Source organism: Camellia sinensis, chromosome 6 (assembly GCF_055761805.1).
Source record: "Camellia sinensis isolate YWXY chromosome 6, ASM5576180v1, whole genome shotgun sequence".
In the NCBI taxonomy this organism is placed as follows: Eukaryota; Viridiplantae; Streptophyta; class Magnoliopsida; order Ericales; family Theaceae; genus Camellia; species Camellia sinensis.
This window is the reverse complement of record NC_138966.1, coordinates 192,672,999-192,817,177: the sequence shown is the minus strand read 5'-3', so window position 1 is coordinate 192,817,177 and position 144,179 is coordinate 192,672,999. Positions and strand designations below refer to the sequence as shown.

The following is a 144,179-nucleotide window of genomic DNA, read 5'->3' as shown; positions in this document are numbered from 1 at the left end:
TGAATGGGTATAATCTCCGCTCGAGCGCCAAAACCCCCGCTCGAGCGTACAGGCCAAAACCTGGGCAACTAGTTTTGGTTTCTAAACTCAACCAACCTGTAACAAACCTGCCCAACACATCCTATAACTCAATTACGAAGTAAAAAGGATGTAAACAAAATAATAAACAACTACCAACATCCACGGACACATGTCCGGATCACTGTACAACAAGGGTAAACCCGGGATCGCTATAGCGGGAATCAAATTTTGTGCTTTTTTTTTTTTTTCACCACATCAAGCATAATTGGCTCAAATGAAAATTTAAGGTAGGTTCGACAACATTTATGTTTTTAATTTATGTTTACAAAAATTTTATAAATTAATTTTTGTTCATTTTTAGAAAAATATAAATTACAAATGCGTTTGAACAAAATATTTTTAAAAAATTAAAAACATATACTAAAAAACATGTTTATCCAGGCCTAAAATATTTATATTTATTTTTTATTATTTATGATAATGAGATCATACACATTTTAATTGAAAAAAAAAAAACTTATTGAAAAAATTTTATTTGAAAAAAAATATTTAAAAAAATAATTAAAAAATTAATTAAAAAAAATATTTGAAAAAATAATTAATTAAAAAAATATTGTTAGTCAAATTTTTAGATTTCTGTTTAAAAACTAACGTAAACTCATTTTTTGAGAGAGATGAGTGAAAGAGAGAGAGAGAGAGAGAGAGAGAGAGAGAGAGAGAAATAAAAATAAAAAGAGAAACAAGATGAGTGAGAGAGAGAGAGAGAGAAAGAAAGACAGCACAAAGAGATGAACAAGAGATATAGAGAGAGAATGAGAGAGAAGAAAGATGAGCAAGAGAGATAAGAGAGCCAGAGAGAATAGTGATGAGTGAGAGAGAGAAAGAGACACACACACACAGAGAAAAAAAGAGAGAAAAACAAGATGAGCGAGAGATAGACAAAGAGAGAGAGGGAGAGAGAAAGAGAGAGAGAGAGAAACAGCAAAGAGAGATGAACAAGAGATATAGAGAAAGACATAGAAAGAGAGAGAGAGAGAGAGAGAAATATAATCATTACTTTTCAAAACTCATAACCAAACACATAATTCAAAACTCTTTTCAAAATTTAATTCAAATCAATTTTTTAAATATTTTAAATATTTAAATATTTTAAAAATATTTTAATTTTGTGAGAGACAGATAAAGAAGAGAGATAGAGAGAGAGAGAGAGAGAGAGAGACAAAGTGGTTTTTAAAAGTATATTTTCTTATAGTGGATCGATAAATCGAGAAGGAGCTTGATAAATAGAGAAGATAGGAGTGAGAGAGTGAGCAAGGCGAACATAATGAGGGAGAAATAGATAAGTAGACAGAGAGAGAGAATAGTAATGAGTGAGAGAAAGACAGGGAGAGAGAGAAATAGACAGAAAAAGAGATAGAGAGAGAAAGAGAGAGAAATAAGAGATGAGCGAGAGATAGACAAAAAGAGCGAGACATAGAACGAAAAGAGATGAGCGAGAGAGAGAGACACAGAAAAATGGAGACAGAAAGAGAAGAGAGATAGGCGAGAGAGATAAAAAGATAAGAGAGAGAGAGAGAGAGAGAGAAAAGAAATGAGAGAGATAGAGAGAAGAGAGATGAGCGAGAGAGAAAGAGAGAGAAAACAGATGAGAGAGATAGAGAGAAGAGAGATAGGCAAGAGACACAGAGAGAAAATGAGAGAGAGAAACAGACAGACAGAGAAACAAGAGTGATAAGTGAAAGAGATAAAGAGAAGAGAGAGTGATAGAGACAGAGAGACAGAAAGATGAAAAAATGAATGAAAAGAGAAATGTTATATCAAAAGAGTAAGACGACATTGTTTTTTTTTAATTTTTTTTACGACAGAAAAATACCGTTGAATTTATTCAAACCCTTTTGTGACTGTATATATATGAAGTTGTCTCAAAACCACAATCACTATACTAGGTTAGAGTTTTCCAAAAACTCTTTTGAGAAAATTATACTTTCTTGTTCTCCGTGTTATATTGTTTTTACTGAATTTTTTTAATATTTTAAGTATTTTTTAAATTTTTAGATACACCTAACATAAATACACCTAAAAATTGTAAAAAAAATCTTTTAAAAATTCACTAAATACCAAAAATACAATAATTCAATACATTTTTTTATATTTTTATGTATTTATTAATTTTTAAAAATATTTTTTCATAAATTTTTTATTTTTTAGATACATCTAAGTAAAGTGCATCTAAAAAAATATTTAAAATTTTAAAACTATCCACTAAAAATAAAAATAAAAAAACGAAAGTCACTTTTTGCGACGGCACCATTTACCGTCTCAAAAAAGCAGAGTATTTGCGACGGCACCATTTGCCGTCTCAAAAAGCAGAACATTTGCGACGGCACTATTTGCCGTCTCAAAAAATGAGAGTATTTGCGGCAGCAGAAAAACGTCGCAAATACTCTCATTTTTTGAGACGCAAATACTCTGCTTTTTTGAGACGGCAAATGGTGCTGTCGCAAAAAGTGACTTTCTGAGACGGCAAGTGTGCCGTCGCAAATAGTTCCGTCTTTTAAGCCCACTTTTCTTGTAGTAGATGAAATGATGAATAATTAAATATACATATTCCCTCTCGTTATACGACAATGACATTTACATACAAATAAAAAAAATGGACTGAGACTTACAATAAAAGAGAGGACACTACTCTTTATAAAAAAATTGCACTTAGCCGAACAACAAATGAAGTAGTACAATCTATCACTACATTACACTTATGAAATAGTAAAAACCATTGTTTGATCTTCAAATCCGAAAAGCATTCCTTGTACACACGTACAGGCAGGGGGTAAGCAACCACTAGCTCACCAAGCAATCTCATATTAAAACATTAGAAGATATGAGGATGCTAAAATACTCGTACATATACATGAAATCATATCATGTCAAAACCATATGATTTTATTACATAATCTCTTAAATTCAATTTATTTAATTAACCATAACAAATAAACTTAAATAAATAAACATGTTTCAATAGTAACAAAACATCATTTTCAATTTATTCAATTATCTCACTATCAATTGAGTTAAATAATTAAACAATTCATCAAATTCATTTTATACAGTCTTATGAGATGAATGCATATGCCATGTTATGCCCAAAATATTTTTCTCATCTTTTGAAAATCTTACGCACAATGCCATTTTGAAAACATATTAATCCAACAATTTCAATAAAATTCCAAGATGGTAAATACAACTCAGGTAATCCCTAGGCTGGTGTTTACAAGTAGACTATACGAGTACTACCAATTTGTCATTTTTACCAGTATTAACTGGAAGGCTCGACACCTATCATCTACACCACCTTTCAATCTCTAGGCTGGTGTCTGCAAGTAGACTATACAAGTACTACCAATTTGTCATTTTTACCAGTATTAACTGGAAGGCTCAACACCTATCATCTACACCACCTTTCAAGACTTACCACCGTATTTATCCCAAAATCATTTCATAAAAACTTGTTTCCCAACATTACTTTCTCAATGCAAAGTTTTTCCAATTCAATTTCAAAACTCATCATTATTAAATGAATTGATATGCTAATGCAATGATTAATAATACAATGCAATATTTCTTCCACTTTTAATACTTCCACACAATATTCACATTGTGATCAAAATTCTCATTTCTCATTTCAATATAATTTCTCAAGATGAATAAAAATACTTTTACTCCAATTCATCCATAGGACAACAAAATTTTCACACTTAGCGTAATCTCAACCATTTAGTCACTTCAAGACTATATCAACATTTTAAACAACAATTTTCAAAACTTCAACAATTCTCATATTCCATGAAAACCATCATTTATATGTAAACAAATAAACAATTTTTCAAACATCATTTATTTTGGCATACAAAGTAAATATAACAACATCTTCAAAGATTGTCAACATATTTCTTAAAAATTCTCAATTTTTAGATTTTTTTCACCAAAACCACTCATCTTCATTTATTGAAAGAAAGTCACCAAAAACATCTCTCTTCAATTCTCATAGTTCAAAACCCTCAATTTCTATTTTAAAGGGAACAAGAAAGTAAATCCACTTTAAAAAAAACAAAAAAAAAACTCTCATCTTCTTGAATCAACAATCAATTTTCAAAACAAATCAAAGGATGATTTCGAAAATCATCTAGATCTTACAAAAACATATATATAACTATACTTCAACATAACCATTTTTCATGCCAAGCTATTTAAAGAGGTAATATTTTTACTAAATTCTCTACCAATAACAATTTCACAACTTTTTCTAAAATTATTTAACCAACATGATATTTACATAAAAAATTATGAAATATGCCCAATAGTAACATTTTCAAGATTATGAGTTCGAAAGTCCACATTTCACATTTTTATTTTCATAAAAATGAACATAACTTAATCATCAACATATTATCTTTTATAAAATATCATGAATACAACATTTTTAGAGTTTTTAATCCCAAAATAACTCTATAATTCCTACTTAAGCATTTACTCCATATTCTTCAACATTAATTTATTTTTCTCAAAAATCAATTCCAAATCAAAGATAAAAAAAAAATCAACTTTATATTTTTCAAAATAAATCATCTAATCATAATATGATGTAAATACAATCATACAACTATTAAATTTTATTTTCGGATTTCTTCGCAAAATTATCAACACAAAATGATTTTTCCAAATCAATCTCAAAATGTCAACATTCTTAACATTTCAACATAATTTTTCTTCCAAAAATTACCAAACAAAAATCTGAATATATATATATATATATATATACATGCAATACCACTTATGATGATATATTTTCTCAAAATAACCCTAACATGGCTTTAATGTAAAAATATGAAGAAAGTCCCTACGTCAAATATAAAGAAAGGAAAATCTGAAAATGCAAAATCACCATTGCGAAGATCACGACGAGCTCTCCAACTTTCATAAATCTCACTCTAAAGACTTCCACTCTAAGCTTAAAGCTTGAATAACAATGGAGAACAAAGAAGAGAGAGAGAGAACCAGTGTATATATGTGCTTTTATGCCCAGCTCAAAGGAAGCTCTCCTCCCCTCCACCCACCAGAGAGAGAGAGTGAGATATCTTTTTTTTTTTTAGCCCCTGTGTCCATCCTATCAAAACAATAATAAAAATAAAATCCCTTGTGCCACCGTCCCCTTATCATTGTGAAGAGAGAGAGAGAGAGATAGAGAGAGAGAGAGAGAGAGAGGGGGCCATCCCATGTGTGTGTGTTTTTGTGTTTTTTTTATTTATTATTTTCTATTTATAAAATATATAAATTTATTACCATATGGTACACACCATAAAATCAACTATTAAATATTTATTATAACCCCTATATAATAAATAATAAAAATAATGTGGTTACTACCAATCACATATTTAAAAAGGACCAAACAGTTGAACATGAGTCATTAAACAAACTCAAATTAAATTAAATTTAAGTCATGGGTTCCACCCATAAGCCAAACATGGTCCAATTATATACCAAAATAGACCCAACTAATTTATCCAAATCATGATCCAGAGTAATTGTGAAACAGAGGCTAATTGGAGCATCTCAGTGGATTTCCGCGCAAGGCAGCCCAGACATGCATCATCCATCATCTGAAGAAGAGTCAAGGCAGTCCCTGGCTTGCATGCCAGTTTATCAGTTTTCTTAGTTAATTTGTAAATTAATTAGGAATTTGTTTATATTTGGACTATATTATTTGGACTGTATTATTTATTCGGACCCTCTGCGCGAGGGCGTAATTGTAATAAGTGTGCGTGTGTGTGATGTATGTCTTCCAACCCCACGTCTTTCTCCCTTTTATTTACCTGCTTATGATGGTTAGATTAGGGCATGTTTCGATTAGCATACAGTATGATAGCATGTTTGCATTCATTCATCTGTATTGCATGCACCGGGCTCGGCGCACCATACTAACTGCATTGTATTTTCAATTCCAAATTGAATACATGTTAGCTGTACCATTTCATATGCCATGTTTAGAATAGCCGAGCCTGCTATAGTTGCATTTTTGCATGTGTTGCATTAGGCATTTCTGTATAGTTAGGATCATACATGGATTTCTAACATTTTCTGTTTTGGCTTGGAGTACTCGGTGAGTTTTATGCTTTAGCATCCTTGCATGTGTGTGAGTGCTGCCATGAATAGCATGCTTACCATGAGGCTATTTGCTTATGTGATATAACTGCCTGAATGCCTGTGGGTGAAGGTTAGGTTATTTGGATTGGAACAAATCATTGACTGTGAGTTTTAAGCCCACTAGATAGTGGCAAAACCATTTTTTCTAAGCCCACCCGAGGGTGGCAAATCCACGTCTTAGCCTACTTGCGAGTAGCACCATCAAACCATTTTCAAACAAACAAACATGAAATGTTTTGTTCCAATTCAGGCGACCCAGTCTATACTTGTATGCTGTGCACATCACATAGTAAATCTAGGCTAATAACCGGAATAAGAACACACAATGTTTTCAAAACTTGATATCATGGTTAGTAGAGGCCGATCTTTGATCGGGCAAGCGGGGGTGCTCACGAAGTGACCTTCCCCAATCGTACCCAAGTTCCCGAGCCGAAGGAACTTTGGTGATGACGGACACGTGGCCTTAGGCAAACGAGTCAGAGTTTCCTAAATTTTCCAAAATAAAATATTTAGGTGGCGACTCTGTATCTGGCAAAGCAGTCCATGTTTGGCACTTCTTTCAAAATCTATTTTCTCAAAACGATTTGCCGGATTTGGACTCTTTGGTTCAGATTATGAACCGTGACAATTTGAGAGTCTTGAGCTGTAGTGAGCCCAATATCGAACGGAACGGGGAACTCCACCCTCCCGGGGCGTTCGGGGACGTCTACAGTTTCTGGCGACTCTGTTGGGGATTTAGAGAACTTGACTCGAACTCATGATATCTGTTTTTGACTACACTTATGTGTTTCTTTGCATTGCATTTGCATTAGTGCGCCTAGGACACTGTGTTTGCCATCTGCTATTCCTGAACGGTTTGCCGGAGGCATGTCTTGTCAAGGCATGACCATAAGGCTGACCGGTTGTGGGCTCTGCCAGTATGGGAACACAAACCCTGGTTTTACCGGGGCACCCTCTTTGACCATTCGACCTAGTGCATATTCGGATCCGTAGTGACCATTCCAAACTAGGACAGGTTGCTTACCCGTTTATAGGTTGTTTGAAACCGCTGCGTGCGTAGTGAAACCCTAGCTCCTGACAAAATAGGACAGGGAAAACCCTACCCCAACATAGGGGTGTTTTGGCTCTCACTTATCTGTTATGTGCTTTTAGAGTGCGTCGCTATAGGAATGCATGTATCAGTTTACGAGTTTGGGCATCAGGCCTGCGGGCATCAGTCAGTATTCGAGAATCAGTTATCTGCGGGTATCAGAGATTCAGTTTTGGGGGCAGTGATTCAGGGATAATAATCAGTGTTGGAGGACAGTGTGTATTCAGCTTGTCAACCGTGTGTTGTTATGCCCGACTGTGTGTCATGCATTTACTTTAAGCTGTTATGCTGTTATGCTGTCCGTTTATCTGTTTATTTCTTTCCTTATTTGCTTTATTTATCTTTTTACTAGGGCAGTTCTAGCACAATTGCTTGCAACCCAGTAGATATTCCCCAAGCACTTTGGACACAAGGTCGTCGACTCAATCGATCCGAGGATCTAATTGACGGACAGCCAGTGTTCCATTCGCTACCCCCCGTTGTCAAAAGAAGGCCGAGAAAGCGCAGTGTATCAGAACAGAGGTTGCCAAAACAGTGGGTTACTCCATCAGAGGATAATAGGGCTGAGGTCTCGATCATTGCTATAGAAATAGACATACCAGTTAGTCGGATGGATCAACAAAATACATCAGGGATGGAAGCCCTGATGCGCCAAATGCAGGAGAGCATGAGACAAATGCAGGAGGATGCCGCCCGTCAAGCGGAATTCTCCAAATAGCAGGCCGCGATCATGGCCCAGCAGGCCGAGCTAATCACTAGACTGCAACAGCAGAATGCGGCATCTGCTTCACATCAAGTTCCTCCTCCGCCAGGGGCTCCATTACCCGAGCAGGTACCTACTGTCCATAATGCTCTGCCAAGCACCCAGAATACCGTGCCAAATATCCAGAACATACAAGAGGACACGAACCTTCCAACGGGGCCAGCTCCGCCCCCGCTTCCGCCTCAACTGTCCAAGACCCATACACCCGGACTCTCCCTTCAAGTTCGAAATAGACCATACAGCTCTGAAACTGAGCAAGCTCAAGAAGCTTTTCAAGAAATCACAAGGGGTAAAGGCTATTCCGGATATCAAGGATGGATATACTGACGTGGCCGTGACATTGCCCGATAGGTTCAAGATGCCGCAAATTGACCGCTTCGACGGGTCCGGGGACCCCATGGTCCACCTCCGGCTATTCTCAGACATCCTGCGGCCAATGGGCCTAACCCGACCACAAAAGCTTTCGCTGTTCGGCCGAACCCTGTCGGGTGTGGCCGCTATCTGGTACGCGAAGTTAGAAGACGAGGTAAAGAGGAGTTGGGATGAAATGGCCGAGGCCTTTGTCGCACAGTACTCGTACAACACCCAGATCGAGATTACAACTCGTGATCTCGAAACGACAAGGCAGGAGCCTAAGGAAACTTTCTCAGATTTTGTAACTCGGTGGAGGGCAAAGGCGTCAATGATGACTTTGAGGCCCACTGATAAGGACCAAATCCGGATGATTGTGCGCAATCTCCAACCAAAATTGATGCAGAAAATGATTGTACTCCCCTTTCCCACCTTCTCAGATTTACACGAGATGGGCGTACAAATTGAGGTTGCGATGAAGCAAGGTCTGATTGACCAGGAGAGGGAGCAACCCCGGAGAACATTTAACCGTAACAACAATGCAGGCCCGAGTGGTGCTGCAACCGCAAGAGCTTCGGAGGTCAGCATGGTCACCACCATTCCCCCTCCCCTTCCAAGGCCCATGGCAGCCACACCCTTCTCTGGTGCATCCGGAAGCAATACTCAAACCTCTAAATACCAACCCAGAGGCCAAAGAACCTTCACCCCACTATACATGCCTTTGTCTAAGGCTCTGGGGGTCTTGATTAGAAAGGGGCATCTAAAACCCCTAGAGCCGAGGCCATTGCCGAATCCACTCCCTCCCTCTCACAACCCAGCCAAGTACTGTGCATATCACCAGCAGCACGGCCATGACACTGACCAATGTTTCAGGCTGCGTCACGAGATTCAAAACCTCGTCGACAAAAATGTGATTTTGCCGCCAGAAAAATCCAACGTCACAACCAACCCCCTCCCTACACACAACCAAACTCCACCTCCAAAAAGAGTCAATCTTATCCAGACTGGGGTCGTGTCTTACGATCCTAGCATCTATATTACTCCTACCCATCTACCTAAGCCGGAGGTGCTCCTTCCCGACTGCACTGACTTCTTGTGCATGTTGGACATCTCCACAACCCAACCAGAGCCGACGGTGGTGACCATCGAAGATGGGGCGGGGCAGACTTCGGGAAAGAATGAGATTGTTGAGTCTGGGATTGAACAGAGTTTTGCTGGGGGAGCCTACGATCCAAGTGAGTACATCTTGTCAACAGGCCAGATTGGGCTGGGTATAGAATTGCCAGAGAAGGAAGAACTGTGTGTGATCCGAGGAGATAGATTTGGGCAAGGGGCAGATGATCTGACAGCTGTAGAGGAGGACTTTGCCAACCTGCAATTTTTCGATGACCAAGAATCAGGGGACGCGGCAGTCAACTGGTTTGACTATAAGGAATCGGCAGAGGCCACTGGATGGCTCAATGATCAACCAGATGTAGTGGAAGAATCCCAACCAGAACAGGGCCCGACAAGGGCGAGAGTATCAGCTGTGGCCGGAAGGGCCGGAAGTCAGGTTACATTGCCGGAGAGCACTGGTACGAAGAATTTTGCTCAGGACGGAAGCATTGTGAATACAGGGAAAGTTGAACAACAAACTGCACTGACGCAGGTAGAACAACAGGGTTCTGAGAGAACCGGGAAAGCCAAAATCCATGAAGAGATCGAAAGTGCTGCGGGTACAAGAACAGAGGATGCTGTGAGCATGCAGGCTGAAAGTGCTGCGAGTACAAACATGCCCGAACCAGACAGGTGCCTTTTGAATGCCAGCGGAATGTGGTGGGAAGATGATGACTTATGTCTTGCCCACACAGACGAAGACTGGGGAAGCAATCAACCGGATGACACTTGGTACCTCGATGAGGTTGATCACATGACAAGAAGTGGGCGGTACTTCAAGCCCCCACACCTAGACCAACCCGAGGCATCCGGGAAAGATAAAGAAGTTGAGAAACAAAAGAAGAAGCAGATCGAAGAGGAAGCTGTGCTGAAACAGCTAAAGAAGATACAAGCAGACATCTCTATCTGGGGACTGCTTATGGCGTCGCGAGTACATAGACAAGCTGTCTTATCTGTTATGGACAAGTCCAAACTCTCCATAGATACTACACCAGAACAGCTGGTTGGGCTGGTTTTTCCAGGAGGAGGTTCCCCGGCATTAACCTTTTCAGACAAGGAACTACCGCCTGAGGGCACAAATCACAACAAACCCCTCTAATTTCCGTGGAATGTAGAGACAAGTGGATACCGGGTCCGCCATTAATGTCTGCCCAACCAGAACAGCGTATGCAATCGGGTTGAAGCCCGCGGACTTCGTGCCAACTACTCAAGTGATCAGAGCATACGATAATACTAGCGGGGAATTGATGGGGACTGTCAAAATTCAAACCCAGGTTGGTCCAGGACAACACAACATTGAATTCCATGTCTTGGATGTTCCCGCAACCTTTAACCTACTTTTGGGGCGACCGTGGTTGCACCAGGTCAAGGCAGTCTCTTCCACTTTACATCAGATGCTGAAGTACCCTCACAGGAAGGGGGTGGCTATTGTCTTTGGGAATTCATCAATCCATCCACCACCGGAAGTGTCCACACCAGTCTTACAAATCGAGCACGGCACTGAGGATGTGTTCTTATCAGGGTTCACTTTGGCTGAGGCTCGAGTGGTGCAGAATATTATGGCTGTGAATGAGGGGGTGTACGTCAGTGCTCAATCCGTCTATCTCATGAACAAGTTACAACACATCCCCGGAATGGGATTGGGAAGGAGCGGCCGGAAGGGCGTCTCAGCATTGGCTGAAGTGCCACACAACCCTCATACCTTTGGTCTGGGTTATCTGCCCACCAAAGAGGACTAGGTGAGGAAGGGTAAAGAGATGGCCGGAAGAGCTAGAGCAAAGAAGGCTGGGAAGCCTTTTGAATTAATGCATCGGCCCATTCAGGGTACCCTAAATGGACGCTTCGTCCGGGAGAGGGAAGACTTTCCATTTTGCGGCTTCCCAGAACCATGGCTGAACGCGAAGAGGAAGCGCGTGCCTGGTTTCGAGATCTTCTTCGACCTGTAACTACTCGGGAATGACGTTGCTGAAGAGCAAACAAACCCATCAGCTGAGGTTGGGCAGTGTAAGGCAGTGGATTCCGAGAGCACCGAACTTGAGATGGGGGTAGCGCTGGCGTGTCTACTTTCAGATCCTTCGATCGACCAAAAGTGCTTGGGGGATAACTCCTCGGTTTCCATGATTGAGGATGAAACGGCTGCGGGCCTTCCACCGACTATTTTGGATGCATCTATCGCACTCTCTCTCACTTGGCAGTACGAGGAGGGATTTTTGTCCAGCAGCACCGGGTCAGGTAGTGAGCCGGAATCCGATTCCACCGAGTCTTGTGAGTCGGAATCAGGTTCCAGCTCGACTGAGTCTGGTAATCTTGGGGATGATAACCCGGATGCCACAGTTATGTCCAGGTCGTCTTTTTCTTTCTCATTTGAGTCTGTTGTAACTGAGAACTCGGACGATTTGGATGTGCTTAATGAGAATCAAGTAACTGTGGTTTCTGAGTACTTTTCTGTGCCCTTAATTTATTGCATAAACTCATACTTTCAAAATTTTGATGAAAACGACGAGGACGAAATTCTTCCAGTTTTGCAACGTTTAATTGAGTAGGAGCAGGAGAGATTTGTCAAACCCTTAACAAATGAAATCATTACCGTGAACATTGGTACTGAAGAGGACCCGCAGCTGGTCCAGATCGGGTCCACGTTGTCTTCGGAGGAACGCGAGCGCTTAGTCGCTTTACTAAAAGATTTCAAAGATGTTTTCGCGTGGTCCTACGAAGACATGCCTGGGATCGATCCTGAGATTGTACAGCACCGGATCCCCCTTGACCCCGAGGTCCGACCTGTCAAGCAGAAACTCAAAAGGATCCGCCCGGACTGGGCTCTCAAGATTAAGGAAGAGGTCACCAAGCAGATCGATGCAGGCTTCCTGCTGGTATCCGAATACCCGACTTGGTTGGCCAACATCGTTCCAGTGCCGAAGAAAGACGGTAGGATCCGGGTATGCGTGGATTTCAGGGATTTAAACAGAGCTAGTCCGAAGGACGACTTTCCCTTACCGCATATTGATGAGTTAGTGGACTTCACAGCAGGGCATGCTTTGCTCTCATTCATGGATGGCTTCTCAGGGTACAATCAGATAGTAATGGCACCAGAAGACAGAGAAAAGACTGCATTCACCACCCTGTGGGGAACATACTGCTACAGAGTAATGCCGTTTGGGTTGAAGAATGCTGGAACTACTTATCAACGGGCCGCGACCACAATATTGCACGACATGATCCACAAAGAGGTTGAGGTGTACGTGGACGACATGATTGTCAAGTCCAAGGAAAGAGAGGGCCACTACACCGCCTTGCAAAAGTTCTTTCAAAGGATCAGGGAATTTCGGTTGCGGTTAAATCCTCAGAAGTGTACGTTTGGTGTTACAGCGGGAAAAATACTGGGGTTTCTGATTATACAAAGGGGCATCGAGGTCGACCCTTCAAAAATCAAGGCCATCTTAGAAATGCCACCACCAAGGACTGAAAAGGAGGTGCGAGGCTTTCTGGGTAAAGTGCAATTCATAAGACGGTTTATCTCAAAATTAACCTTGACTTGTGAACCACTTTTTGGTCTCCTGAAGAAAGGCAAGAAGTTCCAATGGGACGGCCGATGCCAAGCTGCTTTTGAACAGATCAAGAAATATTTACAGAACCCACCCGTGTTGTCGCCACCAGAGCCGGGGAAACCGTTGATATTGTACCTTTCGGTGACTGAGACTACAATGGGCTGCATGCTCGCACAAGAATCTGAGGATAAGGTGGAGAGGGCCATCTACTATCTAAGCAAGAAGATGTTGGACTACGAGACCCGCTACACTCTGCTCGAGAAGGCTTGCTTAGCTTTGGTATGGGCTACCAGGAAGCTGCGGCACTACTTGTTAGCTCACTCCGTAATGTTGGTTTCACGACTGGATCCCATCAAATACCTTTTTGAGAAACCGGCACTTACGGGTAGGCTAGCTCGTTGGCTGCTGTTGCTCTCCAAATTCGATCTGAAATATGTGACACGCAAGTCAGTCAAAGGAAGAGCGGTGGCAGAGTTCTTGGCCGATCATCCAGTCGAAGAAGGTGAAGCAGTGGAGTACTTATTCCCAGATGAAGCCATTTTGCACATCGACGACGAATATTGGACGATGTACTTTGACGGAGCATCAAATCAGTACAGATATGGGATAGGGGTGTTGCTGATAGCACCCGACAATTCCTGTATCCCTCTAGCCTTCAAACTCCGGTTCAAAGTCTCGAACAACGAAGCAGAATATGAGGCGTGCATTGCCGGCCTAGAAGCGGCCCTGGAACTAGGGGCAAGACGTTTGGACGTCATCAGGGATTCAAACCTTGTTGTATCTCAGGCAAACGGAGACTGGAAAGTCAAAGAAGAAAAGATGATGATGTACCATTGGACCTTGGACTTGCTAATCCCTCGGTTTGAAAAGCTAAACTTTGCTCATCTTCCAAGAGAGAACAACAGGTTCGCAGATTCTTTAGCAACTCTATCTTCCATGATAGACATCCCATTTGGAATCCGGATGCGTCCAGTCGTCATTGACCAGAAATTTGCGCCAGCCTATGAGTCGATCGCTGCTATAGATGAGGTTCAGGACGAAAACCCCTGGTATTACGACATTTGGAATTTCTTGGAAAAGGAAGCATACCCGCCAGGGGTAAATGCCAAGGATAAAAGGGCAATCAGAAGAATGGTCGTCCAGTTCATCATCTGTGGAGGTAAGCTGTATAAGAGAGGTCATCTAGGAATGCACAAGCTGTGTGTTGAAGCCGAGGAATCAAAGCGCCTGATGGAGGCCATCCATGGAGGAGAATGCGGTGCGCATATGAACGGAGTAATGCTAGCACGGAAGATCCTCAGACAAGGTTACTACTAGTCCACCATGGAGGAGGATTGTATTAGTTTTGTTCGGCGATGCCATAAGTGTCAGATTCATGCAAACCGCATGAACATCCCGCCGTCGAAGCTGTACAACATGACTTCGCCATGGCCGTTTTCAGTTTGGGGAATCGATGTGATCGGGGCTGTCACTCCAAAGGGATCAAATGGGCTTGAGTTCATCTTGGTTGCGATAGATTATTTCACGAAGTGGGTCGAGGCCCAATCATACGCGGTGTTGAAGGCGTCACACGTTGCAAAGTTTATCAGAAACAACATCATTTGTCGCTATGGGGTCCCGAACGAGATCGTTTCAGATAATGGTTCCCACTTCAAGAAGGAAGTGATAGACTTGTTGGAAAAATACAACGTGGCTTTTCATAAGTCATCCACATACCGGCCGCAAACCAACGGAGCGGTCGAGGCCGCCAACAAGAATATCAAACACATACTGCAGAAGATGGTGGAAACCTACCGGGATTGGCCAGATAAGCTGCCATTTGCTCTGTGGGGCTACAGGACTTCAATCAGAACTTCTACCGGAGCGACTCCGTATTCATTGGTTTATGGGATAGAGGCCGTTCTACCTATCGAAATTGAGGTTCCGTCATTACGAGTATTGGCTGAGTGTCAAATAGCCGAAGCAGATTGGCAGCAGAGCAGATTTGAGGAGCTCATACTTTTTGACGAGAGAAGACTGAAAGCACTGTACCATGTTCAAGGCTATCAGCGTAGAATTGCCCGGGCTTTCAACAAGAAAGTTAAGTCCAGGAATCTAAAGGAAGGAGATTTGGTGCTCAAGGACAACAGAGCTCCCATCCACGACCCAAGGGGCAAGTTCAAACCCAATTGGACTGGTCCCTACATCATCAAAGCTATCTGGTCAGGTGGAGCTGTGGTTCTGATGGATCTAGATGGCCTAGAGTTCTCCCAACCGATCAACATGGACAAGTTGAAGAAATATTACCCCTGAGAGGTTCGCTACGCCGAAAACCCGAAAGGGTGACCTAGGCAAAAGTTAGAGCACAAAAAATTAGAAAATATAAAAACTGAGCTCGCAAGGTTGAAAACCCGCAAAGGGCGACCTTGGCAAAAGTTAGAGCGTAAAAGGAGAGTGAAAATACCCGAGTGAACCTAAGCCTGAACTACGTAAGCCTTGATTCCCATCTTTGGGATACGTAGGCAACTTCACCCTGAAGTTTAGCCATAAACTTTTCCCCGATCAACTTTGTCCATTTTGACCATCTCGGTCATCTTTGTCCATTAGCTTTTATCGCGATCTCCGGTACAGTGCTATTCAGACTAGGGGCAACTTTTCGTTGCCACGACCGTGCAGCGCTATTCAGACTAGGGGCAACTTTCTGTTGCCATGCAGTGCCACGGTACTCTTCAAACTAGGGGCAACTTTCCAGTTGCAGGGATCTGGAGTTGTGCATCTCAGTAACAGATCTTAGGCGTGTCCAGTTCTGATCCATATCGAAAATGGTTTTGAAAAGTTTTAATAAAAGTTGACTTTGTTCAAATTAATCTCTTTACAACTAAGACCATTTTTTGGACCAAAGCGGAAAATTTTCAGTACCACAACCTTCAATTTCATTGATTTCAAAACAGAGTTCTCCTGCTCTTGCATACAATCGAAGTTGCTTTTTATTACATTCATAAAGAAAACTTGAAAGTACTAATAAAGCAATAAATCCGGGGCATAGTCAAGTCAAGTATCCCTGCGCCCCCTCCCAAAGCTGGTCTGACGCCAAGCTAGGCCCAACCTGTGCCTCCTCATTGAGCCAGTCCAAGCACTCGTCGGACAAAGTGCAACTGAAAGTGGGAGCAGGAGCCAGGAGCTCTCTAGTCCTCCATGCTGTGGCATATCGGGCAAGCTGTGCACCTCGGACCGGGAAAGCAGCCGGGTACTCAATCCCCTCTGGTGGGCAAATCTGATCATGACCGAACTGGCGCAGGAACCGGAATAGAAAGTAGAACACACAGTGGGTTAGACCAATCAACTGGATCCCGATCAGCCGGGACATGCTATAGCTCATTGCCAGGAGATTGAGCCAAGGACAACGCCAAGCAATGCGATCTGCGGACAAATTGTACATCCAGTCAAACCACCACTTTTCATCAGGGGCATCGACTAGGCGCTGTCGAAAGAAATAGCCTCGAGCTGAGTAGGCTGGGCAAGAGTCAACAACCTGCAATTTGTCCATCAACCATACCTGGGGGAGGGATGAAAAATGAGAGAATAAAGAATAGAGAGATGTACGATGAGAGAAAAGTGAGAAAAAGGTTTTTGTGAGAAAAACCGAGCCTGAGGGCCGAGTGATGTGAGCAAATACATATGTAAGATTGGGTAGGAAACATTACCTGCAGCAGCAGTGGACTCCCAGCAAATCTAGTCGTCTCCCGGCGAGAGATAGAATCCAAGCCCATCAGTGTCTCGGCCAGGGTTATGGCAATGCAGCCCTTTCCTTCTTTCAAGCCTTGAGCAACTTCAATCAGACGAATGCTAAACCCGCCAAAGCCCGGGGAAAGCAGAAAGTAAGACAGCAGGCACAAGCAAAGGGAGTGTTGCCGGAAACCTTGCCAATAATGGTTGCTGCGGTCACCGGCGCCAGAAAAGCGATGAATCAAACCAAGGATATCCAATTCCCCATTACAGATTAGAGACTGAGCATCATGCGTGGTGAGTCCACACATCTGCCCTAAAGCTTGGCCGTGGCCAAAAACTGGGGCAAGATCTCTTCATGACATTCAGACTCCATCAAAACTTAAAAATCTTCAAAAGTTGGAGATACCTTTTGACCGCCGAAGCTAAAGACATGCGTCACTGGGTTCCAATACCTCGCCGCGGCATGGAGGAAAGGAAGGTGCAGCGGAGTGCGACTCAGCATGAATAGTGCATTCAAGCCGAAACCCCGGAAGTTCAACTTTTCCGAGCCATCTAGAGAAGCGATCCATGCTGTGAGATTTTCAATGAGGAACGCCTCCATTTTTTGTGCAAAACTAAGATGAATTGGATCAAAACACGAAGCTAAGGCTTTTAAAGAGGAAAAGACACTATTCAGGGGGACAAATGTCAAAAAATGGGCGGTTGCTGAGTTAAGTGGCCGGCCGGCCATCTTTTCTGGCAAGCCGGCCATTTCTTGTTTCAAAACTGGCCGGTGGCCCCCTCTCTGCAGTAAATCTGGCCGGCCGGCTCCCAAAAGTGGTCGGCCATGCTCCAATGTATGTCTTTGGCCCTGTTTTACCCTCCGAGGGAAAGTTTCAAGTATTTCCATGCAACGGATGTGTCGAAGGCCTCTATTTCCCCCTGTTTCGGATGCGTTCCGTTGCCCAGATCGTCCGAAGTACACTTCGTTTTGTTAAGTTTTGTTTATCGAGTTGTTGTTTTGTTTATCGAGTTGTCGTTTTGCTTATCGAGTTGTTTGTCGAGCTGTCGTGTTTCGTGTTTTTGAGTTGTTACTCTTTGTTTAAACTTTTTGTTTGAGTATTGTTTATCGAGTTGTCAACATTATTGTACTTTGCTTATCGAGTTGTAAACTTGCTAAGGTTTTGTTATATCTTAGAAAGTTAAGTTGTTGCGTCGGTTCACTACCTGACTGGACAAAACGCACGATACACATTTCCATTCAATCTCATTATGATGCAGAATGATGCGATATGATGCTAAATGTTTAAAATACAATACTTTTTTCAAAAACTGTTTCATCCCATCATGCCTCGCTTGTTACAACATTTTACAAACTAAGGCACAAGTTTCACAGAAAATAAAACTGCCCGATAATGTACAATGTGCTACAACTACTAGCAAAAAGATAAATAAAACAGGAAACAGCCGCATCTGTGCTCTCAACAGCATTAATAAGAGGCCCTCTTCGTCCTCTTCTGCGGAACAGACTCTCCGCCACCGTCGCCATCGCCATCGCCATCATCTGAATCGGAGCCGTCATCCTCGAGATCCCCCTCAGCCTCGCCTCCACTCCCGGAACCAAGGCCAGAGCCGTCCTCTCCATCAGCAGATGTCTCTGACTGACGGTCTGCAACCTCCTCCTCCTCATCCTCACCAGGCTCCTCCTCCACAATATGTGCTCTGTGTCTGCGAGACAACCCCTCCCCTCGAAAAGGCCTGGATGGCCCAGCTCCTCAGAAAGGCCTGGATGGCCCAGCCCCGTGAAAAGGCCTGGATGGCCCAGCTCCCCGAGAAGGCCCAGGTGGCCCGGCCTGCGGCTGAGCATATACCGGAGGCATCTGAGAACAAAGAGTTCAAATTAAATACATCAGTCCAAATATGTACATCAGATGCGGATACAAGCAAAAAACTACATGAAGTGGGTGCATGTAAACACAGTGTACAAGTGGGGTGTGTGTCGGATGTGCTCTACACAAGTAGCCTATCAATGCAGTAGAAATCAGCATGTCATCAGAAGTATGATAAATGCCAGAAAACTAAAGGGTACCTGGAAGCCCATGATAGACAACTGTGCCTCCCTCCGCAGGACCATCCCCTCAAGTGAGGCTACCATCTCGAGCACCTGATCCATATACTCAACAGGGGGCTGCAGATGCAAAGGCAAGGGTGTCAGTAAAGGAATGAACGTCCAAATATCTGAATGATGAATCAAAGCTGTAAAACATACCGGTGGCGAGTCGGGGTCTCTGACATATCGATGACCGGGCATCGGAGGCTCTATCGCGATTGGAATCGGAGAGGTAGTCCCATACTGCCACCCCATCAGCTCAGTCGGCATGTCTGGCCACCCAGGATGAGGAAAAGTCGGAGGAATCGGGGGAACCGATCCATCCCCACCTCTAGATGTACCAGCCCTGCTGGTGGAAGGGGCGTCTACAGCCCGAGCTCGGGCCTGGCTCGAAGATGGCATACCAGCAGGCCTCATCATCAGAGTGCGAACTCCCGTCAATGGAGGCATCAGGTATGTGTGACGGTAAGTGGCGTAGTCCCCCTCCTCAAGATATAGCAAAGCATCAGTACCCAACATAGCATTAACGACATCCCGGGAAATGAGTACATCAGCAATCCGCATGTCGACTAGGGGTGCTGAGGGAGGGTCCTGAGAAGTGTACCCCCAGACCTGACGCAAGAAACGCTCTCCCAGAAAAAAGCCCTACCAACCGGCCCTTTGAACAGGAGCTTGTACCGGAAGGCACCCCACCCTCCGGCAAACTGGAATCGGAGACCCTCACCTAAGGGCGCCCATGGCTGCCATGTAATCTACAGATAACAGGTGCATAAACCAAGTAGAAATCGAAGATGTGCAGGACAAAACAAAAATCAAAAACAGAAAAAACTGAGAGTTCTGAAGTACCTCCGATGAGCGCACCGTGTCAAAATACTGTCGCAGGTAAAGGAGAGACTCCCGAGGTCTTGGCCAGTGCTGGCCTTCAAACACAAGTGAGTACAGGGTCACAAGAGCTCCCGCTACCATCAGCTCCAGAGCCAATGTCGGGAAATATACATAGACCCACAACTGTAGAAAACAAAGTAGAATATGAAATGCTGAGAGCAAAATGCACGATACAGAATATAAAGTGCGCCGTGTGTGCGATGTGCAGGTAATGAGGGGTAGAAATGTAAATCAAAAGGGCAGAAAGTACCTCCCAGGCTCTCCAATAGCCGCCAAGTAAGTCCCCCCGTCCGCGTGAGGTCGCGCTCATGTAGCAATAAAGGGTGGCCAAGCCAGCACCGCCCCAGTCATACCGCCTGATCTATGACAGGTCCACCAAGGCACTCAATAGATAAAGTCCAACAGTGTTCCCTCTGTCGGCAAACATAGTGGTCCCGAAGAGGAACATCAAAAAGCCGCGGGCATACTGTGCCGCCTCATCAGGAGTCCCAGGCTCCATTTCCACCCGCCGGAAATGGGAAGAGAACCAGGTATATCGGACTCTCCCCGAAGCTCTGTCAACAGGCGGGCGAGCCCCCAACAGATATATCCAAGCGGCCTCCCACTCGCCCATGTCCTCATCATATGGGATCGCCCAGCCTCCCACATCAAGGCCGGTCAATACAGCGAAGTCAAAAGGGGTCATAGTCATGTCCCCAGTGGCAGAGAAATGGAAAGAGTTGGTGGTGTCCCACCATCTCTCCACCAGGGCGGCCATCAGTATCCTCCTAGCAGGACAACGAGATAGCCCAGAGCAGAAGGGCCCGAACCCCGCTAAGTCAACCAAACCCCGAACGGCCTCCGGGAGCTCAGCATACCAGTCTCTTGCCGCGGTAGAGCCATACCCCCGCACAGTGCGAGAAGTCACCTACATTCAGAATGAATACATGTTTCAGTATGAAATGAATAAAGCTGCGTGCGAATAAAATGAATAGGCTGCGTGCAAGGTAAAGTAAGTGTGTGCCGTGTGTTCACCTTCAATTTGGGCTGTGTGCTTTAAAACTCAATCAATCTGGGCTGTGTGTTCAGAAAATCAATTTGGGCTGTGTGTTCAGAAAACTAGTGTTTGGGCTGCGCGTTCAACTCTCAATCAGTATGTGCTGCGTGTTCACCATCAGTCAGGGCTGTGTGTTCAGAAAATCAATTTGGGCTGCATGTTCAGAAAATTAGTGTTTTGGACTGTGTGTTCAGAAAATCAATGTTTTGGGCTACGTGTTCAACTCTCAATCAGTGTGTTCTGCGTGTTCACCATCAGTCTGGGCTGTGTGTTCAGAAAACCAATTTGGGCTATGTGTTCAGAAAACTAGTGTTTGGGCTGCGTGTTCAACTCACCATCAATCTGGGCTGTGTGTTCAGAAAATCAATTTGGGCTGTGTGTTCAGAAAATTAGTGATCTGGGCTGTGTGTTTAGAAAATCAACTTGGGCTGTGTGTTCAGAACATCAACTTGGGCTGTGTGTTCAGAACATCAACTTGGGCTGTGTGTTCAGAAAATTAGTGTTTGGGCTGCGTGTTCAAACCTCAATTAGAGTGGGCTACGTGTTCACCATCAATTTGGGCTGTGTGCTCAGAAAATCAGTGTTTGGGCTGCGTGTTCAACTCTCAATTAGTGTGTGCTGTGTATTCACCTTCAATTTGGGCTGTGTGCTCAGAATATTAATGTTTTGGGCTGCGTGTTCACCATCAATTTGGGCCGTGTGTTCAGAAAATCAGTGTGTTGGGCTGCGTGTTCAATCCTCAACCGATGTGTGCCGTGTGTCCACAATCAATTTATGGGCTGAGTGTTCAGGAATTCAAGTGACTGGACCGTGTGTTCAGAGCGCAAACAGAATGCAAGAAAAATTCGTAATACGTTACAGAAAATGTAGGAATGAAGTAAATACCTCTCGTGCCTCAGAGGAGAGATGATACTCTGGCTCCCGCAGGAGGAGATCCCCGGGTGCTCGCTCGTCGAACTCGGTGAAATGATGAAAAACAGCCCGCGGAAGAACGTGTACTGGTGGGTCATACCTCTCGGGTATAAAGGGGCGAACCCTCAGAGATAGAGACATGATGTCAGGCTCGCCTCCGGCGCCTGGAGAACCTCCACCGTGGGGAAATTGACCTGTCATTTCAAGAAATCTGCAAAAGGGGCAAAAATGAGCCAAAATTGGAAAAAGTTAACAAAAGTCAACTCTCGGGAAATGAAAAAGTCAACAAAAGTCAACTCCCGAGAAAATCTTCCAAATATTGAGACAAACTCACCTCAAGTGGCGAAAATGAGAAAAGAAGCCCCGAAACCAAAATTTAATAGGTTCAAAGTGCTTAAAACTGAAAGATTTCGTGAAAACAACTTGCGTGGGACGTTGGAAAACGTGTATAAAGCCCAGATCTGAGGGAGAAAATGGTTTGGGAAGCTAGAGAGGAGGATTTCGGAGCTGCACTTATGAGCTCAAAGTGTTTGGATAAGTGTATTTATAGAAAAGAGGCTAAAAGGACAAAATTGCCCCCGGATTTGGCAAAGTGGCCGGCCGGCCACTTTTTCTAGCAGGCCGGCCATTTACTTTTCAAGAAATGGTCGGTGGCCTCCTTCTCCCAATAAAACTATCCGGTGGTGTTCCCCACATGCCCTCCAAGGTCTCTGCAAATTTTGAGGAGGATTGGAGTCCCCGAGACCTGAAAAAGTACAAGAGAAGTGCACTTTCTGTCGCGAAATCGCTCCGCCGGAACTTCAGCTTCAACTTCCAATGCATGTCTCATCGTTTACTCATCGAAAGTGAGGTATATCCTTTTGAACATGTTGTAACCTCTTCGGGAGGTGGACTGGAGGCCGCGATCGAGTCACCCTCGCCGAAACGCGCGCTTCTTCCCGCATTGCGATGCACTTTTCTATCAACACCGTGATCGTCTGCATTCGATATCACAATGAACAGTATGTTGTTTGTGCTCGTTGAGTTTCTTCATTTTGCAGGCACGATATTGTACGTACGGTTCATTTGAGGCTGGTGCGACCAGACGAATCGCACAGGTATCGTATCTTCTCCGTGTGAGACGCGATGAGAATTGAATAATTCTCTGCATTCTTAACTACATGAAATATAGTTGTTACTTTGCATTCTCGCTTAAAACTGTTGCATCTATTTGCGAATACTTGCTTCATTACAGTTTGCTGCATTTACACGATCATTGAGTTACCTTCGGCTTCTTGCATTGTCAGTTGCATTTTGCCCCTGCCTGCGAGCATGCCTGCGGGCACATCTCTGTTTATCACGCATGTTTGTCTAAGTCTTCAGCCTTGTCAAAAGTGGGTTGTCTCTGGGCTTTGACATTCACTCCCGTCACTTATGACTTTCGAGTTCTGTCAAAGAGGGGCAACTGTAGACATCCCATTTTTGACCGACCTTAAGACTCAGACGTCACCGATTGAGCGCTTGGTGATGTTGCATATTGTGCTCGTTCGGAAGTCGCGGTGTCTTGGCTGCGAGCCTTGCCTTCGAACTTTCGGACTCTTTCACGCCTTACCTCGGTTTGTGAACCAGGCTCGGTTTTCTCTGTTTCTCTTCCCGAAGGGAGGGAGAGGTCTCGTAGACCATCTCTCAGTGGCCATAGGCTACATTTCATGGTCGTAGGCCATTTTGCTCGTTTGGAGTCCGGGTTCCCGATTTTTTTTTGGAATTGTTGGCCGTGTGCCTCGGTTCGGGACCGCTTAACCATCTCCGTTTGCTCCGGTCTTTGGCATACTTCTTATTTGCTCCCTTTTGAGGGACACTGTGGTCCGAGAGACCAACTTCGTGGTCGAACACCACTCTCGATGCCTAACAGCCGGTTTTCGGGGCCTCGGGCTGCGCGTTTCGGCCCCCGAACCTTCGTTTTGCATCGGTTTTGATTCATTTTTGGCAGGGACCTCTGTTTCATTGCTGAGAAGGTCGTGGAAGGGCGGGAGGCCAGTAATTGTCCTGTCAGCCAACTTTATCCCTTCATCGCCCTCCGTCGCCCGATTTTCCTCACTTCAAAGCCAATGTTGACCACCCTTAGGCCATTTTCTTGCACCCTAAATCCCATATTTGTGATGTACACATCTGGGAGGCCACCAATATTTGGTGGCCGGCCAGTAATTGTTGTTGAACCTTTTGAACCCCTTTGAAAAGTGGGTTGTTCTCTCTCCTGGTTCACTATTTCCAGTGTTTAACCACAGGGTTGTGTTGTGCACACATCAGAGGCTACCTTTTTGATATGGCCGGCCACTAATTCTTCTTGAACCTTTTGACCCTTGGCCGGCCGGCCATGGAAAGTAGCCAGCCGGCCACCTGCAACCTAGATAGCTGGCCGGTCATGATCCTTGCACCCTGTTCCTTACAGCTGTATATCTCTTTTCCCCCCAGATTGTGTATCCGGGGGGGTGCATTTTTAGAGGGAAACTTGGATTGTTTTCCCTCCATTTTTCCCCCATTTTCCCCCCCTTTTTGTCTATATAACAGGAGCCCCAGCTCTGTTATTAGGGTTACAAAAACTCCCCCCAAGCCTCTTGCATTATATCCCTCTCCCTCTCTATTCCAAGCTCAAAACCTTTCAAGTCCTACACCCCTTTCCACACCACCACCAAGCACCACACCACCATCATCCATTCCAGCAGCTTGAAGCTGATTTCCAGAGCTAAGGAGCCACCAAACTCAAGCCAAGAGTTGTCAAAGACTTGGTCTACAAGGGTAAGCTCTATTTCCCCCTTTTTAGTCCATGTTTTGCATGCTTTATTAGCCATACTTGCTTGCTGTTTTGGGCTCTGACCCTAACTGGAATTAGGCTTATTTTGAGCTATTTTTCATGTTTGTTTAAGGGTATTTACCTGTTTGAGGTCTCCTTGTTGCACTTGCTTCATTATCTCCATTGTATGCCATCTTCTTGTGTAGTATTTTTGGCCTATGTATAAACTGTTTTGAGCTCTGTCATGAACTGAAAAGTGGATTATTTTTAGCCCTTCTTCAACATTGTTGAAGGGATAATTGCTGTTTGAGGCTTTCATTTATCACTTGCCTTCATATCTCTCTTTTGGCTCCATTTTTGCATGATTTGTTAGCCTCTTATGCTTCTGTTTTTGGGTTCTGGTCCAAACTACAAATGACCTTATTTTGATCCCTTCTTCATGTTTCATTGAGGTTCTTTCATTGTTTGAGGCATCCTTTTTATACTTTGTGTTATATCTCTCTTTTTGGCCTTATTTTGCATATTAGTTACATTCATGCATGTCATGCATATTGCATCGTGCTTGGGATTGGAGTTAGCCCGAGCACGGGAAACGAGGGACGTTTCGTACTTCGAGTGACGGAACGTGTCTCAATTCCCAATCACCGACACTCCGGATTATCCATGATGGAGTTAGGTCTTGTTGTGTTTATATGTGCATTCATTCTATATTGAGTTGCACAATTCAACCCCTCGGCCATCATGCATCAAGATGCGTGATTGGTGGCACGAGGATCGAGGCATGCATACATTTGTGAAAATACATTGCTATGCCCCTTTTCTGCTCTCTGTTGCAGCAAATCAAGAATTAGCAACCTTCCGGAGCTTGGCGCGCTTTCCAAGAGTAATTGTGAAACAAAGGCTAATTGGGCATCTCAGTGGATTTCCGCGCAAGGCAGCCCAAACATGCATCATCCATCATCTGAAGAAGAGTCAAGGCAGTCCCTAGCTTGCATGCCAGTTTATCAATTTTCTTAGTTATTTTGTAAATTAATTAGGAATTTGTTTATATTTGGACTGTATTATTTATTCGGACCCTCTGCGCGAGGGCGTAATTGTAATAAGTGTGCGTGTGTGTGATGTATGTCTTCCAACCCCACGTCTTTCTCCCTTTTATTTGCCTGCTTATGATGGTTAGATTAGGGCATGTTTCGATTAGCATACAGTATGATAGCATGTTTGCATTCATTCATCTGTATTGCATGCACCGGGCTCGGCGCACCATACTAACTGCATTGTATTTTCAATTCCAAATTGAATACATGTTAACTGTAGCATTTCATATGCCATGTTTTGAATAGCCGAGCCTGCTATAGTTGCATTTTTGCATGTGTTGCATTAGGCATTTCTGTACAATTAGGATCATGCATGGATTTCTAACATAGTTTCTGTTTTGGCTTGGAGTACTCGGTGAGTTTTATGCTTTAGCATCCTTGCATGCGTGTGAGTGCTGCCATGAATAGCATGCTTACCATGAGGCTATTTGCTTATGTGATATAACTGCCTGAATGCCTGTGGGTGAAGGTTGGGTTATTTGGATTGGAACAAATCATTGACTGTGAGTTTTAAGCCCACTAGATAGTGGCAAAACCATCTTTTCTAAGCCCACCCGAGGGTGGCAAATCCACGTCTTAGCCTACTTGCGAGTAGCACCATCAAACCATTTTCAAACAAACAAACATGAAATGTTTTGTTCCAATTCAGGCGACCCAGTCTATACTTGTATGCTGTGCGCATCACATAATAAATCTAGGCTAATAACCAGAATAAGAACACACAATGTTTTCAAAACTTGATAGCATGGTTAGTAGAGGCCGATCTTTGATCGGGCGAGCGGGGGTGCTCATGAAGTGACCTTCCCCAATCGTACCCAAGTTCCCGAGCCGAAGCAACTTTGGTGATGACGGACACGTGGCCTTAGGCAAACGAGTCAAGGTTTCCTAAATTTCCCAAAATAAAATATTTAGGTGGCGACTCTGTATCTGGCAAAGTAGTCCATGTTTGGCACTTCTTTCAAAATCTGTTTTCTCAAAACGATTTGCCGGATTTGGACTCTTTGGTTCAGATTACGAACCGTGACAATTTGAGAGTCCTGAGCTGTAGTGAGCCCAATATCGAATGGAACAGAGGACTCCACCCTCCCGGGGCGTTCGGGGACATCTATAGAGTGCCCCCAAGTGGACGAACCATCGCCGGAGACTTCTCTTTCTGTTGCAGGTTAGCTAAAAGTCATCTATTTTGCCGGTGTTTTCCAGCTGATTACTAAGCGGGCAGTGTGATCAAAAAATCACTCACACAATTTGGCGCCGTCTGTGGGAACGAAAGAAGAATAGATGGCCAGTAACAGAAAGCAAGAAAACATTGGAGATGACACTCCTGCTGGGAGTGGGAGACCTATCGACCTCGATATCGAAGAAGACAACCGTGACACAGAAACTCGTGACCAGAATCACAGAGCAAAAGACGTCGGCCAGAAGGGCGACACTTCAAAGAAAACAGACCAAAGCAGGTACTATAACGAAGAAAACCTCCTGGTATGAAGGGGTAGATACCTACGGAGGGATGAAGAGGTAAAAGAGATGGCAAACAAATTGGCGGACCTGCAATCGATCGTCAACTTCATGATGCAAAACAATGTCATGTAGCCACCATTCCCGCTGCAGGACACGCCGATTCCAGCGACTTATGCCCAGAAGGGAGGGCAGAAAACAATCCCTATAGCCCCTCAGCACACCAGGTGCGAAAGACACTCTCACCGGCCCCCAAGGGAGGTCGGGTGAGGAGAGTCAAGAAGGGTGGAATCACGGAGGACACATCACACCAAGGAGGCCGACCCCAAAAAACATCGGCATGTTCAGGGGCAGGTACTATGCTTCAACACACCTAACGGAGAAGGGTCAAAAAGAGCTCGCAACGAAGCTGAGAGCAGTGCTCCGAAGAGACTGAAGTCAGGAGACAGCCGAGCTCCTGGCAGGACAAAAGAGGACTTGAGAGATTACCTCAAAATGAGGCAAGATCATGCCGAGGTAACATCCACTGTAAAGCCGAGAACTCCATTCACGGTAGGGTTAGACAAATTTGAGGCGTCGAAGAGATTCAGTATACCGAGGTTCCAGATCTATGATGGTAAGTCAGACCCCAACTTCCACGTTGGATTATACTTAAACTCAATGGCATTGTATAGTGGGAACGAGCCGTTACTCTGCAAAGTGTTCCCCTCATCCTTCGAGGAGATTGCATCAGATTGGTTTCACAAACTACCAAAGGGAAGCGTGAAGACTTGGGAAGGCCTGGCCGAGATGTTTGTGGCCAGGTTCGTGACAAACAAGCTGCAGCCATTAAGGGTGGACGCATTAATGGCTCTAAAGATCAGTAAGGATGAAGGCCTTAGGGCCCATGCAAAAAGGTACTAAGAGGTGTTCAACCGAATACCCGAATGCAACCAAGAGGTGGCAGTCGTGTCTTTCAAGAATGGCCTGAAAGACGACTGTCCACTAAGGAAGTCCTTGGCAAAGACATTGCCAAAAAGTATGGAAGAACTCATGGGCAGAATCAAGAAGTGCGCCAGAGCCGGGAAGATACGTCGGAGAACAAGGAGACGAAGCAAAAAAAGGGAAAAGGCTCGCCAAAGCGAGGTCGAGGTAACAATGGATCCAGCAAACAAGAAGCTGAACTGAGGGCTGCACAGGCAGTAACAACTGTCTTCCGAATTCCAATTCACAAAGTCCTGGATCAAATTCGGAACCATCCCTATTTCAGAGCACCAGCAAGGGCACCAGGGGAATTCATGGAGAGGAACGTTGGCAGGCGTTGTGCCTACCACAATGAAGAGGGGCACATGACTCAGGGTTGTAGAGCCCTGAAAGCACACTTGGAAGACTTTGTAAGGCAAGGCCATTTGAGAGATCAGGTCGACGAGGCTAGAACAAGAGAAGAACAAGCAAGATTGCCTCAAGCACCAGCAGCTCCGTCTCTCCCAGCACAGCAACCACAGGCAGGAGGACCTCGGGTGGTTAATGTAATTCACTTGAAGGTGAACGAAAATGACATACGGGGGGAGACCTAGAGGGTGAAACACCTACAGCACGTGAACCATGTCGGACAGAAAAGACCTCGGCCTGGAGAGTGCCAGGGATCGACAATAGCCTTTACTGAAGCCGACTTAGAGATGGTCTAGCATCCGCATAATGATGCCTTGGTAGTATCCCTCCAGGTTAGGGAGTGCCTAGTGAAACGCATCCTGATTGACCAAGGCAGCTCTTATGACATCATGTATGTTAGATGTTACAAGGAGCTGGGCCTTCACCCTGATGACATGGAGCAATCCAATGGCCCGATGGTCGGGTTCAATGGAACGCCGACATGGCCACTTGGCGCAACAAACTTAGAAGTACAAGCCAGCACTAGGAAGATCAAGACAGAGTTCACCGTAATCGACACACCCTCCCCTTACAACATCATCTTGGGAAGGCCATGGTTGCATGCAATGGGGGCAATTCCCTCAACATTGCATCAACTGTTGCAGTTCCCAATAGAACATGGGATTGAAAAAGTCAGAGAAGATCAACTGCATGCAAAAAATTGCTCCATGGCAACAATGAAATCCACCTGCAGCATTCAAGAGCCAGAGAAGGTAGAAATCGAAGACAATGACGTGGAGGTCCTAGATGATGTCGGCAAGGAGCCAGCCGAAAAGAGTGAAGAAGCACTAAAGAAAATCCTCGTTCAGGAGGGGGATGAAGAACGCTTTTTTCTTCTCGACTCGGGCTTAGCCGAAAAAGAAGGAAGAGAGTTGGAAGCTTTTTTAAGAGCAAACATTGAGGTGTTCGCTTGGACACCTTACGAAATGCCAGGCATTGACCCCGTGGTCACTTGTCACAAACTGAACGTCGACAAGTCAGCCAAACCTGTAATCCAACGTGCAAGAAGACCGATGTTGATGCACGTCGAAGCAGTGGAAGATGAAGTAGACAGACTTCTGGAGGCAAGGGCCATCAGAAAAGTCAATTACCCGACGTGGCGATCAAATACAGTGGTAGTAAAGAAGAAGAATGGTAAATGGAGGGTCTGTGTGGACTTTACCAGCCTGAACAAGGCTTATCCCAAAGACAGCTTTCCCTTGCCTAAGATTGACCAGTTGGTGGACGCAGCGTCAGGGCATAGAAGGATGAGCTTCCTGGATGCCTACAGGGGGTATCACCAGATAGCCATGTACCCCCCGGATGAAGAGAAGACTGCGTTTGTTACCCCAAAAGGACTATACTGCTACAAGGTGATGCCTTTTGATTTCAAAAACGCAGGAGCAACTTACAAAAGGTTGGTAACCAAGATGTTCAAACACCTGATTGGCCGAACAATAGAAGTCTACATCGATGACATGGTCATGAAGACCAAAGAACCTGAGGGTCATCTTGCCGACCTAAAAGAAGTCTTTGAGATCCTTAAAACATATCGGCTCCAACTCAATGCATCGAAATATGCATTTGGAGTTGGATTTGGAAAGTTTTTGGGGTACCTGGTGACCAGAAGGGGCATTGAGGCCAGCCCAGATCAGATCAAGGCCATCCTAGAGTTAAAGAGCCCGACGTCGACAAAACAGGTACAAATGCTTACTGGAAGGGCCACAGCCCTAAACAGATTTATAAGCCGAAGCTCAGACAAGTGCAAACCTTTCTTCAACTTAGTGAAGAAAGCCACGGACTTCCTGTGGACCGAAGAGTGTGAAGCCGCTTTAGCCGACCTAAAAAAGTATCTGACCACAGCCCCGGTCCTCTCAACGCCTGCACCTGGAGAAGAGTTGTTTTTGTACTTAACAGTTTCAGAACACGCAGTAAGCGCGGTGGTAATCCGAGAAGAAAAAAGGAAGCAAAAGGCTGTTTACTATGTAAGCAAGACCTTGGCCGATGCAGAAACAAGGTATCTACCCTTACAAAAATGATGCTGGCCTTAGTAATGGCTTCAAAGAAACTGAACCATTACTTCCAGGCCCACAAGATTGTGGTGCTAACAGAACACCCACTGAAGTCCTTGTTGCAACAAGGAGACTTAACGGGAAGAATAGCCAGATGGGCAGTAGCCTTGGGCCAGTATAACCTGGAGTTCAGGCCAAGAATAGCAATCAAAGTCCAAGTTTTGGCCAACTTCGTGGCCGAGTTCACGCCAGAATCCATCGTACACCGGGCTCCGTTGAGCCAATGAGAGCAATGCCCAAGCAAGGAAAAAGAAGCACAGCCGAATACAACACAACAAAGGAAAGAAGAGAAACTCGGACCCTACAGCATTTACATCGGCGACTCCTTTCGACTGTTCGTTGATGGGAGTTCAAACCGACAGGGAGCGGGGGCAGGAGTAGTACTGATATCTCCAGATTGGGAGATATTGGAACAGTCTATTCGATTGGGGTTCAAGGCCTCAAACAATGAGGCAGAATATGAAGCATTGATTGCAGGACTAAAGCTGGCAGTAGCAGCAGAAGCAGATGAGGTAATAGTCTTTTGTGACTCACAACTTATAGTCAACCAAACAACGAGCGAGTTTGCAGCAAGAGATGAAAGGATGCCGGCATACGCAAAAGAGGTCATCAGATTGGCGGCCTTATTTCAGAACTGCCGACTTCTTCAGGTTAGTCGAGATGATAGCAGTCACGTCGACGCATTGGCCAACCTAGCAAGTTCAATACAAACTGGAAAAACAAGGACAATAATGATTGACTATTTGTCGGGTCCGAGCATAGAACCACCGACCACAAAGCATGAAGCAATGTGTGTGGACATGGGACCAAGCTGGATGGATGCAATTATTGCATTCCTGAAAGAAGGAAAGCTTCCAGAAGACCACAAGGAGGCACACAAGGTCATATTGAAGTCGGCAAGATTCAGTCTGACAACGGAAGGACATCTCTATAGAAGGTCCTTCACTGGATCCCTTTTAAGGTGCGTACATCCTTTGCAGGTTGAAGATTTTTTATATGAAATTCATGAAGGAATTTGTGGAAGCAACGCTGGGGGCAGATCGCTAGCTCACAAGGCCATTACCTAGGGGTATTGGTAGCCCTACATGCAAAAAGATGCAGAAGCCTACGTGAAGAAGTGTGAATAATGCCAAAGGTTTGCACCTTTGATACACCAGCCAGCTGCTGACCTGAACCCTATATCTAGTCCTTGGCCATTTGCCCAATGGGGCATGGATCTCGTTGGGCAATTGCCCCAAGCAACTAGGCAAAGGAAGTACCTGCTGGTAGCAACAGATTACTTCACGAAGTGGATAGAAGCAGAACCTCTTGCCAAGATCCGAGATGTGGATGTCAAGAACTTCATATGGAGAAACATCATCACCAGATTTGAGATTCCAAGAGCAATAGTTGCCGACAATGGAACATAGTTTGACAGTAAGCTAATTAAGAGCTTCTGTACAAAGTTCAAGATCAAGAACTAATTTTCAACACCAAGTTTTTCCCAAAGCAATGGGCAAGCAGAAGCATCCAACAAAGTAATTTTGGATGGGATAAAGAAGAGGCTGCAGGCAGCAAAAGGAAAGTGGGTAGACGAATTGCCCAATGTACTCTGGGCATATCGGACTACGCCGAGAAGATCAACAGGGGAATCCCTCTTTGCCATGGCTTATGGCACAGAAGCAGTCATTCCACTGGAGGTCAGCATCCCAGGGATCAGAACCCAGGGAGTTGAAAACGGGACTAATGATGTACTCTTAGCCCGAGATCTGGATCTTCTAGAAGAAAGAAGAGAGAAAGCTGCAATACAGCTTGCAGCATACCAGCAACAGCTTGCTAGAGCTTATAACAAGAAGGTTAATCCAAGGGAGTTTCAAGTCGGCGACCTAGTCTTGAGGAAAGTCGTCGGCAACAAGAAGGATCCCAGGGAGGGCAAGCTTGGCCCAAACTGGGAAGGACCCTACAGAATCACTTCGATATTGGGCAATGGGGCATATCGGCTTGAAGATAATGAGGGCAAAGCATTGCCAAGACCCTGGAACACTTGTAATTTGAAATTTTTCGATCATTAGATAGTACTTGTTTTTTACCGACGTCATCAATAAAATCTTAGCAGAATTCTTCAACACTTATGACTGAAAAAGATGCATAATGTGGTTTCTGGAAGACATGAATAATGAGAACCCAAGTGGAACTCAGGTTCACATTAAGGGGCAGAGAGAAGACAAAGTTGTTTAACACTTGTTGAAATTTGTAGCAATTTACAAGTTGAAGTTAAACCGAGATTATTGTTTAACACTTGTTGAAATTTGTAGCAATTTACAAGTTGAAGTTAAACCGAGATCATTGTTTAACACTAGTTGAACTTTGTAGCAATTTACAAGTTGAAGTTAAACCGAGATCATTGTTTAACACTTGTTGAAATTTGTAGCAATTTATAAGTTAAAGCTAAATCGAGATCATTGTTTAACACTTGTTGAAATTTGTAGCAATTTACAAGTTGAAGTTAAACCGAGATCATTGTTAACCGAGGTATGTCACCCCGAGAAGGTTGCACAAAGAAGGAAGAGTATATTAAAGACATGCAGAATATTCTAAGTATAGAATCATGCAAAAGCAATAAAGAGAAGATAAAGATTCAAGCATTCATGGAAAGCAAATGCATTTGTACACAAAAGAGGGCACATCGGCCATGTGAAAAGCTTACATTGTTTCAAAAAACAAAGTACAAGAAGGGAAAGAAAAGACATGAAAATTAAGGTTCCTCAGCATCAGCAGCAACTTGGGTTAGGACCTCGGAAGACTGTTGAGAAGCCACATCGGCCGCCTTCTCCGCCGCAAGCTCAGCATCAATCTCTTGCAGAGTTTCATCAAGGCTCTTATCGGCAAACGTGACGTCGACTGATGCATTCTTAGGAACAAATTCCTTGGAAATCTCATCACCCTCCTCATCTTGAGTCAAGTCCAAGACTTGCTCATTCAGAGAAGGGGACTAGGCCCCATCAGCATCTTTTGGCTTTCTCACCAACACCTCCTCTTCAGATTCAGAATCATCATCGGATTGAGCTGGTGGAGGAGGTGGAGGGAATGGAAGAGGAATGGCATCGGCATTTCTGAAGGGCGAGTCCTCGGGGACATTAAGTTTTTTTAGAAGAGACATCCAACCAAGGGTGAAACCCTTGTTGGATGCCTGCTTCACTTGTATTTCATAGGCCTCTGTAACATCGGTCATGCCATGGGCATACGCCTTCTCGTCAACGTCCTTGATTTCGGCTTCCATGGTGGCCAGGGCCTCTTGGAGCTCCTTTTGGGCCAGGGCCATTTTATCCTCGGCCTCCCTTTTTTGAGAATCAGCAACCTTCTTGATAGCCTCGGCAGATTCAGCCTTTTCTTCGGCATTAGTTTGGGCTTTAATGGCAGCCTCGACCTGGTCCTCCAACTTTTTCATTTTGGATTGTAGACTTTTGTTGGTTTTTTGAAGACTGGAGACCTCCCTCCTCGCCTCGATCAACTTCTCCCTGTTCTCAAAAGATTGTATAGAGAAAGAGTGGGCATGCTGGATGGCCTGAAAAGTAAACAGAAGTTATTGAAAAATTTTACAAGTATGAAAAAAGCGGAAAAAAAGGCAAGTTACCAAGTGAAGACACTTACTTGAACAGATCAATGAAGCATCAGAGCGTAATTTTCATATTCACTCATCTCGGCGTTCCGGTCAAGATCGCCGGGAAGAAGTAGGACAGTACTTAGGGCGACGCCGACGTTAATATCGTCAGCACTATCGCTAGCCATAGCAGGCTTGTTTTCCAAAGTAATCTCGGGGCCTAGGGGGCATCAGGCTTTTTAGACCCTGAAGTATTTGCAGAGGATGTTGTCGGCTTCTTGGAACGGGTGGACTCGGATGGTTGAGCATCGGCACGACTTTTCTCGACAGCAGATTGAGACTTGTCACTCTCAGCTAACTTTGAGATCGGCAAAGTATCCTCAGTCTCAACCTGAGTCACCTTCGCCTTTGGTTGAGCCTTCTTGATTCTTTTCGGCTTCGATGGAGGCTGAGTTTGTGCTGGCTGAGCATCAACATCAGAAGGGAGGCTGGCCAGGAGATCTTTTGTAACTAGTTTTGGGCGACCCATCTCAGCAGAAGGAACTGTTCGGCGTCGTCGACGGCGTTGGGATATCGGAGTCAGGTATGGAGCCGAGGTTGATGGCTGATCAGCTGGATCAGATGTTGATCCTTGATCTGTCCAAGATGTGGACGCAGTCTGTGGAGTTATGGTAGAGAGTGGAGAAAGGCTTTTCTTCTTCCTCTTAGGAACGTCGGGCAGAGCCGACTTGTATGTTAGAATAAAATTGAGAAGCAGAGGCGCCCTCCATTTATGGACTGACAGGTCTAAGAGTTTCTTCAAATCCTTGCTGGGAAAGAAGGATTGGCGAAAGTTTTTTGGTGGCTTAGGAACAACTGCAAGAAAAACAAACGTTAAGAAACAGATAAAGTATGCAAGACTTTAAAAAACAAGTATGAATGCAGGGCTCTTACCATTACCCTCTACAAAAACTGATCGAGGGAGAGGGAAGAGATGGAGGTCTTCATCTGGGGCAAACTCCCAGTTCCCTGAAGTAATGAAATAGTCGTCCCCAGCTCCCTTGTTGGAGTCTGGGAGGTCGGCTACGATTTTGAACTCTGTGGACCTCGACTTAAGGTAATAAATGTAGCCTTTTTCTTTCAAGTTAAGGCCGCACATGGTATAGCAGTATTGAATATCGGCTAAGGTGATCCTAGCGTTTTCCTGTTTAGCTAAGGCTATGATACCATTGATCACTCGATAAGAATTGATGGCAAGTTGCATGGGGTTCAACTTATAATAATGGAGAATCTCGCGAAAAAAGATGTTGAGTAGAAGCCGAAGTCCACACTCAATAAAGGCAACTACAGGGAAAGGCATGGAGTTATTAGTAGGCATGATGGAATCATCATCTCCAGCCAACTTCAGATTGACATCGGCTGGAATTTCAAATTCTTGCCTAAAATGTTCTAGCTTGGACGGGGTGTCTACCCTATGTTTCCACATACCCATGATATCGACCTAAAGGTATTGGAACTCAGAAGGAAGATGTTTTAAAAATGGTTGTTGGGACCTCGGCAAAAGCCTAGGTATGTATTGGTGCAAGAATTTGTAAAGATTGTTTTAGTTCTTCCAAAGGATTAGTGGGTTCTACAGACAAATCCCAAACCTAAATCTATGAAAACAAAGATTAAAGGCATAAATTTGGAAAACAGAAAAACAAGAACGAAGTTTCAGAATCAAAAACAGAGGTGGGGCTATCAAAAGCATAAGAAATACAAGGAGTATAAGGTCAAGAACAGTGACAAAGGCACAAGAAAACGGTGAACAATACGTGTATTCAAGACATGGGCAAGGGCAAAATCGTGGAATAAACACATTCAGATATGAGATTCACAAATCGAATGTTTGAACAAAGCAGTAATGGCAAGAAGTAGTAAAAAGCATCAGAAAATTGAAAACAAAATGAACACTGGCTTACCAGGAAAAATGAAGCCGGTATGGAAATCGCCGAAGTCAGGCGAAGGTTGAAGAAGTAACAGAACGGAGAAAGCTTCACCGGAAGTGAGGAATGAAGGCAGTTGCAGAGCTTGAAGTCTGGAAACAATGGCAGATTCAGGAGAGATGAGCTAAAGAGAGAAAAAGCAAGGATATCGATTGAAAAGTGAGGAAATGAAAAAAGAGGGAAAAGTTTTGTTAAAACTTGAAACAGCGGTGAAAATGAATTAATGCGCCTAGAGTAACGAATGCGTCAGACGGCGCACGCAGACGCAAGACGGCTTACAAGCGCGTCACAAGCACGATCCCGTAAGGATGAAACACGTGGATGAAACAGTCAAATAAGTGATGCGTGACAGCTCATATGTTAGAAAGAACTCTTAGAGTCCTTAGTCTTCATGGAGGCATGTCGGTCTGAAATAAATGATCTCGGCAGAAGAAATTTTAAGCCGACGTACTAAAAGGAAGTACCGGTATAGGTTCCATCACCTCAAAATACCGAGGTAATAAAACCTAGGGGGCAGTTGTGGAGATATATTTTCTGAGCACCAACACATGGCCGAGGTGACGCCGACGTGTTGGCCGAGGTTCCACGTGTCCTAATCGCGATGCTGAGATAATCTCAGCATAGCCGAGGTTATCTTCGAAGATATCGGAATCCGTGATAAGCAAATAAGGGACAAGAGTCCAAGAATAAAGAAAGACTTCAAGATGGATAAGGGTAGTATTCTTAGGGGATCTATCCTTATCTTTTGGGGAGTCCAAAGTAAGCACTGAACAGGAGTCCATAGAAGTCAGGTTCCTATTAGGACTACGATTGAATTAACTATAAAAGAGAGGCACTCCTGTAGGTCTAAGGTATGCAATTTATATTCTGAATAGTGAGTTTTGCACTATTGATTATCTTTGAGAGATATACTGACTTGATCGTCGGAGTGCCTCGGGTAGACGAACCACCGCCGGAGACTTCTCTTTCTGTTGCAGGTTAGCTAAAAGCCATCTATTTTGCCGGTGCTTTCTAGCTGATTACTAAGCGGGCAGTGTGATCAAAAAATCACTCACACAAATTCTTTATCTAATTTTAACTAAACAATTTCATTCAATAATTATGTGATGTTAGAAGGAAAAAAAGAAGAAGGGATAAATCATATAGATCAGTCATGAAGTTTAGACAAAATATAATAAATATCACAAATTTAATATAAAGTGAAATTTATTCTTGTTATGAAACTAAAAAAAAAAAAAGTAACAGAATTTTGCAGTAAAGTAAAGAGGAATTTAAACAAAAGAGATGAGGAAAAATTCATCAAGTGCTATTGAGAGTAAAATTGATCTTAAGAACCAATAAAAATTATATTCATATATATATAGAAAAATGTTTGGTAATTTAAAATTTTGTGACTTAAATGGCTCAAATTTGTCAAAACGACGTTGTTTTAAGTGATTTGAACTATTTGAGCCACAAAATTTTGAATTACCTAACATTGTTGATATATATATATTGTATGATTTTTACTCTGACAATTGCATCCAAAGATGAAAACTCATATGATTTTCTTGATGAAAAATAAAAAAACACTAAATTATATAATTATTCTATTTATTCAAATAGTAACCACTGTATCTTATGAAATATAGCATATAATGGCTACATGTAGGTTGTTGTGGTGATCGATAAATAGTGGGAAAAAAAACACAGAAAATCTTATGAATATATTTATAAAAAAAAAAAATACAATTCAGTGATTTTTTAAAAGATATTTACAGATATATTAAAAAAATCAAAATTTTAATTATTAATATTTATAAAATTTATTTATGATGTGTAATCTTTTTTTTTAATTTATACTTTTAGAATATTGATATATGTGTTAATTAATATACTAACTAGTATACTAACAAATAATGTGACATAATTTTAAAAGTTTTGGATATTTGTAATTTGTATAGTAAGTGGGGTCAGTAATAATAATACAACACTAGTTAAGACATTAGTATATATATGAATTAGTACATGTAATATCACCGATACTTTTAGTATGCTAAAATAATAAAAAAAAATACATAAATAATTATAGGAATAAAGATGCTCTTATCTATACTATATATTAAGCAAAAGGGGGTTTTTAACCCCCAAGACTTGTGGAGCTTCAATATCCTAATCTGGATTTTTCTATATCTTTTATTTTTTATTTAAAAAAAAAAGATTCAACATTTATTGGTTTGGTCAAAATCTCATGATCAGCATTTATTAATTTTTTTCAATCCATATGTCTTTCCACATGCCTGCATTTATTGATTTGGTCAAAATTCTCTGATCAGCATTTAAAATCTCCTCGTACAAATAATTATAGATACAATCCATGTATAGTTATTGCAGTACCCTTTTCAACTTCTCTCATATATTATGATTAGTGATAAGATTGCTAAATTATTTTTATAAAAAATCTTAAAAAAACATAATTTATATATTAAAATAAATTAAAATAATTATAAATATTTATAATTATCTTGTACATAACACAACTGATAGGCTAATACTAATCTTATCACATTTTGGGAAACAAACGAGGCACTGCCCAGGCTCATTACTCAAACTAACTGCAAATCGCACAAACTTCTAGGAGTTTTTATTTTTGTAGCATTTTAAGTGCAAGTTGATTTTGATTACCCATAACTTGGAAATGGGCATTTTGCTGAGTTCTATTTCATTTATTTTTGTTTAAAAGATAATTGACTGGATGATTTAATAAAGTTAAAAGATTGATTTTATTACAACAATCAAATTTTAAGATTTTTTTTTTTATTTTGTAATTTCCTCATATAAATATCATGAATTTTATAAATTAAACTAATAATGATCAATTTGTAACACTACTTGAACTTTACTCTCTCATATTCTCGGTTAGAGGTTAAAAAAATAGTTGTTTCTCCTTTCGATGAGAAAAAATAATAATAATTATGATTTCTTATCATTATGTTTTGATGAATAAAAAAGAAGAGATATTATTTCTCATCTATCTTGTTTTGATAGAGTAAATAACAGAAAATAAATAAAATTATTGTATTTTACTTTACCAAAATAACCTTTCATATTAATAAGATATATTTCTTCATAAGGGTAATTTTGATATTTTAAAAAAAAATTATTAAACCCAATTATTTTTTCACTGAGTCTCACCACTTTTGGTGAGAAACAAAACATAGATTTGATGAGAATCTTTTTCTCATCATCTCTCATCATTTCTTACCTGCTTAACCATCTAAATAAGTGAATAAATTTGCTATTCTCATCATTCTTTTTTTTTCTCACCAAACTCTTCCATCGAAATGGAGTATAAGTATTTCCAAAACAAGTTGAGGTAATATATTGGTCTAAACTATATGATTCATTGCTTCTGTATTAATTTTTTTTTAAATAATATAAAATATTAAATAAAATAATGGGTAAATTACACTAACCTTCCTTGAAATTTACCTTAATTACAAGGACCTCTCCTGCAGTTTCAAAAATAACACAGATCTCCCTTACTTTTGAAACTAATATACAAAAACCCCTTTTCTGTTACTCATCCGTCCAAATTTAAATAGATTATGCTGATGTCATCCATAATTATTCTTCAAATTTCAATCCTACCATTCAGGGGAGGTAAGTGGAATTTACCCATATATATATATATATATAAACACATACATTCTATCTCTCTTCCCTCTCACTCTCTTTTTGTGCTCTATATCTCTCTCTCTCACCATCTCTCTTCCATCCCTCTATGCTCTCTCTCTCTCTCTCTCTCTCTCTCTCTCTCACATCGGAAGTTTCTACCGCCATATTGGAACCAAAAGGAAACCCTAGCTCTGATCGACGTTTATCGTAAGCGGTGGTACGCTCTCTGACGAAGCTACCTCCAGACTGACGACTGTGACGCAGTGGTCGTCGTCGTCATCCTCCGCTGCCCCGATGCCTCCCCTTCCAAAACCTCCGCCCAGTGCCACCATAAGGCAATGGTAATACGGCGTGATCGGCGATCCAGAGCTCGACGGCTTGGAATGCGACTTCGAATTGGTCGCATGTTTTTATTTTTTTCCTTTTGGTTTTACTGTTGTATAAGTTGCTTGATAACTGTTCGTTGACATACAATTGCGGTCGTGGAACTGATCAAACTTTTTGCTTGAATTGGTTCACTATTGAAGATGAAATAGAAAAGTAATATTGAAAAAGCTCAGTTTGGGTAAGGATGAGTTGGTTCACTGTGCATATATATATATATATATATATAAGTAAAATTGAAGAAGCTGAGTTTTAGGTAAGGGTGAGTTGGTTCACTGTGTGCATATATATATATATATATAGAAAAGTAAAATCGGAGAAACTGAGTTTGGGTGAGAGTGAATTGGTTCACTGTTTGCATATATATATATATATATATATGAGGATATATTTTCTAAGTACCAACACATGGCCAAGGTGACATCAACGTGTCAGCCGAGGTGCCACGTGTCTTGATCATGACGCCGAGGTGATCTCGACAAGGCCGAGGTTATCTCTGAAGATATCGGAATCCGAGATAAGCGAATAAGGCACAAGAGTCCTAGAATGATGAAGGAACTTAGTTAGGATAAGGATAAAGCTCTTAGGGAGTTTATCTTTATCTCTGGGAAAATCCAGGATAAACACTGAGTTAAAGTCCATTGAAGCAAGGCTTCTGTTGGGACAAGGATTGAGTTAACTATAAAAGAGAGGCACCCCCGATGGGTCTAAGATACGCAATTTATATTCTGAACAGTGAGTTTAGTACTATTGATTATCTTTGAGAGATATACTGACTTGATCGTCGGAGTGCCCCCGGGTGGACGAACCACCGCCGGAATCTTCTCTTTTTGTTACAGGTCAGACAGGTGCCATCTATTCTGCCAGTGCTCTCCAGTTGAATACTGAGTTAGCAGTGTGGTCGAAAATTGACACACAATTTGGCGCCATCTATGGGAAAGAAAGAAGAATAGATGGCCAATGACGGACAGAAGGATAAGGTTGGGGACGAAATCCCTGCTGGGAACGGTAAGCATGTTGACCCTAACGTGGAGGAAGATGGTTGCAATGAGAAAACTCAGAACCAGAATCACAGCAAAAAAGACGTCGGCCAGGGTGGCGACGCACCAAAGAAATCAGATCGAAGCGAGTACTACAATGAAGATGACCTCCAGGTATAGAAAGATAAATGCCTATGGAGGGACGAAGAGGTGAAAGAGATGGTGAACAAATTGGCCGACCTACAATCGGTCGTCAAATTTATGATGCAAAACAATGTCATGCAGCCACCGTTCCCGCTGTAGGGCACGCTAATTCCAGCAACCAATGCACAGAAGGGAGGGCAGAAAACAATCCCTATAGCCCCCCCAGCACACCAGGAGCGAAAGACACTCTCACCGACCTTCAAGGGAGATCGGGCGAGGAGAGTCAAGGAGGGAAGAATCGCGGAAGACGCACCACACCAAGGAGGCAGACCCCAAAGAATATCGGCATGTTCAAGGGCAGGCGCTATGCTTCGACACAACTCATGGAGAAAGGTCGAAAAGGGCTCACCACGAAGCCGAGAGTAGTGTGCCGAAAAGACTGAAGTCAAAAGATAGCCGAGCTCCTGGGCAGAGCAAAAAAGACTTGAGAGATTACCTCAAGAGGAAGCAACAGAATGCCGATGCCGAGGTAAATTCCCCTGTTAAGCCGAGAACACCATTCTCGGTGGAATTGGACAAATTTGAGGCACTGAAGAGATTCAGTATGCCAAAGTTCCAAATATACGACGGTAAGTCGGACCCCAACTTTCACGTCGAATTGTACCTAAATTCGATGGCATTATATAGTGGGAACGAGCCGTTGCTCTACAAAGTGTTCCCTTCATCTTTTGGGGAGATTGCATCAGATTGGTTCCACAAACTACTAAAGGAAAGTGTGAAGACCTGAGAAGGCCTGGCCGAGATGTTTGTAGCCAGGTTCGTGACAAACAAGTTACAGCCATTAAGGGTGGATGCATTGATGGCTCTGAGAATCAGTAAGGATGAAGACCTTTGGGCCTACGCAAAAAGATACTACGAGGTGTTCAATCGAATACCCAAGTGTAATCAAGAGGTGATGGTCGTATCTTTCAAGAATGGCCTAAAAGATAATTGTCCACTACGAAAGTCTTTAGCAAAGACATTGCCAAAAAGCATGGAAGAGCTCATGGCTAGAATTGAGAAGTATGCCAGCGCCGAGGAAGACACATTGGGAGCCAAGGAGACAAAGCAAGAGAAAGGAAACGGCTCGCCAAAGTGAGACCGAGGTAACAATGGATCTACCAAGCAAGAGATAGGACTTAGGGCTACACAGGCAGTTACAACTGTGTTCCGAATCCCAATTCACAAAGTCCTGGACAAAATTCGAAACCAACCCTATTTCAGAGCACCAGCGAGGGCACCTGGAGAGTTTATGGAGGAGAAACCTTAGCAGGCATTGTGCTTACCACAATGAAGATGGGCATATGACTCAGGGTTGTAGGGCCCTGAAAACACACTTAGAAGATCTGGTAAGGCAAGGCCATCTGAGAGACCTTGTCGATGAAGCCAAAACAAGGGAAGAACAGGCAAGACTGCCGTAGGCACCAGCAGCTCCGTCTCCCCCAGCACAGTAACCTCAGGCAGGAGGACCTCGGGTAATTAATGTAATCCACTCGAAGGTCAACGAAAATGAAATTCGGGGGGAGACCCAGAAGGTAAAGCATCTACAGCATGTCTACCAAGTCGGGGAAAAAAGACATCAGGCATGAGAGTGCCAGGGACCAGCAATATCCTTTATAGAAGCTGACCTTGAGATGGTGCAGCATCCACATAACAATGCCTTGGTAGTATCCCTCCAGGTTAGGGAATGCCAGGTGAAGCGCATCTTGATTGACCAAGGCAGCTCTTATGACATCATGTATGTCAGGTGTTACAAAGAGCTCGACCTTCACCCAGACGATATGGAGCAATCCAATGACCCAATGGTCGGGTTCAATGGAACGCCGACATGGCCACTGGGAACAGTAAGCTTAGATGTGCAGGCTGGCACGAAGAAGATAAAAATGGACTTCACCATAATCGACACACCCTCCCCTTACAACATCATCTTGGGAAGGCCATGGTTGCATGCAATGGGGGCTGTTCCCTCAACATTGCATCAACTATTGCGGTTCCTAACAGAGCATGGGATTGAGGAGGTCATAGGAGATCAGCTGCAGGCAAAGAATTGCTCCATGGCAGCAATCAAATCCACCTGCAGCATACGAGAATTAGAGAAGACAGAGATCGAAGACGAAGACGTAGAGGTCTTAGAGGATGTCGACAAGGAGCCAGCCAAGAAGAGTGAAGAAGTATTGAAGAAAATCCTCGTCCAGGAGGGGGATGAAGAACGCTTCTTTCTTCTCGGCTTGGGCTTAGCCGAAGAAGAAAAAAATGAGTTGGAAGCATTCTTGAGAACAAACATTGAGGTGTTTGCTTGGACGCCTTATGAGATGCCTGGCATTGACCCTGAGGTCACTTGCCATAGACTGAACGTTGACAGGTCAGCTAAACCTATAATTCAATGAGCAAGAAGACCAACATTGATGCACGTCGAAGCAATGGAAGAGGAAGTAGACAGGCTTCTGGAGGCCAGGGCCATTCGAGAGGTAAACTACCCGACATGGCTATCAAATACGGTGGTGGTGAAGAAAAAGAATGGTAAATTGAGGGTCTGCGTGGACTTTACTAGCTTAAACAAAGCCTGTCCCAAAGACTGCTTCCCTCTTTCCAAGATTGACCAGCTGGTAGATGCCACTTCAGGGCATGGATGGATGAGCTTCCTGGACGTCTACAGGGGGTATCACCAAATAGCTATGTACGCCCCAGACGAAGAGAAGACTGCGTTTATCACTCCAAAAGGGCTGTATTGCTACAAGGTGATGCATTTTGGATTGAAAAACGTAGGAGCAACTTACCAAAGATTGGTAACCAAGATGTTCAGACACCTGATTGGCCGAATGATAGAAGTTTACATCGACGACATGGTCGTAAAGACCAAGGAACCTGAGGGGCATCTAGCCGACCTAAAAGCAGTATTCGAGATCCTTAAAACATATCGGCTCTGACTCAATGCATCGAAGTGTGCATTTGGAGTTGGATCTGGTAAGTTCTTGGGATACCTGGTGACCAGAAGGGGCATTGAGACCAGCCCAGATCAGATCAAGGTCATCCTAGAGTTGAAGAGCCCAACATCGAAAAAACAGGTACAAATGCTGACTGGAAGGGCCGCAGCCCTAAACAGGTTCATAAGCAGAAGCTCAAACAAGTGCAAACCTTTCTTCAAGCTCAGACAAGTGCAAACCTTTCTTCAACTTAGTGAAGAAAGCCACAGACTTCTTCTAGACCAAAGAATGCAAAGTCGCCCTGGTCGACTTGAAGAAGTATCTGACCACAGCTCCAGTTCTTTCAAATCCAGAACCTGGGAAGGAGCTGTTCCTATACTTGGCAATTTCAGAACATGCGGTAAGTACAGTGGTAATCCGAGAAGAAAAATGGGAACAAAGGGCTGTTTACCATGTAAGCAAAACCCTGGCTGATGCAGAAACCAGGTATTTACCCCTAGAGAAGTTGGCACTGGCACTAGTAATGGCTTCAAAGAAGCTGAACTATTACTTTCAAGCCCATAAGATTGTAGTATTAACTGAACATCCATTGAAGTCTCTATTGCAGCAGGGAGATCTAACAGGAAGAATAGCCAGATGGGCAGTGGCCTTGGGACAGTATGACTTAGAGTACAGACCCAGAACAGCAATCAAAGGCCAAGTTTTAGCCGACTTCGTGGCCGAGTTCACATCAGAATCCATCGTACATCGGGCTCCGTTGAGCCGAGGTGAGCGATGTCCAAACAAGCAAGGAGAAGCCCAGTTGAATGCAATAGAACAGAGGAAGAAGGAAACTCAAACCCTGCAGCATTTACATCGGCGACTCCTTTTGACTGTTTGTCGATGGGAGCTCAAACCGAGAAGGAGTGGGGACAGGAGTAGTATTGGTATCTCCGGATGGACAAATAGTGGAACAGTCCATTCGTTTAGGGTTCAAGGCCTCAAACAATGAAGCAGAATACGAAGCATTGATTGCAGGACTGAAGCTGGCAGTAGTAGCTGAAGCAGATAAAGTAATAGTCTTCTGCGACTCACAGCTCATAGTCAACCAGACAACGGGCAAGTTCGCAGCCTGAGATGAAAGGATGTCGGCCTATGCAAAAGAGGTCAACAGATTGGTGACCTTGTTTTAGAATTGCCGACTACATCAGGTAAGCCGAGATAATAACAGTCACGCTGATTCACTGGCCAACCTGGCTAGTGCAATACAACCCGGAAAAGCAAGGACGATAATGGTGAACTACTTGTCGGGCGCGAGCATCGAACCACCGACCACAAAGCATGAAGCAATGTGCGTGGATATGGAACCAAGCTGGATGGATACAATTGTTGTATTCCTAAAAGAAGGAAAGCTGCCAGATGACCACAAGGAGGCACACAAGATCAAATTGAAGTCAGCAAGATTCAGCCTGACAGCAGAAGGACATCTCTACAGAAGATCCTTCACTGGACCCCTGTTAAGGTGTGTACATTCTTCACAAGTTGAAGATTCTTTATATGAAATACATGAAGGAATCTGTGGGAGCCACGCTGGGGCAGATCACTAGCTCATAGGGCCATTACCCAAGGGTATTGGTGGCCCTACATGCAGAAAGATGCAGAGGCCTATGTCAAGAAGTGTGAAAAGTGTCAAAGGTTTGCACCCCTAATACACCAACCAGCAGCAAACCTAAACCCAGTATCCAGTCCTTGGCTGTTTGCCCAATGGGGCATGGATCTCGTTGGGCAACTGCCCCAAGCAACTGGACAAAAAAAGTACCTACTGGTGGCAACAGATTACTTCACCAAGTGGATAGAAGCTGAACCCCTTGCCAAGATCCGAGATGTCGATGTGAAGAGCTTCATATGGAAGAACATCATCACTCGATTTGGGATTTCAATAGCAATAGTTGCAGACAATGGAACACAATTTGACAGTAAGCTAATCAAGAGCTTCTGTGCAAAGTTTAAAATCAAGAATTACTTTTTCACCCGAGCTTTCCTCAGAGCAATGGACAAGCAGAAGAATCCAACAAAGTTATCTTAGATGGGATAAAAAAGAGGCTGCAAGCAGCAAAGGGAAAGTGGGTGGATGAACTACCAAGTGTACTCTGGGCATATCGGACTACGCCGAGAAGATCAACTGGGGAATCCCCATTTGCCATGGCTTATGGCACAGAAGCAGTCATTCTTCTAGAAGTCGGCATCCCAGGGATCAGAACCCAAGGAGTGGGGAATGGGACTAATGATGTACTCTTAGCCCGAAATTTGGATCTTCTAGAAGAAAGAAGGGAGAAAGCTACAATTCAGCTCGTAGCATACCAGCAGCAGCTTGCCAGAGCTTATAATAAGAAGGTCAACCCAAGGGAGTTTCAAATAGGTGACCTCGTCTTGAGAAAATTCATCGGCAACAAGAAGGATCCCAGAGAAGGGAAGCTTGGCCCAAATTGGGAAGGACCCTACAGAATTATCTCGGTACTAGGCAATGAGGCATATCGGCTTGAAGATAATGAAGGCAAATAATTGCCAAGACCATGGAATACTTCTAATTTGAAATTTTTCTATCATTAGAATTTTTTGTTCTTTTGTCATTTGTCGAAGTAAATCAATAAAGTTTTAGCTTGGTTTATTTGTTTATACACTTGTGACTGATAAAGATACTTGACGTTGTTAATGAGAACCCAAGTGGAACTTAGGATCACATTAGAGGGCAGAGAGTAAGGAAACGGTTTAACACTTGTTGAAACTTGAGAAAAGTTTACAAGTTAAAGTTAAACCGAGATGATGTTTAACACTTGTTGAAACCTGAGAAAAGTTTACAAGTTGAAGTTAAACCGAGATGATGTTTAAAACTTGAGAAAAGTTTACAAGTTGAAGTTAAACCGAGATGATGTTTAACACTTGTTGAAGCTTGAGAAAAGTTTACAAGTTGAAGTTAAACCAAGATGATGCTTAACACTTGTTGAAACTTGAGAAAAGTTACAAGTTGAAGTTGAACCGAGATGATGTTTAACACTTGTTAAAGCTTGAGAAAAGTTTACAAGTTGAAGTTAAACCGAGATGATATTTAACACTTGTTGAAACTTGAGAAAAGTTTACAAGTTGAAGTTAAACCGAGATGATGGTTTAACACTTGTTGAAGCTTGAGAAAAGTTTACAAGTTGAAGTTAAACCGAGATGATGTTTAACACTTGTTGAAACTTGAGAAAAGTTTACAAGTTGAAGTTGAACCGAGATGATGTTTAACACTTGTTGAAACTTGAGAAAAGTTTACAAGTTGAAGTTAAACCGAGATGATGTTTAACACTTGTTGAAACTTGAGAAAAGTTTACAAGTTGAAGTTAAACCGAGATGATGTTTAACACTTGGTGAAGCTTGAGAAAAGTTTACAAGTTGAAGTTAAACTGAGATGATGTTTAACACTTGTTGAAACTTGAGAAAAGTTTACAAGTTGAAGTTAAACCGAGATCATGTTTAACACTTGTTGAAACTTAAAAAAAGTCTACAAGTTGAAGTTAAACTGAGATCACGTTTAACACTTGTTGAAACTTGAGAAAAGTTTACAAGTTGAAGTTAAACTGAGGCTACGCCTAACACTTGTTGAAATTTGTGAAAAATTTACAAAAGTGCTTATGTACTTGCCAATGTAAACCATTGGTAGGTATAGCCAAGATATTTACACAGATAAGGTGTGCATTGAAGATGTACAAAATATTCTAAGTACGGAGTCAAACAAGAGCAGTAAAGAGAAGATAAAGATACAAGCATTCAGAAAGGAAAATTGTATTTATAAGAAGGCACTTCGGCTATACGAAAAGCTTACATTGTTTCAAAAGGAAACAAAATTACAGAGCACAAAAGGAAGAGAAAAACATAAAATTAAAATTCTTCAGCATCATTAGCAGGCTGGGTTTGGACTTCGAAGGACTGCTGAGAAGGCATCTCAGCAGCCTTCTCAGCCACGAGCTTGGCGTCAATTTCTTGAAGAGTTAAATCGAGGCTCTTGTCAGCAAGAGGCACATCCGATGACGCCTTCTCAGGAGTGGCATCCTTGGGGACGTCCTCCCTCTCCTTATCTTGAGTCAAGTCCATGACTTGCTCATTTAGAGAAGGAGACTTGGTCGCAGCAGCCTCTTTTGATTTCCTCACCAAAGTCTTCTCCTCAGACTCAAATTCGTCGTCGGATTGACTTGGAGTTGGAGGGAATGGAAGAAGAATGACGTCGGTGTTCCTGAGGGGCGAGTCCTCAGGGACTTCAAGCTTTTTTAGAAGAGACATCCAACCAAGGGTGAAACCCTTGTTGCATGCCTGCTTCACTTGCTTTTCATAGTCCGCCGTGACATCGGTCACCCCTTCGTTGTATCCCTTCTAGTCAGCTTCCTTAAGTTCGGCATCTTTGGTGGCCAAGGCATCTTGAAGTTCTTTTTGGGCTTGGGCCATCTTTTCTTCGGTCTCCTTCTTTTCAGCCTCAAGAACCTTCTTGATGGCCTCAGTGGATTCCGCCTTTTCTTCAGCATTATCCTTGGCTTTGACAGCAGCCTCGGCTTGGTTTGCCAGGGTCTTCATCTTGATTGTAAGTTTTTGTTGGCCTTCTGCAGACTGGAGACCTCCCTCCTTTTGTCGGCCAGCTCGTTCCGGTTGTCAAAGGCTTGCATTGAGAAGGAATGAGCATGCTAAATGGCCTGAAAAAGAACAGAGCAAAAGTTATTGAAGAATTTATTAAGTACAAACAAGAAAGAAAGACAACTAGTGTGAAGACTCACTTGAACAGAACGTTGGAGCATCATGGCGAAGTTCTCATGCTCATTCATCTCGGCGTTCCAGTCAAGATCGCCAGGAAGAAGCAAAGTAGTACTAAGAGCGACACCGACATGAATGTCGTCGGCACTATCTTCAGCAAAAACTGGCCTGTCCTCCAGAGTAATAGGTGGGGCCCAAAGGGTACCAGCCTTTATGGAGCCCGACGTTGAGGCAGGCTTTGACCTCGGCCTCTTAGACCAAGTTGATTGCGATGGTTTGGCCTCGGCAAACCTCTTCTCGGGGACGAAGGTGGTTTTCTCGCTCGAAGCCAATTTCGAGATTGGCAAGGTATCCTCAGTGTCAATCTGAGTCACCTTTGCCTTTGGCTGAGCCTTCTTTATTCTTTTCGGGTTCGGTGGAGGCTGGGATTGCGCTGGTTGAGCGTCAATGGTGGATGGAATGCCGGCCAAGAGATCTTTGGCAACTGCTTTCTGGCGGCCCATCTCGGTGAAAAAAACAGTTCGTCGCCGACGTTGGCGTTGAGATGGAGGGATCAAATATGGAGCCGAGGTTGATGGCTGCTCGGCTGGATCAGAAGTCGACCCTTGCTCTTGCCGAGATGTAGAGGCAGCTTCAGGAGTTGTGGTAGAAGGGGGTGAGAGGCTTTTCTTCTTCTTCTTCTTAGGGATATCGGGAAGAGCTGACTTGTAGGTAGGAATGAAATTGAGTAACAGAGCAAATCCAGTAGCCTCTTCAAGTCTTTACCAGGGACAAAAGACTGACAGAAGCCCTTTGGTGGCTAACGAAGAACTACAAGAAAACCAGACATTAGAAACAAGCAAAGTATTAAGGACTCCAAAAAGCAAATAAATACAAACATCAGGCTCTTACCATTACCCTCTACAAAGACTGTTTGAGGAAGAGGGTAGATGTGGATGTCCTCGTCTGGAGCAAACTCCCAGTTTCCCGAGGTAATAAAGTAGTCATCCCCAGATCCTTTATTGGAGTCTAGGAGGTCGGCGACAATTTTGTACTCTGTGGACCTCAGTTTAAGGTAGTAAACATAACCTGTATCTTTTTTTAGGCCACACATGGTGTAGCAGTATTGGATGTCGGCTAAGGTAATCCTAGCATTTTCTTGTTTGGCAAAGGTGATTATACCGTTTATGACTCGGTAGAAGTTGATGGCAAGTTGCATGGGGTTCAACTTATAGTAATGAAGTATCTCACGGAAAAGGACTTTGAGTGGAAGTCGAAGTCCACACTCAATGAAGGCTACCACAGGAAACAGCATAGAATCGGTTGTAGGCATAATGGAGTCATTCTCCCCAGCCAACCTCAAATGGACATCGGTCGGGATGTCAAACTCTCACCTAAAGTGCTCTAACTTGGATGGGGTGTCTGCCCTATGCTTCCACAGACCCATGATGTCGGCTTAAACTGAAGGGGTTGAATTTCAGAAGGGAGTGTTTTAAAGGGTTTTATGGACCTCGGCTAAAGCTTAGAATCTGTGGGGAATCGTTTCAATTTTCCCTAAAAATTGTTTTGAGTTCTACGAACAAATCCCAAACCTAGATCTATGGAAACGAAGATTGAAGGCACGAATCTGGAAAATAGAAAAGCAAGAATGCGCTTCAGAATCAAGAACAAAGATGGACTATCAAGGACATTACAAAGGGTATAAGGTCAAGAACAGCGCCAAAAGTGCAAAAAATGTTGTGAACAATGCGTGTATTCAAGACATGGGCAAAGAGCAAGGTTGTGAAATAGACACACTCAAGTACATGATTCATAAATCAAATGCTTGAGTAAAACAGCAATGGCGACTAACAATGAAGCAAAACTTCTTGGAGAGCAACAAGAAATAACACAAGGATGAACAGCGGCTTACCAGGAAAAGGAAAGGCGGAATAGGGATTGCCGAAGTCTGACGACGGTTGCAAAGGCAGAAGATCGATGAAAATCACGCCGGAAATGGTAAACGGAGCAAGTTACAGCGTTAAGAAAGCTTGAACAATGGTGGATTTGAGAGAGCTAGAGAGAGAGAGAGTTTCAGAAACAATGTAAAGTGAAGAGACGAGGAGAGAGGATGTTGGTTTTGTCCAAAACGCGAAAAGGCGGCGAAAAGGAATTGATGAGCCTAGAAAAACGGATTTGTCAGACGGCGCATACAGGCGCGAGACGACTTACGAGCGCGTCCGGAGTACGATCTAGTAAGAAGAAGACGCGTGGCTAAAACGGTTGGGTTATTTTGCATGACAGCTCATACGCGTGAAGGAGATCTTGGAATTTTTTATCTTTAAAGAAACATGTTGGCTTTATATGATGATCTCGGCTGAAAAACTTTAAACCGATGTACTGGCAGGGAATACTAATGTAGGTTCCATCACCTCAGAATGCTGAGGTAATAGAACCTAGGGGGCAGTTGTGGGGATATATTTTCTGAGTACCAACACGTGGCCAAGGTGACGCCAATGTGTCAGCCGAGGTGCCACGTGTCCTGGTCATGACGCCGAGGTGATCTTGGCAAGGCCGAGGTTATCTCCGAAGATATCGGAATCCGAGATAAGCGGATAAGGCACAAAAGTCCTAGAATGATAAAGGAACTTAGCTAGGATAAGGATAAAGCTCTTAGGGAGTTTATCTTTATCTCTGGGAAAATCCAAGATAAACACTGAGCTAAAGTCCATTGAAGCAAGGCTTCTGTTGGGACAAGAATTGAGTTACTTATAAAAGAGAGGTACCCCCGATGGGTCTAAGGTACGCAATTTATATTTTGAACAGTGAGTTTAGCACTATTGATTATCTTTGAGAGATATACTGACTTGATCGTCGGAGTGCCCTCGAGTAGACGAACCACCGCCGGAATCTTCTCTTTCTGTTACAGGTCAGACAAGTGCCATCTATTCTGTCAGTGCTCTCCAACTGACTACTGAGTTGGCAATGTGGTCTGAAATTGACACACACAATATATATATATATATATATATAGAGAGAGAGAGAGAGAACAAGGGTGATGGTGAGTTGCTTCTTCCTTTATGGTCGAACTAGTTTTTGGGTAGTTGCTTCTTAAAAATTTTAATCTTTGTTGTGATATATGATATTGGGTATTTGGAATTAATTTTCAATCTCTTAATTTCTATTCTTTTTAGATATTTCTTGGAGGCTCTCTCTGTCTCTCTCTCCAATTCATTTCTTTTTTATTTAGTTTGTTCATGTTGTGATTAACCTAAAAATGAATTTTTGATTAGGATTATCAGATCAAATTTTTCTGTGCGTTTGATTTTGTTTGTATGTGTTTGATTTGGTATTTGTTGTGGTTTAAGGATCTGCCAAGCTGAGAGAAAGAGAATGGGAGTTGAAAGATAGTTGTGTCTTTTTACAATATGGTTCAAGGGTATTATGGTCAATTCAACTGTCAAGTTAATATCGTTCATGTTCTTTTAACGGGAATGGAGAATCTGTATATTATTTTCAAAAGTAGGAGAGGTCAGTATTATTTTTGAAACTACAAGGGAAGTCCCTATAATTAAGGTAAACCTCAGAAGAGGTTAGTGTAATTTACCCTAAAATAAAACATTACTTTTTTACTTTAACAACAACATTAAGGTTCTGTTCAGTTTATTAATTTAGGGGAGGATTTTTTTTAAATAACAATTTAGGAAAAATTTAAAAAGAAATAAAAAATGTGAAACGTCGATAATCCTTTTCAAATCTTTATTTAAATTTATGAACCATAAACCCCATAAATAATTAGAGTACTTACATGTAAGTCTTAATAAGTGGACTTATTGTCTAATAGATTTTATGAGAAAAATTTGTCATGAAAAAATGTCACTAATGGTAAGTTTTAAAGACAAATTATAAAAATCATGACCAAAAAAAGTTACTAATTGTCAATTTTTAACGACATATATAAAAAAAAATTATCACAAAAAAATTATTTTTAACAATAATTTTATCAAGACTTATTTTTAATAGGACTTGATAGGAATTAAATCCAACTATTAGAACTTATTGGTAGTTTATCGTAAATAATTTATCATAAATTGGAATGTATTCCAACTATTTGTATAAATGCCCAAACCGATTGCTTTCTCTTTTGGAGATGCTTCGCTGCCATAAGGCCTTTCGCTTTTTCCTACTTTACGTTTATTCAATTAATCTACATTGAAGACGATGAAAAACACGGAAAACCATAAAATTCATATGATATTAAACTTATTTTTACAAAAATTATTTTACATCACATATATTCGAAACTTCGCAAATTTTTCCCTCAGAAATATTTATATTGTCACCTGCTTTTGAGACCAATTGTTGGTAGTGACCAATTTTGTGTAAGTGATTTTTTGATCACTGTAGACACCCCATTTTTGACCGACCTTAAGACTCAGGCGTCACCAGTTGAGCGCTCGGTGATATTGCATATTGTGCTCATTCAAAAGTTTCAGAGTCTCAGTTGCGAGCCTTGCCTCCGGACTTCCGGACTCTTTCGTGCCTTGCCTCGGTTTGCGAACCAGGCTCTGTTTTCTCTGTTTTTTCTTCCCGGAGGGAAGGAGAGGTCTCGTAAATCATCTATCAGTGGCCGTAGGCTATGTTTCGTGGTCGTAGGCCATTTTTCCCATTTGGAGCCCGGTTTCTGATTTTTCGGAGCCGACGGCCGTGTGCCTCGGTTCGGGACCGCCTAACCATCTCCGTTTGCTCCGGTTTTTGGTATACATCTTATTTACTCCCTTTTGAGGGACACTGGGGTCCGAGAGACCAACTTCGTGGTCAAACGCCACCTCCGGTGCTTAACAGCCCATTTTCAGGCCCTCCGGGCCGCGCGTTTCGATCCCCGAACCTCCGTTTTGCACCCGTTTTGGTTCATTTTTGGTGGAAACCTTATTTTCATAGTTAGGAAGTTTGTAGGAGGGTGGGAGGCCAGCCATTGTTCTGAAAAGCCAGCTTTATTTCTTCATCGCTCTCTGACGCCCGTTTTCCTCACTCGAAAGCCAATGTTGTCCACCCCGGGGCCACTTTCTTGAACCCTAAACCCTATATTTGTGTTGTACACACCTGGGAGGCCACCAATATTTGGTGGCCGACCAGTAATTGTGCCTGGTCCTTTTGACCCCCTCTAAAAAATGGTCTTTTCTCTCTCCTGGTTCACTTTTTCTAGGTTTCAATCACATAGCTGTGTTGTGCACACTTGGGAGGCCACATTTTTGAGGTGGCCGACCAGTAATTGTGCTTGTCCCTTTTGACCCTTGGTCGGCCGGCCAGGGGAGGTGGCCGGCCACCTGAACCCTCAAAACCTGGCCAGCCATGACCCCCTCACCTGGTTCCTTACAAATGTGACCTCTTTTTCCCCCCAGATCCTGTATCCGAGCCTTGCATACATACATCCTCCATCTCTCTCATTCAACCATCAAACACTCTTGGTTCTTGGACCATTTCTACACCACCTCATAGCACCACACCTCCATACTCCATTCCAGCAACTTGGAGGTTATTTCCAGAGATTAAGAGCACCATTTCTTCAACCAAAAGCTGCTGGTCCATTGGTCTACAAGGGTGAGTCCCATTTTTCCTCTTTTGTGCCTTATCTTGCTTTGTATCTAAGCCATACTTGCTAGCATTTTTGGGCTCCGACCCAAACTGTAAATAGTCATATTTTGAGCCTCTTTTCATGTTTGATTAAGGACCTCCTGCTGTTTAAGGTCCCCTATTACCACTTGCTTCTTTATCTCTCTTTTAGGCCTTTTTTACATAGTATTTTAGGCCTATTTGTGAGTTGTTTTGGACTTTTCCATAAACTGTAAAATAGCTTATTTTGAGCCCCTATTCAACATTATTGAAGGGCTCTCCTCTATTTGAGGCCTCCTGCTATCACTTGCTTCTTTCTCTCTCTTTTAGGCCGATTTTTGCATAGTATTTTAGGCCTATTCGTGAGTTGTTTTGGACTTTCTATAAACTATAAAATATCTTTTTTTGATCCTCTCTTCAACATTGTTGAAGGGCTCTCCTCTGTTTGAGGCCTCCTGCTATCACTTGCTTCTTTCTCTCTCTTTTAGGCCAATTTTTGCATAGTATTTTAGGCCTATTGGTGAGTTGTTTTGGACTTTTATATAAACTGTAAAATATCTTTTTTTGAGCCCCTCTTCAACTTTGTTGAAGGGATCTCCTCTGTTTGAGAACAGCAGCTGCCACTTGTCTCTTTACTCCTCTTTTAGGCTTTTTCGTGCATGATAGTTTGGCCTTATTTGTGATTATTTTCGTGGCTTGATGTAAACTGTAAAGTACCTTTTTTTGAGACCCTATTCAACTTTGTTGAAGGGCTCTTTGCCATTTGGGGCCAGCTGCTGTCCCTTTGTGTTTAATCTCTCTTGTAGGGCCATTTTTGCATGATAGATTAGCCCTATTTGTGTTCATTTTTGAGACTTTTTATAAACTGGAAGTATGCATGTTTTGGGACTATCTTGCATTTGTCTTCATGCTTCATGATCAAATAATGCATGCTTTGTATAGCTGTAAGTCATTCCATGTGCCTAGTTTCGAATTTCGGGGTTCATTCCATGCATCGGGTGCCATGTTTCCACGTATCGGGGCTGTTTTGTATCATATTTCAGCGCTGAACTTCGCATGTTTGCATATCATGTTCCATGCCTTGCCATGCTTTGGGTAGAGTGGCATTTGATGCCGTAGGCTTGGTCCTCGGCTTGCGTGCATGCGTGCACGCATTTCGAGAGTCTCATTTTCATCTCATGGCTACTGATGTGAGTGTGGCTGAGGTCCACTCATGTTGGTGTAAGTCCATTATGCATTGTGTATGCCATTTCATTTCATAGCATTGTGTATGCTAGGTTGTATGTTAGCGCATTGTGTATGCCATGTTACCTCGTGCATCGTGTATGCCATCTCATAGCATTGTGCATGCTTAGTTGTGCATTAGTTGCATTCATGCATGTCATGCATATTGCATTATGCTTGGGATAGGAGTTAGCCCGAGCACGGGAAACGAGGGACGTTTCGTACTTCGGGTGACCGAACGTGTCTCAATTCCCAGTCATCGACACTCCGGATTATCCATGATGGAGTTTAGGTCTTGTTGTGTTTATATGTGTATTCATTTCATATTGAGTCGTGCAATTCGACTCCTCGGCCATCATGCATCGATATGCGTGATTGGTGGCACGAGAATCGAGGACTACACTCCCCGAAGAGTAGTCATGCATACATATGTGAAAATACTTTGCCATGCCCCTTTGTTGCTCTTTGTTGCAGCAAATCAGAAATCGGCAACCTTCCGGAGCTTGGCACGCATTCCAAGAACAATTGCAAACAGAGGCAACCGGAGCATGCATCATTCATCATCCGGAGCAGATTTGAGGCAGTCCCTGGCTTGCATGCCAGTTTATTGCTTTACTAATTTAATTTGTTAATTAATTAGGGTTTTGTACATATTTGGACTGTAATTATTCATTCGGGACTGTATATTATTTATTCGGACCCTCTGCGTGAGGGCAATGTTGTAATAAGTGTGCGTGTGTGTGATGTATGTCTTCCAACCCCACGTCTTTCTCCCTTTTATTTACCCGCTTATGATGGTTAGATTAGGGCATGTTTCAATTAGCATACAGTATGATAGCATGTTTGCATTCATTCATCTGTTTTGCATGCACCGGACTCGGCGCATCATACTAACTGCATTGTATTTTCAATTCCAAGTTGAATACATGTTAGCTGTAGCATTTCATATGCCATGTCTAAAATAGCCGAGCCTGCTATAGTTGCACTTTTGCATGTGTTGCATTAGGCATTTCTGTATAATTAGGATCATGCATGGATTTCTAATTAGCTTCTGTTTTGGCTTGGAGTACTCGGTAAGTTTTATGCTTTAGCATCCTTGCATGAGTGTGAGTGTGAGTGACTGCCATGATAGCATGCTTACCATGAGGCTAATTGCTTATGTGATATATCTGTCTGAATGCCTGTGGGTGAAGGTTGGGTTATTTGGATTGGAACAATTCATCAAATGTGTGTTTTAAGCCCACTAGATAGTGGCAAAATCATGTTTTCTAAGCCTACCTGAGGGTGGCAAATCCACGTCTTAGCCTACTTGCGGGTAGCACCATCAAACCATTTTCAAAACAAACAAACATGAAATGTTTTGTTCCAATTCAAGCGATCCAGTCTATACTTGTATGTTGTGCGCATCACATAGTAAATCTAGGCTAATAACCGGAATAAGAACACATAATGTTTTCAAAAATAGATATCATAGTTAGTAGAGGCCGATCTTTGATCGGGCGAGCGGGGGTGCTCACAAAGTGACCTTCCCCAATCGTACCCAAGTTCCCGAGCCGAGGCAACTTTGGTGATGACGGACACGTGGCCTTTGGCAAACGAGTCAGGGTTTCCTAAATTTCCCCAAAATAAAACATTTAGGTGGCGACTCTGTATCTGGCAAAGCAGTCCATGTTTGGCACTTCTTTCAAAATCTGTGTTCTCAAAACGATTTGCCGGATTTGGACCCTTTGGTTCAGATTTAGAACCGTGACAATTTGAGAGTCCGAACTCGTAGTGAACCCCAAATGAACAGAACGGGACTCATCCTCCCAGGGTGTTCGGGGACGTCTACAATCACACTGCCCGCTTAGTAATCAGCTGGAAAGCACCAGCAGAATAGATGGCTTTTAGCTAACCTGCAACAGAAAGAGAAGTCTCCAGCGGTGGTTCGTCCACCCGGGGGCACTCCGACGATCAAGTCAGTATATCTCTCAAAGATAATCAATAGTGCACAACTCACTATTCAGAATATAAATTGCGTACCTTAGACCCGCGGGGGTGCCTCTTTTTTATAGTTAATTCAATCCTAGTCCCAATAGAAGCCTGACTTCTATGGACTCCTATTCAGTGCTTACTTTGGACTCCCCAAGAGATAAGGATAGATTCCCTAAGAATACTATCCTTATCCATCTTGAAGTCTTTCTTCATTCTTGGACTCTTGTCCCTTATCTGTTTATCTCGGACTCCGATATCTTTGGAGATAACCTCGGCCATGCCGAGATTATCTCGGCATCGCGATTAGGACACGTGGAACCTCGGCCAACATGTCGACGTCACCTCGGCCACGTGTTGGTGCTCAGAAAATATATCCCCACAACTACCCCCTAAGTTCTATTACCTCGGTATTCTGAGGTGATGGAACCTATACCGGTACTTCCTTCTAGTACGTCGACTTAAAATTTCTTCTGCCGAGATCATTTATTTCAAGCCGACATGCCTCCATGAAGACTAAGGACTCCAAGAGTTCTTTCTAACATATGAGCTGTCACGCATCACTTATTCGACTGTTTCATCCACGTGTTTCATCCTTATGGGATCGTGCCTGTGATGCGCCTGTAAGCCGTCTTGCGTCTGCATGCGCCGTCTGACGCATTCGTTGCTCTAGGCGCATTAATTCATTTTCGTCGCCGTTTTAAGTTTTAACAAAACTTTTCCTTCTTTTTTCATTTCTTCACTTTTCATTCGATATCCTTGCTTTTTCTCTCTTTAGCTCATCCCTCCTGAATTCGCCATTGTTTCCAGACTTCAAGCTCTGCAGTTGCCTTCATTCCTCACTTCCGGTGAAGCTTTCGCCGTTCTGTTACTTCTGCAACCTTCGCCTGACTTCGGCGATTTCCATACCGGCTTCATTTTTCCTGGTAAGCCAATGTTCATTTTGTTTTTAATTCTCTGATGCTTTTTATAGCCCTACATCTGTTCTTGATTCTAAAACTTCATTCTTGTTTTTCTATTTTCTAGATTTGTGCCTTCAATCTTCGTTTTCATAGATTTAGGTTTGGGATTTGTCTGTAGAACCCACCAATCCTTAGGAAGAACTAAAACAATCTTTACAAATTCTTACACCAATACATACCTAGGTTTTTGCCGACATCCCAACAACCCTTTTTAAAACATCTTCCTTCTGAGATCCAATACCTTTAGGCCGATATTATGGGAATGTGGAAACATAGGGTAGACACCCCGTCCAAGCTAGAACATTTTAGGCAAGAATTTGAAATTCCAGCCGATGTTAATCTGAAGTTGGTTGGGGATGATGATTCCATCATGCCTACTGATAACTCCATGCCCTTCCCTGTAGTTGCCTTTATTGAGTGTGGACTTCGGCTTCCACTCAATATCCTTTTTCGCGAGATTCTCCCTTATTATAAGTTGAACCCCATGCAACTTGCCATCAATTCTTATCGAGTGATCAATGGTATCATAGCCTTAGCTAAACAGGAAAATGCTAGGATCACCTTAGCCGATATTCAATACTGTTATACCATGTGCGGCCTTAACTTGAAAGAAAAAGACTACATTTATTACCTTAAGCCGAGGTCCACAGAGTTCAAAATCGTAGCCGACCTCCCAGACTCCAACAAGGGAGCTGGGGACGACTATTTCATTACTTCGGGGAACTGGGAGTTTGCCCCAGATGAAGACCTCCATCTCTTCCCTCTCCCTCGATCAGTTTTTGTAGAGGGTAATGGTAAGTGTAGACGTCCCCGAACGCCCCGGGAGGAACGAGCTCCCGTTCTATTCATATTGGGGGTCACTACAGCTCAGGACTCTCAAATTTGTCACGGTTCTAAGTCCGAACCAAAGAGTCAAAATCCGGCAAATCGTTTTGAGAAAACAGATTTTTGAAAGAAGTGCCAAACATGGACTGCTTTGCCAGATACAGAGTCGCCACCTAAATATTTTATTTTAGAAAATTTAGGAAACCCTGACTCGTTGCCTAAGGCCACGTGTCCGTCATCACCAAAGTTGTCTCGGCTCGAGAACTTGGGTACGATTGGGGAAGGTCACTTCGTGAGCACCCCCGCTCGCCCGGTCAGAGACCGGCCTCTACTAACCATGATATCTATTTTTGAAAACATTGTATGTTCTTATTCCGGTTATTAGCCTAGGTTACTATGTGACGCGCACAGCATACAAGTATAGGCTGAGTCGCCTGAATTGGAACAAAACATTTCATATTCGTTTGTTTGAAGATGGTTTGATGGTGCTACCCGCAGGTAGGCTTAAAATGCAGATTTTGCCACCCGCAGGTGGGCTTAGAAAAGATGGTTTTGCCACTATCTAGTGGGCTTAAAACACACAGTGAATGAATTGTTCCAATCCAAATAACCCAACCTTCACCCACAGGCATTCAGGCAGTTATATCACATAAGCATATAGCCTCAAGGTAAGCATGCTATTCATGGCATTCACTCACACGCATGCAAGGATGCTAAAGCATAAAACTCACCAAGTACTCCAAGCCAAAACATAAACTGTATTAGAAATCATGCATGATCCTTAAGTATACAGAGATGCCTAATGCAACACATGCAAAAATGCAAACTATAGCAGGCTCGGCTATTCTAAACATGGCATATGAAATGCTACAACTAACATGTATTCAATTTGGAATTGAAATACAAATGCAGTTAGTATGATGCGCCGAGCCCGGTGCATGCAAAACAGGTGAATGATGCAAACATGCTGTCATACTGTATGCTAATTGAGATATGCCCTAATCTAACCATCATAAGCAGGTAAATAAAAGGGTGAAAGACGTGGGGTTGGAAGACATACAACACACACACGCACACTTATTACAATTATGCCCTCGAACAGAGGGTCCGAATAAATAATACAGTCCCAAATAAAAGAATATTACAGTCCAAATAATATACAAATTCCTAATTAATTAACAAATCAACTAAGAAAATAAATAAAACTGGCATGCAAACCAGGGACTGCCTTGCTTCTGATGAATGATGCATGTCTGGGCTGCCTTGCGCAAAAATCCACTGGGATGCCCCAATCAGCCTCTGTTTAGCAGTTATTCTTGGAAAGCGTGCCAAACTCTGAAAGTTTGCTGATTCTTCATTTGCTGCAACAGAGAGCAGGAAAGGGGCATAGCAATGTATTTTCACAAATATTTGCATGTCTCGATCCTCGTGCCACCAATTACGCATACCGAGGCATGATGGCCGAGGAGTCGAAATGCACAATTCAATATAGGATGAATGCACATGAAGACACAGCTAAAACCTAACTCCATCATGGGTAATCCGGAGTGTCGGTGACTGGGGAATTGAGACACATTCCGTCACTCGGAGTACGAAATGTACCTCGTTTCCCGTGCCCGGGCTAACTCTTATTCCGAACACGATGCAATATGCATGACATGCATGAAATGCGACTAAGATACAATCCTAACATACACAATGCTATGAAAATGACATGCCTCGAAATGCATGCACACGGGCACGCAAACCAAGAAAATGACAGAATGCGATCTAAGATACAACCTAGTATGCACTATGTTGTAAAAAAAGAGGTGCCTCGAAATGCGTGCACACGGGCACGCAAACCGAGACAATGACATACGCAATGTAAAAGACATGGAAATATGATATGGGCTTACACTAACATGAGAGAGCCTCAGCCACACTCACATAAGAGGCCGATGGATGAAAATGAAGTGTCTCGAAATGCGTGCACACGGGCACGCAAACCGAGGCAATGGCATATGCAATGCAATATGGCAAAAATGGCATATAGAATGCAACATGGACTTATACTAACATTAGAGAGACTCAGCCACACTCACATAAGAGGCCGGTAGATGAAAATGAAGTGCCTCGAAATACATGCACACGGGCACGCAAACCGAGACAATGACATACGCAATGCAAATGCATGGAAATGGCATATAGAATGCAACATGGACTTATACTAACATGAGAGAGCCTCAACCACACTCACATAAGAGGCCGAAGGATGAAAACGAAGTGCCTCGAAATGCGTGCACACGGGCACGCAAACCGAGGCAATGGTATATGCAATGCAATAATGGGCTTATACCAACATGAGAGAGCCTCAGCCACACTCACATAGGAAGCCAGTGGATGAAAATGAAGTGCCTCGAAATGCGTGCACACGAGCACGCAAACCGAGGACCGACCCTCAGGCGCCGAAATGCCACTCTAATGAGATATGGCAAAGACATGGAAAATGATATGCAAACATGCAATTTTTAGTAGCAAAATGAGGGGCAAAACAGCCCCGAAATGAGGCGAAAACACACCCGATGCATGGAATTTCTCCCGAAATGCAAGACTAAGTACGTGAAATGGCTTACAGCTATACAAAGCATGCATAATTGGTATATGAGATGAAAAGACAGAAGAAAGGCAGCCTCAAAATAAGCATTTTACTAGTACAAATCATGGCCAAACAGCCAGCCAAGATAGGGCAACAATGGCATGCAAAAATGGCCCTAAACATGAGATTATGAAGCAACTCACAGCTGCTGACCCCAAACAGGTTAGGGCCCTTCAACAACATTTAAGAGGGGCCCAAAATAAGCACATTTACAGAACTGTAAAAACCCTAAAAACAAACATAGATATGGCTAAGCTCTTATGCAAGAAAAGCGGCCAAAAGGTGGCCAAAGAGGCAAGTGGTATATGCATAGCCCAAACTGAAAAATGCCCTTCTATAACCTTGAAGAGGGACCAAAAATATGCATATTTACAGAACTGTAAAAACTCCAAAACAGTATACAAACATGCTAGAAATGCAATGCAAAATGAGCCTCAAAAGTGGCTATAACACAAAGTATACAAAATATTCATCAAACGGCCAAAGACCCTTAATGAAACATGAAGAATGGGCCAAAATAAGACTATTTTTAGTACTGTAAAAATGCCAAAAACCGAAGCATAATAGGCTACCAAAACATGCAAGAAATGGGGACCAAAGAGGGATATAAAGGCAAGTATAGCATGGAAGTCCCAAACAGTGTTGAGCCCTTCTTCAATGTTGAAGAGGGGCTCAAAATAAGCCTATTTTTAGTTCTGTAAAATGCCCAAAAATGGAAGCGTAATGGGCTGCCAAAGCATGCAAGAAAATGGCATTCAAGGGAGATATTGAAGCAAGTGCAAGATGGGGAGCTCAAACAGGGTTGAGCCCTTAATGAAACAAGAAAATGAGCTCAAAAGAAGGCCACTTTCAGTTAGGGCCAGAGCTCAAAACAATAAGCATGTATGGCTAAGAAAAGATACCAAAATAAGCTTAAAAAGAGAAAAATACTACTTACCCTTGAAGGCTTGACTTTGGTTGCCTCTTGGCTTGAGTTTGTGGCTCCTTAGGCCTTGGAGAACACCTTCAAACTTCTGGAATGGAGGATGGAAGGGTGGAGGTTGATGGTGTAGAAGAAATGGTGGTGTTGGACTTGGAGGTTTTCCAAGGAAATGAGAGAGATAGAGAGGGATTTTTGTATGCAAGCTTGAAGACCAATTTTTCCAACCTCTATCACCAATGCCACCTGCTGGTTATATGGACAAAAAAGAGGGAGCAAAGGGAGGTAAAAGGTGGAGGAAAAGTAGGCAAGTTTTCCCCCACAAAATATCCCTCGGATTGGGATATTTTCTGGGGGAAACAGCTATACAGTTGTAAAGTGTGCTATGTGAGGAACATGACCGGCCAAGTTTTGGGACTGCAGGTGGCTGGCCAGCCACCTACCCTAGCCGGCCGGCTAGGGGTCAAAAAGGCCAAGTTGGAATAGTGGCCGGCCACCACAAAAAGGTGGCCTCCCAGGTCTCCTCTTCACAACCCTGTGGTTCGAATTTGGAAACTCTAAAACAGGAGAGAGAACAAGCCATTTTGAGGAGGGGTTCAAAAGGTTCAAATGGAATTAATGGCCGGCCATAAACTTTTAGGGTCCTCCCATGTGTGTACATCACAAATATGTGGTTTGGGGTTGAAGAAAATGGCTCCAAGGTGTTCAACATTGGCTCGGAAGTGAGAAAAAATGGGTGTCGGAGGGCGAAAATGGAATATAACTGGTTGCCAAGATAATTGCTGGCCTCCCACCCTCCAGTGACCTTCCTGGTGATGAAACAGAGGCACTTGCCAAAAATGAACGAAAACCGATGCAAAACGAATGCTCGGGGGCCGAAACACGCAGTTCGGGGTCCCGAAAATTGCCTGTTAAGCACTGAAAGTGGCGTTCGGCCACGAAGTGGGTTTCTCTGACCCCAGTGTCCCTCAAAAGGGAGAAAATAAGATGTGTGCCAAAAATCAGAGCAAACGGAGATGGTTAGGCGGTCCCGAACCGAGGCACACGGCCAACGGTCCCGAAAAACCGGAAACCGGACTCCGAAATGGGCAAAATGGCCTGCGGCCACAAAATGTAGCCCACGGCCACTGAGAGATGGTCTACTGGACCTCTCCCTCCCCTCAAGAAAAGAAACAGAGAAAACCGAGTCTGGTTCGCAAACCGAGGCAAGGCACAGAAGAGGGTTCGGAAGTCCGGAGGCAGGGCTCGCAGCCAAGACTCTGAAACTTCTGAACAAGCACATTATGCAATATCACCAAGTGCTCAACTGGTGATGTCTGAGTCTCAAGGTCGGTCAAAAATGGGGTGTCTACAGTAAGAGCCCTGCATTCATACCTACTTGTTTTTTAAAGTCTTGCATACTTTATCTGTTTCTTAACGTCTGTTTTTCTTGCAGCTGTTCCTAAGCCACTAAAAAACTTTCGCCAATCCTTCTTTCCCAGCAAGGATTTGAAGAAACTCTTAGACTTGCCAGTCCATAAACGGAGGGCGCCTCTGCTTCTCAATTTTATTCCATCATACAAGTCAGCTCTGCCCGACATTCCTAAGAGAAAGAAAAAAAGCCTTTCTCCACCCTCTGCCACAACTCTACAGACTGCGTCCACATCTTAGATAGATCAAGAATCAACATCTGATCCAGCTGATCAGCCATCAACCTTGGCTCCATACCTGATTCTGATATCCCAACGTCGTCGACGACACCGAACAGTTCCTTCTGCGAGATGGGTCGCCCAAAACCAGTTGCACAAGATCTCCTGGCTAGCCTCCCTTCTGATGTTGATGCTCAGCCAGCACAAACTCAGCCTCCATCGAAGCCGAAAAGAATCAAGAAGGCTCAACCAAAGGCGAAGGTGACTCAGGTTAAGATTGAGGATACTTTGCCGATCTCAAAGTTGGATGAGAGTGACAAGTCTCAATCTGCTGCCAAGAAAAGGCGTGCCGATGCTCAACCATCCGAGTCCACCTGTTCCAAGAAGCCGAGGACAACCTCTACGAATACTTCCGGGTCTAAACAGCCTGATGCCCTCTGGGCCCCCGAGATTACTTTGGAAAACAAGCCTATTATGGCTAGGAATAGTGCTGACGATATTAACGTCGGCGTCGCCCTAAGTACTGCCCTACTTCTTCCCAGTAATCTTGACCGAAACGCCGAGATGAGCGAATATGAAAATTACGCTCTGATGCTTCAGCGATCTGTTCAAGTAAGTGTCTTCACTTGGTAACTTACCTTTTTTTCGCTTTTTTCATACTTGTAAAATTTTTCAATAACTTCTGTTTACTTTTCAGGCCATCTAGCATGCCCACTCTTTCTCTATACAATCTTTTGAGAACAGGAAGAAGTTGACCGAGGCGAGGAGGGAGGTCTCCAGTCTTCAAAAAACCAGCAAAAGTCTACAATCCAAAATGAAGAAGTTGGAGGACCAGGCCGAGGCTGCCATTAAAGCCCAAACTAATACCGAAGAAAATGTTGAATCTGCCGAGGCCATCAGGAAGGTTGCTGTGTAACGCCCTCAAAATAATAACATTACACCCGTCAAATAAGACATTCATTGACATAAGAAATAACCACAATCTTCTATTCATCAGAGTTTCATTACAAAAGTACTACATGTTAACAACAAAAGCAAATGCCCTATGGGCTTACAGCTTTCCAAGTTAACACTTGGTTACAACAAAAGAGTGCTAACTCATTTACACATTAAGCCCTTGGCTTGAATTTACATGTAATACATCAAAAATAAAACGACAAAAGTATGTCCGCCTCTAGCCTCCCAAGCTATGTCCTTGGAGGTGGCATGCTACTTGTGTCTGAAAATGATATTCCCATATAGGGTGAGCCACAGCCCAGTAGAAATACACTAAACCAACCATGAACAATGACTAAAAGATTAGCAATTGATAGATGGCCAACACTGATACATTCACATAAATCACATGTTTATGTCATACGACTTATGAGTCCAAGTTACCTTTCATTTTCTCTTTTTCAACAGATAAGCATGTTAGCTCTATCATCATCTCAACTGATATGTATAAAAACTATATCTCACATTCATAGATAAGCATATAAGCTATATCCACATTCTCAACAGATATGTATAACAACAATATCCCACATTCACAGATAAGCATATAAGCTGTATCCACACTTCACAAAGATAAGCATATGTGCTCTATCTTCACTTCTCTAGACAAGCATATGAGCTGTATCTACGGAGTTCATCCCCTATCTTCTCCCAACACTATCCGGTTTAGAGGTAGATCCCCCATCTTCCCCTAAACCGCGGAGTACATCCCCCATCTCCTCCTCTACACATAACGTATACAAACACATTGGTTCTATATACAATCACTCAATACATACAGTTAATGTATTCTATCAACCGTCAAATTCCATGACACATTCCATTGATTAGTTTCCGTTTGCCTAATCATCATGCATTGTCTACAACAATCACGACTATCCTCCACCGATAGCCCAAAGCAATTATTTCTAAACAGAAAATAAATGCACAAATGGATATTCAATCAACAATTCAATTCGGTGAGTGATAAATAATTCAACTACACCCTTTTTCCCCATACATTCCCAATCTCAACAATTCCATTTCATTTCCTCATTTCTCACAATTAATTATCTCAATTAATCAAACAATGTAATTAGGTCATTTTCCATAATTACCATTACAACCCTTGGGTCCCATTTTCATCAATGATTCAACATTTATTTCCATTTCTCTATACCAAACATGCATCTAGGTTTATTATAAATAAAACCCCAACCTTTGTAAAATAACACAAAAGCCCCAAATCTTCACAAGATTACCAAACCAACCCCAACATCTCAAAATACCAAAATTTAAAGACAAAATCCGTAGAGAGGAGTAGGATATCCCTACCTCAAATTCGGAGCCCCAAAGGAGAAGATGACAAAACCCAACGTGCTCCAAATCTCGAAATTTTCAGATTAAAATGTAGCCCTCGACGATCAACAACTTTTTTGTAAAGGCCAAAGATGAGCAAATCACTCCTACTAGATCAAAACCTAGAGAGAATGTAGAGTTCTAGAGTGAGAGGCTCAACAATAGTGTTTTTGGAAAAGTAAGAGAGAGAAGAGAAAGTGAAAAAGTGATTTGAAAGGTCAAAACACGGAACTTAAACCCAGTCGCCCCGCTCGAGCGTCAAACACCCCGCTCGAGCGTCACTCACAGACTCCCGCTCGAGCGTCAACAATCCCGCTCGAGCGGCGGATACACACTCCCAGAACTTTTACAGAACCAGGTCTTCGCTCGAGCTTCCAACTCCCCGCTCGAGCGGCACTCACACAACCCCGCTCGAGCGGCCAATACCACGCTCGAGCGTCCAACACTGCACAGGAAATACTGGATAGGTGCAATTCCCGCTCGAGCGGACAGGTCAAAATCTGGGCAACTAGTTTTGGTTTCTAAACTCAACCAACCTGTAACAAACCTGCCCAACACATCCTATAACTCAAATACGAAGTAAAAGGATGTAAACAAGATAATAATCAACTATCAACATCCACAGACACATGTCCGGATCACTGTACAACAAGGGTAAACCCGGGATCGCTATATGCTGATTCTCAAAAAAGAGAGGCCGAGGATAAAATGGCCCAGGCCCAAAAGGAACTCCAAGAGGCCCTGGCCACCAAGGAAGCCGAAATCAAGGACGCCGACGAGAAGGCGTATGCCCAGGGCATGGCCGATGTTACAGAGGCCTATGAAATACAAGTGAAGCAGGCATGCAACAAGGGTTTCACCCTTGGTTGGATGTCTCTTCTAAAAAAACTTAATGTCCCCGAGGACTCGCCCTTCAGAAATGCCGATGCCATTCCTCTTCCATTCCCTCTACCTCCTCCACCTGCTCAATCTGACGATGATTCTGAATCTAAAGAGGAGGTGTTGGTGAGAAAGCCAAAAGATGCTGATGGGGCCAAGTCCCCTTCTCTGAATGAGCAAGCCCTGGATTTGACTCAAGATGAGGAGGGTGATGAAATTTCCAAGGAAACTGTTCCTGAGAATGCATTAGCCGACGTCACGTTTGCCAATAAGAGCCTTGATGAAACTCTACAAGAGATTGATGCTGAGCTTGCAGTGGAGAAGGCGGCCGTGCTGGCTTTTCAGCAGTCCTCCGAGGTCCTAACCCAAGTTGCTGCTGATGCTAAGGAACCTTAATTTTCATGTCTTTTCTTTCCCTTCTTGTACTTTGTTTTTTGAAACAATGTAAGCTTTTCACATGGCCGCTGTGCCCTTTTTTGTGTACAAATGCATCTGTTTTCCCTGAATGCTTGAATCTTTATCTTCTCTTTATTGCTTTTGCATGATTCTATACTTAGAATATTCTGTATGTCTTTAATATACTCTTCTTTCTTTGTGCAACCTTCTCGGGGTGACATACCTCGGTTAACAATGATCCCGATTTAACTTCAACTTGTAAATTGCTACAAATTTCAACAAGTGTTAAATAATGATCTCGGTTTAGCTTCAATTTGTAAATTGCTACAAATTTCAACAAGTGTTAAACAATGATCTCGGTTTAACTTCAACTTGTAAATTGCTACAAATTTCAACAAGTGTTAAACAATGATCTCGGTTTAACATCAACTTGTAAATTGCTATAAATTTCAACAAGTGTTAAACAATAATCTCGGTTTAACTTCAACTTGTAAATTACTACAAATTTCAACAAGTGTTAAACAATAATCTCGGTTTAACTTCAACTTATAAATTGATACAAATTTCAACAAGTGTTAAACAATAATCTCGGTTTAATTTCAACTTGTAAATTGCTACAAATTTCAACAAGTGTTAAACAATAATCTCGGTTTAACTTTAACTTATAAATTGATACAAATTTTAACAAGTGTTAAACAATGATCTCAGTTTAACTTCAACTTGTAAATTGCTACAAATTTCAACAAGTGTTAAACAATGATCTCGATTTAACTTCAACTTGTAAATTGCTACAAATTTCAACAAGTGTTAAACAATGATCTCGGTTTAACTTAAACTTGTAAATTGCTACCAATTTCAACAAGTGCTAAACAATAATCTCAGCTTAACTTCAACTTGTAAATTGCTACAAATTTCAACAAGTGTTAAACAACTTTGTCTTCTCTCTGCCCCCTAATGTGAACCTGAGTTCCACTTGGGTTCTCATTATTCATGTCTTCCAGAAATCACATTATGCATCTTTATCAGTCATAAGTGTTGAAGAATTCTGTTAAGATTTTATTGATGACGTCGGTAAAAAACAAGTAACATCTAATGATAGAAAAATTTCAAATTACAAGTGTTATAGGGTCTCGGCAATGCTTTGCCCTCATTATCTTCAAGTCGATATGCCGCATTGCCCAATACCGAAGTGATTTTGTAAGGTCCTTCCCAGTTTGGGCCAAGCTTGCCCTCCTTGGGATCCTTCTTGTTGCCGACGACTTTTCTCAAGACTAGGTCACCGACTTGAAACTCCCTTGGATTAACCTTCTTGTTATAAGCTCTGGCAAGCTGTTGCTGGTATGCTGCAAGCTGTATTGCAGCTTTCTCTCTTCTTTCTTCTAGAAGATCCAGATCTCGGGCTAAGAGTATATCATTAGTCCTGTTCTCAACTCCCTGGGTTCTGATCCCTGGGATGCCGACCTCCAGTGGAATGACTGCTTCTGTGCCATAAGCCATGGCAAAGGGGGATTCCCCTATTGATCTTTTCGGCATAGTCCGATATGCTCAGAGTACATTGGGCAATTCGTCTACCCACTTTCCTTTTGCTGCCTACAGCCTCTTCTTTATTCCATCCAAAATTACTTTGTTGGATGCTTCTGCTTGCCCATTGCTTTGGGAAAAACTTGGTGTTGAAAAGTAGTTCTTGATCTTGAACTTTGTACAGAAGCTCTTAATTAGCTTACTGTCAAACTGTGTTCCATTGTCGGCAACTATTGCTCTTAGAATCCCAAATCTGGTGATGATGTTTCTCCATATGAAGTTCTTGACATCCACATCTTGGATCTTGGCAAGAGGTTCTACTTCTGTCCACTTCGTGAAGTAATCTGTTACTACCAGCAGGTACTTCCTTTGCCCAGTTGCTTGGGGCAATAGCCCAACGAGATCCATGCCCCATTGGGCAAATAGCCAAGGACTGGATACAGGGTTCAGGTCAGCAGCTGGCTGGTGTATCAAATGTGCAAACCTTTGGTATTGTTCACACTTCTTCACGTAGGCTTTTGCATCTTTTTGCATGTAGGGCCACCAATACCCCTGGGTAATGGCCCTGTAAGCTAGCGATCTGCCCCCAGTGTGGCTTCCACAAATTCCTACATGAATTTCATATAAAAAATCTTCAACCTGCAAAAGGTGTATGCACCTTAAAAGGGATCTAGTGAAGGACCTTCTGTAGAGATGTCATTCCGCTGTCAGACTGAATCTTGCCGACTTCAATCTGACCTTGTGTGTCTCCTTGTGGTCTTCTGGCAGCTTTCCTTCTTTTAGGAATGCAACAATTGCATCCATCCAGCTTGGTCCCATGTCCACACACATTGCTTCATGCTCTGTGGTCGGTGGTTCTATGCTCACGCCCGACAAATAATCAATCATTATTGTTCTTGTTTTTCCAGATTGTATTGAACTTGCCAAGTTGGCCAACGCGTCGGTGTGGCTGTTATCATCTCAGCTAACCTGAAGAAGTCGGCAGTTCTGAAATAAGGCCGCCAATCTAATGACCTCTTTTGCATAGGCCGACATCCTTTCATCTCTTGCTGCAAACTCGCCCGTTGTTTGGTTGACTATAAGTTGTGAGTCACGAAAGACTATTACATCATCTGCTTCTGCTGCTGCTGCCAGCTGTAGTCCTGCAATCAATGCTTCATATTCTGCCTCATTGTTTGAGGCCTTGAACCCCAATCGAATGGACTGTTCCAATATCTCCCCATCTGGAGATATCAGTACTACTCCTGTCCCCGCTCCCTGTCGGTTTGAACTCCCATCAACGAACAATCGAAAGGAGTCGCTGATGTAAATACTACAAGGTCTGAGTTTCTCTTCTTTCCTTTGTTGTGTTGTATTCGGCTGTGCTTCTTTTTCCTTGCTTGGGCATTGCTCTCCTCGGCTCAACGGAGCCCGGTGTACGATGGATTCTGGCGTGAACTCGGCCACGAAGTCGCCCAAAAATTGGCCTTTGATTGCTATTCTTGGCCTGAACTCCAGGTCATACTGGCCCAAGGCTACTGCCCATCTGGCTATTCTTCCTGTTAAGTCCCTTTGTTGCAACAAGGACTTCAGTGGGTGTTCTGTTAGCACCACAATCTTGTGGGGCTGGAAGTAATGGTTCAGTTTCTTTGAAGCCATTACTAAGGCCAGTATTAATTTTTCTACGGGTAGATACCTTGTTTCTGCATCGGCCAAGGTCTTACTTATATAGTAAACAGCCTTTTGTTCCCCCTTTTCTTCTTGGATTACCACTGCGCTTACTGCGTGTTCTAAAACTGCTAAGTACAAAAACAACTCTTCTCCGGGTGCAGGTGTTGAGAGGACCGGGGCTGTGGTCAGATACTTTTTTAGGTCGGCCAAAGCAAATTCACACTCTTCGGTACACAGGAAGTCCGTGGCTTTCTTCACTAAGTTGAAGAAAGGTTTGCACTTGTCTGAGCTTCGGCTTATAAACCTGTTTAGGGCTGCGGCCCTTCCAGTAAGCATTTGTATCTGTTTTGCCGACGTCGGGCTCTTTAACTCTAGGATGGCCTTGATCTGATCTGGGCTGGCCTCAATGCCTCTTCTGGTCACCAGGTACCCCAAAAACTTTCCAGATCCAACTCCAAATGCACATTTCAATGCATTGAGTCGAAGCCGATATGTTTTGAGGATCTCAAAGACTTCTTTTAGGTCGGCAAGATGACCCTCAGGTTCCTTGGTCTTCACGACCATGTCATCGATGTAGACTTCTACTGTTCGGCCAATCAAGTGTTTGAACATCTTGGTTACCAACCTTTGGTAAGTTGCTCCTGCGTTTTTCAAACCAAAAGGCATCACCTTCTAGAATTATAGTCCTTTTGGGGAATAAACGCAGTCTTCTCTTTATCCGGGGGTACATGGCTATTTGGTGATACTCCTTGTAGGCATCTAGGAAACTCATTCTTCCATGCCCTGACGTTGCGTCCACCAACTGGTCAATCTTAGGCAAGGGAAAGCTGTCTTTGGGACAAGCCTTGTTCAGGCTGGTAAAGTCCACACAGACCCTCCATTTACCATTCTTCTTATTTACTACCACTGTATTTGATAGCCACGTCAGGTAATTGACTTCTCTGATGGCCCTGGCCTCCAGAAGTCTGTCTACTTCCTCTTCCACTGCTTCGACATGCATCAACGTCGGTCTTCTTGCATGTTGGATTACAGGTTTGGTCGACCTGTCGATGTTCAGTTTGTGGCAAGTGACCTCGGGGTCAATGCTTGGCATTTCGTAAGGTGTCCAAGCGAACACCTCAATGTTTGCTCTTAAAAAAGCTTCCAACTCTCTTTCTTCTTCTTCGGCTAAGCCCGAGCCGAGAAGAAAGAAGCGTTCTTCATCCCCCTCCTGGACGAGGATTTTCTTCAGTTCTTCTTCACTCTTCTCAGTTGGCTCCTTGCCGATATCATTTAGGACCTCCATGTCCATGTCTTTGATTTCTGCCTTCTCTAGCTCTCAAATGCTGCAGGTGGATTTCATTGCTACCATGGAGCAATTTTTTGCCTGCAGGTGATCTCCTCTGACTTCTTCAATCCCATGTTCTGTTGGGAACCGCAACAGTTGATGCAATGTTGAGGGAACTGCCCCCATTGCATGCAACCATGGCCTTCCCAAGATGATGTTGTAAGGAGAGGGTATGTCAATTATGGTGAACTCTATCTTGATCTTCCTAGTGCCGGCTTGTACTTCTAAGTTTGTTGCGCCAAGTGGCCATGTCGGCGTTTCATTGAACCCGACCATCGGGCCATTGGATTGCTCCATGTCATTAGGGTGAAGGCCCAGCTCCTTGTAACATCTAACATACATGATGTCGCAAGAGCTACCTTGGTCAATCAGGATGCGTTTCACTTGGCACTCTCCAACCTGGAGGGATGCTACCAAGGCATTATTATGCGGATGCTGGACCATCTCTAAGTCGACTTCAGTAAAGGCTATTATCGGTCCCTGGCACTCTCCAGGCTGAGGTCTTTTCTGTCTAACATGGTTCACGTGCTGTAGGTGTTTCACCCTCTGGGTCTCCCCCTGTATGTCGTTTTCGTTCACCTTCAAGTGAATTACATTAAACACCCGAGGTCCTCCTGCTTGTGGTTGCTGTGCTGGGGGAGGCAGAGCTGTTGGTGCTTGAGGCAATCTTGCATGTTCTTCTCTTGTTCTGGCCTCGCCGACCAGATCTCTCAGATAGCCTAGCCTTACCAAGTCTTCCAAGTGTGCTTTTAGGGCTCTACAACCCTGAGTCATGTGCCCCTCTTCATTGTGGTAGGCACAACGCCTGCCAACATTCCTCCCCATGAATTCCCTTGGTGCCCTTGCTGGTGCTCTGAAATAGGGCTGGTTCCGAATTTGATCCAGGACTTTGTGAAATGGAATTCGGTACACAGTTGTCACTATCTGTGCAGCCCTCAGTTCGGCTTCTTGTTTGCTGGATCCATTGTTACCTCAGCCTCGCTTTGGTGAGCCATTTCCCTTTTCTTGCTTCGTCTCCTTGTTCCCTGACGTATCTTCCTCGGCTCTGGCGTACTTCTTGATTCTGGCCATGAGCACTTCTATACTTTTTGGCAATGTCTTTGCCAAGGACTTCCTTAGTGGATAGTCGTCTTTCAGGCCGTTCTTGAAAGACACGACCGCTACCTCTTGGTTGCATTCGGGTATTCGTTTGAACGCCTCATAGTACCTTTTTGCATAGGCCCTAAGGCCTTCATCATTACTGATCTTCAGAGCCATCAATGCGTCCACCCTTAATGGCTGCAGCTTGTTTGTCACGAACCTGGCCACAAACATCTCGGCCAGGCCTTCCCAAGTCTTCACACTTCCCTTTGGTAGTTTGTGGAACCAATCTGATGCAATCTCCCCGAAGGATGAGGGGAACACTTTGCAGAGCAACGGCTCGTTCCCACTATACAATGCCATTGAGTTTAAGTATAATCCAACGTGGAAGTTGGGGTCTGACTTACCATCATAGATCTAGAACCTCGACATACTGAATCTCTTCGGCGCCTCAGATTTGTCTAACTCTACCGAGAATGGAGTTCTCGGCTTTACAGTGGATGTTACTTCGGCATGATCTTGCCTTCTCTTAAGGTAATCTCTCAAGTCCTCTTTTTTCCGGCCAGGAGCTCGGCTGTCTCCTGACTTCAGTCTCTTCGGAGCACTGCCCTCATCTTCGTTGCGAGCCCTTTTCGACCCTTCTCCGTTAGGTGTGTTGAAGCATAGTACCTGCCCCTGAACATGCCGATGTTTTTTGGGGTCGGCCTCCTTGGTGTGATGCGTCCTCCGTGATTCCTCCCTCCTTGACTCTCCTCGCCCGACCTCCCTTGAGAGTCGGTGAGAGTGTCTTTCACTCCTGGTGTGTTGAGGGGCTATAGGGATTGTTTTCTGCCCTCTCCTCTGGGCATAAGCCGCTGGAATCGGCGTGTCCTACAGCGGGAATGGTGGTTGCATGACATTGTTTTGCATCATAAAGTTGACGACCGATTGTAGGTCCGCCAATTTGTTTGCCATCTCTTTTACCTCTTCGTCCCTCCGTAGGCATCTATCCCTCCATACCTGGAGGTTTTCTTCGTTATAGTACCTGCTTTGGTCTGTTTTCTTTGAAGTGTCGCCCTCCTAGCCGACGTCTTTTGCTCCGTGATTCTGGTCACGAGTTTCTGTGTCGCGGTTGTCTCATTCGATATCGAGGTCGATAGGTCTCCCACTCCCAGCAGGAGTGTCGTCCCCAATGTTTTCTTGCTGTTCGTTACTGGCCATCTATTCTTCTTTCGTTCCCACAGACGGCACCAAATTGTGTGAGTGATTTTTTGATCACACTGCCCGCTTAGTAATCAGCTGGAAAGCACCGGCAGAATAGATGGCTTTTAGCTAACCTGCAACAGAAAGAGAAGTCTCCGGCGGTGGTTCGTCCACCCGGGGGCACTCTGACGATCAAGTCAATATATCTCTCAAAGATAATCAATAGTGCAAAACTCACTATTCAGACTATAAATTGCGTACCTTAGACCCACGGGGGTGCCTCTCTTTTATAGTTAATTCAATCCTAGTCCCAATAGAAGCCTGACTTCTATAGACTCCTATTCAGTGCTTACTTTGGACTCCCCAAGAGATAATCATAGATCCCCTAAGAATACTATCCTTATCCATCTTGAAGTCTTTCTTCATTCTTGGACTCTTGTCCCGTATCTGCTTGTCTCGGATTCTGATATTTTCAAAGATAACCTCGGCCATGCCGAGATGATCTCGGCATCGCGATTAGGACACGTGGAACCTCCGCCAACATGTCGGCGTCACCTCGGCCACGTGTTGATGCTCAGAATATATATCCCCACAAATTTCAATATAATTTTTATTTTTTAACACTCCATTTGGATTGTCATTTTTTAAAAAAAAAATCTCAGATCAAAGTAGAAAAAGCAAATAAAAAAAAATTATATTTTCTCACTTTTCTCACCAAAACTACCAATCCAAACAGACTGTTAAGTCATGAAACAATCTTAGATACTGGCCGTTCGTATATAATATGCATATTATTATATTCAAGAGGGCAAGCAAAGTGATGGGTGTGTATATAATCAAAGGTCGCTGTCCCAGTTTGATGGCATTTTCGCTTTGATGCTTTACCATATCCCCATCTTCCCAAATCATCCAATTCTGTGCCTTCCATCCCTCTCACCTCTCTTTCCATTTGCTCCAATTCAACAATGGAAGGCTCTGCCAATGAAAGACTTGATTTTGGGAAGATGGGTTATGGGTATTTATTTATTTATTTCTTGTATTATCTTCTACTTTTTGGTTGGTGGGTTGAGCTCTATTTGATGATTACTTTGATTTTTGATGCTCTGGTTTATTTAATTTTTCTACAGATGCAAGCATTATAGGAGAAGATGCAAGATTAGAGCTCCCTGCTGCAACGAAGTCTTCGATTGTCGTCATTGTCACAATGAATCCACGGTATTATGATCAAATTACTCATTTTTTTGATCTGGGTATTTGTTTGCTCAATTTTAGCGTGCTTAGCTATCCCTTAAATTGGCACCAGCTCAATTTGCATTGTTTTTTTTAGATTGAGTGCAAAATATATAACTATAGATCTGTTTTTGATGTGGGTTTTTGTTATTTTACTTCTTTTTTTTTTTGGATTCATTAGAGCACGTTGAGCAGCCCCTTTGATCGGCACGAACTTGTTCGGACTGATGTTAAGCAAGTATGTTTAATCATGGATCTATTTGTTCAATTATTTAAGTTTTATTGTGATTGAATTATGATAAAAGGGGTGTGAATTTTGTATTGATGTTTCAGGTTATTTGCTCAGTTTGCGATACAGAGCAGCCAGTAGGTGTCTCTTGATTTTAGATTTTTGCTTTGTTGATCTTGTTTTTGATCAGTATTCTAATTGGTTTCATTGATATTTATCTCACATGTAACCAGGTGGTACGTGTCTGTACCAATTGTGGAGTCAATATGGGAGAATATTTCTGCGAAGTGTGCAAATTCTACGATGATGATGTATGTTAACTATTGCATCTTATATCCACTGTCGGTAGTGAGCAATTGATAATTTATTTATGTGTGATTGTTGAGTGTTGCTGACGTTTTAGTCAGTACACTGTCAAGCTCAAGAAGAGCAAGGATTATATATAAATTTGTGATTTGACTATGACTATGATATCATTGTTGATATTGTCTTTTTTAAATGCTAATTGCTACGTAAGCTTATTGTAGATTGACAAAGGGCAGTTTCATTGTGACGATTGTGGGATCTGCAGGTTAGTGAGCAAAGTTGTGTTATTTTTATTTTTTTGTTTTTCTCTTTGTTGATTAATCAAAATCAATCTGTGATATTTGAATTTGTTCTCATCTAATTTACGTTATATTATTTTCAGAGTTGGTGGTCGTGAGAATTTTTTTCACTGCAAGAAGTGTGGTATGCACTCAATCCCGTACTGTCTTTATATTCACTGCAACTAGAAACTCTTTTTCCTTCTTCCAAAGTTGAACAAATATTAAGGAAAAAGATGGCACAGTGGTCATTCTTTTCTATTTCTTCGTAAATTTCAAGTAACAAAATCCGCAATTTTTCTTATTTAAATCTAGTGACTGGGTTTCTCTATTAGATTTGTTGGTTTTGAACATCTTTTCATGTTCACAAGTTTCCATTCTACCGGGGATGGAAGTGTAGACTGAATTCAGAGTTTGTCATGCTGCATCAATAAATATGACTATTTTTGTAGATGCATCCATATTTTGTAGTATTTAAATTGATGGTAAATGGGTTGCTGATGCTTCTAGTAAATCATAGAAAAAACAGGAAAATGCTGATGGTGAAGAGATGTGTGTTGTCGTAGACTTGGTATGTTTATGAAGTCTTTGTATTTGGCTACAACTTGCCATGAATACCCCTTTGATTATCCAATATTTGGGGTGGCTTAACACTCTGGCCACGCAGCAATATTAAGTGGAGTCTTCACATTTCCTTTCTTCACTAACCAATCAGTTCGGTAACTTTGGTTACAGCTGTTTTAGTTTTGTCAATTTCCACAATGAGTCCTTATTAAATTCTTTGAACCACGTCTTGTTTTGGACTGCTGTAATCTTACCAATCTTAGTATTCTCTCTTCTTCATCTTGATTTTACCATTCTTTTATCAATTATAGTTTAATCCATTGTGTGAGACGCATTTAACCTTTTTATTTATTTATTTATTTATTTATTTTTTCCCCAACTCTAATATATTTTTTCCTATTAGGATCATGCTATGCATTGGGTCTGCTTGATAATCACTTATGTGTGGAAAACTCCATGCAGCACCACTGTCCTATATGTTATGAGGTTTGCTTTCTAACTTGCTAGTTCTTAAGATCATTTCTTAAAAGCTTTTAAGTTTTTAACCTTGGCGGAGTTGTTTTTAACAGTATCTCTTTGACTCACTGAAAGACACCACTGTTATGAAATGTGGGCACACAATGCACCGTGAATGTTACCTTGAGATGATGAAGCATGACAAGTAAGCATTTATATCACAGAAATCACCTTGTTTTCCCTTTGTTTGTTTACTAGTGAAAATAGTTGTTCTATGGTTTCCAACTTTCCTTGATTATGTCACTCAGATATTGCTGTCCCATATGCTCCAAATCAGTTATTGACAAGTTTAGAAGTTGGAAGATTATAGAAGAGGAGGTGCGTTTATTGGATAGATAGATGTTCATTGCTCAATGATCAATACTGTTGTAGCCTTGACTTGTGAATAAAATTTGTGTATTTTTAAGAGAATGAACTTTATCTTATAAAGCTGATCACTTCATACAACCTAACTTAAAGGGTGATAACAAAGGTCATGGATAAGTATTGTTACTTTCTACTTCATGCAAAGTTACAATTTGGATTTATTAGAAAGCTCTCTCTCTCTCTCTCTCTCTCTCTCATTTTTCTTGTATTGATCCATGTTGTCTGCCAAGCTAGTTATTGATATAAAAGTAGTGTTCCACATATTATCGCTTTCCACAAGTGATCTTATTTTTCTATGTGGGGCAAAAAATTGTACTTGCTGCTTAGTTTGTCTCTGGTAATCTTTCTTGGTGTATCCTTTTCTTCTCGAACAGCTGTAGTAACAAAATTCATATTTTAGCACCAACACTTGCTGTATATGTTTATTTGTACTAAAAATACTAAGATGCATGGGTTATATTTAGTACAAAAGGTTCGATTGCTAATTGTACCAAGTCATAACTATTATCATCTTTGAATTGCTTCAACTGTGATATGCTCAACTTAGAAGTTTTCTTATTTTGTCAGATTGAAGCAACCGTCATGCTCGAGGATTTTCGGTATAAGAAGGTACTACCATTTCATCTTGTTATATCTGTTAAAAACTATTGCCAATTGTTAATATATATATTAAAAGCCAGTGCAACTTGAGGAGAGGTTTGCAGTTCCCAAATATGCCTTCTGAAGTAGAAATCATAGGAAAACATTGGATTTAGAGTTCCCTATACATATTTCCTAGTTGTTTTGTTTCGTTTATGATCAATCAGAACATTTCCATTTAAATTTTGCGAATCATCTTCAATGGTTCTTGGCTACATTAAATTCATTTAATTTGAACAATCTGAAATCAATGTTAAATATGCCTTCTGAAGTAGGAATTATAAGAAAAAATTGTATTTAGAGTTCCGTCATTTTGTTTATGATCAATCAGAACATCTTCCATTTTGATTTTCTGAAATCATCTTTGTTGGCTCTTGGCTGCATTAAAATTCATTTTACTTGAAGAATCTGAAAAACAGAAGGTTTGCAGGTTTGGATTCTATGTAATGACTGTAATGACACAACCGAAGTTTTCTTCCACATAGTTGGGCAGAAATGCAGCCACTGCAAATCATGCAATACACGGACAATTGCACCTCCGGTCCTTCCTCAATGATTGGTTCATGCTTCTGAGGCAACATTTTGCTAGTGGCTGAGGAAGAAATAGGGTGTGTTTCTAGGTGCAATGAAAGCTATTGCCAGAGCGAGAAAGAGGGGGCATTTCTAGCTGCATCTTCAAACCTCCCCCCCCCCCCCCCCTTCATTTTATACGATTAAAAGCCATTGCATTATGATTGAAACTGTATTGTTTGTTTGCATCCTTCACAAAAGTTTCTCACGTATTCTTCCTTGAAACCCATTGGAATGACTGAGGGTTACTACTGTACACTTAAATGTAGACTCTAATAGGAAAGTGCGCGACTATAGGAAGTGGTTCTGTTATTCTGTTAATCCTTCTTGTCATGGTCTGTACTATGTGGTTATAAAAATATTGATGCATTGTGGTTTGTTGATGAAAATGTGAAGCAATATGATATGATATTGCACTCCAATAAATGTGTATTTCTCTAAACCAGTGTGTATTTCACTCCAATAAATGTCGACAATCTTCATAACACTGGTTATGAAACACGCACTCCATATTTTGCTCTGGTAGGGTGAAATTTATCTTAAGCCCGGGTCTTGTGCTCTGTGTAGGTCACAAGTGCTTATCCAAACATGGGCAGTTTCCGTGATTGAAACTCGTGTCATGGTAGGGTCTGAAATCTTTTATCTTTTACCTGCATATAAACTTTTTCCATGGTTGGAACCCAAGATGTATAGATTGCAAGTGCTTGTCTTCACTATTGCAATTTGCATCTATGTTTTGAAGAAAAAACACCCCTATGCTGCCCATACTTACTATAAAATTTCTGCAATCAATTGGAATACTAATTTAGAAATTTATTGAAAAATATATGAATTTGATGTCACGGAGAAATTGTAGAAACTATGAAAACGCATTTTTAGGGAGTTTGCACAACATTTCTTCTAATGCATGTAGTGAAATAAAATATAGGAAAAATTATGGTAGAGTTTTCTAAATATGATTTGAGAATAGAGTTGTATTTTGAGTTTGTGAGTTTTAGAATTATGATTTGAGTGTGAAAAATTTGTTTAGTTATGAGTTTTGAATTAAGTTTTGGAAGGAGTTTTGAGTTTTTGAAATTAGAAAACTTATTTTATTCAAAAATTTATAACTTATAACCAAACGCATAACCTAAATACTCCGTTTGTTTTCAGAGGTAGAATGGAAGAGATTGATAGTAAAGAGATTAATAATGGGGAGATTGTTAATGAGAGGATTGATAGTGAGGGAATTAAGTAAAATTGTATTTATTTTGATGATAGTTGTTAGTGTAGGGATTTGTATATAAATAATAAAACAAATAAAAAAAATACAAAAACATTAAACATTAATGTTTTAAAAAAAATGTCCAACATGTAAAAAATTTTAAAAAAATAAAAATAAAATAAAAAATTTCTAGAAAAAAATAAAACAAATAAAATAATGATTTTTACTTAACAAAAATATAAAAAAATTAAACATTAATTTTTAAAAAAAATGTCCAACATGTAAAAAATAAATTAATAAATAAATAAATAAAAATTTCTAGTCCGCTGGACTATTTTTCTAATACCAAGTTCTGGAAGTCCATTTGAATCCCCTTGGGGAGGACCATCCTAATCTGGAGCTCACTATCAATCCCCTCTCCATTTCTCAAAGCAAACACAATATCAATGGATCACACCTCACTACCAATCCCAATCCCTCCTCTAACTCTCCAAACAAACGAGGCCAAAATCTATTCAAAACTCATAAAAATTATAAAAAATTCGAAAATATTTTTTATTTACAATATAAAAATAACAAGTGCCCAAGAGAGAGAGAAAAAAAACCCGAATACTGTTCCGGTCAATCGGCCAAACGTTTGGGTTAGCCAAATTTCTCCACCTGGAAAGGAGTTTTTGAAAGTAAGTATGGAATTTTAATTTGAAAGTTCAAAATAGATACCACACACAAATGAGTAGGTGGAAATGTGTTTGGAACACATAACCAAACACAACCTATAATTTTTTTTTTTTATATAGAATTTGACTATTGTAACAAAACAAACTCTAAATCTTTTGTTTTCTCAATTTAAATTATAATATTTGATTTGTTCCAATTAAATTATTAGTCTATTTTAATTAAGCAAAAATGGCATTAAACTTTATGTAAGTGTACACAAAATGTCTAAAATATTAATTTTTTATTAATTTTAATGATTAAATGTGTGGGTGATTTTTCGACCACACTACCCGCTTAGTAACCAGCTGGAAAGCACTGTCAGAATAGATGGCACCTGACTGACCTGCAATAGAAATATAAGAATCCCGCGGTGGTTTCGACCACCCGGAGGCACTCCGATGATCAAGTCAGTATATCTTTCAAAGATAAATCAAGTACTAAACTCACAAACTTGAGTATTAAAAGCATACCTTAGACCCATGTGGGTGCCTCTCTTTCATAGCCAATACAATCCTAGTCCCAAAAGGAGCCTGACCCTAATGGACTTAGGATTACTGCTAATCTGGGACTCCCAGTGGGATTAGGATAAACTCTCTAAGAGTCTTATCTTTACCCAAACTGAAGTCTTCTCTTATTCTAGGACTCTTGTCCCTTATCCAAGTTGAGTTCCCTTTTCATTCTAGGACTCTTGTCCCTTATCCACTTATCTCGGATTCCGATATCTTCGGAGATAACCTCGGCCTTGTCGAAATCATCTCGGCGTCACAACCAGGACACGTGGCACCTCGGCTGACACGTCGGCGTCACCTTGCCACGTGTTGGTACTCAGAAAATATATCCCCACAACTGCCCCCTAGGTTCTATTACCTTGGCATTCTGAGGTGATGGAACCTATACTGTTCGTTCATCTGTGCCCCTCTGTCCGAAATCAAACTTGCCGACCTCAAAGTTCCCTGGACTTTACTGTCCACTTCTGTCAAATATCAAGATTCATGCCTTCCAAGCTGCTTGAAATCGCAGCTCCTAGCCGAGGTTCTGATTCCATTAATTCGTAAACTCCAAGAACTTTTGCAACTGTTCCACTCACACTCTCTGGTGAGTTCCCGATTTCCAGTCATCTATTTAACTCCGGTGATTTTCATATCGGCGTTCATTTCACTTTGTAGGTTCATAAACTCTTTACTTACTATTAAGCTCAATCTTTCATAACTCTTTTGAATCTGTTTACTTGCCATCTGTTACCTTCTATTTTCATCTGTCTTCAAGTCTTGAATTGTTTGAATGCTTAGTGCCTGTGCACTTGGCTTTATTCTTCAACTTTGTCATCTTCTTGACTCTGATTTTTCTTTTCTTGTTTTTCTTGTTGTATTCCCAGATTCTTACTTTCGTTTCTGTTTTCTGTATAGTCTTAGAACCACATCCCTTCTTAAAATTGTTGCCGAGATAATGGTAGAGAAGCTCTTCCAGCTGACTGCTAATGCTTTTTTGCTTCTGAAAAATGTCTGCTGTTGGCCGATGTTAACATTCTTTGCTCCTTGATTATCATTTCTTCTTCCACTGTATTTGATAGCCATGTCGGGTAATTGACTTCTCGGATGGCCCTGAGCTCCAAAAGTCTGTCTACTTCTTCCTCTACTGCTTCGACATGTATCAACGTTGGCCCTCTTGCTCATTGGATTACAGGTTTGGCCGACCTGTCGACGTTCAATTTCTGGCACGTGACCTCAGGGTCAATGCCAGGCATTTCATAAGGTGTCCAAGCAAATACCTCAATGTTTCTCTCAAAAAAGCTTCCAATTCCCTTTCTTCTTCTTCGGCTAAGCCTAAGCCGAGAAGAAAGAAGCGTTCTTTATCCCCCTCCTGGACGAGGATTTTCAGTGCCTCTTCACACCTCTCGACTGGCTCCTTGCCGACATCATCTAGTACCTCTATGTCCTCATTTTCAATCTCTGCCTTCTCTAGTTCTCGAATGCTGCAGGTGGATCTCATTGCTGCCATGGAGCAATTCTCCGCCTGCAATTGATCCCCCCTGACTTCTTCAATCCTATGTTCTGTTGGGAACCGCAGTAGTTGATGCAACGTTGAGGGAACTGCCCCCATTGTATGCAACCATGGCCTTCCCAAGATGATATTGTATGGTGAGGGCGTGTCAATCACCATGAATTCTGTCTTGATCTTCTTCTAACTGCTCTTGCATGATTCTATACTTAGAATATTTTGCATGCCTTTCATACTTTGCCTCCTTTGTGCAATCTTCTCAGGGTTACATACCTCGGGTATAATAGCTACAAAACTTTTGCTTCGGCAAGATACTGACCTGTAAACTTTTCATAAATTTTAACAAGTGTGAAACATATACTACTCAATATTAACTTTGCAAACTTTTTCTCAAGTTTCAACAAGTGTTTAAACAGTGATCTCGGTCTAGCCTACTTGTAAATTGCTACAAATTTCAACAAGGATTAACATATACTGTAACAGGGATCAACAAGGATTAACATAACAAGTGTTAAACAATAATCTATTTGTAAATTGCTACGAATTTCAACAAGTGTTTAAATATACTTAGCTCTTTCCTCAACTTGTAAATTGCTGCAAATTTCAACAGATGATCATATGTCGGCTTAACGTTATCTTGTAAATTGCTACAAATTTCAACAAGTGTTAAGCATCTTCTTTGGTTTAACCAACCTGTAGATTGCTATAAGTGTTTAGCAATAACCTCGGCTTTGCTTCAACTCGTAAATTGCTACGAATTTAAACAAGTGAAGAGAAACAGTAATCTCAGCTTAATTTCAACTTGTAAATTGCTACAAATTTCAACAAGTGAAGATAAGGAACCATCTCAGCTTAATTTCAACTTGTAAATTGCTACAAATTTCAACAAGTGAAGATAAGGAACCATCTCAGCTTAACTTCAACTTGTAAATTGCTACAAATTTCAACAAGTGAAGATAAGGAACCATCTCGGCTTAACTTCAACTTGTAAATTGCTACAAATTTTAACAAGTGAAGATAAGGAACCATCTAGGCTTAACTTCAACTTGTAAATTGCTACAAATTTCAATAAGTGGTAAACGCATTCTTCTTCTCTAGGCCTCCAGTGTGAACTTAAAATCCACTTGGGTTCTCATCATACATGTAGCTTCGACCTTGTCGCCGAGGTTGAATTCAAGCCGAGGTTGTCGGCCTTGGTTTCTCTATTGATCTTACTTGGCTCCAACCTGAGTTTGATTTTCGGCCTCGCATCGGCGAGCCGTTTCTCTTTTCTTGTTCCGACGCCTTTGTTCCCGACATGTCTTCCTCGGCCCTAGTATACTTCTCAATTCTGGCCAACTTTAGTTTGATCTTGTGTGTTTCCTTTTTATCTTCTAGGATCTGAAATCTGCTCATTGTGCTCTTCTCTTCTCGGACTCAGGTGTCGAGATCTTATCTTCTGGAATCTTGGATTTGCTCACTTAGGTTGAGCTCTTCTCTTCTCGGACCTACTCATCTAGGCCGAGATCATGTCTTCTAGGATCCGAGATCTGGAATTCGGGATCTGCTCACTTAGGTTAAGCTCTCGTCTTCTCGGGCCTATTTGTCTAGGCTGAGATCATATCTTCTCGGATCCGGGATCCAGGATCTGGAATCCGGGATCAGCTCACTCAAGATGAGTTCTTCTATACTTGAATGTTATCTCCTTGGGAGCGCTCATGCCCCCTGTCTTTGCATCCCTTCTGGAAGGGTCTTCGTTCCTCCACAGGTATCTGTCCTTCCATACCTGGAGGTCGTCTTCGTTGCTTCGATCTATTGTCTTTGGTGCGTCACCTTCCTGGCCGGCTTCTTTCACTCCGTGACTCTGGTCATGAGTTTCTGTGTTGCTATTGTCCCCTTCAACGTCGAGATCGATAGGTCTCCGACTCCCAGCAGGAGCGTTGTCTCTAATCTGATCCTTATGTTCGTCATTGGCCATCTATTCTTCTTTCTTTCCCACAGACGGCGCCAAATTGTGTAGGTGATTTTTCGACCACACTGCCCGCTTAGTAACCAGCTGGAGAGCACTGGCAGAATAGATGGCACCTGACTGACCTGCAATAGAAATATAAAAATCCCGCAGTGGTTTCGACCACCCGGGAGCACTCCGACGATCAAGTCAGTATATCTCTCAAAGATAAATCAAATACTAAACTCACAAGCTTAAGTATCAAAAGCATACCTTAGACCCATAGGGGTGCCTCTCTTTTATAGCCAATACAATCCTAGTCCCAAAAGGAGCCTGGCCCTAATGGACTTAGGATTACTGCTAATCTGGGACTCCTAGTGGGATTAGGATAAACTCTCTAAGAGTCTTATCTTTACTCAAACTGAAGTCTTCTCTTATTCTAGGACTCTTGTCCCTTATCCAGGTTGAGTTCCCTTTTCATTCTAGGACTCTTGTCCCTTATCCACTTATCTCGGATTCCAATATCTTCGGAGATAACCTCGGCCTTGCCGAAATCATCTCGGTGTCACGACCAGGACACGTGGCATCTCGGCTGACACGTCGGCGTCACCTTGCCACGTGTTGGTACTCAGAAAATATATCCCCAAATAAAAAGGAAACACACAAGATCAGACTAAAGTTGGCCAGAATTGAGAAGTATACTAGGGCCGAGGAAGACATGCCGGGAACAAAGGCGTCGGAACAAGAAAAGAGAAACGGCTCGCCGATGCGAGGCTGAAAATCAAACTCAGGTTGGAGCCAAGTAAGATCAATAGAGAAACCAAGGCCGACAACCTCGGCTTGAATTCAACCTCGGCGACAAGGTCAAAGCTACATGTATGTTGAGAACCCAAGTGGATTTTAAGTTCACACTGGGGGTGTAGAGAAGAAAAATGCGTTTACCACTTGTTAAAATTTGTAGCAATTTACAAGTTGGTTAAACCGAAAAGTATTGCTTAAACACTTGTTGAAATTTATAGCAATTTACAAGTTGAAGTTAAGCCGAGATGGTTCCTTATCTTCACTTGTAGAAATTTGTAACAATTTACAAGTTGAAGTTAAGCCGAGATGGTTCCTTATCTTCACTTGTTGAAATTTGTAGCAATTTACAAGCTGAAGTTAAGCTGAGATGGTTCCTTATCTTCACTTGTTGAAATTTGTAGCAATTTACAAATTGAAATTAAGCTGAGATGGTTCCACATGGAAAGGAGTTTTTGAAAGTAAGTATGGAATTTTAATTTGAAAGTTCAAAATAAATACCACACACAAATGAGTAGGTGGAAATGTGTTTGGAACACATAACCAAACACAACCTATAATTTATTTTTTTTTTATATAGAATTTGACTATTGTAACAAAACAAACTCTAAATTTTTTATTTTCTCAATTTAAATTATAATATTTGATTTGTTCAAATTAAATTATTAGTCTATTTTAATTAAGTAAAACTGGCATTAAACTTTATGTAAGTGTACACAAAATGTCTAAAATATTAATTTTTTATTAATTTTAATGATTAAAATATTATTTTTTATTAATTTTATCTAATAAAAAGAGACAAATAGTGTACATTAAAAACAAATCAAAATACAATTTAAATTAACAAAATAAAAAACTCAAACTTTTATTTTATTATATTCAAAACTTTGAAACTTTGTTTGTTGTAAATTTTCTAATAAAATATTGAAAATCGACGATATATATATTATGAAAATCATGAAAATTAAACCTGATTGTTAACGCAGGTGCAGCTAACAATCCCTGGACCTTCGCTCTACCCAAATACACCTCTCTCATTCTTCTTCCCGTGATCGTTCTATACCTAAAGCATCGTCGTATCGTTCTTTCACATTCCCAACTCAACTCGCCGAGTTCACCAAAATCTCTCTCTCTCTCTCTCTCTCTCTCTCTCTCTCGTGGTCATCGGAACAACTAATCATGCAAGTTGCATCCACAGCTCGCCGACTCGCTAGACTTCTGCGACGTCCGCCGATTCTTCTCTGCTCGGATCACCGATTCCAATCGCCTCTCGTCGAAGCCCCTCACTCTTCTCTCCAATGCCGCAATCACACCACTCTCTGGTTCTCAGGTATCGCCGCCATTTGTCTCACTTCAATTCACCGTTTGGTTCCTGAGAAAATGTTAGGAAAGTACCACTAAACGCGAATTTCAATGTTGTTTTAGTATCCTCATCATGAAAAAATGGAAAAAATTAAAAATTAAAAATTTCAGCTTGTGAAGGCTAGTAGGTATATCAGGCCCAGCCAAGTCAAGTTTTCTTTCTGTTTTAACTTGCAGTTTCTTAGCAACCAGACAGTACCTGTGATATGTTTGAAGAAATGAATGAGTGAGATTGGCTCACTTCAATCTACCGTTTGGTTGCTGAGAAAATGTTAGGAAAGTGCAACTAAATAAGAAAGACAAAAGAATAGTTCCAGCCTTTATGTTTCAATGTTGTTTTGGTATACATTATATCAAAGAATGGAAAAATTAAAAATCTTCAGCTTAACGAAGGGAGGGGGTAGGTATATCAGGCCCAGCCAAGTCAAGTTTTCTTTCTGTTTTAACTTGCAGTTTCTTAGCAACCAGACAGTACCTGTGATATGTTTGAAGAAATGAATGAGTGAGATTGGCTCACTTCAATCTACCGTTTGGTTGCTGAGAAAATGTTAGGAATGTGCAACTAAATGAGAAAGACAAAAGAATAGTTCCAGCCTTTATGTTTCAATGTTGTTTTGGTATACATTATATCAAAGAATGGAAAAATTAAAAATCTTCAGCGTAACGAAGGGAGGTGGTAGGTATATCAGGCTCAGCCAAGTGAAGTTTTTTTTATCTGTTTTGCATTGATTTAGTGACACGGAGATGCGGAAAATGGTAGGAAAGCACAAACAAAAGAGAATTCAAGGAGACAACAAGAAAAGTTATAGTCTTTATGTTTCAATGTTGTTTTGCAAAAAAATAGATTAATGAAGTCAATTAGTTCTATCAGGATCAGCTAAGTAATGATTAAGTAACATGGAGATGTGGAAATACACAGGGATTGGCCATGACTCTTGCATGACATCAGCATTGAATGATGCACAGTGCATATTGCAAAATCGCTTGTGCTCAATGATGAAGATGATGGCGCCGAAGGTATTGTACTCTACCGAGGCAAGTACGGTCAAAGGCTCTCCGACAGGTACTTGTTGCATTTGTTTTGGATCTTTTGATTTGTTTGAGAGTTCATTTATGATGGTTATTTAGGGACATTGACATTTGTGTTGTTTGACTGCAGTGACTGTGAAGGAATTGTATGACAAAATGCTTAAGTCTGTAGCAGAGCAGAGGTCCATGCCTCCAAATGCTTGGTTGTGGTCACTCATTGAAAATTGTGCCAACCACGATGATATTAAGCTTCTATTTGACATTTTGAAACGCCTTCGTGTTTTCGTGAGTTACTCATAAACTACAGCTTTATGGTTTGATTCTTGTTGGAGATGAAAATTGCCTAATAAAAGTTGCCTAATTATTTGGTTGCAGAGACTTTCGAATCTTCGCATTCATGAAAATTTTAATTGCAATCTTTGCAGAGAAATTACTAAGACATGTGCTCGAGTAGGGGCTATTGACTTTGGTATGTTTTTATAGCGTGTTACTTATGTTTGAGCTTCATGTTGCTTGTGTCATAAACTCCTATTTTGACAACTAGTTGATTGGCTCTACAACCTACTTGAGTAGGGGCTATTGATTGCTATTTGTCCATCATACCTCTTTCTTTGACCTATTAACATTTGGAATGTCCATTTATCCTATGAAAAATCTTGCTGTATCTCTTACCTTTAATTGGCATATTGCTTCTTTTGGAATGGGAATGGCAGTGTGATACATTTAAGATCTTAATTTTTGTTCATTTGTTGAGTTCATACATATTTATATATGTACTTAAATGTTTGAAGGTATGTTGAAACACCTCAACTTAGTCAGAAACTTGATTAGTCGAGCTAAGTTATTGGGATAGTGCCTTTGCATGACAACTTGATGCTGTAATGTAACTTTTGGCCAAGAAAATAGTGGTATATTGAACATTTATTCGGATGATTGATGATTCCTTATAATATCTAGCCGTAGTCCATACATAAATGTGATAATATGAGTTTTCCGTTTCAATTTTATGGCTTTTGCATTTTACGACATGCAATACAGGTAAGGATATACTAAAAGCTTCAAAATTTGTGGACCTCAGGGAGGATCTATTCTTTTGATTTATTTTTTTCTCCCCCTTTCTGAATTTTTTTATGTGCACTACAGAGGCCTTATAGAGTTTCTTTTGGGAGATATCTGTTGTATACTCCAAGTGTAGTTGTGTTGTGCCGGCTTCGGGTTGCTTTGTGAAGTTTCTACTTTTTACTTATCAAAGAGAAAATAATTCATGGTTCATTCAAAACTTTTTAGAATCAAGTACTTACATGCAAAGTGTCATGTACTTTGTAGCCTCTCTTCCTGTTTTGGTGTCTGTGATATTCTTAACCCGTATATTATTAAGAGTTTCTTTGATCTTTTGCTCTGGATTAGATGAAAATGATAGTGATTTGACGAATATACAGGTAAGAAGGCACTGTGGAAGCATAATGAGTACGGATTGTCTCCTAGTATTGGTTCTGCCCACCATTTACTGGTATTTATGACATTTATGTCTTGTGCATAGTTTTATGACATCTATACTTAATGGTTGCATGAATGAATAATTGGGTATTATGTGAATGCAGTTGTATGCTAAGCAGCATAATGATGCTAAACTCATGGTAGAGATAATGAAACTTCTGAAGACGAATGATTTACCATTGCAACCTGGTACAGCTGACATTGTTTTTAGGTACATTAGTTGTAATGTGTATTTTGTTGTACTTTGCTGTGCTATTTAATAATTAGAATCATCTAATTGTGCTATGAACATGTCTAATGATCTTTGATGCATCGGACTATACTCACCTTTTTTTTGTCAGTTCAGTTGCTATTTATTCATCTGAAATTAAGTTTTAACATGGAGCATTTGAACCCAGCAGCTAGTTGATATAGGACAAAGTGGTCAGAGTTCTATTCAGAGCCGATTTTAGTTAATTTTGGGTGAAAAGTTGATAAAAAGGTGGGTTGTTCAGGGTTTGTATGGAGGTGATGGAATGGTAGGGCTTTGTTCCTGTAATTACAACAGGGGAATACAAGATTTTTTTTGTATTAAAAGAAAAACATAAAAGTAACATAACATGGGCCCATGTCCAGCAAACCAGCTAAAGTACCCCTAATTTCTAAAACAAACAAGTGACATAAAATGGGCCAGAAACATCCTAATCTCAAACCAGCACAAATTAGAGCTCTGTTAAAGAGAAGTCTTGATTATGGAAGTTCAATGGGGGTTTGCCTTGTATTCAACCATTTTAGATTTTTTCTGATTGTTGATATTTTCTTTATCTTGAGCTTCTTATGGCTCGAATCGCTAGTGTTTACCTATTGTTTCCATTTGGTGCCAAGGGGAATATTCCACATTGTACTAGACATAATTTGTGCTTCCTCAATGTCAAGCACATGTTTTTTGCGTGCATATGTTTGGTACTAGATCACATGTTAGCTGTCATTGTTGCACATTTTTTTTTCAAGAAAAGAAAAGGAGAAAAGAAGGAATTTATGCCTCTTAGAGGTTGGAGCTTCCAAGGAAACTGTAAATATGGCTTCTGCAATCTTTTGTCAAGTTTTAAGCTATTGTCCATCTTTCAACTAGTAAGCTGCTTGATCATTTCTATTGGAGGTTTATTTGATCAACGGATATTGGTATGGTTACAGAAGTCACTCATCTTTGTCTAATTTTTTATTGTGAGAGCAGGCCGTATAGTTACTTTTTTATTTTTCAAAAGTATATTTCAGTATGTACATGTCTATGGTGTAATGTAAAAAGCTCACCTACATGCATGTGTTGCTATTAAGAAGTTGGGTTCAAATTGTAGCATCACTACATTAAATTTCCAATTTCTTTATTGTTTTCCTAATAAGTGTTAATTTTGCCTTTGCTGATCCTGTAATGAAACTGATTAGTGGCATCTCTTTCGATAACTCTGCATGTTTAGTTATGAAGCAACAAGCATCAAGATATCACTTATTGTCTATGGTTTTCTTTATTAATACAAAATTTCATTTTATTACTCCAATGTTGACACATGTTTTTTGTACTTGGATTTGACTATCGCAGCATTTGTTACAACACAGATAATTGGGAATTGCTGTCTAAGTATGCAAAAAGGTTTGTCATGGCCGGAGCGAAACTGCGGCAAACTTCTTTTGATGTATGGATGGAATTTGCTGCAAAAATAGGTCTTTACAAATTCCTCATTCTCTTGAATTATTTTGTGGGAGGAGATGTACATTTGTCTTTTATTTGCCAACTGCTGATTATGGATGTGGCGATGGAAAGAGACATTTTATTGAGTTTTCATGAATGTTACGCTTTCTTTCATTTAAAATGATGCTTACTCTCTTGCTTAAGAAATGCCATATTGTTCTATAATTCTTTTAAATTTTCTCTCTTGCAGGAGATGTTGATTCTTTATGGAAAATTGAAAAGTTGAGGTCCGAATCTATAAAGCAGCACACTCTTTTGAGTGGGTTTTCATGTGCCAAGGTATTCCATTTCCATCTTGTGTCAATTCATTCATATTACATGCTGTGTTTTGGAATCAGAAGTTGATTTTGAACTAGTATGATATGTAAAGAAAAAAATTTAGGATCTCAAGTTTTTCACTCATCTGATCTAACATGTTCATGTATTTGTGAGAGAAACTTTTGATTTGAAATAGCTGGCGTAGACTTGGTTCCTTGGCTCCTTAAGCTATGATCTCCTGAAGTGCAAGAGAAAGGGCTGTTTAACATCCTAATACTATGACAGAGGAATGCTTATCTTTCAAATAAAGAAGTCTGCACTATTAATCTTATCATTACTCTCTATCAAAGCTAGACGCTTTTCTGCTTTTGAGCTTTCTCCCAAGAAACCAACTAAGTGTAGTTATATATTAAGCATGGGGGTAGGGAAATGATATTTATGCTGTATCGTTGGTAAATACAAAAGATGGAATGATGGTTAAAATAAAATAAACCTCTTTAGTATCTACAAGGGGTTGAAGGCTTTTTGCACTTGTGTTGTGTGGTTGTGCAACAGTAGTTGTATGAATGAGATGTTTAGACAGCTAGCTAGTACTGCATGAATATAAAATGTTTATGACCTGCAGGGAGCATGAGGCAAATTTAACAATTTTCAGCAAACAAATTTTACTTGAAAGTGATGATATATGGGCACGGAGAGGGAATTTCGGTTTTACTTTTATTAAATATTTACTTCTGATCGTCTTTGCAGGGTTTTCTACTTGAACATAAGCCCGAGAATGCTGCTGCAATCATTCAAGTTCTCAATCAGGTACTTGTGTGTGGGGTCTAAATTACGAGAGGAACTGTGGGAGCAAATACACTTGCTTTCTTTCCTTTTTTCTCACACCAACAAAGGCAAGTGAGCAAATAGTTTACCTCCTCTTTAAATTAAAATGGAAATTAATCTGGAAAATTTACTTCTACCTTGTGTCAAGTTAGAAAATCTCACAAGAGAGCAATAACTGAGTCTTCTTGTAGAAGGGGTCAAGCGATAATGTCTGAATTTCCTGCCAAAGTTATAGGAAATGACCATAAAGTTTTGATTTGTTGTATTGCCTGCCATCTATTGTTGTAGTCAGATGTCTGATAGTTTTATTTAGTTTGCTGAGCCTATTATACGACATTTCTGGCTGTTTCAAGTAAAATTGCTGGACAAATGGAGGGGACTAATCATTTGCTTGAGAATCCTATGAGGGTACTGTTAAGTGGTCGAGTGTTGTGCTTTCTACAGGTTCCTTGATGTTCATTTCCTTGCATAATATGATCATAGTTGCCGAATTTGAAAAAAGAAAAAGAAAAAGAGTGATGCTATACAAACCAAAATTTTTTACATACTTTTCTTTCTTACATATGTGGTAGTTGAGTTGTACCAATCATATTATTCTTGTGGGTCCTGTTTGAAATACTGTAGTTTCATTAGCATGCCACTTCTGAGCATAAGAAGCTTGTAAAGCATTTTCCAAGAAAAAATTAAAATGGTGAAGAGTTTAAATTTGTCCATTTTCCCTGGCATTATACGTTCTCTGTTGAGTGGAGTGTCTTATAATATATGTGATGCAGACTCTATCTGATGCAAAGAAGCCTGGTATCATGGTTGAACTTCAAAAGCTGGTCAGTGAGTGGCCTTCGGAGGTTATAAAGCGTCAAAAAGAGGAAGACAGGAAGGTACCGATTTATATTATCGTGCAGTTCCTGCTGAAAATGAGATTATGGGTAGCTTCAAGATTTAAGATTGGCTTTGTCGCTAAAATACATCAAGTTAATTTGTTTGAAATTTGGTGATGTCTGCAAGGTTTAGCCTCAAGTATATGAGCAAACACTTTTCGGATTCGGACATAATTCACAAATCTAACTTCCTTCTGTTACAACTATTATTAAAAGGAAATGTCACTTATGCAAATACCGCTTATTTTCTGTTGTCTTGTCCAGGCACTGGCTGCTGCTTTACAAAATGATATTCCTGCCATGGTTAGTGCCCTACTAAACTTGGGCTTAGCGGTGAATGTAAACATGGAAGACCTAACCAAGAAAGAAGGCGTTCTCTGTTAAATTTTATTCAGCCAGGCAAGTTTAAGTTTTGACAACCAGAAGTTGGACTCAATCTTTGCATCACAATACAGCAAAACATGAGTTTTCTGTTAATGCTTCCACAGAGAGCTCTCCGTCAAGCTGTCCTGTTTCTATATGAGGAACCACTTTCTTGAAGGTTTGATAACAAACCCTCAACACATGCTCTCAAGTAGTTCTCTTATTTTGGATGCATTTTGTCTATTCATTTAGTTTAATATACATTAACTAATGAAAGCTGAAGCTATTAGGATGTAGTATTCATAAAGAGAGTTGCAATTAGTGTATTGAGAGAGTGTCCATGTTTCTCGACATGGAGTGTGTTCTGTGTTTCCTTCATCTTTTTGGTACATGTAGCTTCGTGAGCGACCTGTGCCTTCCTAGGGAGTCCCAGTAGCAGTACAATTTTCACATCTTTGAATGGTCGGAGACATTGTTATCACTGCTTTTTCTTGTACTCTTGTATTGTCAAGTATGCAGTTTATTTGTTCTTCCATTTGTTTGTTTGTTTTTTTAATTAAGTTATAATATTTTTTATTGTAATATTTCTTACATTTCCCCCCTTTTTATGGCAGAAAATTATTCCAGCTGTTTATTATTATAGCATCTGTTGACCTAGGATATAATTTTTATTTTATTTTTATTTTTTCACTTTTTATGGTTAGAATTCTAAATAAATTTTTTGGGTATGTTTTAGAATTTTACTGTTTTTTGAGAATCAATTTTTCTTTAATGCAAGATACTTCTGATACACTTAAAGGCTTCCTAATGTTATGAATTGCATTTAGTAGAATTCTTTTAACGTTTAAAATGTTCATTCTTTGTCATCCCTCAAAAACTAAAAATTAAAGAAATAAAACAAAAGTCACTTTAATATTATTCCTAATTTAAAAAATTCAATCGATTGATCATTTTTAAAGTTTTTTTTTTTGTTGTATAATTTGTTTGTAAGAGTAGCCCTCTTTCACAATAAGACTGTTTATTTTTCTCTACTCAAAATGTATCTTAATTTTTTTAATTTTTTTTTTCATATAATATTTTAACTAAAAAAATTAAAAAATTATTAAGAAATTTTTTTTTCAAAAACAGCCAAACCATTTTATAATGTTACACTGGGGTGATGATACTTTATAATTTTTCTTACAATTTTTTTTAGTTATTTTAGGTCATTTCCAACGGTTCACCAAACCTGACATCAAATTTGAAATTTAATGAAAAATGCACTCTTTGAAACTCCAACGGTTTCACTAAATTGGTATCAAATTGAGAATTGAACAAAAAAATCATCAAATTGAGAACAGGATACAGATTTGAGCAAATTACTATTTGTGACCGTTGGAGGAGAGAAATCGGTCAACCAGCCGGTTGCCCGGGTAGTTGACCAACCGGTCGACTACTAAAAAGTTCAAACAGTTCAAATAGTTAGGTTAAAAAAAAAAATTAAAATTTACCTTACCGGTCGACCAACTGGTTGTCCCTGGAGCAAATTTGATGAAAATCAATCGTTAAAGCATTCTGTATCAGATTGAGAAAATGATCATTTTTTTATTCAAATTTGATGAAAAATTAGGTGAACCGTTAGAGATGCTTTTAAGAATCGTTTAATCATTTAATTCTTGCTTTTGGGCCAACATAAATTTTTCAACAGAGCATAATAGACATTGATTAGCAATGCCTGTGCAATTTTTGTTTTTTTTCATGATACGTATAAAAAATGTACAATTATTTTTAAAAATTTAATAAACGATCTAAGAATACTTACCAGTTAACAAAATGGATTTACAATTTCCAAACAGTGAGTATATAAATGAATAACAACTGTATTTTTTTACTCCGTTCAATGAATTCTTTTATCAAATGAATTCTTTGTATGCTCTATGTAAACATTCAAATATCCAAACAGCACCTTATGCCAAAACTATACCATAACAAAAATCAAATTCAATTTTAATCAGAATTTAATTATAAATTCAGTATGTCTCTCTTGATCTTCCCAACGTCGTCTCCATCACCGCTCACCACTGCCGTGACGGTGACCCCCAACCGCCGCTGATGGTGGTGCCCGCCGTCAACCAAAAAAGTCGCCGCCAAGACCTCCGCCTCGTGCTTCTCAAACACCTCAAAAATCTCCGTCGCCAAATGCCGCCGGCAAACCAACCGAATCCCGAAAAACACCACCCCGCCACCCGAGACCGTCACGTCGACGGAGGAGTTCCAGTTTGCGCAATGAGTCGCCGCCATTGATTCCGGCAACAATGTCTTCTTTATCAGGTTCTCCAACCTCTCTCTCTCTTTCTCAAGTCCCTGAATGTATTCAATTGTATCCCCAACAATTTTCTCTCTCGTAGCCTGCAATTATATATATATATATATATAGAGAGAGAGAGGGGTAAAATTATATATATATATATATATGAATTTGAATTTGAATTTGAATTTGAATTTGAATTTTGAGATTAGTGATAATTGAAATGGAACCTTGGGGAGGAGATTGGGGACGATGGACTGAAGAACAGAGAACTTCTCAGTCATTTTCTCTCTCCTCTTACGCTCTTTCTGGATGTTTTCGATCTCTGTTGCTTTTGCTCTGCCTCTCTTTCTCGAGCTCGAACCTTTCTCATCAATGGCGGTTCCACATACCGGCGAGAGCTCCGTTAATGGAGGAATTACAGAGTCACTGTAACCCTCCATCGTACTCAGAAGCAATCTACTTATTCTCTTCTCTTCCTCTTCTTCTTCTCTTTTTATCTCCTTCATGTCAAACTGTTAGCACATATATATATATATATATATATATATATGTAGAGAGAGAGAGAGAGAGAGAGAGAGAGTGGTGGTTCGCGGCGGCGGGTGGTGGCTGAGCAAAGTGATCTTCGGTTCCTGTTAAGGAAACTGTTGTACAGTTGCACTATATGCATACACACACATGTATATATACTGAGAGAGAGGGAGAGAGGTAATGAAGTGTGCATGTATATTGTCTAAATGTTTTCTGTTGGATATTCACCGTCTGATTGTTAGCGTGATTAGACATACCGACTGTCCAACGGTTGTGATCTTATTGTGAAATGATGTCAAATTTGCATCCATTGGTGTGTGATTAAGTTTTTAAATCAGAGCCATTGGATTATGTGAAAAAGGTTGAGGTACACAGTTCCATGTGTGGGGAGGACCACACCTAATTAGGACCCATGAAACGGCCACATGTTGGCGGGCGAGTACTTGGGCTCTAGCAAGCATGACAGTTGACACGTGTCACGAGCATAGTGGTCTGGACCACTAGTACACATGTAGGCAATTATTCTGTATGGATATGATAGGAATTGTATTCAAGGGTCAAACTACATGTACACCGTGCGATTCAGAGTGCTCTTATTATGATTGATGATCAAAAAAACGAGAGGGCTTGTGTATTAATGTATGGGCTGGGCTTGTGTCCAGTTGATTGTGGACCGAATCAATCTAGTTCGGCCTGTAAGTTTATTATAAACTCCCCGTTGATAAAATAATTTTTTCAATTTTTAGAAGTTTAGATTATTAATTTTAAAAAAAAAATTAGATTGATTCAACAATAATAATCATATGCTTTAACTATATTTGGCAAAATATTTTCTTTTTGAATTTGATAAATTTAGTAACACTTAGCGTTGTGTGTTGTATAGATTCACGGATGATGGGTTTGGAAGACTTCATGAGGCTTAAAATTTTTAAAAAATTATTAAGATCATGTTACTCGTTTAACTTTTTAAAAACAAATGTGCGCTAATTATAGAATTATAAATGTCTATTAATTTGATTTTTTATATAAATAATTTATTTGACGAATATTATAATATGAACAATTTTGACTGTCAAAAAAAGGTTTGGGACAACGGATCCTCACAGCGTCAGAGCTAGAATCCCTCATCCATAGATTCACACAGTACCAAAAAACAATTGGTGTCATAGATTCACATGCTATTAAAAAAAATCGATGAGACAACATGTGACAACCCTTACCTCTGATTAGTGCTAATCTCTGATTAAGCATGATAAGTAATTGACCAGACTGAAATTCTGAACTGAATGCATGAGTATGTTGTTTAATTGCATTTCTATCTATTAGTCATTAAATGATATGTTCATGTTTTAACCTTGAATTGCAAATTGAAGGTCTTATTGGTGACCGAACCAGAAATTGATTAGTGTTATATGCTTACTAGAATTTATGTGATTTTATGGTAGGTTTAATTAAAATTTGATTTGGGATGATTAAATTAGATTAAATAATGTTGATTTACAATAGTTTGATTATTTACGTAATTACCACTTAGTGGCTTGACTCTAGACCATCCATTTCCTACTTTATTCAAGTTTGTTATATCATCCATTTCATCTTTTGAGACCAAACCGAGAAAGAGAGGGAGAGTGAGAGTATATTGGTTTCCTTGAGAATTTGGCTTGGAGAATTAGAGGGATTGAAGAGAGATTGCATAATTGAGCTCGTATACCTTGAATTCAAGACCTAAGGTAGAGATTTCATCCTCTCATTTGTGAATTTAAGTTGTATCTTGCATGGATCATGGAAATTTGGAGTTTAAAGTCAAGAATTAGTTTAAAGTGTTGAGTTGAGAGTAAATTCATGCATGCATGTCCTTATTTTGGAATTTAAGGTTGCTTTTCATGGAACTCTCACATGCATGTTCATATCTTTGTTTTGATCCATGAATTCATCATGATTTTGAGCTCAACATTGCATTTGATCTTGTTTTGGAACACTAGAGTTCATGAGAACTCATGCATGTATGATCTTGCATTGTTCTTCATGCTTACACTTAATTTTTGTGTTCAATTGGCTTACCCTTGGGCTTGATTTTACAAATGATCTTCAAAAACATGTTGTACTACGAGTTTCCAAGAGTTTTCCAGAAAATTAGCCCAAGGGGATCGAATTTGAAGCTTTAATAGTTGAGTTTTGAGCTTGAGGATCAATCTGGAAATTCCAGATTTTGGATCCACGCTCGAGCGGGGGACTTCACGCTCGAGCGTATATTCTGAGTACATGCACTTCTGCTCGAGCGTGGAAAGTCACGATCGAGCGTGAAATGCATATGCCCAGAAGTTCATGTGTTTTGCAGTCCACTCGAGCGAGAGAATTCATGCTCGAGTGAGGACCTGAGTCTCACGCTAGAGCATAGGTCGAGCGCCCATCGAGCGTGAAAATCGCACATCCAGTACTTTTCTTGAATTTGCAGTCCGCTCGAGCGGGGAAAGTCACGCTCGAGCGAAGCTCTTTTGTCTGCACGTCCGCTCAAGCGTAGAAAAACACGCTCGAGGGTGGACCCCTGTTTCAGCAAATTTGAAAAGTGTTTTAAAGTACATCTTTGTATCCTCTTTCCATCCTAGGCATTCTTAGGCCATGTTAAGGCATCTTATTGAGGATATTGATGTAGAACCACACCAAGTCGAGTTAAGGGGCTAAGTTATTGATTTCCTAGTGTGTAACTTAGCGTGCGCTCGTTCTATTACTGTGTAGGGTTGGCATCCGAGGACACTCATTAGCTTGTCTGTAGTCCAGAACTCTGTGAGTAACAATGTTGTAAAGATATGCTCAATCATGAATATTTTCTGAATGATCAACTGTACTGCTTTCTGAAAATATATTTCTTACTGAATGAATATTTGTCCTATTTGTGAACTGTATTCGTGGTATCCACAGCAAATTACTGTTACTATACTGCTACTGCTACTGCTACTGTTACAGAGATCTCTGTCGGTTCCAATATTGGAACCACTACTGTTTACTGTTATGATGGCCATCAACTGACTGTTCGGTCTATTAAGACCTACTGTACTGTTTTGCTATTGGATGTACCGCATGTGACTGCTATGGTTTCTAAATGACTGATATGACTGTTTAATTACTGAAAGGACATTAGCTCACTGTTTATATATATATATATATGTAGGTGTCCAGGCACCAAACCGGAACTAGGAGCGTCAGGTTAGCTCTCGTTTTGTCAAGCCTACCGTTGTGCCTCACTATGAGGTTCCAAGTCGTTTCAAGCTAAGGTTGTCTTTGGGGTGTTTTAGACTCGCCCTTTTTGTCTCTGTTTTGTGTTGGAGAAAAATGATTGAATGAGAAATTACCTCATAAATGTGTATATAACTCACACATTTAAGGCTCATCAGTTTTACAAAATTGATTGGGCAGTTTTGCTAGCATTAGTTGCCAGCTTTGATGGCTAGAGGCTCCTCCCCTCTCCTCCATGGTATATAAAAGGAGGCCCTATTCCTTGAAAAGATATATATAATTTTTCCTTGGCATCCATACCCTGTCAGTCTACTTCTCTTATAATTTTCTTCCTGAGAGAGAGTGCTGCCGTTGTCAATTCGCTAATCTAATCAGAAGGTGCTTCTGTTGTAGCTGGTAAAAACCGTCGTATCCTGGGAAGTAGACGCCGGTGTACCTCCAGCACCCAACGGTGAGGCGGCGAATCTATTTTAAGGAGACTGTGGTATCACACAGGCTTCGGTTTGCTTCCTTTAACCATTTTATATTTTATCTGTATTTTATTCAGCATGTTATTTTTCTTGGGATTGAAGGTTTGTTTTGTTCATCTCATAATTTTGCGATATGCAATGTGAAATTATGTAATGTGAATAGTTTTTCCCAACAAGCTTAAAATAGATTCGACGTTTATCATAGAATTAGATTAATAGATTCATAGGTGTGTGTAATAATTTTGTATGTAATTAGCGAGTTAATTGGTTTATTAGATGCATGTACACAGGGTTAAGCTTTTGATTTTGCCATTTTGTGTATGCTACTATTTGGTCTTCCCATGGCATGGAATAGGCCACTGTTATCAATAGGGAAGAAGAGTTCCATTGGTGCAACGTTAGTTCACTGTATTTTCTAATTAATTTATTAATTTATGGTGTACCGGTTCATGCCTTGTATTTCGAGATTCACATGCTTCTAGTTCACATGCTTCTAGTTTACAATATAAATTACATGTTCATTCGGGTTTAATTTTTAGTGTAATTTACATTTCTAGCATGTTTATTAGGTAGTAAATTTTCATGTAACTTGTACCTATTAATCTTTAATTTAGGTGTGGAGTTGTAAAGTTTATAACTTGCCTATATTTAAATTCATGTTAATTTCTCTAGAATTATTTGCATGTTAATCATGTCATTTGCAATTCTTGCCTAGTAATGTGATTTAAGTATTTAGGAGTTATAAAATGTTTGTAACTTGCCTCAATTAATAACATGTTTAGTGTACCATAAGTTTATATGTAACCTTTACCAATTTAAAATATGGTTTAATTATATTTAATTTAGGTCTATAACTTATATAGTTAATTACATGTTTATTATGTAATTAATTTTTTTACAGTTTTTTAGTTTAAATTCTAGATGTGTAACTTAAGGGCTGGTTTTAATCTTTACTTACAGTTATTTATTAGTTTGTTTGCTAGTACCCTCCCCTTCAATCACTACTTTGCCAAAAGCAAAGAAAAGCTGAGGGAGGTTTTGTTGTATTTTGCTGCTAACTCTTTATTGCAGGAATACCTATGGAAATGGGAAAATGGATTAATTTGGACTAAATACTTGAAGCAATTGTTTGCTTGAGTGTTCATTTGTGGTTATTCACCAATATGTAAAGCACGTTTTATTTGCTTGTAATTATTATAGCAATTTTGTTGTAATTGCTTGTATAGTTTGGAACTTGATGTGTTTAACCTAGTTCGTCCCTTGGAAAATTTAATTCTTAAAGTTGTTTCCCATGGACTAGGAGTCAACATGCTCTTGAAAGTTTTGTCTAAGGTTAACTGGATTTTAAGTGGGACCGGTGTGACCCCTCCAGTCTTCTTGGAAACTTTCCTGACCATGTTCGATTCTAGGTTGCGTGGTGAGACTAGTTTTGAATTAAATTTCCAATTGTGGGATTTTCTAGTGTTAAGTTTGATTTCTGGAAATACAGAATAGTGTAAATTCGTCTGTAATTTTTCAGAAATAGCAATTGTCTCTGATGCTGCTACTGCTGCTGCTAATGTTGGTGGGGATCCGAACCTCGGGGCGACTGGCTTGCCAACCCCTGCTGTGACCTCTGTGGTCAATCCTCCTGTTGTTACTCCGTCTGTTCCGGGAGGACTGCTCAATCATCACGAGCGCCCGGAGAAGTTCACGGGAGTGAATTTCAAGAGATGGTAGCAGAAGATACTGTTTTATTTGACTACTCTAAGCCTTGCGAGGCTTCTGAGTGAAGATGTACCAACCGTAGAGGAGAATGAGCAAAATAAACAAAAACTCATGGCTCTGGACGCTTGGAAACAAGCAGACTTCTTATGCCGGAATTACATTCTGAACGGCTTGGCGGACCCGCTTTTCAACGTGTTCTATGCCAAGAAATCAGCTAAGGAGTTGTGGGATGCCTTGGACAAAAAGTACAAGACCGAGGATATTGGGGTAAAGAAATTTATCGTCGGCCGATTCCTGGACTTCAAGATGGTGGACTCTAAAACTGTCCTGAGTCAAGTCCAAGAGTTCCAAGTGATTCTGCACGAGATATATGCAGAAGGGGTGGTCTTAAGTGAGTCATTCCAGGCAGCTGCTTTGATTGAGAAGCTGCCTAACGGCTGGAAAAACTTCAAAAACTACTTGAAGCACAAACGAAAGGAGATGACAGTCGAAGAGCTCGTTGTTAGGCTCCGGATTGAAGAGGATAACAGGAAGAAATGAGGGAGTACCTCCACTGTCAAAGCCAACATGGTTGAGCATTGCGAGTCCTCACAACATGGTTGAGCATGGCGAGTCCTCGGGGGCGAGGAAAAAACCACCAACAGGCAAAAGCTCAAAGTTGGGGTCCCGATGAGGAATCTCCAAAAGGCCAACCTACAAACCAAAGGAGCCTACTTTTAGGTTTAATGGCAAATGCTTCAACTGTGGAAGTGACGGGCATCGGGCAGTTGATTGTCTGAAGAAGAAGCCCTACGGGAAAAACCCTCCGCAACACAAAAACCGGGCGCATATGGCTGAAATAGAGGAATTGTCACACGATGTGGATGGCATGCATCTGTCAGCCGTCGTGTCAGAAGTGAACATGGTGGGGTCAAACCCGAGGGAGTGGTGGGTGGACACTGGGGCCACTCGCCATATTTGTGTAGAGAAGAGAATGTTCACAACTATCGAACCGGTTTCAAACGGGGAGAAGTTGTTTATGGGAAACTCTGCAACCTCAGCTGTTGAGGGTAAAGGCAAGGTGATCCTGAAGATGACTTCAGGAAAAGAACTGACTTTGAACGATGTCCTTTATGCGCCGGACATTCGTAAGAACCTTGTCTCGGGGTCTCTCCTAAGCAAGCATGGCTTTCGCATGGTGTTTGAATCAGACAAGGTCGTGTTGACCAAGGGCAGGGTCTATGTGGGGAAGGGATATATGTCAGGTGGTATGTTTAAATTGAATGTAATGACACTTATCCCTAAGATTAATGAGAAAGTTTTTTCTTCTGCTTATATGCTTGAGTCCCCTAATTTATGGCATGGTAGATTGGGTCATGTAAATTTTGACTCTTTACGTAGATTAATCAAGTTAGATCACATACCATCTTTCAAGATTAATCCACAACACAAGTGTGAAACTTGTGTAGAAGCAAAATTGACAAGGTCTTCTTTTCATTCTATTGAAAGAAGTACCTAGCCTTTGGGTTTAGTGCATAGTGATGTGTGTGACTTGAAAGTTGTACAATCACGTGGTGGCAACAAGTACTTTATCACTTTTGTTGATGATTGCACTAAATACTGTTATGTGTATTTGCTTAAAAGCAAAGACAAGGCTATTGATAAATTTATTCTTTTTAAGAATGAAGTTAAAAACCAATTAAGTCGGAAAATCATGGCATTGAGAAGTGATCGTGGTGGTGAGTATGAATCCCCGTTTGCCGAGACTTGTGCTCAATTTGGGATTATTCACCAAACCACAGCGCCTTATTCGCCTCAGTCAAATGGTGTTGCTGAGCAGAAGAACAGAACGCTGAAAGAGATGATGAATGCAATGTTGATAAGTTCTGGGTTGCCACAGAACTTATGGGGAGAAGCAATTCTCTCCGCGAAATATATTCTTAATAGAATACCACGAAAGAAAGTGGACAAGACTCCATATGAGTTGTGGAAAGGTCATAAGCCTTCATATAAATACCTACGAATGTGGGGGTGTCTTGCAAAAGTGGCGGTACCTACACCCAAGCGGGTTAGGATAGGTCTGAAAACCGTGGACTGCATTTTCATTGGTTATGCACAAAATAGTAGTGCATATAGATTTCTTGTGCACAAGTCTGATATTTCAGATATACACAAGAATACTATCATGGAATCTAGAAGTGCATTTTTCTTTAAAGATGTATTTCCGTGTCGTCCCCAAGACAGGGTTCTGAGTTCCATGAAAGAAATAGATGATCACGAAGACGATCACATAGATGATCACATGGATGATCAAACAGCTGAACAAATAACTGATCAAGTAGATGATCAAGCTGATGAAGTAGATGAGCCAAGAAGGAGTAAAAGGGCTAGAAACACAAAGTCTTTTGGTCCAGACTTCTTGACTTATATGTTAGAGGGAGAACCTCGAACGTTCCATGAAGCTGTGACTTCACCTGAAAGTCCTTTATGGAAAGAAGCAATTAAGAGTGAGATTGACTCCATCTTACAGAACCATACTTGGGAGTTGGTTGATCTACCCCCAAGCAGTAAGGCCTTGGGGAGTAAGTGGATCTTTCGAAGAAAGATGAAAGCGGATGGGTCAATTGACAAATATAAAGCTCGGCTAGTTATCAAAGGATACAGACAGCGAGAAGGCTTGGATTACTTTGATACGTATTCACCTGTGACAAGGATTACATCCATTCGCATGGTGATTGCAACAGCAACTTTACGTGGTTTAGAAATACATCAGATGGATGTAAAGACAGCTTTCTTAAATGGAGATTTAGATGAAGAAATCTACATGGAGCAACCCGAGGGGTTTTCAGCTCCAGGAAAAAGTAAGAAAGTCTGTAAGCTTGTCAAGTCATTGTATGGTTTGAAGCAAGCTCCCAAACAATGGCATGAGAAGTTTGAAAATGCTATGTTGTCAAATGGGTTTCGAATCAATGAGTGTGATAAGTGCGTATATGTTAAAGACACTGACAAAGGTTATGTCATTTTGTGTCTATACGTTGATGACATACTCATTGTTGGTAGCAATGATGAAATGATTAAAGCTACTAAAAGATTGTTAAACTCTAAGTTTGACATGAAGGATATGGGCCTTGCAGATGTCATTCTGGGTGTTAAGATCACCAGAACATCTGGTGATATTGTACTTTCTCAAGCTCATTATGTTAATAAGATACTTGAGAAATTTGGAAAGTCAGATACAAGTATGTTTAGGACACCGGTAGACTTAAGTCTATATTTCACCAAGAATAATGGTGAGAGTGTCTCTCAACTAGAATATTCTCGGGTCATTGGGAGTTTGATGTATCTGATGAGTTGTACAAGGTCGGATATCGCCTACGCTGTTAGTAGGCTGAGTAGATACACGAGTAATCCTAATGCTACTCATTGAAAGGGCATTATGCGGGTGTTGGGGTATATCCGTTACACCCTGGATTATGGGCTGCATTATACCAGATACCCAGCGGTACTAGAAGGGTATAGTGACGCAAATTGGATATCTGATATAAAAGATTCCAAATCCACTAGTGGTTATGTGTTTACCCTCGGAGGGGCAGCCATGTCTTGGAAATCTGCCGAGCAAACGTGTATCTCGAGATCAACGATGGAATCTGAGTTTATTGCTTTAGATAAAGCAACTGAAGAAGCTGAATGGCTTCGCCAGTTTGTTAAGAATATTTCACGTTGGCCAAAACCTGTGCCAGCTATCAGTATTCATTGCGATAGCCAATCAGCGATTGGTTGGGCATAGAGTAATATGTATAATGGAAAGTCTAGACATATCCGTCTGTAACACGTCCGCGAGGGGCCCCGCTACAGTTTGGACTCGATTTGTGTCACGGTTCTTAATCTTGAACCAAAGAGTCCAAATCTGGCAAATCGTTTTGAGAAAACAGATTTTAGGAAAGAAGTGCCAAACATGGATTGCTTTGCCAGATACAGAGTCGCCACCTAAATATTTTTTATGGGGGAATTTAGGAAACCCTGACTCGGTGCCGAAGGCCACATGTCCGTCATCACCGGAGCTGTCTCGGCTCGGGAGCTTGGGTACGATCGGGGAAGGTCAGCTATGAGCACCCCCTTTCGCCCGGTCCGAAAACCGGCCTCTACTAACCATGATATCCGATTTTGAAAACGTTATGTGTTCTTAAACCAATTATTAGCCTAGCGTTACTATGTTATGCGCGCAGCAAACAAGTATAGACTAGATTGCCTAATTTAGAAATAAGCATTGCATATCCGTTTGTCTTAAAAAAAGTACTTTGAAATTTGCTACTCGCAAGTAAGCTAAAAGACGGATTTCAACGAGTTTTTCCAACTTAAACAATCCAACCTTCACCCACAGGCATTCAAACAATTTATACACATAAGCATCTAGCCACATGGTAAGCATGCTGTCATGATAGCATTTACACGCATGCGATATGTTAAAGCATAAATACTTACATTGTACTCCGTGCTAAAAATAGGAACATGTTAGCAATCAATGTATGATCCAAGTCCATGTTAAGTGCCTAATGCATCGCATACAAAATGTTACTAGAATAGGCTCGGCTGACCTAAGCATGGCATGTGAAATGCAATCAATTTGATGCACGTATTCAATTTGAAATTGAAGTACAAATGCAGTTAGCGTGATGCGCCGAGCCCGGTGCATGCAAAGCAAATGTATGAATGCATGCATGCATTGCATGAGGTATGCTGATTTAAACGTGCCCTAATACTAATCATCAAAGCAGGTAAATAAAAGGGAAGAAAGAAGTGGGGATTGGAAGACATACACACCACTCACACACGCTTATTACAGATTTGCCCTCGCCCGGAGGGACCAAATAAATAATACAAATTAACTAACTACGCAAGCTAATTAAATATTACAAATTACCTAATCAGCTAACAAACTAACTAAGCTAGGAAAAGCAGTAAACCACCTCGGGAGGAGAGCCAGATACAGCGCGTGCTCGGGTCCTGCTCGGAAATGCACGGCCATGCATAGTCTGCCTCTGTTTTCCCTGCTCTGCCTCTCTGAAGACTGCCAAAGTCTCAAGGATGCCTCTCTGGATACTGGGAATCACCACCGGCTGAGTAGAATTACCACCGGCAGTGGTATGTGGTCACCGGCACAAAATGAATCCATCGGCTGGTGATTTACTGCCGGTCGGCAATTTATACTGCCGGTCGGCAAAGAATGCCTGCAGAACCTGCAACTCACAGCAGCAGAGGACAGAACTTGCATGGCAATACAATTCAAGCAATGTATGCACCAATCATGTCCCCTATCATGTTTGTGACTCAAAAAGACATGTGTCTCGATTCTCGGACCGCCAATCACGCATTTCCATGTATGACGGCCTAAAGAATCAAGTGTGCAACTTTCATGTCAAATGAAATGCAAACCAAACAAACAAACCAAGGCCCAATTCCTATCACCAAGTCAAGGAATAAGGCATGCATGCAAGATGCAATGCAACCTAGGCATGCGAGCTAAGGATGCAACATGGCATGGCAAGACACTTATGCAAGCATAGAAGCAAACATGAGGCAATGCAAATTGATGGAAAGGTGGACTTATACATGATTTAGGCAACTCTAAATAGGCCTAAAACAGTGGCCAAAGTGCTACAAAATGAGGGCTAGACACATACACACATGCACATGTTAAAGGAGCCAACACTTAGGCACAAATGGGACAACACTCAAACACATTTGAAAGAAGGTAATCATGGACATATGGCATGCAAGGTAAGCATTGAAAATCATGTTAAAACATGGTGTCAAACCAAGTAACAAGTCAAGCTAAACATGCAACAAATGGCCCAAGTGCTTGAAGCAAATCAAAGGGGCTTGAACCATGACCAAGCCAACCAAGCCTAACAAGGCTAAGAGGACTTAAAATAGGTTCAAGGTAGACCTAGACCATGCAAAGGAGACCCTGTAGATGGCATCTAAGTGGCTCAAATTCAAAGGCATGTACAATGGCCAAAACATGGAACATGCTACACAAGCTTTCAAAGCATTAAGGAGACATCCAAGGCAAACATATAGGCATGCAAAGGGGACTGAAATGACATGGTGGATAGTTCCAAACCACTAAATCAATGCAAGAATGTCATGCTATACATTCATACACTTAAGGCCAACAAGCCGGAATGCAAAGGAGCTATACTAAGCATGCCAAATCCGACCCAAACAACCTAGGACAGACCTTAACATGACAAAATGAGCATAAAACCTTCACAAGGCTAAGCCTAAAACATGCTAGAACAAAGGCTAACAACCTAAGGCATATTAAGGCAATAACATGGCATTACATGGTAGGTATGCTAAGCATGCATGGTGTACCAAAACCAACACACAACAAGGTTATATCATGTCATAATAAGCATGGAAAACAGCCAAGACATGATCAATACACACTCTAACATGATGCTCTCTCAAGAAGCCAAAAAGAGTCCCTTTCAAGGACAACAAGGAGAGGGGTGGCCCTCCCCTTTTGGAGACTTCAAGGCACCATCTCCACCACTGAAATCCCTCAAGATTTCAGTGGTGAAGAGACCCAAACACCAAAGTCTCGAAACTTGCACAAAATAGCACAAAATGGGGCCTTTCAAGGCCTAAGAGAGGTCAAACACCTCCAAACCACAAAACACTCTAAACAAACAATTTAGAGGGCCTAAAAAAAGAACTTTTTTGTATTATACACTAAGCTCAAAAACGATTTTAAGACAGGTAGAAAAGCAATGCAAAAATGGGAAATAAAAGGGAAGTTTCTCACCCTTGTAGACCACCTTCACAAATGATGCTCCAACAACCCCTTTTAGGTTGAAAACAGCTCCAAAACTTCAAAACCAACCTCTTAGAACCTCAGTAGCTAAGTGAAGGTGAAACACTATGTGTTTGTGTGCAATAGTAAGACACAAACACACTTAAGCACACACAAGAGGGAGATATAGAGATAGAAAGTGTATGGATTCTAACCCTAGAACTCAAAACCCTAAAAATGGCTGTCTAAAAATATCTAAGGTGTCTCAAGTGTCTAACCCTCAAGCCAAGAGAGAAAGCTCTCTCTTATAGAGCCTTTTGTCTTGTAAAGCTTACAAGACAAGCTTCTAAAGAGAGAGATCCCTCCATATACGTGTATGGAGGGGAGCCAAAAGCAAGACAGCTGTGATAAAATATCTGCAAAAGCAGATGCACAGTAGTCGGCCGGCCAAAGATGCCATTTTGGCAAAAGGGAGTGCCGACCGGCAACAAAATGTGCCGACCAGCAAAATAGATTGCCGATGGAAACAAAAATCAGCCGGTGGCCTCTAGCCATGGCCGGTGGTGTGTGGGGATGCCTCACAAGGCATTCCCTGCCCCTCAAAGGCAAAACACACGTGTTTGGTGCAAAACCAGACACTAAACAGTCGAGTTCGGAGATCTTGAGGCAAGGCGCGCGTAGCCGAGACCTCCGGGAACTCCAAACGAACACAAACATGGATGATCACCGAGTGTTCAAACGGTGACGTCCAAGTCTTGAGGACGGTCAAAAATGGGGTGTCTACAGTTGTCCCTCTTTGACAGAACTCGAAAGTCATAACAATGACGGGAGTGAATGTCAAAGCCCAGAGACGACCCATTTTTGACAAGGCCGAAGACTCAGACAAACATGCAAGACAAACAAAAAATGCGCCCGAAGGCAGGGGGCAAAATGCAAGACAATGCACAGAGCCGAGCATAACTTATGATTATGCAATATATACAAAACAATGTATAAATAATGCAAATGAAGATGCAATGCAATTGAAACAATGCAAACTATATGCAAAGCAATTGAATTACGATCCAATCACGAGTGGTTCGAAACCACACCTATGTCAAATAGATTGATGGAAGTAACAAGTCTGTCTACCATAGAACGGTCTACTAAACTATGAGCATCGTAGACAGACACAAGAACAAGTATTGGGGGGGAATTGACACAAGTGGGGAAACGACCCGCTGGAGAAAGGGCAATGATCCTAATGCTGGATGCAAAAATTACACTACAATGCAATATATATATGGATATGCTGGGGAGATGGCAATGGATATGGCACGCAGGCCAAACCAAATCTTGCCTAGGCAAGGCATGTACGCGTACAAGCCATGTCTAACATAGAACGGTCCACTGAACTATGCTTCGACACGAGAAGTATTGGCACATACCAGACCAAGCTCAACATGGAAAGGTGCAAGCCATAGATGGAAGTGATGCGATGAATGCATGCAATCTACAATGCAATATTTACAAATATGCAATGGGATGGAAATGGATACAATGGATATGGCACGCAAGCCAAACCAAATCTTGCCTAGGAAAGGCATGTACGCATACGAGCCATGTCTAACACAGAAAAGGTGCCGCAACCCTCAAACCAACATACCAGCGTGGAATAGGCGCGTACACATGCAGAACTGTGCTTTAACGTGAAAAGTAAGGGCACATACCAGACCAAGCTCAATATGGAAAGGCGTAAGGCATAGATGGAAGGTGATGCAATGAATGCATGCAATCTACAATGCAAATGCATGACAATGCACTATGATGCAACGACTATGATTGCAGCTTTCCCTATCTTACCAACAGGGCGATATACTAGGTTGGTTCAGTATCCAGAACTGAGGCGCCGACATGCTGCCTCAATCTATGGAGCTTCCATACAGATTTCAAGCCGAGGATACACCCCTGGGTATTTAAACCAAACTTTAGTCTCGGAACTCTCGAACCTTTGTGTTCTAGGCATTAGCCGTTCGAACTCTAGTTTCCACCATCCCAGTTGATCTTCTAGGAACTCACCGCGAACATAGGCAGGTGGCTTTACCAGACCACCGAAAGTCGTTCGGGCACGACAAACACCAAAGGAATTGCACCTTCAGAAGATTTAGGGTCTCCTAGACCAGGATGCAAAATGTATGCATGACAATGCATGTGTTTTTTTGTTTTTGAAATGCAAATGATGTATAAAATGCATGTTGCATGGAATGCGCGACAACACGCGACTTAAGATATGCATGTATAATGCAACTTATAAAAAGTCGTTCGGGCACGACAAACGCTGAAGGACTTGCACTTTCAGAGGATTTAGGGTCTCTTGGACCGTGGAGATTGCACAAGAAATGCATAACAATGCAAGTGAACTACACACATCAATGTGCCGAAGGTTTCGCACCTTCCAAGGATTTAAGGTCTCCTAGACCGTGGGAATAACTGTGCGGTTCGTCTGGTCGCTCCAGTCTCAAATGAACCGTACATACAATATCATGCCTGAAAAGAAAACAAACTTAACAGGTACAATGTTATTAGCAACATGCATGACAATGCAAATGAAAGCCAGACAACGCAGGTCACAAGGAATGTAAGACAATGCAAATGAGGCACGCATGCTAATGCAAATGACGACACACGTGCCAATAGGAATGAGGCACACGTGCCGATGAGAATGAGGCACACGTGCCGATGCAAATGAGGCACGCGTGCCGATGCAAAATAATACAAATGAGACACGCATGCCTCATAAGATGCAAAATAAAACAAATGAGACACGCATGCCACACAGAAAGTAAAATGATACAAATGAGACACGCATGCCTCATAAGATGCAAAATGAAACAAATGAGACATGCATGCCTCATAAGATGCAAAATGATACAAATGAGACACGCATGCCTCATAGGAAATGCAAAATGATGCAAGTGTGACACGCATACCACACGGAAAGTAAAATGATGCCAAGTGTGACACGCATGCCACACGGAATGTAAAATGATACAAATGAGACACGCATGCCTCATAAGATGCAAAATGAAACAAATGAGACACGCATGCCTCATAAGATGCAAAATGATACAAATGAGACACGCATGCCTCATAGGAAATGCAAAATGAAACAAATGAGACACGCATGCCTCATAGGATGCAAAATGAAACAAATGAGACACGCATGCCTCATAAGATGAAAAATGATACAGATGAGACACGCATGCCTCATGAGATGCAAAATGATACAAATGAGACACGCATGCCTCATAGGATGCAAAATGAAACAAATGAGACACGCATGTCTCATAAGATGTAAAATGATGCAAATGAGACACGCATGCCTCATAAGATGCAAAATGAAACAAATGAGACACGCATGCCTCATAAGATGCAAAATGAAACAAATGAGACACGCATGTCTCATAGGATGCAAAATGAAACAAATGAGACACGCATGCCTCATAAGATGCAAAATGATACAAATGAGACACGCATGCCTCATGAGATGCAAAATGATACAAATGAGACACGCATGCCTTATAAGATACAAAATGATGCAAATGAGACACGCATGTCTCATAGGAATGGAAAATGATACGAGTGTGACACGCATGCCACACGGAATATAAAATGTAAATGAGATACGCATGCCTCAGGGAAATGCAAAATGATGCAAGTGTGACACGCATGCCACACGGAAAGTAAAATGATGCCAAGTGTGACACGCATGCCACACGGAATGTAAAATGATGCCAACGGACTTAAATGCGTAACAACGCACGTGTTTCGGAATGCATGACAATGCAAGGGGTGCGTGTTACAATGCATGTAGTATGTGCATAATAATGCAACTGTGAGGCGCGTGATAGCGCGATGTAATGCACCGAAATAGTGCAATGAACGCGTGCAACGCACACGAGGTAACTTTTGGATCTTGTAAAAGGCAAAAAGAATACCAAAGGATACAACATTGTATGAGTTGGAGTGCTACGCACAGAAGACGCAGTCCGAGGTCAAAACGGAGGCCGGTTGAGCATCGGAGATACACTTTCTTGCACTTTCTTGAGCTATGAAGACCAAATACTACTCATATGGCCTAAACAAGGCTGTGGGAACACCACCGGCCGGGAGGGGAAGCCACCGGCTGTCCACCGGCTGCAAAATAATCTCATCGGCACAATATTCTGCCGGCCGGCACAAAATGTTGCCGACCGGCAAAAAGTTCCTGAGTCGAGGCAGATTCGACATTTCACCATGGGTGTTTTAAAATAGGGTTTCTAAACCTTATTTCTCACTTCCTCCTTCGCCGAAATTTCAAACCCTCTCTCTCTAGAGTGTTTTCCTCTCCTCTTTTCTCCGTTTCTTCACGTTCTACGCCCGTTTCGTCGTCAGATTCGCGATTTTCTTCGTGTTTCGGACATTTTCCACCAAACAAATCTTTGTTTCGGTGCCTCTTTTGCCATTCCCACCTTTTTGGGGTTTGTTCCCCTCGCTTTCCTCTTGATTTCCGTACCTTTTTCATATCCCGGCCTTTTCGGCCATTTTCGACCTTCTCGGGAGTTGACTTTTCGGTTGACTTTCCATATTCTAGCCCAGTTTTCCTTCCTCCGGCTATTTTCTCATCATTCTTGACATGGCGGATGACATTCCACGCGGTGGGACTCCCCCGGATCACGAGATGGATCCCGGGGTCGAGCTCTTACCTTTGAGCGAGCGCCCGTTCGACCCAGCGACCTACCGGTCGGCGATTCATGTTCTGCCCCCTGACGGACTTCGCCAGTTTCAGAGTTTCGAGAGGCACGTGCCACCCGAGCTATTACTGCGCGAGCCTACCTCCCACTTGTCCTTCGACGCTTCCGAGGTAACTCTCTTTTCTCTGCTTTACTTTCTGCAATGTAGGATACAAAACTGTCGTAGCTAGTTGTGCTCTTTAACTACTTTAGTTCAGGTACCCTGTATACTGTAGTTGATTGTAGACATACGTGCAACTGATATCTACTTGAGACTGACACATGCACACACACGGCACTAGCCCAGAATCACCCAAACACACGGCGCACACTGTATTTCACTGCACACACACTGGTACCCAGTATTTGCTTGAGCCTGGAAACACGCACACATGCTATACTGTACTGAACCACCCGAACACGCTGACGCATCACACGTTGTAGTTCACTGTAAGCACACCGGCACCCGGTATTTGTTTAAATCTATCAAACTTGCACACATGCTACATCTTGCTCAGAACCACCCAAACACGCTGACACATCACACGCCGTAGTTCACTGTAAGCACACCGGCACCCAGTATTTGTTTAAATCTGTCAAACTTGCACGCATGCTACATCTATATGCTTCTTAGGACTGCATTTTGAATATTGCCTTGCAATTGTTGTTTTTTATTACAGGGGGATTCCCATACCATCCGTGGGTATGGGAACACCGGCGCTCGGGACTGGTATGCCGAGCTTCCCGATACGGTCCGTCGCATAGTGGACCAGGCGGGTTTCGGCGCATTCTGCAGAGGACTCTCCAGGCTCACTACATGCAGACCTCTCCTCGCTGCTCTGGTGGAGAGGTGGTGGGACACCACCGATTCATTCCATTTCTCTGCGACAGGGGACATGACGATGACCCCTTACGATTTCTCGATGCTCACAAGCATCAGGGTAGGGGGTGATCCGATCCCCTTTGATACTGACATGGACGAGTGGACTGCCGCACAGATCTATCTGCTTGGTGAGGTGCCACCTCTCGCGCGTCCAGGCTATGTCCGATATTCCTGGTTCGAGGTGCAGTTCCAGGTCCAGCCCACCCTTGTTGATGCAGCCCCGATGACTCCGGAGGCCGTGGAGAGGTACGCACGCGGCTTCCTCATGTTCTTGTTTGGGACGACCATTTTCGCCGACCGGGTGAACACAGTGCCCCTCTGCCTGCTCAGCGCACTGGTGGACGTCAGGCGGATCTTGCATTATGATTGGGGTGGCGCCGCTCTGGCCACTCTCTATGGGTATATGAGCTCAGCTTCCCGCGGCAGCGGACAGTTGCTCGGGGGCTATTGGCGTGTTTGGGAGGTACGTTTCTTCTCCGCTTTTCATTTCCATCCTATATTTTCTGTACTCTGTACACTGCACACACTGTAGCCTACTTTATACTTGCTGTATACTGCACACACGGCACACACATACACTCTGCTTTACACTGACTGTGCACTGCTCACACTGTACACAATATACAATACACTGCACAACACACGGCCCTGCCATTTCTGCTTTATTCTGTATTTTGCTTTATCTGATAATCATATTGATGTTTTCTCTGCAGTTGTGGGTTTACGCCTACTTTCCTAGGCTCGCACCCGTGCCAGTCACGGAGACTCCTCTGGTCGTCCCCTTTTCGCGTCGCTTTGACGGGAGATGCACCCGGAGGCCGCGAGAGACTTTCAGCTTCTTCCGCCGCTTCTTCGACACCATCACCCCCGCAAAGGTATGTTTTAGTTGAAGTTCATTTAAGCTTCACCTTTCCACTGCATATTTCAATAACAGTAGATAACAAACTATACTGTATTTTCAGATCACCTGGCAGCGTTGGGCTCCTTTGTCAGCCATGACGCGGGATCGGTTTGCCGGTGCCGATAAGACCTCGCGTTTTCGGATCTTGCTGGAGGGCCCGATCTGTCGGGCTTGGTACCTGGGTGAGCGTTTCTTACTCCAGACCCTAGGGTTACCGGAGCAGATAGTCCCGGTTCACCCTCCTGAGGACATGAGGGAGACCGAGAGGCTCACCACCGAGCAGATGGCCGATTATACCATTGGCTGGGAGGCAACCCGCTTCAGAGGCATCGGCGACTACCGAGAGTACATGCAGACGTACATTATGCAGTCTCTGAGCGGCGGCCGTCGATCTGAGGAAACCAGGCCCGGGGCGCCAGCGGCTAGGACAGGAGCAGGAGCTTCGAGGAGGGCCCGAGTCCGTGGCAGGGGCAGAGTTCAGGGGGGACGGGGGACCGGTTGGCCTGTTCTGCCCACTTCATTGACTTTCCGAAGGCAAGGTGGGGCGACCTATCAGGTCCCCTTCGCCCCTCCGCCAGCTGATCACGAGTTTGTCGGTGTCCCCGACTTGCCTCCGATATGTATTACTGCATTTTTGTACAGCCATTTCATTTCAGTTTATTTGATATTCCACGGAATATTGATGCATCTGATATTTTTGCAGGCTTCTTCTGAGTACACCCGGCAGTCATTGGAGATAAATGCCTCCATGATGGGGATGCTACAGCGGACCTTTGATCTCCTGGCCCTCTACAGCATTCCGGTATGTTCTTCTGATCACGGCCTCAAATCACTCACAAGCTGATTCACGTAATCTGATGCACGGCACAACACCTGATACACTGATCTCACAGCGTCTGATACACTGAATACACTGCATTCTGCACCATACTCTACACTGATAAACTGCCCACGGCATTCATACATTGTACTCATACACTGATAAACTGCTCACGGCATTCACACATTGTACTCATACACTGCATTCTGCACTGATAAACTGCTCACGGCATTCTCACACCGTACCCATACACTGCATTCTGCACTGATAAACTATCCACAGTATACTGATGCATTTGCCTTTTGTGTACTTTTTCAGCCTCCCTTCCAGATCCCCGTGGTAGGAGGTGCTCTAGCGGGACCTTCCGTCCTCGCTCGAGGGAGAGATGAGGAGGGCAGAGTATTCCCCCGCTCCAAGGCGGGGCGCACTCATGCCGGGAGTAGTTCGCGGGCTCCCGTCCCTGATGATGACGATGATGATGATGACGAGTCGGAGGCGGAGGCAGAGGCAGAGTCGGAGTCATCAGAGGAGGAGACCGGAGGCGGCACTAGCTCGGGCTCTGATGACGATGCTGATGACGCTCCTGGACCTTCGTCCAGGAAGAGGACTAGGACAGACTGATAGCCCTCGGAGTCGCTTGACATAGATTTTTGTTGTGTTTTTTTTTCTCTTTCTTGTACTTTTCCTTTTTGTTGGTAGTTAGATTACCTTGTACTGCCGTAGGCAGATTTTTGTTTTCCTCAAAACTTTGTACTTAAAAAAGATTATGAAATGAACAAACTTTTTGCTTAAAAAGTGTTACATTTACATATCTCATGTATTGCATCGCACCATGTTACACCTCAATGTAAATGGAATTGATCTGTTGTCTGAAAATTGAACACTTGTACTGTGGTAATCAGATAATTAAACAGCCAACAGCAAAATAAACCCAAGCAACCCACTGCCTAATTCTGGACACACAGCCCTTACTCTACTGGAGATTAATCTGCATACGGCCCACAACACAGCATTTGGTTCACTCTGCACACAGCAAATCCTGAGTGAACGGCCCAATCTGACAAGACGGAGCTCAAAGATGGAACTGGTTGGAGTTGAAGCACGCTCAAATATAGAGAATGGCACAACATTCTGAGTATAGATGATTTTTTAAATTAAATAAGGGTTTTTCAAACCGGGGTATCGAGCCTACAACTGAACACAGCGGGGAGGACTCAAACAAAAGGGTACACGACCTAAACATAACGAGACACGCTCGGAAAAGACCTAAAACAAAGGTTGAGGTAAAAAAACGAAAGACACGACACGCAGACGCGTTAACGAAGACGGGGGACCTCTGATCACGAGGAGCCAGTTTCCCTGGATATTGTTTCCCACCCTCTCTGATTTGTGATTCTCACATCACTCGGCTCTCGAGCTCGGATTTTCTCTCAAAACCCTTTTCCTCACTTTTCTCTCAACTCACACCTCTCTATTCTTCATTCTCTCATTTTTCGTCCCTCCCCAAGGTGATCAATGAATGAATAGGAAGTTGCGGGTTCATGCCCAATGCCGTTAGCTCACGGCTATTTCTTCTGGTGGGTAGAGTGCCCTTCTGGCAAGTATGTTGACGACGGGGGAGGGACAGAGCGCCTAGCTCAACTGTGCCCTTAGTTCATCATTTTAACCATTCTTTGTTTTCGCTTTCTACTAAAACAGTTTTGATCAAAATGAGAGTCGGATTAACGTACTTGTTCGATTTTCGATTTGAAAATCATGCAAGTTAGGCTGTAAGCACTGAAAATTTTCCCTTTTGGGTCCAAGACAATGGTCCAGTTTTGGAAAATGGAATAGTTTTCGAGAAAATAGTCAACCTTAGTAAAAATTTTCAAAAACTATTTTGCAAACAGTCAATGCTCAACGAGCATGGAACTTACTCTTTGAGATGCGCAACCTCGGATCGGAGGCAATGGAAAATTGCCCCTGGCTTGAAGGGGGTGGATGGCAACGGAAAGTTGCCCCTGGTTTGAATGGCGTCTCGCGACGACTCGTGGCAACGGAAAGTTGCCCCTTGTTTGGATGATGCCGCAGCAGTCCGTAAAAAGTCTTCATTGGCGGTGGTCGAGCTCTTGGACACAGAGATGACGAAGATGGTCATAACAAATATATGGACACAGTCGCCTTGGAGGGTGTTGGCGACTGGACTTTGGGATGAAATTGAAACCATTGCATGGACTGAGACGCTATGAAAGCGTTGGGGGCTGGACTTCATGATAAAGTTGCCCACGTATCCCAAACATGGGAATCAAGCCTCACGTAGTTCCGGTTAAGGTACACTCGGGTATTTTAACCTTCACTTTTCAGGCTCTAACTTTTGTCAAGGCGCCCAATGCGGGTTTTCGACCTTGCGAGCTTCTTTTTATTTTCCTTTTTTTTTTGTTCATTTCTTTTCCTTTTCTTTTCTGCATTTTTTTTCTTTTCTTTTTTGTATATATTTTTTGCTTCTTTTTTGCTTCTTTTTTTTATTTTTCTCTTGCTCTAACTTTTGCCTGGGTCGCCCTTCCGGGTTTTCGGCCCAGCGAGCCTCTCAAAGGGTAAAAGTGTAACAAGTCCATGCCAAATGGTTTTTGAAGTTGAAGCCTCTCTGTGTCTAGGAGAACAGCTGTTGCAATGATTTGCAGAAGAATCCATTATGGTTGCTCCACGAGCTTCTTCTGGTGAGATCTACTCTTTTGATTCGGCTTTGTTACCTCTTGTTCGAGGGCTGTTTCTGATCTGACCATACAGACCTTACATGACGTTTGACCGTTGATCTTTCTGAACGGGTTCGAGGTTTGAAAGTGAGGGGTTGAATCTTCAGGCTGAGAGCGATCCTAAGCTGCACAATCTCAAGAGCGGTTCCGCACAGGTCTTCACAGGGCCGTGTAAAACATTTGTTTTTGAAAGTTTTTAAGAAAGCGACAAAACGCTCGCGCCGAAGATAGTGTGGAACCAATCTGGATCAAGCCAGGATCCTTCTCAGTACTCACGCCAACAAGCATGATTTCGTTCATTAAGGGCTTAGCACGCCTCTCTTTTTCTCAAAATGATCAAAATTTTACAAAACCCGAGGAATTCCTTCCTCTTCGTTTTTATCACCGCAGTGCTCGAAAGAGGTTTTTAAAAAACTTAGGTTAGTGCAATGAACTTGGCGCACAGGAGAGCAGGCAAGATGAACTGTCAGCCCGATCAAATTCTCTGGCATTTATACTGAAAGTAAGCACGAAAGTGAGACAGCAACAGCTATTTCATTCAGATTTGTCGGTGTAACTGGCCCCTCGGCAAAAACAGACTAAAAAACAAAAACAGGTAATTACAGGACAAAACGGTGTTCGGGACAACAACCCCAGAATCACCTGGTATTCTATACAAAGGGGACTGACTCGCTACAACAAGACAGACCCTTAAGCAAAAAGACTGACTCAAGACAAAGAGACAGACTCAAAACAAAAGACTAACTCGATACCCAAGCCAGAATTTACAAAGCTAGCATTCACAAATGCTCAAAAATGCGTGCCAGACGCCACATTCAAAATATATCAGATGCCGCCCGCAGGTGGTTCACCTTCTGATTACATACTTGCAGTATCTGTGTCCTCAAAATCCAATAACTGGGTGGTAACGGACTTGGCTGAGGTGGGCGGGAGGATAACCTCGTTGTCAATCAAATCTTGCACCTCATGACGGAGGCGGAAGCAATTGTCGGTTGCATGGCCTGTCTGCTGGTGGTACGCGCAGTACTGAGCAGCATCATGTGTAGCGGGGAGATTCTTCGGGAGAGGGCGAGGCTCCAAAGGTTTAAGGTGTCCTCTCTCGGCAAGGATCTGAAGTACCTTGGACAGAGGCATGTAGAGAGCATGAAAGGTCCTGTGCCCCCGGGGCAGGCACTTTGGAGTCTGAGCGTTCTTACTAGCCGCACAAGCAAAAGGGTCGGCAGGCGCCACCTTAGCTTTCTGATCTTTCCCGGGTGCAGGGGCGGGAATAGGAGGAACTGTTCTGGCATGACGGGGCCTATCCCGATTTTCTGACTGGCTTGAACTACCCTCAGGTAGAGTGGGGAAAGCATCCTCCACAGTTTTTGCCACAATTGTGGATATCTGTTGTTTGTTCATCCCCCCGGCTTTCAAAGCCTCGACTGCCCACAGCAGTTGTTCAATGGGATCAGCATCTGCCTTCATTTTGTCTTTTCCTCTGGCCTCAGCCTGATCGAGGGTTTGAGTTGATGTTGATATGTCATTACCATAGCTGGAGGCCATCTCCGGTTGGCTTAGTTCGATCACAATTCGCCCCAACAGCGGGGGCTCCTGGGGCACAAAACTCCCGGCATATGGTGCGGCTGGCGGTGAAGCTGAGATTCCGTAGGTGAGATCCGCCACAGACCTCTGGAGATCACCTATCATCCCCATTAGTTCAAATGTAGTAGGCTCGCGAGCCTGGTATAGCTGGGGGGCCCAGACCGGGTACGCAACAGGCAACCTGGGTGGATGTGGAATATCAATATTGGTCTCACCTTGCAGAGTGATCCCTTGCTCTAATGCAGCCGTCATAACCACGATCTCTTCTGAATTCTGCGTCATCACAAGTCCGGCCTCGGCAAGGGGAGCACTAGCTATTCTGTACCAGCTATCCGAACTGAAAGAGACAACAAACAGCATTTCAGCCCAAACAGATCAAACACGGGTGTAGCTGAACAACTGTACTCTACTGCTGATCACTGTTCCCCAGAAATCACTGTCCCCAAAAACCGAACCTGATGCCCGCAGATAACTGATTCTTATCAACACTGATACTCTCAGGTCCGATACTCGAACTTGCAAACTGATATGTACTTTCCTGTAGAGATACATTCTAAAAGCACATAGCAAGTAAAGAGAGCCAAAACACCCCTATGTTGGGGTAGGGTTTCCCTGTCCTATTTTGTCAGGAGCTAGGGTTCCACTATGCACGCAGCAGTTTCAAACAACCTATAATCGGGTAAGCAACCTGTCCTAGCTTGGAATGGTCACTATGGATTCCGAATATGCACTAGGTCGAATGGTCGAAAAGGGTGCCCCGGTAAAACCGGGGTTTGTGTTCCCACACTGTCGAGCCCATAACCGGTCAGCCTTATGGTCATGCCTTGACAAGACAAGCCTCTGGCAAACCGTTCAGGAATGGCAGATGGCAAACACTGTGTTCCTAGGCGCACCAATGCACATGCAATGCAAAGAGACACATAAATGAGATCAAAACAAGATATCACGAGTTCGAGTTAAGCTCTCTAAATCCCCAACAGAGTCGCCAGAAACTGTAACACGTCCGCGAGGGGCCCCGCTACAGTTCGGACTCGATTTGTGTCACGGTTCTTAATCTTGAACCAAAGAGTCCAAATCTAGCAAATCGTTTTGAGAAAACAGATTTTAGGAAATAAATGCCAAACATGGACTGCTTTGCCAGATACAGAGTCGCCACCTAAATATTTTTTATGGGGGAATTTAGGAAACCCTAACTCGGTGCCGAAGGCCATATGTCCGTTATCACCGGAGCTGTCTCGGCTCGGGAGCTTGGGTACGATCGGGGAAGGTCAGCTATGAGCACCCCCTTTCGCCCGGTCCGAAAATCGGCCTCTACTAACCATGATATCCGATTTTGAAAACGTTATGTGTTCTTAAACCAATTATTAGCCTAGCATTACTATGTTATGCGCGCAGCAAACAAGTATAGACTAGATTGCCTAATTTGGAAATAAGCATTGCATATCCGTTTGTCTTAAAAAAAAGTACTTTGGAATTTGCTACTGGCAAGTAGGCTAAAAGACGGATTTCAACGAGTTTTTCCAACTTAAACAATCCAACCTTCACCCACAGGCATTCAAACAATTTATACACATAAGCATCTAGCCACATGGTAAGCATGCTGTCATGATAGCATTCACACGCATACGATATGCTAAAGCATAAATACTTACATCGTACTCCGTGCTAAAAACAGGAACATGTTAGCAATCAATGTATGATCCAAGTCCATGTTAAGTGCCTAATGCATCGCATACAAAATGTTACTAGAACAGGCTCGGCTGACCTAAGCATGGCATGTGAAATGCAATCAATTTGATGCACGTATTCAATTTGAAATTGAAGTACAAATGCAGTTAGCATGATGCGCCGAGCCCGGTGCATGCAAAGCAAATGTATGAATGCACGCATGCATTGCATGAGGTATGCTGATTTAAACGTGCCCTAATACTAACCATCAAAGCAGGTAAATAAAAGGGAAGAAAGAAGTGGGGATTAAAAGACATACACTCCACTCACACACGCTTATTACAGATTTGCCCTCGCCCGGAGGGACCAAATAAATAATACAAATTAACTAACTACGCAAGATAATTAAATATTACAAATTACCTAATCAGCTAACAAACTAACTAAGCTAGGAAAAGCAGTAAACCGCCTCGGGAGGAGAGCCAGATACAGCGCGTGCTCGGGTCCTGCTCGGAAATGCACGGCCATGCATAGTCTGCCTCTGTTTTCCCTGCTCTGCCTTTCTGAAGACTACCAAAGTCTCAAGGATGCCTCTCTGGATACTAGGAATCACCACCGGCTGAGTAGAATTACCACCGGCAGTGGTATGTGGTCGCCGGCACAAAATGAATCCATCGGCTGGTGATTTACTGCCGGCCGGCAATTTATACTGCCGATCGGCAAAAAATGCCTGCAGAACCTGCAACTCACAGCAGCAGAGGACAGAACTTGCATGGCAATACAATTCAAGCAATGTATGCACCAATCATGTCCCCTATCATGTTTGTGACTCAAAAGGACATGTGTCTCGATTCTCGGACCGCCAATCACGCATTTCCATGCATGACGGCTCAAAGAATCAAATGTGCAACTTTCATGTCAAATGAAATGCAAACCAAACAAACAAACCAAGGCCCAATTCCTATCACCAAGTGTCACGACCCAAACCCGGCCCTATGGGTTTAGCACCGTAACCGGCCAGTAATCCGAGATTACCGAAGGCCTGCTTAACAGTAATACAGTAAAACAGAGCACAGGGCCTGGCGGAAGCCAAAACAGTAATTAAACAATGTCCATTGAGCTGTGACAGTCTGTATGCCAAAAAGATTTTTCATGCATTCATACATATACAAACAGTACAGTCTATACAAAATTTACAGTCACACAGTACAGGGACCTAATCCCTTGATAACAGTACAGTTAGCAACTGACAGTCTATACAGTAATCCAAACAGTATGGAGACAGACAGGGGAAACGAACAAAACACCCCAAAGCCATAGCATGGCAACTCGGAACCTCGCAGTGAGGCACAAAGGCTGGCTTGACAAAACTGGAGTCTAACCCACGCTCCTAGCTCCGATCTGGTGGTTGAGCACCTACATATATATATAAACAGTGAGCTAAAGCCCAGTGAATAACATAATGCGTAAAGATGTTTAGAATGAATGTCCTTACGGTAATGAAAACAGTTCAATTCAATCAGTATTTCAGTTGTTCAGTACAGTAAACAGTCATATGTGGTACATCCATTAGCATAACAGTAACAGTAGGTCTTAAAAGACCGAACAGTAATGATGGCCATCAGTCAGTAAACAGTAGTGGCTCCACGAGGGAACCGACAGAGATCTCTGTAACAGTAACAGTAACAGTAAACAGTAGGTACTAAGGATGCCACAGTACAGTTCAGAAATAAAGGACATACATTCATTCAGTAATACCAGTTCAGTAAACAGTTCAGTTCAGTATTCAAAAGATATCAGTTGAACATATCTTTACACAATTGTTACTCACAGAGTTTGGGCTACGGTATGCTAGAGCGTGTCTCCCCAGTCGCCAACCCTACACAGTTCACAGGTTGAACACACTAAGCTACACAGTTGGGAAATATCACAACTTAATCCCTAATGCCTCGGTGTGTTCTACATCTATATCCTCAACAAGATGCCTTAAACTAGGCCTAAGAATGCCTAGAACGGGATGAGGATGCAAAGATGCACATTTAAAAGCATTTTCAGAAAAACAGAGTCCCGCTCGAGCGCATGTTTCCCCGCTTGAGCGGACATGCAACAAAGGTACACGCTCGAGCGTAAACTTTTCCGCTCGAGCGTACTGTAAAAGTACTGGATGGGTGAAATCTCCGCTCAACGCCCGCTCGAGCTTGAGACATGACTCCGCTCGAGCGCCCAATCCTCCGCTCGAGCGGACTGCAAAACAATGCAGAGAGATGCTGGTTGCTCGGATTCCACGCTCGAGCGTAACTTTCCCCGCTCGAGCGGAAGTGCGAAATCTGGAAAACCCATATTGCACCTCCAAGCTCAAACTCAAGTTTAAATGCATCAAAGCCGATCCTCTTGGGCTCATTTTCTGGAAAACATTTATAAACACATAAAATAACGTGGCTCAAAGCTCAATTTGAGAAATCAAAGCCCAAGGGTGTTTAATTCAAACCCAATTTCAAACCAATTTCAAATCATTTTCAAGAACAATATGAACATGCAACATGCATGATCTTAAATCATTTTCAAAGCTTTAATGCTATTTCAAAAGAGCTTAAACCTTCAAATACAAGATTAACTCATGGGGTACCACAAAATTATGAACATGCATGCACCATTATACCATGAATTCAACTCAAAACTCATTAATTCAAACATGCATGCATGAAATGAGCTTCAATTCACCATTAATGACCCAAATCATGACTTAGCTCTACAATCTAACCTGGACCATGCAACAATCAACTCAAAACATGAACAAGAAGACAATAGAGCTACCTTTAGTCTTGTAGTTCAAGAAGGGAGCTCAAATATGCAATCTCCTCAACAATTTCTTCAATTTCCAAACAATTCACAAGCAAAATTGAGATGAAATCAACTCCTCAAGTCTCTCTCTCTCTAAGGTCGGCTAGAACAAGAAGGAATGGCTAATGAAATGTTCTTCAAGTGTGTACATAAGGCTCAAGTGTGTGTATTGAGTGGGCCACTAAGGGTGGCAATTTGGTAAATAAGCCTAACTCTTTAATTAGCTTATTTAATCTAATTTAATCATACCTAATCACTTTTTCAATGAATGTACCATAAAAGTACATTAATTATGAGGATCATAAGACACTAACCAATTTCCGGTTAGGCCGCCGATATGGCCTTCAATTAATACTTTAAACATAAAACACGAACAGATCAAACAAACAGTCAACAGATAAAATGCAATTAGCTAACATATACTCAATCAGTTCGGTTCCCAATTTCAGTCAGTCAGTTCTGTACTTTAATCAGTTCAATTATCAGTCATAATCAATTCAGTTTAACGATAATCGATGGTTATCGGTAATCAATCAGTCATAAGTCGGTAAACAGTATGAGGGTTGTTACACCAAGTCAAGGAATAAGGCATGCATGCAAGATGCAATGCAACCTAGGCATGCGAGCTAAGGATGCAACATGGCATGGCAAGACACTTATGCAAGCATACAAGCAAACATGAGGCAATGCAAATTGATGGAAAGGTGGACTTATACATGATTTAGGCAACTCTAAATAGGCCTAAAACAGTGGCCAAAGTGCTACAAAATGAGGGCTAGACACATACACACATGCATATGTTAAAGGAGCCAACACTTAGGCACAAATGGAACAACACTCAAACACATTTGAAAGAAGGTAATCATGGACATATGGCATGCAAGGTAAGCATTGAAAATCATGTTAAAACATGGTGCCAAACCAAGTAACAAGTCAAGCTAAACATGCAACAAATGGCCCAAGTGCTTGAAGCAAATCAAAGGGGCTTGAACCATGACCAAGCCAACTAAGCCTAACAAGGCTAAGAGGACTTAAAATAGGTTCAAGGCAGACCTAGACCATGCAAAGGGGACCCTCTAGATGGCATCTAAGTGGCTCAAATTCAAAGGCATGTACAATGACCAAAACATGGAACATGCTACACAAGCTTTCAAAGCATTAAGGAGACATCCAAGGCAAACATATAGGCATGCAAAGGGGACTGAAATGACATGGTGGATAGTTCCAAACCACTAAATCAATGCAAGAATGTCATGCTATACATTCATACACTTAAAGCCAACAAGCCGGAATGCAAAGGAGCTATACTAAGCATGCCAAATCCGACCCAAACAACCTAGGACAGACCTTAAACATGACAAAATGAGCACAAAACCTTCACAAGGCTAAGCCTAAAACATGCTAGAACAAAGGCTAACAACCTAAGGCATATTAAGGCAATAACATGGCATTACATGGTAGGTATGCTAAGCATGCATGGTGTACCAAAACCAACACACAACAAGGTTATATCATGGCATAATAAGCATGGAAAATAGCCAAGACATGATCAATACACACTCTAACATGATGCTCTCTCAAGAAGCCAAAAAGGGTCCCTTTCAAGGACAACAAGGAGAGGGGGTGGCCCTCCCCTTTTGGAGACTTCAAGGCACCATCTCCACCACTGAAATCCCTCAAGATTTCAGTGGTGAAGAGGCCCAAACACCAAAGTCTCGAAACTTGCACAAAATAGCACAAAATGGGGCCTTTCAAGGCCTAAGAGGGATCAAACACCTCCAAACCACAAAACACTCTAAAAAAACAATTTAGAGGGCCTAAAAATAGAACTTTTTTGTATTATACACTAAGCTCAAAAACGATTTTAAGACAGGTAGAAAAGCAATGCAAAAATGGGGAATAAAAGGGAAGTTTCTCACCCTTGTAGACCACCTTCACAAATGATGCTCCAACAGCCCCTTTTAGGTTGAAAACAACTCCAAAACTTCAAAACCAACCTCTTAGAACCTCAGTAGCTAAGTGAAGGTGAAACACTATGTGTTTGTGTGCAATAGTAAGACGCAAACACACTTACGCACACACAAGAGGGAGATATAGAGATAGAAAGTGTATGGATTCTAACCCTAGAACTCAAAACCCTAAAAATGGCTGTCTAAAAATATCTAAGGTGTCTCAAGTGTCTAACCCTCAAGCCAAGAGAGAAGGCTCTCTCTTATAAAGCCTTTTGTCTTGTAAAGCTTACAAGACAAGCTTCTAAAGAGAGAGATCCCTCCATACACGTGTATGGAGGGGAGCCAAAAGCAAGACAGCTGTGATAAAATATCTGCAAAAGCAGATGCACAGTAGTCGGCCGGCCAAAGATGCCATTTTGGCAAAAGGGAGTGCCGACCGGCAAAATAGATTGCCAATGGAAACAAAAACCAGCCGGTGGCCTCTGGCCATGGCCGGTGGTGTGTGGGGATGCCTCACAAGGCATTCCCTGCCCCTCCAAGGCAAAACACACGTGTTTGGTGCTAAACCAGACACTAAACAGTCGAGTTCGGAGATCTTGAGGCAAGGCGCGCGTAGCCGAGACCTCCGGGAACTCCAAACGAACACAAACATGGATGATCACCGAGTGTTCAAACGGTGACGTCCAAGTCTTGAGGACGGTCAAAAATGGGGTGTCTACACCGTCGTAGACATAATTCCATACGACAACTACTCTTAAATGGAGTTGTCTCTCTAGACTATGTCAAGTCTAAAGACAACATTGTGGATCCGCTAACCAAAGGGTTAACTCGAGAGTTTGTAAAAAAGTCGTCAAAAGGAATGGGGTTAAGGCCTTTAGTAAAGGTTACCGGAACGGAAAACCCAACCTAGTTGACTGGAGATCCCAAGATCTAGGTTCAAAAGGACAAACTAACTTCGTGTAACGGGTGAGTCACTGAAGAGGTAAATTGTAACAACCCTCATACTGTTTACCAATTAATGACTGATTAATTACCGATAACCATCGATTACCGTTAAACTGAATTGATTATGACTGATAAGTGGACTGATTAAAAGTACTGAACTAACTAACCGAAATTGAAACTGAATTAAACGAATACATCTGTTTGAATTGCATGTTATCTGTTGACTGTTTGTTTGATCTGTTCATGTTTTATGTTTAAACTGCTAATTGAAGGCCTTATCGGCGACCGAATCCAGAATTGATTAAAGTTTTATGATCGTTATAATTAATGTGATTTTATAGTAAAGTTATCTGAAAAATGATTAGGTATGATTAAATTAGATTAAAATGAGTTAATTGCAATAGTTGCCTTATTTACCTTATTGCCATTGTTAGTGGGCCTTTATTATACCATGTTAGAGCCTTTGTATGCTTGAAACAAACATTTTGCTCAGCTCATTTCTTGCTTTTGCCGACTAGAGAGAGAGAGATAAGGGAGAGAGTTAGATTTCACCTCATTTGGCTTGGTTTTGCTTGGAAATTGAAGAAATTGAAGTATAGATTTCATAATTGAGCTTCCTTGCCTATAATTCTAGACTTGGGTAAGAGAATTTAACCTTCTAGTAATGTATTTGAACTTGTTCATGCTTAGTTCTTGAGCCTCTAGTGATTTGAGCCTTGAATTGGTCCATGTATGTTGAATTGGAGCCTAGTTCATGCATGCATGCCTTTATTTTGAAGTTTTGAAGTTGTCTTTCATAAATTGTACATGCATGCTCATATTTTTACAAGAGACCATGAACTCATCATGTTTTTGAAAGATTTGGCTCCTTAGAGCATCAAATTAAAGCTTTGAATTGATTTGAATTCATGCATGTTTGCATATTCTTCATGTTCATGAAAATGGTTTGAAATTGGGTTTGAATTAAACACCCTTGGGCCTTGATTTCTCAAAATTGAGCTTTGAACCATGTTATTCTATGTGTTTCTAAATGTTTTCCAGAAAATGGGCCCAAGAGGACTAGTTTTAATGCTTTTGAACTTGAGTTTGAGCTTGGAGGTGCAATCTGGGATTTCCAGATTTTGCACTCCCGCTCGAGCTGGGGAATTGGCGCTCGAGCGTGAAATCCGAGCATCCAGCATCTCTCTACACTGTTTTACAGTCCGCTCGAGCGGAGTACTGGGCGCTCGAGCGGAGTCATGTCTCAAGCTCGAGCGGGCGTCGAGCGGAGATTTCACCCATCCAGTACTTTTACAGTACGCTCGAGCGGGAAAGTTTACGCTCGAGCGTGTACCTTTGTTGCATGTCCGCTCGAGCGGGGAAACCTGCGTTTGAGCGGGACTCTGTTTTGCTGAAACTGCTTTTCGAGTACATCTTTGCATCCTCATCCCATTCTAGGCATTCTTAGACCTAGTTTAAGGCATCTTGTTGAGGATATAGATGTAGAACACACCAAGGCAAATTAGGGATTAAATTATGTTATCTCCTAACTGTGTAGCTTAGTGTGTTCAACCTGTTAACTGTGTAGGGTTGGCGACTGGGGAGACACGCTCTAGCATACTGTAGCCCGAACTCTGTGAGTAACGATTGTGTAAAGATATGTTCACAAATGATTATCTTCTGAACAACTGAACTGTACTGTTTTCTGAACTGATTTACTGTTAACTGAATGAATGTATGTCCTATATTCTGAACTGTATTGTGGCATCCTTAGCACCTACTGTTACTGTTACAGAGATCTCTGTCGGTTCCCTTGTTGGAACCACCACTGTTTACTGACTGATGGCCATCATTACTGTTCGGTCTTCTAGACCTACTATTTACTGTTATGTTAACGGATGTACCACATATGACTGTTTACTGTACTGATCAACTGAATGACTGATTGAAATGAACTGTTTTCATACTGTAAGGACATTCATTCTTAACCTCTTTACGCTTTATGTTATTCACTGGGCTTTAGCTCACCGCTCATATATATATGTAGGTGTTCAGGCACCGGACCGCGGCTAGGAGCGTCAGGGTTACTCCAGTTTTGTCAAGCCAGCCTATGTGCCTCACTGCGAGGTTCCGAGCCTAACTGTTAAGGCTTAGGGGTGTTTTAGATTTTCCCCTTCTGTACTGTCTTACTGTTCTGTATAGACTGAATGTTTATCGTACTGTTATGCAGGGATTAAGTCCCTAGTCTGAATGATTGTAAATATTGTGCATACTGTTCTATACCGTTTATGTATGAATGTATGAAAAATCTTTTTGGCATACAGACTGTCACAGCTCATTGGGCATTGTTTCTTTACTGCATTGGCTTCCGCCAGGCCCTGTACTCTGTTTTACTGTACTACTGTTCTGCAGGCCTTCGGTAATCTCGGATTACTGGCCGGTTACGGTGCTAAACCCATAGGGCCGGGTTTGGGTCGTGACATAAATCCTCTTGCTTATTCCTTTATACAGTGATGCCCTGTTGGGGTGGAAGGTTAAGCTAATACTTTTAATGACCTTAGTGATGTGGTATAATGAAATACCGTATCTAGGTCACCTATGTGAGTGCGAAGTGGGGCCGCTTCTTTAAGAATTGCCAAGGCCGAATTCTTTAAAAACACTCACAGAACCAGGCTAGTGTTCCAGGGCCATACCGGACACACCAGTGAGAACAAGAATAGTGGTTGGACTAACTCCTGTGTGAGGTCTATTGTCTCGGTTTACATAAACAGCAGAACAGTTCAAGACATCACGTTCACTGGTCATCCAGTAAATCCGATAGGCTTTCACTACGAAAGGTTCAAGGCCAATAGCTACCTCTTCTGATGCAGGGTTAGTCTGTGTGCTCTCTCTCTTTCCGAGTCTTTGTTGATAAACGTTGAGCGTTTGCTGTATTCGGTCAATTTTTATTCATGTGGGGGATTGTTGGAGAAAAATGGTTGAATGAGAAATTACCTCATAAATGTGTATATAACTCACACATTTAAGGCTCATCAGTTTTACAAAATTGATTAGGCAGTTTTGCTAGCATTAGTTGCCAGCTTTGATGGCTAGAGGCTCCTCCCCTCTCCTCCATGGTGTATAAAAGAACGCCATATTCTTTAAAATGATATATAGAATTTTTCTTTGGCATCCATACCCTGTCAGTCTACTTCTCTTATAATTTTCTTCTTGAGAGAGAGTGCTGCCATTGTCAGTTCGCTAAGCTAATCAGAAGGTGCTTCTGTTGTAGCTGGTAAAAACCGTTGTATCCTGGGAAGTAGACGCCGGCGTACCTCCAGCACCCAACGGTGAGGCGGCGAATCTATTTTAAGAAGACTGTGGTATCACATAGGCTTCGGTTTGCTTCCTTTAACCATTTTATATTTTATCTATATTTTATTCAGCATGTTATTTTTCCTGGGATTGAAGGTTTGTTTTGTTCATCTCATAATTTTACGATATGCAATGTGAAATTATGTAATGTGAGTAGTTTTTCCCAACATTTTGTACTGACTGAATAAGACTAAACTGTACAGTTATGGTGAAGGGATTTGGTCCCTAACCTGGATGTTTGTGTATATGTTGTAAATATGTTTTGGTAATGAATGTACATATGTTCAGGAAAGTCTTTTTGCATACAAAATGTCACAGTTCATTGGACATCTTTATTTACTGTTTTGGCTTCCGCCAGCCCCTGTACTCTGTATTATTGTCTCTACTGTTAAGCAGACTTTTGGTAATCACGAATTACTGGCCGGTTGCGATGCTTTAACCCATAAGGGCTGGTTTCGATCGTGACACGGCCTCGTACCAAAAACCAGAGAAATTTACCACATTATGGAGTTCCATATTATTTGACACTAAAGGTGAAAAAAAAAAAAAAAAAAATTATATGAAATTAATTAACCATGCGACAATGACATTTTAGTGCACACCAGCCTTATGTCACACCTTCACTCAACCTAGACACAAAGCAAAACAGCAAATATAGATAAAAAGGGCCTCCAACACTACACAACACAATACAACAATGACATTTTAGGACACTAGCTTTATGACATACCTTCACTCAACCTGGACACAAAGCAAAACAACAAATATAGAGAAAAGGGTCTCCAACACTATACAACGCAACCAACACTATTACTTATATTTCTTGTGGAGGTTCAAAGCAGCTAGTCCAACCAACAACATGTATGCCACTGAGCCTAGTATAGACACCACAAGTGCGGCGGAAAGCTGGTGGCAGAACTTTTCGACCACGTTGCATACCTTGTTCCACTGCACGTGCGAGTTGCCCTGGTAGCCGATGACCCCGACGGCACCGGCTGCTCCGATGCCGGAGAAGAGTAGAGCCACCATGAGTAGGTCAAGGACCATGATCATCATTGTCAAGCCTTTCTTTCCACTCTTGGTTGCTACCAATGTGAGGACCAATGAGAGTGCAGCATATGCACATGCTATGGCATTTGTCACCATAAAATACCTAACAAATCAACAACAAAAAAAAGATGTGAAATTTTACTGGACTTACTTAGCTACTTGCCAAACAGAGACTAAGATATCATATTAGTCAACGAAAAAAAAAAAAAAAATTGTTTTTTTGATCATGGTAGCAAATGTAGGCAGTAGAAGTGAGATAAGAACAAGGATTGTCCTCGTATATCATTTATTTTTGAATAATACTATATGTATCAATTAATATATTAATTAATATATTAATAGATGATGTGACATAATTTTAAAAATTTTAAATATTTATAATTTATATAATAGGTGAGTTAATAATAATAACATAACACTAATTGATATATTAATATATACATTAATTGATTCATACTGTTTATTTTTTTTCTACTCTTATCAGATCTGTATTTTAAAATTATTGACAGAAAATTAATAAATGAAGGGGGTTGCTCAAAGTCATTAATGTTGACGTGAAAGTATGGGCAAATTAAATAGCCCACACCATTTATATATGAGAAGATACACAAAGATCTTTTTCTTTCTTAAAAAAAAAAATTAATTAATTAATTAATTTTCAAACTTGAACGTGTATTATTTTTTATTTCAAACATTAAATTCGTATCCGTCTAGGGTGTGAAAGAAGTAAAATTAAAAAAAAAAAAAATTGGAATAGAAAAAAAATTATTTATGAAAATTTTTTTTGTCAAAAAAAAAAAATAAATAAATAAAATGTCAGTCTTGCAACCAAGGGTAGTGTCATATAGACAAAGTATTAATTTAACACCAAAAGAATCTTTTTTCTCTCCCTTTTTAACACATATATATATAGAGGTAATATCATATATATAATTTTATTTGTTGCCAATTTTACAGTAAAGACATGAGGACCCATGTTAATAAATGTGAGTTAAACCACTCATTTGTGTGTATAAATAAAATAAAAAAATACAATTATTTGTAGTATTCTCCATTAATGTGTAAAAAGAAAAGAAAAAAATCATAAATAAAAAAAAAAATTAAAAATTAATACAAACCTACCGATGTGTACAAATAACAACCCCGTTAGGCACATTAATGTTTTGTTTGAAGTTTGAATTTTTGAAAGTTAAATAAAAAAGCAAAAAAATTGTACTTTATTTCTCTCTTTCCATGTATATGTTAAAAAGAAGTGCATTCATCAAACCTCAAATCTTAGCACTAATATCGGGAAATTTAAGAACATATTGATCAAATAAATATAAAAAAAAAAATTGATACAACCCTTGATCAAATAAATAAGCTCACTCTGAATTCATGTAGTTTATGTGATAGGATATTGATTATCAAATGATGGGTCTTAAAAAAAAAAAAAACAGAAGAAGAAGAAAGAAACTCATAGTGCATGACATGAAAATTTTCACGGGTATTGAGGACTGCAATAAGTTTCCACCACCACATAATAAATTGGATTTTGTTAATGTGTGATTTTAGACTACATTTATTGAATTTTGTTAAGAAATTTAAAATAATTAAATATTATGTATGAAATTGCACTTTTTAAGAAGATCTTAAAAAATTAAGTACTTGTAATCGTAGCTTTGTTTTAACAAAATAAAATTAACTCTATTAGTCAGAATTCCTGCATTCTAGAGTTTGATATCTTTCCTCCCTGGGCTATGGAGCAAGGATCCTCTCCTTCAATCATCTTCTTGGCTCCCGTAGGCCATGTGACCCATTTTTTAGTCCAATTTCGATAATTTAAACTGTTCACATTTTAAAATTTGTCATGTGTATCATATCTGTAAAAAAGCAAGTCTATCGGATATCCAAAAATCACGTGAACTAAAAGTTTTATTGAATAATAAAACTGTTTATCAATTTTTTTTTAATTAATAATTTTTAGTTATTCTTATATCCGATCAATTTAATTTTATATAAATATAATATATATGACAAATTCTAAAATATAAACGGTTTGAATTATCAAAATTGAATCTAAAAATGGGTTCAATAACCCACCAAGTAGGGACACATTTTAAAATTTGTCATGTGTATCATATCTGTAAAAAAGCAAGTCTATCGGATATCAAAAATCACGTGAACTAAAAGTTTTATTGAATAATAAAACTGTTTATCAATTTTTTTTTAATTAATAATTTTTAGTTATTCTTATATCCGATCAATTTAATTTTATATAAATATAATATATATGACAAATTCTAAAATATAAACGGTTTGAATTATCAAAATTGAATCTAAAAATAGGTTCAATAACCCACCAAGTAGGGAGCAAGGAGAGGATCCAAGGCTTGCTCTGGGCTATGGCCTCAGATATGTGCCAAAACAAAGATTATATCGTCATTTTGACACAGAAAAAACTTTTAAATACACATCTAAGAAAGAAAGGAATAGTGTTTGCAAAGCAAGTAATTTAAAAAGCCAAAGAGGAACTTTGCGTGTGTGTGCGTGCGTGTGTGTGTGTGTGTGTGAGAGAGAGAGAGAGAGAAAGAAAGAAAGAGAGAGGACTCACACAAAGGCAGACATGTCATGCCACAGAGCAGTAACAGGAACATTCAAGGGTGGGAGAGTAGAGACCACAGTGATAGGAACAACCTTAGTCTGCTTATCTAACCCGACCATTATTGCAGCCACCAGAGTGAGTGCTAATGCCAAAACCCTCAATCCCAAGTCTGAACCCCTCACTGTTGTTTTGTTCACCACCTTCATTGTCCCTCCATTGCTGCTCTCCATCACCACCACCACCACCACCCACAAAAAAGAAAAGCTACAAAGAAAATGAACTTCTAGACTGAGAAAGACGAGGATGAGGGAGGAACTTATGTATCTGTATGCATATATATACAAATAATGACAGAACCAGGAAATTAAGATAGTGACGCACTTATTAATTGTAATTTTTTATTCAAAATAAAAATTATGATTTACATTAAGATAATAATAATTTTATGAGATAAATTTAAGTATAAGAAATTAAAAATTATTACTAATAGGAATAAATCAAAATTTTATAATAGTGTGTAATTGTTCGGTGCGAGATGATGATGTAAGTTTGTAATTTTAGCATAAAAATTTATTGATCAAAATTCTTAATGTTTTAAAATAAAAACACATCATTTGTAACACAAATTATTATAAAATCTATTTTATTTTTATTTTACAGAAAATATAAATAATGTGTTTTGAATAGAAATTATTAAATATTCTTAGAGTACTATATGGCGTTGCCTATATGATATTCAAAGTATGAGAAATCACAAATCACATTAAGTAGTCTATCAAGTACCTGAAAATAATGAATTAATTATATTCAATCCATATATTTCCCACAACATTATTGGTTTAAACTACTACATAAACAATACTATATAATGTTCTCAAAATATCAAATAACTACTTATTGTGAATAATATAATAAATCTTTAGTCAAAAAACACATTAAGAAAAAAAATACATTTTATATATAATCACAAAATATATAAAAAAAAAAAAAAAAGTTTAAAATTGAGAGGGCACGTGATCCTAAACCTTCTTTGGCTCCGCCCCGTATACAAAGAAAGAGAGAGAAAGATAAGATTTGGCAAAAAAATAATTGAAAAATGAGTGAGAGCATTAATTAGTGCTATTACTAATGATATGGTAGTGGGTCTCATCAGGAATGATTTGATATTTTGGTCTTAGTGTTGTATTTTTTTTTTTTATTGAATGTCATGTCATTAGTGGTCTTTTAGAGTTCCAAAATTAGTGATCTCTATCATTATTGAAAATAATTTATGCATCCACAACACGACATAGTCTAACTGATGTGATGTGATGTGACTTTTCAGTTGTGCCAAAAGTGAGATATGAAAACTTTTTGTGCTTATTTTTTAGAATTATTTATTTATTTTTAAATACTTAATATATATCTAGTCTACTCCTAAAAAATAGAAAAGAGGGGTTATTAAACAACAATTGTTACGGGTGATAGTTATTTTATACAAATAGAAGCTAAAGAAACCCTTTACCAATCCACCCAACCTCTCATACATGATAGGCAAATCATATCATTAAGTTAAAAGCCTGTTAATTATGAAATGCCAAATATTTAATCACATCAAATTTTAATTTTACTTTTACTTTTTACCACACGATTCATCAACTCTGCAACATGAAATATCTATGTATGAAATAGTTTCTCATAGTTTGAACCAATGTGAGGGTGAGCTGTGAAAGGGTGGGTGTAACTTGGCTCTGTCAGGAAACTTTGTCTAGGAATGGGGTTGCAATATATATATATATATATATGAGTAGTTGATTGACATTAAATGCGTATAGATAGATGTTTGAGGAAATGGACTTGCGATGCTTTGGGTTCACATCTGCTCTGGACAATTGGGTTGACTGTTAGGAGTCGATTTGTTCCCCCTTGCTAGGGAAACTTTTTGAAAGAAAAATCCCCATTTGATTTGATATTTTAGCATTTTTATTGTAATTCTAAATTAGAAAATTACTTAATGTGGCACCTTAATTGTATTTTTTCACATCAAATCATGTTTTAGAATGAAGGCGTTGAGGTGGCGTTTGACTATTTTTTCAGTAGTTTTTATTTTTTCTTTTCACTAATTATTTTTAAAATTTTAAAAAATTACAATAAATTTTACAAGTTAACGATAATTATACTAATATCTCTTTTAGTAAGATCAACGTGATTATAACTAATATAAATCATTTGTAGGCACAAGATTAAATAAAAATAAAATAAAATTTAAGAAGCCTTTTTAATTAATTATGCTAAGTAAGACTTGATGTATGTTAGTATAATTCACCCATAGTTTTAAGTTTTACTTTCTACTTTTTTTCATAGTGAAAAATTTAAGAAATTGTTGCAATTTAGCAGATGTTAAAAAATAAATAAATTACTATTCAAATTTTAAGTATCACAATTTTATCAACAATAATATAATAGGTTATATGTTAATTTTTAATTTATTACAAATTTAACCCATGAAAAACTAGCTCTCATGCTATGCTATCACGAGTGAATTGTAAATATTAATTTATAAATATCTAACTTCTTATTTTTTTTGTAGGTAGAAAATTTGAGTGAAAACCTTATTTATTTATCAATAAATATGTCTATTGACTGGCATGACCCATGAAGCTGAATCAGTTTGATTTGCTATTCTTTAGGATTGACTGAATCAGTTTTAGTTGTTGCTATTCTTTAGGATTATGAAGATTTCCTCAAGCTAATTTTTAGGCATTTAGCTGTTATGATCAACATGTAGCAGATTTTTCTGTAAATTCAGTTTTCATTATGCTGTATAAATAAACAGCTTGTTGCTCAATAAAATTCAACATTCTGTAGTCTCAAAAATTAGCTTCTTTCATTATCCTTAGTTTTTTGATTTCCTATAAAACCAAAAGATTGGTATCAGAGCTGTAATCTTGAGGGACCTGTGAGAGAGTTCAAACACAAATGAATTCAGAAAATTCATTCACTGCAATTGCACCTCCAGTGTTTGACGGAACAAATTATCAGGTGTGGGCTGTTAGAATGAAAGCCTATCTTGATGCTAATGATCTATGGGAAGCTGCTGAACAAGTATATGAAGTTCCACCTCTGCCAGACAACCAACTCTTGCACAAATCAAAAATCAGAAGGAGAGGAAGCAAAGAAAATCAAAAGCAAGAGCAACCTTGTTTGCAGCAGTCTCATCCAACATTTTTACCAGAATAATGACGCTAAAAACAGCCAAGGAAATTTGGGATTTTTTGAAGCAAGAATACGAAGGAAATGCAAGGAACAAAGGGATGCAAGTGCTGAATTTGATTCGAGAATTTGAGATGCAAAAGATGAAAGAATCATAAACAATCAAGGAATATTCTGAAAAACTTTATGGCATTGTCAACAAAGTAAGACTCCTTGGTACTGATTTTTCTGATTCTAGAATTGTTCAAAAGATCCTAGTCACAATTCCTGAAAAGTTTGAGGCTACAATTTCATCTCTGGAAAACTCAAAAGATATGTCAAGCATTATCTTGGCAGAATTGTTGAATGCACTGCAGGCACAAGAACAAAGGAGGCTTATGAGGCAACAAGGATCTGTGGAGGGTGCTTTTCAAGCCAAATCACAGAACAATAATGGCGGCAAAAACAAAAAAAGGTAGAACAAAAACAAGCAGCCTGGAGGTTATGCAAGCAACAACAAACATAGCCAAAGTAGCAACACTCAAGTCTTTCCACCTTGCCCCTACTTCAAAAAAACAAATCATCCACAGCATAAGTGTTGGTGGAAGCCAGATGCAAGATGTCACAAATGTGGTCAGTTAGGGCACATGGAAAGAATATGCAAGACTCAACAGCAACAAGTAGAAGCCAAGGCTGCAGAGGATCAACCTCAAGAAGAGTAGTTGTTTGTGGTATCATGCTTTGCCACCAACAGCTCCACAGAAAGCTGGCTTATAGATAATGGTTGTACAAACCACATGACTTATGATCGAGAGCTTTTCAGAGAGCTTGACAAGACTGCTATTTCTAAAGTCAGAATTGGAAATGGAGCACATATTGCAGTAAAAGGCAAAGGAACAGTAGCAATTGAAGGTTGCACAGGTTTGAAATTGATTTCTGATGTTTTATATGTTCTTGAAATTAATCAAAATCTTTTGAGTGTTACTCAGTTGTTGGAAAAAGGCTATAAGGTGCTGTTTAAAGACAAAAACTGTGTGATTAAAGATACAAAAGGCATAGAGGTATTCAAAGTTCAAATGAAAGGCAAAAGCTTTGCATTGGACTTGATGAAAGAGGAGCAGGCTGCTGTACATAAAGATGATAGCAATACAGTACTTTGGCACAAGAGATTGGGGCATTTCCATCATGCTGCTCTACTTTTCATGAAGAAGAACAATCTAGTGAAAGGCTTGCCTGAATTGGAGGAGGAGCCTCCTAAATGTGCTGCCTGTCAATATGGGAAGCAAACCAGGCTTCCTTTTCCACAAAACAAGGCCTGGAGGGCTACACAGCGGCTGCAATTAATACACACAGATGTGGGAGGGCCAAAGAAAACACCATCATTGAATGGCAATAAGTATTATATTGCTTTCATTGATGATCACTCAAGAATGTGCTAGATTTATTTTATGAAGCTTAAATCTGAGGTTGCTGACATCTTCTGAAAGTTTAAAGCTTGGGTTGAAACTCAAAACGGATGCAAAATGCAGGTGATCAGGTCTGATAATGGAACTGAATATACCTTTGGAAAATTTAACAAGTTTTGTGAAGATACAGGCATCGAACATCAGTTGACAGCACCTTACACTCCTCAACAGAATGGCGTTGTGGAGAGGAAAAACCGGTCAATTATAGAGATGACAAGGTGCTTGCTTCATGACAAAGGGCTGCCAAAGAAATTTTGGGCCGAGGCTGTAAATACAGTAATTTTTCTGCTAAACAGATTGCCAACAAAAGCTTTGCAGAAAAAGACTCCATTTGAAGCATGGTCTGGCTACAAACCTGAGTTGCTTAATTTGAAGACATTTGGTTGCCTATGTTTCTCTTATATCCCTCAAGTTAAGAGAGACAAGTTGGACAAGAAAGTAGAATCTGGGATTTTTGTAGGCTATAGCTCAATTTCAAAGGCCTACAGGATCTACTTACCACAAAGCAACAAAGTAATTGTCAGCAGGGATGTTCAGCTTTTTGAGTTAGATAACTGGAGTTGGGAGAATGACAAGAAACTTGAGATTCATGAGGAGAATGATGATGTGGATGATGAACCTGTTAGAGGAACCAAATCACTCTCTGACATTTATCAGAGGTGTAATGTTGCGGTAATGGAGCCTGCAGGGTATGAAGAAGCTGCAACTGATCAGAAGTGGATAGCTGCAATGAAGGAGAAGCTAAAGATGTTGAAAAGAACCAGACATTGGAGTTGGTAAACAGACCTAAACACAAGAAAGCTATAGGAGTCAAGTGGGTTTACAGAACCAAGCTCGATCCTGATGGTTCTGTAAACAAGCACAAGGCAAGACTTGTTGTCAAGGGATATGCCCAGATGTTTGGGGTAGATTTTTCTGAAACTTTTGCTCCAGTTGCAAGGTTGGATACCATAAGGATGTTGCTGGCTCTTGCTGCACAAAAAGGCTGGGTCATACACCAAATGGATGTCAAGTCAGCTTTTTTGAATGGATAATTGGAGGAAGAAATTTTTGTGGAGCAACTTGAAGGGTTTGCTTTTCACGGACAAGAGGAGAAGGTATGTCGACTGAAAAAAGCCCTGTATGGTTTAAAACAGGCACCAAGGTCCTGGTATAGCAGAATTGATGCACACTAAGTGAACTTAGGCTTTGAAAAAAGTCTGAGTGAATCTACTTTATATATCAAGAAGGCTGATGATGAAATACTTGTAGTATCTCTGTATTTTGATAATCTACTTGTTACAGGAAGTAGTAAGGAGTTGATTGACAAGTTTAAAGAAGAAATGCAAGATGTCTTTGAAATGACAGACCTTGGGAGGATGACATTCTTCCTTGGTATGCAGGTACATCAAAAGCAAAATGAAATTTTTCTATGCCAGCATAAATATGCAAAGGAAATCCTCAAGAAATTCAACATGCAAGAGTGCAAGCCAACTGCAACTCCAATGAATCAAAATGAGAAGTTTTGCAAAGAAGATGGAGCTGAAAAGGTGGATGAAAGGCTGTACAGGAGCCTAATAGGCTGCCTAATGTATTTAACTGCAACCAGGCCAGATATCATGCACGTAGTGAGTTTGCTATCAAGGTATATGCACTGTGCTAGTGAAATTCATTTTCAAGCAGCAAAAAGAATTCTTAGATATGTTAAGGGCACAATTGATTCTGGAATAAGGTTCAGTCAAGTTAAAAACTTCAATCTCCATGGTTATTCTGATAGTGACTGGGCTGGATGTGTTGATGATATGAGAAACACCTCAGGTTACTGTTTTAGCTTTGGTTCTGGAATTTTTTCATGGTGTTCTAAGAAGCAAGAAGTCATAGCTCAATCTACAGCAGAAGCAGAATATGTAGCTGCTACTGCTGCTGTGAATCAAGCCCTTTGGATCAGGAAACTCATGACAGATTTGCATATGGAACAACAAGAAAGCACACAAATATTTGTGGATAACCAAGCTGCAATTTCAATTGCTAGTAATCCAGTGTTCCATGGCAAAACAAAACACTTCAAAATAAAGTTTTATCTACTAAGAGAGGTGCAAAGGGAAGGAGAAGTGCAGCTGATCTACTGCAAAATAGAGAATCAAAGTGCTGACATCCTAACAAAGGCACTTCCAAAGATTAGATATGAATTCTTGAGGCAGAAGCTTGGTGTATGCAGCTCCAGAGTCAAGGAGGAGTATTGACTGGCATGACCCATGAAGGTGAATCAGTTTGATTTGCTATTCTTTAGGATTGACTGAATCAGTTTTAGTTGTTTATATTCTTTAGGATTATGAAGATTTCCTCATGCTAATTTTTAGGCATTTAGCTGTTATGATCAACATGTAGCAGATTTTTCTGCAAATTCAGTTTTCATTATACTGTATAAATAAACAGCTTGTTGCTCAATAAAATTCAACATTCTGCAGTCTCAAAAATTAGTTTCTTTCATTATCCTTAGTTTTTTGATTTCCTATAAAACCAACAATGTCTTTGCTAAATGTGTAATTCTTTTGGAAGGGATTAAAATAATGAAAAAAAGAGTTATTTGAGCTAAACCAAACACGTCCCAAATCCTCAAAGTGAACATGTTTGTTAAGTGGCCACCCTCTTGGGAAATTCTATTTCCACATATCTACATATCTCAGTATATATCATTTCTCAGTACATACATTTATTAATTTGATTATTAATTAATTTTCTTAATCCACACAATAAATATTCAATTTTACCTTTTACTCCTACTATTGTATACACACTAATCCCTCCTTCCACACACTTGTTAAGTAGACCACTACAGAGTTGTTGAGCAATTCGAGAGCTCTCTGGCACCACACGAGCACAACCTTCAAGGCCTCTTTCTTCACGCGAAGCCGATCCTTATCCGACTTGACAATGACCTCCATAACCCTAACAATACATACAAATATATGTATGTAAGAATATATAGTCACAAAATATATGTATATATATAGTATATAATGAAGTACAGGGAACCTCTTTCTCTCTCATTTTTTGTTTTTGTTTTTTTGCTCAAACCCTAGAGAGAGAAGATTATTGGGCAGTTTTGTTTTCATCATTTGTGAGCTTGTTTTGTTTCAGAGGTGTGAAGGATGTGCTTCTCAAAAAAAAATTAAAAATAAGTAAAAAAATTAAAAATTAACTTTTTATGTGCTTCTCAAAATAACTCATAGCGTTATTTATTTTATTATCCTTTATGGAAAATGCGGGGCGACCCCAGTAATAGACGACCCCAGCAACTCCCTAGTCCACGTGGCTGTAAGTGATTGACAGAAAAAAAAAAAAAAAAAAAAATTAATGAATGACACTGCACCACGTCACTGGAATCGACCCCCAGTGGACGTGTGTAGCATTGTTGTATCCTTTATGTTTCACTATGGACTGACAGCAAAGTAGTGTCAAATCATGATTTCATCGAATTTGTGATTTGTTATCTATGACAGCAGTGGTACCTTCTTTAATTTTTTTTAGTTCTAATTGAATTTTACTTGTATAGAAATTTAAAAAAAAAAATTAAGTCATAATATCACATCAATAAATGCAACTCGTTCTTAAAACTCTTAGAACTCATATTTTAAAATTCCTAAACAATTTTCTTCATAAAAATTGATATAACGGAATGGTTAGTCTGTTCCTAAGTTTGTATTTTAATTTGAGAAAATTTAAGTGGCTCTTGAAATTCATTACGAATTTTATTTTAATGATACAAATTGTTTATATTATAAAAAATTTCATATATATTATTTAATGAAAAAAGTAGATTAATTTAATAATCATAATTTTTTTATTTTATCTTGTTTGTATAAAAAATAGATGATCTATTTTCAAAATATACTTATAACTTTTTTAAAAAAAATTAAATATACTAAAATAAAAAAAAATTACAATTATCAAAATGACTAGCATTGCTAAATTCTACCAAGAAAAAGATCTTACATGAAAAAAAAAAAAAAAAAAAATTGACATATATGAGGCAAATGTCTCGTTTGAAAAGTTGGTTATTTTAATAGGTAATTTTAATTTTTAATTATTTTAGTATATTAAAATTTTTACATTTGGAAAGATGATTGAATTTTTTTGTAACTAGATGTGATAT

The 144,179-nt window shown here is 41.1% G+C and overlaps 5 protein-coding genes and 1 long non-coding RNA gene across 6 annotated transcripts; 3 read left to right on the top strand and 3 right to left on the bottom strand.

Annotated features, from left to right (window-relative positions):
* Positions 1-18,372: 18,372 nt before the first annotated feature.
* LOC145792495 (uncharacterized) lies at positions 18,373-19,357 on the bottom strand. Its single transcript, XM_082873177.1, has 3 exons — positions 19,086-19,357; positions 18,906-19,004; positions 18,373-18,696 (listed from the first exon to the last, which is right to left on the bottom strand). Exons 1-3 carry the CDS (start codon positions 19,344-19,346, stop codon positions 18,592-18,594), a joined length of 465 nt encoding a protein of 154 aa, XP_082729303.1. The 5' UTR covers positions 19,347-19,357; the 3' UTR covers positions 18,373-18,591.
* A 56,466-nt stretch (positions 19,358-75,823) lies between these two features.
* LOC114306088 (E3 ubiquitin-protein ligase MIEL1) lies at positions 75,824-80,216 on the top strand. The gene is made up of 12 exons (XM_028251257.2): positions 75,824-76,091; positions 76,204-76,291; positions 76,488-76,544; positions 76,640-76,672; positions 76,769-76,846; positions 77,063-77,106; positions 77,224-77,264; positions 78,087-78,169; positions 78,253-78,344; positions 78,448-78,517; positions 79,133-79,174; positions 79,635-80,216. The coding sequence occupies exons 1-12, from the start codon at positions 76,042-76,044 to the stop codon at positions 79,758-79,760; spliced, it is 804 nt and encodes a 267-aa protein (XP_028107058.2). The 5' UTR covers positions 75,824-76,041; the 3' UTR covers positions 79,761-80,216.
* A 7,172-nt stretch (positions 80,217-87,388) lies between these two features.
* Positions 87,389-94,999, top strand: LOC114306087 (adenylyl cyclase). The gene is made up of 12 exons (XM_028251256.2): positions 87,389-87,748; positions 88,700-88,843; positions 88,940-89,094; positions 89,185-89,278; positions 90,249-90,319; positions 90,411-90,517; positions 91,883-92,004; positions 92,223-92,311; positions 93,041-93,100; positions 93,892-93,996; positions 94,261-94,395; positions 94,485-94,999. Exons 1-11 carry the CDS (start codon positions 87,598-87,600, stop codon positions 94,378-94,380), a joined length of 1,218 nt encoding a protein of 405 aa, XP_028107057.2. The 5' UTR covers positions 87,389-87,597; the 3' UTR covers positions 94,381-94,395; positions 94,485-94,999.
* Positions 95,000-96,176: 1,177 nt separating this feature from the next.
* LOC114306048 (transcription factor bHLH13) lies at positions 96,177-97,303 on the bottom strand. Its single transcript, XM_028251207.2, has 2 exons — positions 96,877-97,303; positions 96,177-96,747 (listed from the first exon to the last, which is right to left on the bottom strand). The coding sequence occupies exons 1-2, from the start codon at positions 97,153-97,155 to the stop codon at positions 96,361-96,363; spliced, it is 666 nt and encodes a 221-aa protein (XP_028107008.2). The 5' UTR covers positions 97,156-97,303; the 3' UTR covers positions 96,177-96,360.
* Positions 97,304-115,962: 18,659 nt separating this feature from the next.
* On the top strand, positions 115,963-117,517 carry LOC145793122 (uncharacterized). The gene is made up of 3 exons (XR_014333709.1): positions 115,963-116,521; positions 116,605-116,703; positions 117,040-117,517. It is a non-coding gene; the product is annotated as an uncharacterized LOC145793122 (long non-coding RNA).
* Positions 117,518-132,318: 14,801 nt separating this feature from the next.
* Positions 132,319-135,724, bottom strand: LOC114306086 (CASP-like protein 1E2). The gene is made up of 2 exons (XM_028251254.2): positions 135,417-135,724; positions 132,319-132,926 (listed from the first exon to the last, which is right to left on the bottom strand). The coding sequence occupies exons 1-2, from the start codon at positions 135,635-135,637 to the stop codon at positions 132,584-132,586; spliced, it is 564 nt and encodes a 187-aa protein (XP_028107055.1). The 5' UTR covers positions 135,638-135,724; the 3' UTR covers positions 132,319-132,583.
* Positions 135,725-144,179: the final 8,455 nt, after the last annotated feature.

What these genes read in the sequence shown, in the direction of transcription:
- LOC145792495 (XM_082873177.1), bottom strand. Translation starts at nt 19,346, where the DNA reads ATGATGAGGCCTGCTGGTATGCCATCTTCGAGCCAGGCCCGAGCTCGG. An exon ending in GAGACCCCGACTCGCCACCG is followed by an intron (nt 19,005 to 19,085) that starts GTATGTTTTACA and finishes TTGCATCTGCAG; the next exon opens with CCCCCTGTTGAGTATATGGA. An exon ending in TGTCTATCATGGGCTTCCAG is followed by an intron (nt 18,697 to 18,905) that starts GTACCCTTTAGT and finishes CTTTGTTCTCAG; the next exon opens with ATGCCTCCGGTATATGCTCA.
- LOC114306088 (XM_028251257.2), top strand. Translation starts at nt 76,042, where the DNA reads ATGGAAGGCTCTGCCAATGAAAGACTTGATTTTGGGAAGATGGGTTAT. An exon ending in TTCGGACTGATGTTAAGCAA is followed by an intron (nt 76,545 to 76,639) that starts GTATGTTTAATC and finishes TTGATGTTTCAG; the next exon opens with GTTATTTGCTCAGTTTGCGA. An exon ending in TTTTCACTGCAAGAAGTGTG is followed by an intron (nt 77,265 to 78,086) that starts GTATGCACTCAA and finishes TTTTCCTATTAG; the next exon opens with GATCATGCTATGCATTGGGT.
- LOC114306087 (XM_028251256.2), top strand. Translation starts at nt 87,598, where the DNA reads ATGCAAGTTGCATCCACAGCTCGCCGACTCGCTAGACTTCTGCGACGT. An exon ending in AGTAGGGGCTATTGACTTTG is followed by an intron (nt 89,279 to 90,248) that starts GTATGTTTTTAT and finishes ACGAATATACAG; the next exon opens with GTAAGAAGGCACTGTGGAAG. An exon ending in GTTCTGCCCACCATTTACTG is followed by an intron (nt 90,320 to 90,410) that starts GTATTTATGACA and finishes ATGTGAATGCAG; the next exon opens with TTGTATGCTAAGCAGCATAA.
- LOC114306048 (XM_028251207.2), bottom strand. Translation starts at nt 97,155, where the DNA reads ATGAAGGAGATAAAAAGAGAAGAAGAAGAGGAAGAGAAGAGAATAAGT. An exon ending in TCCCCAATCTCCTCCCCAAG is followed by an intron (nt 96,748 to 96,876) that starts GTTCCATTTCAA and finishes ATATAATTGCAG; the next exon opens with GCTACGAGAGAGAAAATTGT.
- LOC114306086 (XM_028251254.2), bottom strand. Translation starts at nt 135,637, where the DNA reads ATGGAGAGCAGCAATGGAGGGACAATGAAGGTGGTGAACAAAACAACA. An exon ending in CATGACATGTCTGCCTTTGT is followed by an intron (nt 132,927 to 135,416) that starts GTGAGTCCTCTC and finishes TTGATTTGTTAG; the next exon opens with GTATTTTATGGTGACAAATG.